At 32.0% G+C, this 142,401-nt stretch overlaps 15 protein-coding genes, 1 long non-coding RNA gene, 2 other non-coding genes and 1 pseudogene across 27 annotated transcripts in view; 15 read left to right on the top strand and 4 right to left on the bottom strand.

Annotated features, from left to right (window-relative positions):
- The first annotated feature begins 5,552 nt into the window (after window positions 1-5,552).
- LOC138339128 (uncharacterized) lies at window positions 5,553-6,911 on the top strand. The gene is made up of 2 exons (XR_011212173.1): window positions 5,553-5,787; window positions 6,411-6,911. It is a non-coding gene; the product is annotated as an uncharacterized lncRNA (long non-coding RNA).
- Window positions 6,912-11,884: 4,973 nt separating this feature from the next.
- LOC101268036 (protein DETOXIFICATION 18-like) lies at window positions 11,885-18,341 on the top strand (annotated as a pseudogene).
- Window positions 18,342-19,480: 1,139 nt separating this feature from the next.
- On the top strand, window positions 19,481-21,783 carry LOC101265775 (early nodulin-like protein 3). Its single transcript, XM_004248210.5, has 2 exons — window positions 19,481-20,193; window positions 20,669-21,783. The coding sequence occupies exons 1-2, from the start codon at window positions 20,028-20,030 to the stop codon at window positions 21,373-21,375; spliced, it is 873 nt and encodes a 290-aa protein (XP_004248258.2). The 5' UTR covers window positions 19,481-20,027; the 3' UTR covers window positions 21,376-21,783.
- A 6,660-nt stretch (window positions 21,784-28,443) lies between these two features.
- LOC101266074 (phenylalanine--tRNA ligase alpha subunit, cytoplasmic) lies at window positions 28,444-35,361 on the bottom strand. 3 transcript variants are annotated; one of them, XR_743401.4, is made up of 19 exons: window positions 35,194-35,361; window positions 34,976-35,098; window positions 34,750-34,842; window positions 33,615-33,671; window positions 33,392-33,447; window positions 33,206-33,298; window positions 32,356-32,446; window positions 32,190-32,227; window positions 32,008-32,046; window positions 31,296-31,372; window positions 31,141-31,225; window positions 30,965-31,061; window positions 30,780-30,876; window positions 29,847-29,918; window positions 29,595-29,661; window positions 29,395-29,520; window positions 28,997-29,051; window positions 28,796-28,918; window positions 28,444-28,655 (listed from the first exon to the last, which is right to left on the bottom strand). XR_743401.4 is itself a non-coding variant. In XM_004248211.5 (18 exons), the coding sequence occupies exons 1-18, from the start codon at window positions 35,359-35,361 to the stop codon at window positions 28,868-28,870; spliced, it is 1,485 nt and encodes a 494-aa protein (XP_004248259.1). In that variant the 3' UTR covers window positions 28,661-28,867. The 3 variants fall into 3 exon arrangements, 1 of the variants encoding a protein (XP_004248259.1); XR_743402.4 differs by having other exon boundaries at window positions 28,444-28,649; XM_004248211.5 differs by lacking the exon at window positions 28,444-28,655 and having other exon boundaries at window positions 28,661-28,918.
- Window positions 35,362-35,589: 228 nt separating this feature from the next.
- Window positions 35,590-40,549, top strand: LOC101266369 (probable bifunctional methylthioribulose-1-phosphate dehydratase/enolase-phosphatase E1 1). The gene is made up of 9 exons (XM_004248212.5): window positions 35,590-35,738; window positions 36,975-37,008; window positions 37,099-37,281; window positions 37,406-37,561; window positions 38,196-38,345; window positions 38,460-38,561; window positions 39,162-39,271; window positions 39,354-39,472; window positions 40,189-40,549. Exons 1-9 carry the CDS (start codon window positions 35,590-35,592, stop codon window positions 40,278-40,280), a joined length of 1,095 nt encoding a protein of 364 aa, XP_004248260.1. The 3' UTR covers window positions 40,281-40,549.
- A 645-nt stretch (window positions 40,550-41,194) lies between these two features.
- LOC101266675 (beta-glucuronosyltransferase GlcAT14A-like) lies at window positions 41,195-45,197 on the top strand. The gene is made up of 5 exons (XM_010328832.4): window positions 41,195-41,303; window positions 42,310-43,323; window positions 43,523-43,598; window positions 43,700-43,815; window positions 44,462-45,197. The coding sequence occupies exons 2-5, from the start codon at window positions 42,702-42,704 to the stop codon at window positions 44,953-44,955; spliced, it is 1,308 nt and encodes a 435-aa protein (XP_010327134.1). The 5' UTR covers window positions 41,195-41,303; window positions 42,310-42,701; the 3' UTR covers window positions 44,956-45,197.
- A 1,640-nt stretch (window positions 45,198-46,837) lies between these two features.
- On the top strand, window positions 46,838-49,573 carry LOC101266980 (uncharacterized). Its single transcript, XM_004248214.5, has 2 exons — window positions 46,838-47,201; window positions 48,090-49,573. The coding sequence occupies exon 2, from the start codon at window positions 48,480-48,482 to the stop codon at window positions 48,915-48,917; it is 438 nt and encodes a 145-aa protein (XP_004248262.1). The 5' UTR covers window positions 46,838-47,201; window positions 48,090-48,479; the 3' UTR covers window positions 48,918-49,573.
- On the top strand, window positions 48,903-49,007 carry LOC112939948 (U6 spliceosomal RNA). The gene has a single exon (XR_003244177.1). It is a non-coding gene; the product is annotated as a U6 spliceosomal RNA (small nuclear RNA).
- Window positions 49,110-49,214, top strand: LOC112939944 (U6 spliceosomal RNA). Its single transcript, XR_003244175.1, has one exon. It is a non-coding gene; the product is annotated as a U6 spliceosomal RNA (small nuclear RNA).
- A 3,640-nt stretch (window positions 49,574-53,213) lies between the features above and the next one.
- Window positions 53,214-68,167, top strand: LOC101267272 (cytochrome c oxidase copper chaperone 2-like). Of its 5 annotated transcripts, none has more exons than XM_010328834.4 (3): window positions 53,214-53,368; window positions 53,473-53,552; window positions 67,594-68,167. In XM_010328834.4, exon 3 carries the CDS (start codon window positions 67,660-67,662, stop codon window positions 67,897-67,899), a length of 240 nt encoding a protein of 79 aa, XP_010327136.1. In that variant the 5' UTR covers window positions 53,214-53,368; window positions 53,473-53,552; window positions 67,594-67,659; the 3' UTR covers window positions 67,900-68,167. The 5 variants fall into 5 exon arrangements, with proteins under 5 accessions (XP_010327136.1, XP_069146252.1, XP_004248264.1 ...); XM_019210814.3 differs by having other exon boundaries at window positions 53,234-53,367; window positions 53,471-53,552; window positions 67,648-68,167; XM_069290151.1 differs by lacking the exon at window positions 53,473-53,552 and having other exon boundaries at window positions 53,229-53,368.
- A 2,520-nt stretch (window positions 68,168-70,687) lies between these two features.
- LOC101267744 (probable ubiquitin-conjugating enzyme E2 26) lies at window positions 70,688-75,962 on the top strand. The gene is made up of 8 exons (XM_004248217.5): window positions 70,688-71,159; window positions 71,941-72,046; window positions 73,030-73,125; window positions 73,236-74,210; window positions 74,295-74,358; window positions 74,693-74,832; window positions 74,918-75,229; window positions 75,398-75,962. Exons 1-8 carry the CDS (start codon window positions 71,113-71,115, stop codon window positions 75,659-75,661), a joined length of 2,004 nt encoding a protein of 667 aa, XP_004248265.1. The 5' UTR covers window positions 70,688-71,112; the 3' UTR covers window positions 75,662-75,962.
- An 829-nt stretch (window positions 75,963-76,791) lies between these two features.
- Window positions 76,792-84,781, top strand: LOC101268034 (nucleotidyltransferase family protein). 2 transcript variants are annotated; one of them, XM_010328836.3, is made up of 14 exons: window positions 76,792-77,228; window positions 77,592-77,704; window positions 77,815-77,871; window positions 78,325-78,466; window positions 79,044-79,139; window positions 79,269-79,339; window positions 80,088-80,130; window positions 80,223-80,303; window positions 80,482-80,541; window positions 81,326-81,376; window positions 82,591-82,688; window positions 82,788-82,836; window positions 83,180-83,224; window positions 83,952-84,781. In XM_010328836.3, the coding sequence occupies exons 2-14, from the start codon at window positions 77,673-77,675 to the stop codon at window positions 84,390-84,392; spliced, it is 1,266 nt and encodes a 421-aa protein (XP_010327138.1). In that variant the 5' UTR covers window positions 76,792-77,228; window positions 77,592-77,672; the 3' UTR covers window positions 84,393-84,781. The 2 variants fall into 2 exon arrangements, with proteins under 2 accessions (XP_010327138.1, NP_001315985.1); NM_001329056.1 differs by lacking the exon at window positions 78,325-78,466 and having other exon boundaries at window positions 76,835-77,228; window positions 83,952-84,732.
- A 481-nt stretch (window positions 84,782-85,262) lies between these two features.
- On the top strand, window positions 85,263-89,596 carry LOC101268322 (3-deoxy-manno-octulosonate cytidylyltransferase, mitochondrial). The gene is made up of 8 exons (XM_004248219.5): window positions 85,263-85,658; window positions 87,546-87,591; window positions 87,754-87,840; window positions 87,937-88,061; window positions 88,200-88,339; window positions 88,427-88,478; window positions 88,574-88,684; window positions 89,200-89,596. Exons 1-8 carry the CDS (start codon window positions 85,422-85,424, stop codon window positions 89,290-89,292), a joined length of 891 nt encoding a protein of 296 aa, XP_004248267.1. The 5' UTR covers window positions 85,263-85,421; the 3' UTR covers window positions 89,293-89,596.
- Window positions 89,597-89,651: 55 nt separating this feature from the next.
- On the top strand, window positions 89,652-92,719 carry LOC101268617 (uncharacterized). Its single transcript, XM_004248220.5, has 2 exons — window positions 89,652-90,514; window positions 92,246-92,719. Exons 1-2 carry the CDS (start codon window positions 90,265-90,267, stop codon window positions 92,557-92,559), a joined length of 564 nt encoding a protein of 187 aa, XP_004248268.1. The 5' UTR covers window positions 89,652-90,264; the 3' UTR covers window positions 92,560-92,719.
- An 845-nt stretch (window positions 92,720-93,564) lies between these two features.
- On the top strand, window positions 93,565-96,699 carry LOC101243642 (E3 ubiquitin-protein ligase RMA3-like). Its single transcript, XM_019216079.3, has 2 exons — window positions 93,565-93,830; window positions 95,434-96,699. Exon 2 carries the CDS (start codon window positions 95,439-95,441, stop codon window positions 96,231-96,233), a length of 795 nt encoding a protein of 264 aa, XP_019071624.1. The 5' UTR covers window positions 93,565-93,830; window positions 95,434-95,438; the 3' UTR covers window positions 96,234-96,699.
- A 2,816-nt stretch (window positions 96,700-99,515) lies between these two features.
- Window positions 99,516-101,518, bottom strand: LOC101268324 (putative F-box/kelch-repeat protein At1g15680). Its single transcript, XM_010328838.4, has one exon. It carries the CDS (start codon window positions 101,019-101,021, stop codon window positions 99,684-99,686), a length of 1,338 nt encoding a protein of 445 aa, XP_010327140.1. The 5' UTR covers window positions 101,022-101,518; the 3' UTR covers window positions 99,516-99,683.
- Window positions 101,519-108,220: 6,702 nt separating this feature from the next.
- Window positions 108,221-120,108, top strand: LOC101244423 (plant intracellular Ras-group-related LRR protein 6). Of its 3 annotated transcripts, none has more exons than XM_004248224.2 (21): window positions 108,221-108,452; window positions 110,656-110,719; window positions 110,820-110,956; window positions 111,069-111,155; window positions 111,237-111,312; window positions 112,747-112,821; window positions 112,924-112,993; window positions 113,080-113,157; window positions 113,279-113,339; window positions 113,464-113,542; window positions 113,862-113,952; window positions 114,248-114,308; window positions 114,406-114,473; window positions 114,549-114,619; window positions 115,485-115,622; window positions 116,114-116,218; window positions 117,392-117,516; window positions 117,593-117,689; window positions 117,772-117,846; window positions 118,283-118,338; window positions 119,799-120,108. In XM_004248224.2, the coding sequence occupies exons 1-21, from the start codon at window positions 108,388-108,390 to the stop codon at window positions 119,872-119,874; spliced, it is 1,755 nt and encodes a 584-aa protein (XP_004248272.1). In that variant the 5' UTR covers window positions 108,221-108,387; the 3' UTR covers window positions 119,875-120,108. The 3 variants fall into 3 exon arrangements, with proteins under 3 accessions (XP_004248272.1, XP_069145802.1, XP_019071665.1); XM_069289701.1 differs by lacking the exon at window positions 119,799-120,108 and adding an exon at window positions 118,885-119,020 and having other exon boundaries at window positions 108,225-108,452; XM_019216120.3 differs by having other exon boundaries at window positions 108,230-108,452; window positions 114,576-114,619.
- Window positions 120,109-125,671: 5,563 nt separating this feature from the next.
- On the bottom strand, window positions 125,672-128,190 carry LOC101268619 (CBS domain-containing protein CBSX5). Its single transcript, XM_004248455.5, has 2 exons — window positions 127,759-128,190; window positions 125,672-126,757 (listed from the first exon to the last, which is right to left on the bottom strand). Exons 1-2 carry the CDS (start codon window positions 128,079-128,081, stop codon window positions 125,890-125,892), a joined length of 1,191 nt encoding a protein of 396 aa, XP_004248503.1. The 5' UTR covers window positions 128,082-128,190; the 3' UTR covers window positions 125,672-125,889.
- Window positions 128,191-140,782: 12,592 nt separating this feature from the next.
- POR (protochlorophyllide oxidoreductase) overlaps window positions 140,783-142,401 on the bottom strand; it is a 3,715-nt gene continuing 2,096 nt past the window's right edge. The window contains exons 4-5 of the mRNA NM_001317974.1: window positions 141,890-142,248; window positions 140,783-141,155 (exon numbers count right to left, since the gene is read on the bottom strand). Coding sequence (NP_001304903.1) covers window positions 141,000-141,155; window positions 141,890-142,248 — 515 coding nt within the window. The 3' untranslated portion in view covers window positions 140,783-140,999. The remainder of the gene's footprint in view (window positions 141,156-141,889; window positions 142,249-142,401) is intronic.

Here is a 142,401-nt window from a genome sequence, read left to right as displayed (position 1 = left end):
ATTCCTATTGTTAAGGTCTGTTGGAGGCATCGTTCAGTCGAGGAGGCTACCTGGGAGACTGAGCAGGAGATGCGAGAGCAGTTTCCCGGCTTGTTTGAGCCTTCAGGTACTTCTTGACCCTTACTTTCGCGGACGAAAGTTCTTTTTAGTAGTGGATATTATAATGACCCTTATTGTCATTTTAGTGTTTTATCTTCTGTACATTGTTTAGAGCGTTCCTATAGCGATTCCAAGTCATTTATGACTTGCTGGGACTGACAGATCGGTCACCTGGTCATTCATTTGGTTATTGTGTGAGTTTTAGTATTTTTGGAGCTTATGAACCTTGAATGATCATTTTCGATCAAAAGTTTAAGAAGATGACATCAGAATCTAATTCTGACGATTCCATCAGTTCCGGAAGGGTCATTTTAGTCTAGTAGCATTGTCGACATGACTCCTAAAGTTTTCAGTGTGAGTTGGTGGTATTAGGCGTTTTAACTTTAAGTTTAAAGGCTAAGTTTGACTTTAGTCAACATTCTGAGTAAACGCGCTCGGATGAGAATTCCGTCAGCGCGGTTAGCTCCGAAATGTCGAGTTTTGTCTAGTTTGACCCTTCTTTCGGGTTTTGAGGTTTTTGATATTTTTCCGAGCCCTTTTGTGGTTTTTGACTTAAAATGGCCATTGGAAGTGGGATCCACATTTTATCGAGATGACATCTGATGAAAATTTCGACTGCGCCTTTGAGCCCGAAATGTCGACTTTGGTAGGATAGCATATCTATTTTATTTTTATCAGGTTCCGAACGGATTTCGAGCACCCGTCGGAAACTTTAAAGAAAGTAGGCAAAGCTGAATCTGGTGCAGCCCCTTTAAAAACCCAACTTTCAGCTTTGTGTCTTACTTTGGAATCTTGATATCTTGAGCTATACAACTCCAAATTGGGCGATTCAAAAGGCTAAGTTGTGAGATTTTTCGAGGGCAACGCATTGGTGAGCTTGGAATCTGATTTGGGGACCCGATTTGAGGTAAATTTTGGATTTTAACTGCTGTCATAGCTCATTTTCGAGCACAAGTTTTGAGAAATTTTAGAAGGTGATTTCTTGGCCATTTTAGGTCCGAATCAAGTGATTCAAGAGCCTATATTGTGGGGTTTTTCGTGAGGATCATCGTGGTGTGGTTGGTTTTGGCGGTTGGAGCTTCATTTTTGGTAAAATCTTGTAAGTAGTTGTTGCCATAGTTGCTGATTTTTAGCTTAGAATTTGGGTTCTTTTGTTGCATATTCATGTTGGGACTGTTTTGAGTCCTGAATTGTGCTCCATTCTGGTATACAAGTTTCGAGAGTTATTTAGGACTTTCATTTGGGGTTAATTCGGGATTTCTCAACGCAGATCCCACTTTTTCCATTTTGACCGTGAATTGACCCGTCTCCATTTTTTGCGATTTTAGTGTTTAAATGACTGTAATAACTTTGTGACTCTATTTTTGATAGTGTATCAACGTTTTGAGGCCTTTTAGAAAGTAAAAGATCCGGGGAGTGAATTTTGGAGCGCGCGTGATCTGCGTTCAGGTAGGCTATGGTTTCTCTTCTTAGATTGAACTCGAACATGTGAATGCATGTTGATTAGTTGGGATTTGGGTTGGGTAGTTATTGGATCATGCATAGGTGTTAAAAATCATATTTTCGCCCTTTTTCTGAGAATTATCGGGTAACTGTGAGCATGTTTACTGTTATTAATTGACCTTCTTTGCTATATGAATTATTTCTATGTTTGAATACTGGTTGTCAGAAGTACGTTGGGCCTTAGTTTAGGTTTGACTAGGGTTTTCCTTAGAAATGTATGATTCAAAGTCGGTAGGACTTAGTTTAGCCCCGACGTCGCTCGGTCGGCTTAAATCCTTGTAGACTGATGTAGCAGACTTGAGTCTGATAGTTGGGTATTTAGAAAGACGATGAGCTTGCTCTAGCGATAGTTACTCTTATTTCTTCGATGTTACGGCTTCTTGAGTTACGTCAGTGACAATGATTTCCGCTCCGTGATTCAAAGTTGAGTTCGATTCAGCTTTAAGGACTTACATTGATTAGCTAAGTCTGGATGGTGTTCCACGGGTTTATATGATTATGGATAGATAAAGACTCTTTCAGCAGCTATATCGACATCTTTGTCGGGTATCCGGATTTAAGGTCCGGCCTCGAACATCCACATACTTATGTAGAGCATCCGGTTAGAGGTCCGGCCTCAAGTATGTAGAGCATCCGGTTAGAGGTCCGGCCTCAAGTATGTAGAGCATCCGGTTAGAGGTCCGGCCTCAGTTACTTATATTTTGCAATTGGCTACTTGTGTAATTCTGGTGAGCGTCCAGTTCAAGGCCCGACCTCCGTACCGTCAGATTTTACTTTTTGGTTCGGTGTTCTTTGGCCTCGAGTTTTATTCTCCTTAAGTTATAGTTATTTTGTGTACTCGTCGGGCTTATGAGGTCCGTTCGGGTTTTTATTTAAACTTGTGCACGAGTGTACCTTCTGGGCTTATGGTGGGTCCAGTTAGGTGTAGTTAGCTTATTTATATTAATTTAGTTAGATATTTATACACCCGTGTGCATTATTGTGTTATTTAGCCTTCTGTTCTTGACCTCTAGTTTTGTGATTCCGTCTTTTCATAGTGCTTTACTTTTCTAGTTCAGTCGGCCTATGATGCCTACTGGGTACCTGTTATTTGGTACTCATGCTACGCTCTGCATCTATTTTCGTGATGCAGGTCCGAGCACCGGTAGTCAGCGTTGATCGAGTTTGGAGAATTCCTGGTCTGGAGACAGGGGTGAGCACACAGCGTTTTGTACTATTTCAGTCTCCATCTGTTTATATAAAGACTTGTCTTTTACTTTTCGAGACAGTCTAGTTTCGGTGGTCCACTGTTGGGACTTGTACTCGTTTTGTTGGTAGCTCTGTATTAGTGACTTCCAGGTTCTGGGAGGGATCCTTTATTGTATTTATGTTTTGGTTTGCTTATGTTGTTATAGTAAATTTTCTTACTCTTGTTTAGTTTCTACCCTCACACCCAGTATGTGTGGTTCTGGGTTGTGGTTTGGCTTACCTATTGATAGGTTATAGTAGGTGCCTTCAAGGCTCGAGAAATTGAGTCGTGACACATAGGTTGGCATTAGTGGTGGACTTGAGACATTATGTGGGCAAGGATATGGAGCTAAAATGTACAAGATGTTGGGGATACATCTTCAAATATCATGCATCATATCATTCATATTTTCTACAATAATTGCTATTAGTTGGTGGTACTCTGATAAAATTCTCATTTTACTTCATCAAGATCCTTACATAGCAAAAGAAGCTTGTGTGTTCTTGAAATTCCTCATACCTGGATTATTTGCATATGGTTTCTTGCAAAACTTTTTAGTATTTCTTCAATCACAATCAATTGTCATGCCTCTTGTTGTGTGTTCAATTGCATCTTTAGTTTTACACATTGGTATTACCTATTCTCTTGTTTATTGGACAAGTCTTGGTTTTAAAGGAGCACCATTAGCAGCTTCGATTTCGATTTGGATTTCGTTCCTCATGTTAGTGGTATATGTTCTTTGTTCGAAGAAGAAGTTTAGTCAAATCTGGAGGGAAGGTCTCTCATTCGTGTCGTTTCATCATATCTTTACAAACTTGAAGTTGTCTTTGCCCTCTGCTGCCATGATATGGTAAGTTATCTCATAATTTAGTCAATAATACTAACCGCGCATGTGATATTATTTACGATCCAAATGTCCAATCTTGGTTTGTGGACCCAAGGAGAGTGATTGTTTACATGAGTTCCACATCGATTTTAGATTAGAAATTAGACTTTTTATATGATTTTAGACAATTTTGAGCTCATAATAGCTATATAACTTTAAAGTCGTTGATTTAGGTCCAAAATTTATTTCATTACATGACGAGTAAAACTCTATTATCAAAGTTACTTAATTGGTAAGTGGTCAACCCTTGAAGCTAGGGAAAAATGTGCAAGTACCCCCTCAATCTATGTCTGAAATTTCAGAGACACGCTTATACTATACTAAGGTCTTATTATCCCCCTAAACTTATTTTATAAGTAATTTTCTATTCCTTTTCGACCTACGTGACACTAACTTGAAAAAAAAAGTCAACCAACGTTGAGCCCACAAGATAGTGTCACGTAGACCGAAAAGGGGTAGAAAATTATTAAAAAATAAGTTCAGGGGGTAACAGGACCTTAGTATAGTATAAATGTGTCTCTAAAATTTCGGACATAGATTGAGGGGTACTTGTTATTGTATTTGAGTAGTGCTTCAGAGTATCTCATTTATATTGATAAGATTTTCCTTTTAACTAAAAGGCTTTGCTACAACATAAAATTGATTGACCTAAAAACTCAAATAAATAATACATTTATCAAAGAAACTGAATATTCTTTTTTTAAAAGAACCATCAAGAATATAAATTATTGCATACAGCTGTGCTCTCATAAAATTTAGCTTTAATTACCAAGAAAAAAAAAAGGGTGACATTAATTTTAGATATGTTTGCTTTCTATTTTTTTTTTTTTTTAGAAAAAAAAGGTTCGAATAACAGTAAAGTTATTTTTATCTAATTTATAGATAGAATTTGAGTTATGAAAATGATTATTAATATTGTATTAGAATAAATTCTTTATAATATACCCCTTAAAATTAAGTCATTCTCAAAGTTTTATATATACGTAAAATATTTTATACATCAAACTGTTATTTTTAAAAATAAAAAATTGTTCTAGCGGAGCAACAAAAAGATGACCAAGTACATGATACGGACATTAAAAAATTTGAATTTAGTTTGGTATTATAATTTTTTTAATTAAAAAATAGAAAGATATTGTTACTTTATTTGATTATCAACTCCTTAATCTTTATAAGATAATAAAACTAAATACTCTAAATTTTAATTTACTAAAAAAATATTATTTAAACTAACATTGTAGGACCAACTTCACGTGAATATCAAACTCATTGCATGAGAAGTCAGCCCTATCCACCTCTTCATATAGTTATTTCCCTACACAAATATTTTATTAGGTTCTACAAAAATCTTTGATATTTATATTTAAGTCTGATTAAATTTATATTAAAAAATTTTAATTGAAGGGTAAAGTATTTTTTAACAAAAATAATTTCATAACCAAAATCAAATTTAAGGTTTTTGATTAAAAATGAAAAAAGTATTGACTATTTATCTCAATCAGGGGTAGAGCCACGATAGCAATTCTAAGTTCAAAAAAAAAACCCTAAATAACTTAGTTAAAACTCTATATTTGTGTTTAAAAAATATATTTAATAAGTACATATATTCATTTTAAAATAAATAAATTATGAAATTCTAAATTCATAAACTAAAAATTTTGATTTCAAACTTCGATTACATAATTTTTTTTTTTGAACCTTCCCTATGTAACATTTAAAACAATTCTAAAGAATATTTTAATGACAAAACTAATCTAGCTAGGTACCAATAGGTTTAAAGACTTTGTGAATATTTTTTTTTGTATAAATATAACAACATAAAAACATTACAATATCATAACATTACAAGTTCCAAACTCTCTTCTTCATTTTTTTCTAACATGAATAATTTCTTGCATTCTCAGTATCTACATAAACATCAATCTATATTGAATCACAACAAAAAGAGGCTAACTCAAGAACAAGTCAAGAGGTTAGAAGCAAGTTTTGATTCAACCAAGAAACTTGAGCTTGACCAAAAGCTTCAACTTGCTAAAGAGTTGGGTGTTCATCCTAGACAAATTGCTATTTGGTAAGTAATTAATATATACTCATACTAGCTAATATAATTTTCAATAACTTGTTAAATGAGATTAGTGTAATTAATGTGGAGCTACTATATTAGATAGCGGTCCAGATGAATTCAGTAATTTTTTCTTAGATTTTGTATTTGTGTCAGGAGAACTTATTTTCAAACACAATAAATAAATGAAAACGAGCAATTTCAGAGCCAATAAACTTTAAATTTCAAACAACCTTCTCCCTCCTTGGCTCTGCGTTTGGAATAAGTATTTCTATTATTTAGTGACAGAAATTACCTTTCTCTATTAGCAATGAAATTAGAATTTTCATTAAATGAAGCCAAAATATAGAGAAGTACCAAACATATGAAAGAAACTTAAAGGAAAGAAGCTTAATTAGAGGTTCAACATAAAGTACATTTATCTATAATATAATAAAATAAAATAAAATAAACCTATATGTATACATAGAGTAATTTTTTGATAAAAATGTGTCAATTGACTTTCTAAACAAGGGTGGCTTAGGTGTGGCACTTGTACGATAGTTTCTATTTTTTGTATAGTGGTATAAGCATAGGTTCAATTATTTCTTTTTTTTTAAAATTTTTTTTTTATATAATTATATCTTCAACAGGTATCAGAATAGACGAGCTAGATGGAAGAACCAAAGCCTCGAGCTCGACTATACTACACTCCAACTCAAGCTAGACACTACATTAGCTGAGAAAAAGCAAATAGAAAAAGAAAATGAACGTCTAAAAATCGAGTTGAAGAAGGTTAATGAGATGTTAATTGCCATTAAACAAGCTAATATTCAAGATGAATTAGCACAAGGGATATTTCCTTGTTCTATTTCTAGTGGTAATTGTGAAGAAGGAGGGAGTTCAAGTTTTCAAGAAGATGTGAGTTGTTCATTTGTAAATAATAATAATAATAATAATAATAATAATTGTGAGTCTAATTTGGTACTTGATGAGCTTTATTCTTGTTTGATGGGTGGAGAAGAAGTGTCAAAATATAGTTTGAGTTGGCAAAATGGGAAAGATCTTTGGGTGTGTAAAAATTAATGTGTATATGATGTCTACATTAAACTGATAAATATAAGACGTATGTCATGTTTTGCTTTACACGTTTATTAATTGATAATGAATTATTGATGTATTCTTTTCTCTTTAATTTATAATCAAAATTAAATTGTTTGATATGATATAAAGTTTAAATGCATGTATTCCATATGTGTTATACTATTTTATTATAATAAAATAAGCTTTAGTTAATCGCAATGATTGATGTAAATTTTGTTACTAAAAGGATTTATTAGTATTTGATGTTTGTATAATAGAAAATGTATGCTTTTTATGGACATGACTTGTCACTTAATCATACTTACACCAAATAGTGATCAAATTGTTTGATTGTTCTTAGGATATTATTTTAGTTCGATTGAAATTCGTGTAATAGTTTTAAAAATATTTTTTACATCTTCAGAAAGATAGATTATTGTTATTGTACCTTTTATTGTAACACATCAATTATCAGATTTTCTTTCTCCTACTTAAACTAGAGGTTCATAAAGGTATGGTTCGATTAATTTTTGATATTTCTTTTGTTAAAATGTCATGTAATTAAAATCACAAATAGAAGTTAAATTCTATACAGTAAATACTTTCATAGGACTTTTTGACAAAATTCTCTAGACATTGTTACTGTTAAAATAAGTGAAAATCAAGAAAATATGAAAATTAGAAAGAATAGTGATGCATTATTCCACTATTTTATTGTAGTGTAACATAGAGTTTGAGAAAAAATAATAAGTCTAAATCACACAATTAAAAAGAGATTAATCAAGATATGATTAAAGAAATGTGTATGTTAGATTACGTATATAACAAGAGAACAACAAAATAATAATTATTCGTCTTTATCTAAATATCATTATGAAAGTTCACTAAGCTATTATAGTTTGTTTATACTAAGATAATCATAAATCATTCTTTGTTAGAGAAAAAGTCACGTTTGACCATGTGATACCATATTACAATTTTTAATCATGAGAAGGAATCAATTTGGACATGCAATTTCACGTTAATTTCATCTCGTGATTTCTTATTATGAGATTGTTGTGAACCAAGCTAGCTCTATAAGGGCCTATGAGTTAGAACTGAGAAATAAGTTTGGGCCGAGTAAAATATTGAAGTGTTTTATTCGAAATCCAGACCCAATTAACATTTGATTTAAACGCAGAATGAGTTGGAAGAAATGTTTGTCTTCTCCTCTTCTTCTAGAATCTAAGTCCTCGTCTCCATTCTTCTTCTATCTTTAATTACTCGTTATTTCAATATTTCCATTGTAATTTGATAGTTTGATTATTTAATTAGAATCTTAAGGTTGTAATCCTGTTCTAGTGCTCTTATTAATATAATGAGGATTTCAGTTTGTTACAGAGATGGAATACCATATTCTCCAAAAATCATGATATGAGAATTCCATATCATGATTTGAAATTTTTAAATACAAAAATTGACCCACAAGTTTATATTTTTTTAAAGCAACCCTACGTTTATATTTACTAATTATTTATTTCATATGTAAATTAAATTCATAATCACATTATTGCTTTTTAAATTTATTTTTCTCACTAACATTCAAATTTGATGAATATAAATGATAAAGTAGAAATTAATTTGGTGAATATAAATAAGAATGGAGGGAACAATACTTTTTTTGATTTTTTGTAATAAAAAAATCTCTTTCGGCTACATATGAAAATGTTTAAAGTAATTTAACATGAAAAAAGAAAAAATTTGGTGATGGATGTATGTTTGACACTCACTACTATTAATATATTTGATTTTTAGCACGAAATTAATGCAGCGGAAAATGTGTAACTGCACACAAGTGAAACAAGACACGAATCATTACGGTGTTGACATACTAGTGAAATTTTTTCATAGTTTGTGCGGTGTAACATAATTATTTGTGAGAATATCAAAAGAGTGATGGAATATTTATGGTCTATGAGTATGAAAATATAGTTGCGGATGATATGACCAACAAATGACTCAAAGAAGCAATGTTGGTTAAAGACTAGTACACTATTATTTATGTTCAAATTTTTTTATTGAATTAAAGTTTGGTCAATTAAAGTTAGATTAAACAATTACTTAAATAGAGATTAAATATCTTTTTAATAATTTTGAATGCGATTTTATAATTTTTTTCTATTTATTTGGAAAAATTAAATAAACAATTAGGACTATTTTAATAATCTTAAAACTTACGAGATTAATTCTTATGTTTTGAAAAATATAAAACACAAAAATTTCATATCTTATGCCTATATTTCATTTTATAATTTTATATTATAATATCATATCATAATTTTATATCGTATAGCCAAATGAACATCAAGAATGTGAGAGAGTTATTGGAAGAAAAAGAAAATAGATTTTTGTATGACATTTAAAAAGTTGAGTAACTTTTTGGTACTTCATCAAAATATTTTTCTTTGTTACGGTCTTTAAAGTTATTTATTTTAATTTCTTAGTTTTTATATATATTTTAAAATTATAAAAAAAATAAATAAAAGTATTCATTATAATTAAGAATTTGAAATATTTCAAAATATAACAAATTTATTGATTCTTAAAATCTTGTTGATGTTACAAAAAATGAGATAAAAAAAGTAATTTGTATTGTTTGAAAATGACATAAAAAGTATTATAAATTATTTTTAAGTTCTATAAGACAAAAAATAATATACATTATTTAAAAATTATATAAAAGTTGATATAAATCATAATAATTAACTACTTAAAATATTTAGAATACATATAACAAGTAGGATTGTTTCTTAAAATTTCATTAATGCCAAATAAATGGTATAGACAGAATAAAATAATTTTATTTAAAAAATACATAAGATGCACTGTAACTAACAATAACTAACAATTGAAAATATTTATATATCACATTAAAATTTAATGAATTCTCTAAATTACACTTCCTTCGTTCGGTATTGTTTGTCATAGTTTCTATTTTTAGAGTTAAACTATAAAAATTTTGATTAACATTTTAAAATGATTTTTTTCATCAAATTAATATGCAAAAAATTTGCAATTTATTGTACTTTTCATATAGTTTTAGAATATTTAATTTTTTTGCTTAAAATATCGAATTAATGTGATATAATTTAATTTTAAAAATTAGTCAAATTAATTTTTAAAAAACACAATATAACAAATAATATCGAAAGAAGGAAGTATATATATCATATAAATTAAAACAAATAAATAACACGAATCCGATATATATATCGAGTGAAGCGTTTACTTTTTTTGCCATAACAGTAATCTTTTTAGAAAATGATTGAGGTTGACGTGAAATGTGTGGAATATGATAAATTTACTACAGAAAATTTTGAAAATGACATCGAATTGATTATAATTTCAAAATATTATTACGTATCTTACCGTCTAAAAATTTATTATTATATATTGAGAAAAATAAATTTAAATATATATATTTTTTTGCTATCAAATACATATAAATAGAGAGAGGCAAGTGAGATAGGAGGAAGGTGAGCGAGTTTTGTTTGTATCTCAGATACATGCGAATCACATACATGTATATGAATGTATCTAATGTGGTTCACATGTATCTAGGACATTAGATACGTAGGAGATTGACGAGTGAAATGAGAGAGATGAGCGAGATTTGTTATGTATCTCAGATACATGCGTATCCATTTGGAGGTAACGCATCTAGAATAAATCACCTAATTAATTTTAACCCATATATTCTCATATACATTTTTCTGGATTTATCTGGAAACATCAAAATTTGATAAAATATGTAATATTATAAAATAGACTATATCTAAATAAGTAGCTTCTAATCTAGTGAGATTTATGTTAGTTTCCCTTCCAAATGAGTCTTCTTTGATGACATTTTATTATGTTTTATTGTAAAATATTTTCTATTAATATTTTCCATAAAATAAATTAGAGTTACTATTTTAGTTTTTGTGATTAATTTAAAATAAAAAGTGAAAATATTTTTTTTATATTTTTAGAATTCAAAAAAAGAAAAATAACTTCAAATGGAACTTTGAAAATTTATTTTACTTTTTAAAATTGACAATACGTTGAATTATATAATTAAAATTTTAATTACAAAATATTAAAATTAATTTTTATAAAATTAAAAATATCACGTAAATTAAAACGAAATAATGTTAGGTGGGAACTTATATACACATGGCTTTACACCTTTACCATTTTGAGCATTTATTTCCAACGAATTACTGCCACAACAAATTGGTTGGCTCTTATTCAGATAATAATAAAGGTAATAATAAAGTTTCCATTCTAACCAAACTCTATAAAAATTAGGCTAAATTTAATCGTGATCTTTCAAATTTATTGGTAAATTATATTTAAATAATTGATAATATGAGTTGTTTAAATTAAATACTCGAATATACTATAAAGTGTACTTTTACATGAATTTTCAAGTATCTAATTACCTATCAAATTAATAATATAAATATGTTATTTGAAATTACAACTTATTAAGAAGTGATTAATTTATTTATCTAATAGACCGTCGAGAATAAACGTAAAATTGAATTGTCTAATAAAAACACTTTATCATGTGTTCAGATATTCAATTAAAATATATCGTAGTTCGAATGTTATTACATGTTAAATTACACCAATTGTCTTACATTCTTTAAGGTCGTTTGATACGCATATTAAATTATAAACGTAAAATTGAAGTGTCTTATAGAAACACTTGTCATATGTTCAAATACTCAATTAAAATATGTCATAGTTCAAATGTCATTACAAGTTAAATTAGTACACCAATTATCTTATATTCTTTAGGGTCGTTTAATATGTAGATTAAATTATAAATGTAAAACTGAAGTATCTAATAGAAACAATGTTCAGATACTCAATTAAAGTATGTCATAGTTCAAATGTCATTACAAGTTAAATTAGTACACCAATTGTCTTATATTCTTAGGGTCGTTTGGTACGCACGCAGATTATATTATAGTCTAACGATTATAATTATGAAATATCTCATCGTGTACCAAACGAACCCCTTTTAATGCATATAAAGAGAGAAACTTTTGACATTAGTTAACTAAGAAACAAACAATTGAATAATACTTTCTCTAACATTTGTGTAGCTATGGATGATAACTCAATATCAAATAGTCTTAAAAGTCCCATGTTATTACCTCAAACATCATTAGACACAAACAAATGGTGGATTATTGTTATTAATAAGTTAATTGATGTTGAAGAAGCAAAGAATCAAATGTTGTTTTCTTTGCCAATGATTGTTGTTACAAGTTGTTTCTACTTCATTAATCTTGTGTCTGTCATGTTTGCTGGTCATCTTGGCAAATTTGAACTTGCTGCCTCAAATCTTGGTAATTCATGGGCTGAGGTTACTGGTCTCTCTTTGATGGTATGCATCTAATTCTTTCCCTCCTTATAAAAATCTAAAAAAATAATAATTTTTTTTTATATAGTTGCAATGTTTTTTTTTTTATAATTTGAAGTTGTGTTTGAATACGTATTTTATTTACAAGTTTTAAAAAGTAATGATCGAGGTGTGGTTGGTGGAGAAGGGGTTGGGGTGGGGGTGAGGGTGGGGATAATACAACTTCAATTCACCAAATCAAGTTTGTTTGTAGAAGATCTCATTTATCCTCGGTGAGAGACGGAACGATTTGACAAAAAAAGTGGGAATGAAGATGAGGTGTGTTGGAGACTAGAGGTGCGGAAAGCTAAGGAAACAAACAATGTGGAATGTCACCGCACAATTTGTTTTTCCTTCTTTCATAGTAGAAATCATTTTTCTTTTTTTAAAAAAAAAAATTCCTAGAAAAAAGTATTATATTAGAATCTTTTACCAACCAAACAATACACCCTAAATTTTCAAATTTTAATGGACAACAAATATTTGAAGATAAATTTCTAAATACGGCCAAATGATATATCACTAACCTCTCACCCCTCTAGTTTATCTCTTCAAAAAACATTACTTTAGATAGAAAAATTTGAATATATATAAAAAAAATAAAAGTAAAAGACTAGCATATAGTTGTGTGTATAATATTTTCTTTAATTTAACTATTATTTGTTACTTTGTGTATGTTGGTAACATAGGTTGGCATTAGTGGTGGACTTGAGACATTATGTGGGCAAGGATATGGAGCTAAAATGTACAAGATGTTGGGGATACATCTTCAAATATCATGCATCATATCATTCATATTTTCTACAATAATTGCTATTAGTTGGTGGTACTCTGATAAAATTCTCATTTTACTTCATCAAGATCCTTACATAGCAAAAGAAGCTTGTGTGTTCTTGAAATTCCTCATACCTGGATTATTTGCATATGGTTTCTTGCAAAACTTTTTAGTATTTCTTCAATCACAATCAATTGTCATGCCTCTTGTTGTGTGTTCAATTGCATCTTTAGTTTTACACATTGGTATTACCTATTCTCTTGTTAATTGGACAAGTCTTGGTTTTAAAGGAGCACCATTAGCTGCTTCGATTTCGATTTGGATTTCGTTCCTCATGTTAGTGGTATATGTTCTTTGTTCGAAGAAGAAGTTTAGTCAAATCTGGAGGGAAGGTCTCTCATTCGTGTCGTTTCATCATATCTTTACAAACTTGAAGTTGTCTTTGCCCTCTGCTGCCATGATATGGTAAGTTATCTCATAATTTAGTCAATAATACTAACCGCGCATGTGATATTATTTACGATCCAAATGTCCAATCTTGGTTTATGGACCCAAGGGGAGTGATTGTTTACATGAGTTTCACATTGATTTTTAGATTAGAAATTAGACTTTTTATATGATTTTAGATAATTTTGAGCTCATAATAGGTATATAACTTTAAAGTCGTTGATTTAGGTCCAAAATTTATTTCATTACATGACTAGTAAAACCCTATTATCTAAGTTACTTAATTGGTAAGTGGTCGACCCTGGAAGCTAGGGAAAATGTGCAAGTACCCTCTCATTCTATGCCCGAAATCTCAGAGACACACTTATACTATACTAAGGTCCTATTACCCCCCTAATCTTATTTTATAAGTAATTTTCTGTTCCTTTTCGGCCTACGTGGCACTAGCTTGAAAAAAAAATGTCAACCAGCGTTGAGCCCACGTAGTACCACATAGGCCGAAAGGGGGTAGAAAATTATTAATAAAATAACTTCAAGGGGCAATAGGACCTTAGTATAGTATAAATGTGTCTCTGGGATTTTTGACGTAGGTTAAGGGGATACTTGTGCATTATCCCTAAAATATAATGTACTTTATTATATTGGAAACGCTTCTAACACAACCCTTTTCCTTTATTATATTGGAAACGCTTCTAACACAATCATTTCCCTTTATTAGAGTTTGTGTATTGTAAGTGATCGAAATGTCTACTATCAAATTAGTTAACTATTTGATTTATTTATTTATTTAACCAAACGAACGAGATATGAATTATATATAATTTAGACAAATCTAGGGCTTGACTTGATCTTGTGTTCTTTTGATTTAATCACAATTGGATGTATACATGCAGTTTGGAATATTGGGATCATGAGTTTCTTGTGTTATCTGCTGGTTTGATGCCAAACTCACAAACAACTACTTCCCTAATTGCAATGAGGTAATAATTTTCTTGTAATTCTTTGAGAAGTATTTTATTTAAAAATTTGTTTCGAATTGATTTACTTAAGCCAAAGGTCTTCTGAAATCGCCTCTCTATTTTTACTAGATAAAAGATGGGGCAGATTTAGGGCTTGCAACAAAATATACTTATATACTTTTTTTCGTTCATTTTTATTTGTCATGTTGCGCTTTTCGAGAGTCAATTTGACTAATTTTAAAAGTTGAATTAAATTACATTAATTCGAAATTTTAAACAAAAAATTCAGATATTCAAAAACTGTGTGAAAAATATTACGAATTGCAATATTTTTGCATATCAATATGATAAAAAAATCATCTTAAAATGTTAGTCAAAGTTCTTAAAGTTTTCAAAAATAATTAAATTTGAAAACTTTCTGATAAATTTTTAACTCTTATATCACAAAATCAACCTCTAGTCTTACGTTCAATAGATTCAAAATCTTCATACATCAATAAGAAAATATAGAAAGGGTTCGAGTGAACCCTTTTTTAGACCTCACTTATAACATTATACGACATTTATTATTATTGTTGTTGTTGCTATACAAACTGCCTCATTTTAACCTTTTTACTCTTTTTTGTTTCAATTTATATGACACTTTTTATTTTTTGAGAGTCAAACAATTTAAGTTTGACTGACAATTTACGTATGGAATCTTCAAATTTTTTGAAATGTGATTTATATATTTATAAACTACCTAAAAAATATTATAAGTCACAATAATTGACAATTCAAAACATTTAAAAGATGTATGAAAAAATGACGATCAAAAGATAGACTTGTTTGAATCTTGAAATTCGAAAAGTGTCACATAAATTGAGACCGAGGAAGTAATAGAATCCAAAAGACATAATACATAAATATGCCCTTTAACGTGGCCTCAAATCACATATACACCCTCCAACTTTAAATTTGTACAACTAGACACTTAAACTTATACAAAGTTGAACATATAAACACACATATCCTATATGGCGTTATCCTACATGACATTTTAATTGTGTCCTACGTGTATTATGTCACGTAAGACTCATCTTTCTACTTGTTAAATGTTATATAATTTAAAATGTCTACATCCAAAGTTTGAGTATATATATATATAAAATAAGGTCAAGTTAAATGACACGTACTATTATTGCCAATCCAAAATTCTGACACTTACTTTTGGATTGTGACTTCTCAGTGTAAACACCGAAGCTGTTGCTTTCATGGTTTCTTATGGTCTGAGTGCAGCTGCTAGGTAATGTACAACATATAATTGTGATGTATAAGTTTCAATAATTTGGGGACAAGGCAAGAAAACACTTGTTTGGCAGATCTATTTTGACCTTTTCGGGTGCTCGAGCACCTATTAATCTTATATCAAACTAATTATATTTATATAGAAATTTGAAGTAATGGGGTAAAATTAAAGAGTGAGCACCTATGTATTAAGTAGTGAATTGATGCAGTGGTCATAATTGAGTAATGGCGGAGTCAGAATTTCGAGGGTTCAAAGTTTGTAGAAATAGTCGCACGAAATAGTTGAAGGGGGTTCGACATCTATTATATATACATAATATATTATTTTAACCATGTATAAATAATATAATTTTCCGTCGAAGAGGAATTGTAGCAAGGAGGCTCCGCCCCTGTAAGTGAGTGCTTTAAGATCACGTGCATACACGTGGTCTAGTATAGGCAGACACGCGTATAATATCTATCATGTGTATACACGTATTTATAGTAGACCAAAAAAAGATATATTTGTATAATCTTTTATTTTATTTGATTCTTTCATATTCAAATCGATCAAACCTCATTATTTTCTCAAGACTCAATTTCTTTTATAGATGATTAAAATTTTAACTTTATCACCTATAATATATACTTTATGATAGATAATCTTGATCTTTATTATTGTTGTTTTACAAATTCAAACTTATAATATGCTATGTATAATTATATTGTATATAATATATATGTGCAGCACTAGGGTGGCAAATGAGTTGGGAGGTGGAAATATTGACAAAGCTAAGCATGCTATGTTTGTTACTCTCAAGCTATGTGTTCTTCTTGCTCTTGTTGTTGATTTGGCTCTATTTTTTGGTCATAGTGCATGGGCTGGCCTCTTTAGTGATAGTACACAAATAATAAAAGAATTTGCCACCATGATGCCACTTCTCTTAATCTCATTTGTAGTGGATTTCTTTCAAAGGAATTTTATCAGGTCAGATTCTTAAATTTTCGTATTCAGTTAAAGAATTTGAACATGCATTTAAAACTTGATCTTAGCTATTAGCTAGCAAGTAATTACTTCAGTTTTGAGAGTGCACAGGCATCTGGGGTTTTAACCAAACTAAACCATTATATAAAGTCATTCACCAAAATAGTATGTTTTTCTAAAATTTTACAAAACTAGTATAAACGTATTCCACAGTAACGTTTTAGAATATATTTTATTTTTTAAAAGTTGATGGCGTCAGATTAATATATGTTACTCACAGTATCGTTTTACTCCTAAAACGTTACTGTGAATAACGTTTTAGGAGTAAAACGTTACTTATAGTAACGTATATCAACCTAATGTTGTTAGTTTTTAAAAAATTAAATATACCCTAAAACGTTACCGTGAAATACGTCTATACTAGTTTTGTAAAATTTTAGAAAAATGTATTACTTTGGTAAATTATCTTATATAATGGCTTAGTTTGGTTAAAAATTGGATACCTCATTGGTCTCAATGACTACTAATCACTCTAACTCGACCCTCTTATGTCTCGTGGACACCAAATACTTAAGTGACGCATAATTTTTGGAGGTGTCCAGATGAACATTATGTAAATTGGAGTGTTCAACTGACATAGTGAAAATAAGTTGAGATGTCTAGACGATGTGCATACTCAAAATTGGAGTATTACGTATCAGCTGAGATTAAATTGTTTATTTATGTATCTAAAAGAGAAAATGTAATTGAAATTGATTATAGGGGTGGCTAGGGGATGTGGATGGCAACATTTGGTTATGTTCATCAACTTGGCAACATTCTATTTTATTGGCATGCCAATATCTTGGCTCCTTGCTTTTAAGTTCAACCTACATGCTCAGGTAATTAATCCAAATGTGTTTTATTTTCGTCGAGAGATGAATTCGGAATTCTACTATTATTTTTTCAATTATATTTTCTTCTCCTCTATATACATTCATTTCTTTTTCATATCTCTAATGGTTTGACTATTTCATTTCAATTAACTTTACTCCGATTGAGTTGTTTTTGATATCACATCTTGAAAGTGAATACTGAGTGTTCAACTGAAACCATCAAATTTAAGACTTTGTTGGTTCTCTTCTCATATTGTATAATTTGTCTTCACAAACCCTATAGTGCTTTAATTTTTCGAATTTCAATATTCTCTAATATCAACTAATTAAGAATCGAGTCGTAGTTGATTGATCGATATATTATTATTGATATATATATAGAAAAATACTATATGATTGCAGGGCTTATGGATGGGCTCAATATGTGGGCTAGCCTGCCAAGCTTTGGGCTTATTGCTACTAACATTATTGACCAAATGGGAAAAATTGGAAGATTCAATAAAGAGCAATAGAGAAAATGAACTTTTAGCTTAAGCTTATTGGGCCACTAATGGGCTTATATTATGTGGCCCAATAAAACAATTGATAATGAAATAAATTTCGTATGCGGTTGAAAATTTTATAAATTGGTCATCACTCCATCCACTATAATTACCGCATTATAATTATGTTTTTTTTCTCTCATTGATACCATTATAAAGTAAGGGGAACGCGAAATCAATTTATCATAGTTCTTCTTGCTTCTTTTTTTTTTTCGTGATTTGCGATAATATCATCTACATCAGATATTTCTCTTGTAACGCTTTTCGTAAAGTTATTGAGCACATAATATTGAAGTTCAGTATTTTTGTCTGAACTTTAGTCGTGATTAAATGCAGACTTATGTGGCTGAATTCTAATCATTTTTAGGGGTGGGCATAAACATCGGAAAACCGAAACACCGAACCGAATCGAACCGAAATTTTTCAGAATTTTGGTTTCGATATTTCGGTTTTCGATTCGGTATTCGGTTTATATTTTTGTATATTTTAATATTTCGGTTTGATTTTTGGTACATATTATTTTGGTTTTCAGTATTTCGATTTAAACCGATCTTATACTATAATTTATATTATATTAATTAATAATTATTAATATTAAATAAATTTTTTTTAAAAGAAAGTAAGAAACTCTATGGTCCTATTCCTTTCTCTTTCATCTTTCTACTGATTTTCTATTCATTTTGTCCAAATGAAGGACATATCCATATACCTAACTTCATACACCGTATATGAGATTATTACTAAACTGATAGATGCGTAATAGAATGAGTATAGTTTAAATAGCAAGATCCAAATACAGTATCTCATAAAAATTTATCGATCATTCCTTTTTGGAGCTAGTTATTTATTTAGTATATGATAATTTTTTAATTTATGTTTAACCTTATGAACCTTTAGATAATAATCTAAAGATTCGAAAATTGGAAATTATACTTAAAAAACATTAATTAATAATCTAAAATATGCAATTTTTTGTAAATGCTTGAACAAATTGAAAGTGTAGACTAATATTTTGTTAATAAGATTGAAAAATATATGAAAAAAATATCCGAAGAACAAATTTGCCTAACTTTTTAAAAATAAAATAAATTTAATGATGGCCTAAAAAAGCAATACATTGCATTTAATTAATTAAATACACTAACCGTTACGTCCTAAACCTTTTTTCAACTACACTTTTGTCCTTTTTTTTCTCTCATTAAACACATTCTCCCAATTAATTTTTGTCACTAAACATTTTTTTTTCTTTTTTAAATTGTTGTCTCTTTAATTAATTAAATACACTTAACCGTTATGTCCTTAACTTTTCTCCACGTGTAAAATACTATATAATAATTCATTCACACTTTTGTCTACTACTTTTTTCTTTTTTTTAATAATTTTATTCATTGACGATTTTGATATCTGTATTGAAAGTAGATTAAATTTGAATTTGTTTATTGTACGATTAATTTTTCGGAACAACACACTCATGAGGATGTTTTCTCATTTCTGAATGCTTAAATACAAAAAATGAAGGAATCTAAATCATCACATGATAAACTCGATCTCTCTGATTAATCGAACGCATTTTTCTCACTTCTTTATTTGTTTTTTTCCATAAACACATTTTTTCTATAATTATTTCCCAACCCTCTTCAACCCCCCACCCCCCACCCCACCACCACAATCAAATTATAGATATATAACTCTATTTTCATTCTTAAACTTCAACATCAAACTATAAAACTTCCTCTTAATTTTCTCCATTTAATCATCTTTTTTTTTTTTTTGTATTCTTTCTTGAAGTTGCCTACTTTTCCTTTTTTTTTCTTCTTTTTTTCTATCATCACTCATTCTCCTCTTTTTGTATATTTACATAAATCTACTTATATCACCAAAAAAAAAAATTGTTATAATTATTCATGGCTTTGCATAAACATGTTATAGTGATTCTCTTGGCTTGTTTGATCAACTCTTGTTATGCTTATCAATTCTATGTTGGTGGTAGAGCTGGTTGGGTTCCTAATCCATCTGAAAATTACAATAATTGGGCTGAAAGAATGAGATTTCAAGTCAACGACACTCTCGGTAAGTATATTAAACTGTACGATCATCTCATCTTAAAAACATAATCATAGTCACCAATAAAAATATATATATATTCAATGAAAGTATCCATAAAAAAGTCAATGATACCACCAAAATGACTTTAGAGACGGTGTTCTCGTGGAAACGATTGTCAGAAATCTGTCTTTTTATTAAAAACTTGAGTTTTTTTAAAAAATATTTCAATTAAAAACAAGAAATTTTACTTATCATTGAAAATTTGAGATTTCTGATGTTATTTCAACGTAAATTTTTTCAAAAATTCAATTATTTATCTAATATTGATGTGATTGAGAGTACGTTAATCGAAAATCTATGAAATATAAATCTAATATCGATGTGATCAGAATAGGTTGATCGAAAATTTATGTATATCTAGTAGTGATTGTTATATTATACCTAACCTTATTTGTTTATTGATTGTGTTTTATGTGTTTTTTTTTGTGTGTGTGATTAGTGTTCAAGTACAAGAAGGGATCAAATTCAGTATTAGTGGTAAACAAGGATGATTATGACAAATGCAATACAAATAATCCAATTATGAAAATGGATGATGGAAATTCAATTTTCAAATTTGATCATTCTGGTCCATTTTTTTTTATTAGTGGAAATAAAAATGATTGTCAAAATGGATCACAAAAATTAATTACTGTTGTTTTAGCCATTAGACCTCCTCCTCCTTCAACTCCGGCGACTTCTCCGGCAACTTCCCCGTCGGTATCTCCCGCAACATCTCCGGTGAGTCAAACACCTACTTCATCACCCACAATTTCTCCGGCAACATCTCCGGCGACTTCTCCGGCAACATCACCATCAACTTCTCCGACAACATCACCATCAACATCTCCGGCGACGTCGCCGGCAACATCTCCGGCGACGTCGCCGGCAACATCTCCGGCGACTACTCCGGCGCCGGCGAGTATATCGCCATCGGGGGCGATAATTTCACCATCTCCATCGGGTAATTCATCGTCATCGTCTCCAAGTTCACCGAGCACACCAGGATCGCCGGTGGAATCACCGCCGGGAGGCAGCGGGAACAGTCCGCCGGCGGATATTCCGGCACCTACCGGCTCAAAGAACTCGGCAGTAAAAGCATATTCTACAACTTCAGCTGTTTTTGTGTCAATTTTATTTACTATAATATTTTTTATTTCTGTTTAGTGGAAAATAGATAAATTTATTAAAACATATAAAAATAAAAAAAAAGTTTGTTTTTTTATTTAAAAAAAAAAAGTCTTCGTACGTTGGATTACTGAGAGGTTTATTAGATAGAAAGGCAGTGTTTTATTATTTTATTTTTATTTTTATTTTTTGTTGTTTTTCATAATTATTATGGAATTAATTTCATGAGAGTATATAATAATAATAATAATAATAATAATAATAATAATAATAATAATAATAATCAAAGTTTGTTCTTGTTAAATAACTAATTAAATAGTTCGATGTGGGTGAATTTTTGTTCAGTTTGAATTGTTATGAAGTTTTGAACACATAAACATATTATAAAATTAATGTAGTTACAAGATATTTAACATTTGTATTTGAATCTTAATATAATAAATATGTGTGTTTATAATAAAAATTAAAATTGAAAAACATAATCAACAAGACTTATTCATCAAGTACCATACCTACCAAGAAGATAAGGATAACAACAGAGAAAAATGAACCAGTATCGCTTATACTATGATCGAAATTAAGGTTTTATTACTTCTTGAATTTTTTTTTTTATAATTTTATATACCTATTTTATGTATCACATTTCGTAACTCCACGCAATTGAGACGCGCGATAGATAATTAAATGTCATGTAAGTCAAAAAGATGTACAAAATTACAAAAAAAAAAAAAAATGGATCCAGGAGGTAATAGGACGTTAATTTAGTTAAGATGTGCATCTGAAATTTCGATTATAATCTAGAAATACTTATACATTTTCTCGATAGCTAATATAGTAAGCCTAAGAAAAGACCGAACAAACTAAGACATTTAAAATGACAAACAAATATGAAAAAAGTAATTAAATTTTAGTGAGTCTTTGGAAATTTATTATTTCCAATTATAAAAGTATAGCAATTTTATTAGCAATTAAATGGATTAATAAGTAAAACTATATTAATGGAAAGAACGTTTACTTTAGCTCATTGTGATTAATGCTTTGTTTAATTATTTAGAGCTTTGAATGTTTTAACGTAAACTTAAACAGCAATTAAACTATGTTTAATTGTAGTAATTTTGTTTGACTAGCCTTCCTAAATTTAATGTTAATTTATTGCTCACTTAAGTGCTGTTTAAAAAAATAATTTACAATCACTATTTTTTCATTAAGCAAGTTTCATGTGATACGATGAATCAAAAAATCATACATAAATTTTAAATTTAAATTTTATTTTGAAAAATCAACGGCTCTATCAACTAAACAAAGATGAATTTAGAATTTCTATAACATTTGTGCACCACTCAAAAAGGAGAAAAATGAAAATATAATTGATCTTATTCCTCTAGTTAAATAGTAACTAATTAAATATTCAATTAGTGCATCATTTAGTCTTTTTGTAACATGAATATCAACAGATAACATTAGATTAATTTTTAAAATATATACATAAAATATCTAATTTGATTAAAAAAATCGTAAATCCACTTGCAAACATGCATCATAAATTACCCAAAATCATTGTCATTATGCAAAATTTTAATAAGTTGTGCATAAGAAGAAATTGTGTGATAGTTTTAATTAGACATTTTCGATTCGAAATCTAAATTAACTAAAATATATTATCCCATTAATTATATACATTCGTCACAATAAGTGGGTAAAATTCTAGGCATTTTTTAGTTAAGATTAATGTGTATAATTAAAGTAGATGATCGATATATGATTAATTATCTACTTGCATAGAAGATAAATTAAAATGCATGCACTATTATTTTATGCTTAGTCATGCTTCATTATACACATCTAAACGCCAAAAAATAATATAATAAATAATATTTTGCTTACTCTAAAGTAATTTTCAGAAAATAAAAAATGTGCAAATTATTTAGAAAAATAAATAAATAAATCATTACCTACTTTTGTCATGGTGTATACACTATATATGTATATGTTGCCATATGGCAAGCACTTACTCACCAAATAGAATCCATTTTTCCTCACTCGATATTCGATTTATATTTTAAGATTTGATTAATTTAAATTTTTTGTATCATAAGAATAACTATTTTTTAACGAAGATGACTTCATTTGTAATATAAACATTTGCTTGAACTTTTAAGAGGAAAAATAAGAAAAATAAGGTAAAGGAGTCATGTTATCTCCTTTTTTTTTTCTACCAAGTGTTCGATATTTATTTTAAGGTTTGATTAATTAAAGTTTATAACGGTAAATTTTATTTTAGATATGAAACATTCTCTAACAAAGATAATTTCATTTCCAAGACCAAACACACAATTTTTTATATTACAAACGAAGGGATACTTATCATCTAAACCATAACTTTTCGTGTTACATTGTCATTAAAAAAATTTAAATCAGAACTATAAACGGTAGACTCGTAGTAATGTAGTGATATATTGTAACGACCTGTTTAGTCGTTTTGAGCAGCAGATTTTATTTCTGGAAAAACAGGCTGAGACAACGGAACCCACGACGGACCGTCGAGGGGTCTCGTTTCAAAACACTTAGAAATTCTAAAATTTGGGTACTGAAATCGACTCTCTGAACTTCGTGACGAAAGTGCAGGACGGACCGTCACAGGCGTGACGGACCGTCACAGACAGCAGGATGGACCGTCGCAGGCACGATGGCCCGTCACAGGCTGCGTAATTCCAGGCGAGGTCGGATTTCTTTACACGTTTTAAGGGACGTTTTGGACTATTCCTACTTTAAGTATAAAGTTAAAGGGTTAAGGTTAATAAGTCTAATTACTTGGGGGTTAAAAGAGGTAACCTTAAGTTAATTAGTGGGTTATTATTGCCATCTTTCATTCTTAATTATATACTAATTAGGGTGAAAGAAAGAGGGTTTGAATAAGAAAAAGAAAAAAGAACAGAAAGAGAGAGAAGGAGAATCGATAGAGAGAGACGAACGAAGAGGAAAAACACAAGGCTTAGGGAAATTCTTGCTTGATCACTAGTCTTCGGTGGAGGTAGGTTATGGTTTCTCTTACGATATTCGTAGTAAACTCTTAATAGCGAATGATATGTATTGATAATATTGTAAACCCTGTTATGTGCTTACTTGTATGCTTGCATGAATGTAATTATATAATTGTGATTATATAAGCACGATGAAGTTATTGAATCCCAAATCTTGAAAAACCCTAATCTCTTTGTTAATGATGAGGCCTTGGTATAAAAGAAGGCGTGATGAACTAAAATAATGAGATTGATGATGCCTTGGTGAGAAAGAAGGCTTGATAAATTGATAGAAGGAGATTAGGGGATCGGGTGCCACGTTCCGGTACCAGGATAGAATGAGGATCGGAGTGTCACGTTCCGACACCAGGATAGAATATGGATCGGGTGCCACATTCCGGTACCAGGATAGAATGAGGATCGGAGTGTCACGTTTCGACACCAGGATAGAATATGGATCGGGTTCCACGTTCCGGTACCAGGATAGAATGAGGATCGGAGTGTCACGTTCCGACACCAGGATAGTATATGGATCGGGTGCCACGTTTCGGTACCAGGATAGAATGAGGATCGGAGTGTCACGTTCCGACACCAGGATAGTATATTGAGGAGCGGAGTGTCACGTACTGACACGAGAGGAATAAAGATAATGAATCTTGAAAAATGTTAATATATTCAATCTAATGAACCTAATTCCCAAATGAGTATGATGAGGAGGCGTGAGTCCTCATTGATGAGCTTGGTGTTGTAACCAAGGGTTATGGTAATTGTAAATGCTGCATGCTAAGGATATTAGTTGATTTTATGATATTACTTGGTATATACTGTTTTCTATTTTGAGTTGGCCGATGATACCTACTCAGTACTTGTGTTTGTACTGACCCCCTACTTTTATGTTTTCTTCTTTGTTATTTGTGGAGTGCAGCAAACGTGCCATCGTCTTCAACTCAACCGCAACTCTAGCCAGTCTTTATTACTCCGGATTTCAGGGTGAGCTAAAGCTTCTAGCTTGGACTGGATCTTCTTCTTCATGTCTTGATGCCTTGAAGTTCCGGCATGGACTAGCTTTTACTTGTTTTAGCTTTTTAGAATACTCTTAGTTTAGTACTTTGATCATAGATGTTCTTGTGATGATGACTTCCAGATTTTGGGAAAATAATAGTTATTGAATTGGATTTTCATTAATGAGTTTAAGTCTTCCGCATTATATTGTGTTATTATATTGAAATGTTAAGGTTTAGATTGGTTGGTTCGCTCACATAGGAGGGTAAGTGTGGGTGCCAGTCGCGGCCCGATTTGGGTCGTGACATATATATTTCTTCTTTCTTAGCTACAAATTATATATTCAAGCCCTAAATATAAAATCATTTTTCATATCGATCGACTTTCTACACAAACCTAAATTTAATACATTATTAAATATCATATGTAAAATGATAAAGAATTTCCCAAACACAACGTTATTACTTAAGCTCTAGAACTGTTTACAAGACTTAAATTCAAAACTTTTAATTATTTACAATACTTAAAATACGATACTTATAATTAAGAATGATTGATTATTTTAATTTAAACAAATCATCTCCTAACCAATCACTTGAGCTCTAGAATTATCCATTCATTATTAGGTTATAGTTTTATGGAGATAAGAATAGAACATGTATCAATCAATAATTTGGACCCTTGCAATATTCAAATCAATATGAGTTGTGGTAATCGAAACTGTAACTTTAATTCTTAATCAAAGATTTTAAATTTAAATACGTAAGAATAGAAAGGAAGTTTATGTTAGAAACCCCAACTCAAAAATATGTCATATAATATTGCGCATTTTAAATTTAATCAGATCTTAATACAAATATCGTGTATAAAAAATAATAAAAATTTCTGAGAAGTTATTGTCCAATTGAAAACTGAAGGGCCACAAGTATGAACATCAAACACTTTTAACTTTTAAACGTGTACCTAACTTATTGATCATTCAACTTTAGTCAAATAATTTAAATCGTCACTAATAATTATAATAAATAGTATATTCGTTTTATTCTATCAGAATTTATTTCAGTTCCAACGCTTAATTAAAGATAATCTAAAATAGGAAAAAAAAATTCAAATCTCAAAATTATAACACAAGTTGCGTATTCAATTAAACAACAACAATAATTGAGGCCTAATTTGAAATATATCATTTTAATGGATTTTTAATTCTATTATGTAAGAATGTTAGTGGTTCAAAATTGTGGTTTTTAAATTAGGAAACTTACATAAATATATTATAATAAAAAAATATTTATTATTTATAGCAATAATATTTTTATTTCACTTGATCACTTTTAATTCATTTATAATATAAGTTTAATACATATTACAAAGAACAATTTATTATTCACATATAATACAAATTTTAATGATGAATAATACATTTATCACACATTTTAATACACTTATAATATAATGTGACAATTTTTTACCAAACAAACATGATATATATAATTCATATATATTGCATCCATAATTCACTTTTAATACATATTACAGATTTAACAAAGCATTGCTATAAATGATAATAAACAAAAAGTATCGCTAAAATCAATAATTGTTTTTTAAAATGTATTAATTTATGTAATTTTTCCTTTTTAAATATATGTATAACATTTTTAATTTATATTAACATATATCTACATACTTTTTAAGTTGAAAAATAATATTTTATATATATACAAGGCATGTTACATCACATTTATCACAAAAAAGTCCAATTGACACACGCCTTTAATATTATTCCTTTTTACGTAATATATACTTCATATTTAATGTGATATTATTTGACAAAATATAATAAAAAATAATTTTATATTTCGAATATCTTTTTTATATGTCTTCATCAATCCAACCCTGTCATGAGTGTCACATATAAAGTCGGCAATCAAAAAAAGTCCCTACTAGAAAAAGTCTTTGGCTCATTGTATCAATTGATCATTACTTAAAGATTTTATATATATATATATATATATATATATATATATATATATATATATATATATATATATATATATATATATATAATTAGTATAATTAAATAGCCTGGAACCCACAGATAGATAAAAGAAAAATAATTTTAAAAAAAAAAAAAAAAACGAAAATGTCTAATATATGCTAACAAAAAAATATTGTACATGTGAATTATTTGATTTTACGTACCTTAGTTGAATTTGCAACGTATTCCACTGGATATGCATTATCCTGGTTGTGTATTAATTAACTCATGTTTGTTTTTTTTCAGTTACAAAATACGAATATGAGCTATTTCGGATACTAAATGAAGAGGAAAAGAGTGAAATTAAGGCTTGAAATCTATGTGGAGGTGGGGTGTGTTTGACGTGCACATGTGAAGTTCATCTGACATTTTATCGCACACATGGATGCTTACGTTTGATCAAAAGGGCAAGTATTGTCTAATAGTTGATGGAAAGGATATTTTTTAAACGAAATATAGTTAAACTATTTCGAATAGTTTAAGAATAGTTTTGACTTTTTTTCTCTGGAGGTCTGGAGGTGAGGTCTGTTTGGCATGCATCCATGTAGCATTTAATGCACGCATAAATACTTTCGTAAACTAGAAGGATAGGTGTGATCCAATAGTTAGACGGAAAAGATAACTTTTAAGCTAAAATATATTCTAAAGGGTATATTTAAACTATTTCGAATAGTTAAACGATAGTTTTGACCCTTTCCCGTTCCTACAAATACAGAATCTACAAAAAAACTAGTGGGTTGTTCAGATCCATGAACCCCCACCTAGCTCCACCTCGTCCTTCTTGGCTAGAATGTTTAGGTCCGGTGCTCAGTCCTAAACTCCACCTATCAACCTATCCTTAGATAACCAAAAATAAGTATATTGAAGCTATTTCGAATAGTTAAACGGTAGTTTTTGACCCTTTCCCGTTCCAACAAATATAGGATCTACAAAAAAACTAGTGGGTTGTTCAGATCCATGAACAACCACCTAGCTCCACCTCGTCGTTCTTGGCTAGAAAGTTTGTTCAGGTCCGGTGCTCAGTCCTAAACTCCACCTATCAACCCATCCTTAGATAACCAAAAATAAGTATATTGAAGCTATTTCGAATAGTTAAACGGTAGTTTTTGACCCTTTCCCGTTTCAACAAATATAGGATCTACAAAAAAACTAGTGGGTTGTTCAGATCCATGAACCCCCACCTAGCTCCACCTCGTCGTTCTTGGCTAGAAAGTTTGTTCAGGTCCGGTGCTCAGTCCTAAACTCCACCTATCAACCTGTCCCTAGATAACCAAAAATAAGTATATTGAAGGGACTAAATCTAGTTATAACATCAAAAAACTTGAATAAATACAGCTCCCACCCAATCTGAGATTTAATCTTCAAAACTGTATCAACAAAATAATCTATGTAAAGAAATGACCTCAACTTGATTGAGCAGCAGAAAAATCTGATCTCAACCATAAACAATGTGACAGAGTATGATGCTGTATTACTAAAGTCCAAGCCGGCATATTGGATTTCTTTTGATGAGACCTAGATCCACCTGCGAAAACAAATAAGAAGAACGAGGTCAAACATTGATATCGTTGAGAAATTCTACCGCGGTACTTGCCAATAATACCTTGGGACCAAAAAGATCTCTGATGTTGTCAATTCCGTAGAGAATCATCGTTGGCCTGATGCACGAACACAAGCAAAATAAGCTTTCAACAAAACATGTGAACATAATGGAATGCTACTGAAAAAGCAAGCAAATGATCCAGGGTTCAAACCTTGAACATTTAATTATCCCTTGTTTGAACAAGATAGATGCTTCACAGATACAGTTTAAACTTAAGAAAATGATGCCCGCATGGGTGGCTTTACTATGGTTATCACTTCTCCTTAAAAGGTTTAATAACTAATAAGTTCAAATATACGAACAACTCCCAGTTATATCAATACCGCCCAGCAACATAGGTACAGGAAGTTAATTTTAATTTATAAATAAGAACATGTTGCTGCTAACAGATAGTATACCTCTCAAGGGAAAGGCCCCAGGCAATAACACGAACATCTTCTGGCAGACCCATAGGAAGAAGCATTTCAGGCCTAAACATACCAGAATTTCCAACTTCCACCCATTTCTTAAAGCCTTCATGGTAGCTGACAAACAAAAGCATATGAAATTATTACCGAGTTGAACAATTGTGCATTCACATCAAAGATACTACTAAAACCTGAAAATTTCCATGCTGGGCTCAGTATAAGGATTATAAGCAGGTTTGAACCGAAGCTTGGACATTCCTGTGATTAGAAAAAGAAAAGTAAACCACTAATTAGCCTTCTCAAATTTAAGAGCTCATGTGAATTGAGTTGGACGTGATATCAATGCAAGCTTCATCTTTTCTATGAAACCAAGACTTGAGCAGGCATTGATGTACTAAAAATAGAACATAAGAAAGAATACAAGCACAGTGTTAGTTGGTCACCTAGACGAGAAAAGAAGTCATGAAGAACACCAATCAGGTCACCAAGAGTAAGTCCACGATCACATATTAAACCTGGAATAAGAAACCATGACAAATATGTTCATGAAAATGTTAACAGGAGTAAAATGCAAATAAAGAATAAGATTTACTTACACTACTACCTAACACAGAGTTTAACACAAGTAGCTCTCACCTAAGAGCTATGAAACGAATACAATCTTTTGTCACATATTGGCGTTGTAATCACCTATAGTACAGAATAAATAGTATATAGAAGTCTCTTGAGTTAAAGGAAAGTTTGTAACATTTGGTTTACAGCATAAAACTCTGAATGCTAATTAAAGCTTCGTATAACTAACAGAACATTTGGTTTTCAGTATAGAACTAGTGGATAACTAATACAGTGAACTATACTTAGCTAACACCACTCATGTGAAAATTTATGCATAAAAAAAATGGAATAAGCATATCTAAAGACCCCTTAAAGTAGACAATCTCTACAAAACAATCCATGTAATTATTATTCACCATAGAACAATTCCTACATTATAATTCACATAACGATCCTTGTACAATTAGTTAGTGAACCAAACTGTAACCTAATTGTCATATGTCAAGAGGGGTATTGGCTCTTTGATAATGAGCTGTTATTGTAAGCAACAGAAATACTCTTCAGTGTTTCCTACTTTTCCGACCTAAACAGAAACCAAGCCAATGTTCATAAAGTATCTAAAGCACAGCTCATTATAATTCTACAATGAGGAATTCAACCAGCAGTTGGGACTTGGGACGATAAATCAGTTTTGCTGGCACTTCAAGGACCAATGTCTATCCGAGCTAAAGGTTTTGTACCATAGAAGAACAAGAGAAGAAAATAATATATTAAAGGAACAGGAAAACAAGAACACGAAATTAGTATAACTATATAGCAACCTTCTATCTGATGAAATTCAGCAAGATGTGTCCGATCAACTGCTTCATTTCTGAAAACACGATCAATAGAATAGTATTTCTTGGGGGCGAATGGCTTCTGCAATAATGTATAGCACAGGTCTAAAACGCAAGAAGTAAAATCAATATATGGAACTATGATTCTGGATATGGTGAGCCATTTAGACCTGAGCTAATGCATACAACATTCTTGACGATACAGCAGTAGTGTGTGTCCGCAAAAGATTCTTGTTCGCTTCCTCTCTTTTCCAATCATACCCATATCTAAGCAAGACGAACTGTTAAATACTGAGTATAGAAATGTCAAAGCCTTGACAAGTGTGAGTGACGTTGAATACCATACCCCCTAGATTGGTAACCACCAGATTCATGAATTTCTTTTACCCGCTCAACATAATCTTCTGGCAGCATCTTTGTAGAGGAAGGCACTATATTTCAAACAAATAATTCATTAGAAGAAACTCAGATGATGCAGATAAAATGTGAAGTCAAACAAACCTTTCAAAAAGAAAGTATCATGTGAATCACGGGCAGGGTGCTGTTGGGGCTGGAAAAGTGCATCGAAGTTCCAAAAACTGCAAATTATGACAAGCCACATTGACATATACTTCTTTGACAAGGATTAAAACAAATAGTAATCCAAACAATTTTTTCTAAGAGAACATGACAGCACAAATCACCACTAGCTATACCCCAGAGAAAACTCCTAAATGGATTACGTTGTGAAATTTATGGTTTGCCATCAGTTTGAGCTTGAAAGGTCATGAATATTGTATAGGTATATATTACCATCCATCTTCAATAAATTTGATTGTTTACCATCAGAAGCTCGTGAATGTTCGACATGAAAAAATAGTATTTAGTAAATTGGTTTACAGAAGAGGTACTGTGAAACTGTTATGTACTAAGAACTGGGAACTTTAGCAAGTAAAATGACAACAGGCAAAACATGTATCTCTAATGGAGGATAAAGTAGGATTTGATTCAAAATATTTACATATTAACCTCTTAACGAAGAACCATGCAAAGATAATGTCCTCTCCATCTATTCAGATAAAAAGTAAAAAGGCAAGGAGATGCGCCATTTTCCTAGTTCAGTTATTTCATATAGCCACACTACTTTTCAATTTTGGAAGATGTTCCATCAATATGGAGAGCTCACTTGTATTTATGACTGGGGAAAAGACTAACAAAATAAATAATAGCTTACCTGCTTTCGACATAATTATTTGTTGGCATCTCCTCAAACCTGCACAATTCAAATGAAAAATTGCACTTACAGTTCAATACAGAGAATTTCCAAATCCATAACTACATATATATATATATATATATAGACACATTCATCTACGCACATGCATTTATTCATGAGAAAAGGTCATTCAGTCATACCCCATATTAAGAAAAATCGTTTGTACCTGCCGCCTAACCTGAAACAAGATGGTAAGATTTAATCAACACGTGAGGGAAGGCAATTTGGCCTCAGTTAGCTAACAGAAAAAAAATCAATTTAAGGCCACAACAACAATCAATAATGAAAAAGGAAACCAAAACATGCCTTGAGCAATGGATGAAGATGGCCGCCTTCGACAGGCTGACCTTTAGCACTGAAGTTGTACTCTTTAAATTCCAATTCCTTCCAATCACCCCTTCAAAAGAACAAGCAACATATATTAATTAGAAAATAAACTAAATGCTTCGTCCATCATGGAATTAGTGGATTCCTACTAAGATTAATTATTCAAACATATGAATTTGTATGAAATAAATATTGAATACTCCGAAACCATCTGGGAAAACTGCATATTGCAACATCTCCCATTTACCCAGCCCATGAATTTTTTTATTTTTTAAACATAAAAATAGCAAGTGCTGACCACTTTCTGACTAGTAATTGAAAAATAGACAACATATGAAAACTGGTAGAAATGTGGAAGTAAAATATATTAAAAGCTAAAACACAAGAAACTCAAGCACATTGTCTTGGAGTTTGAAAATCTTACATGGGAAACTCCGGGACAGTAGACACTCCGAAGCATAAGTGCTAGGGTTCAAATCTGAAGAAAAAGCTAAAAAGGTACACTTTCCTGGAGATCCACACATAGGGACTTCTCAAACACCAAAACAATGTCAAACTCCATCAATTTTTGGTGTTTGATTAAGTTATAGAGCATTTACCAACTCTTCAATTTATAGTTCAAAACCGAGGACTGAATAATATGCTCAAACTGCCTTAGCAATTGATTCAAATTCCCTATTCAGGCATTATCCAAAAGCTGACTGTCACATTCCAAAATACTTTTTTTTCCCAGTAATTTAACCCGAGCTGTGCGCATAACTGAATGACTTAGCTATCTTTTTATGAGGAACTAACAGTTTTTTCTTTCCAAATGAGTCAAGAAAGTTACCTCTGTAAATTTTCCCGAGTGAGATCAGTGGCTGCTCTTTTCCTTTTTGGGGCATATTCGGGACCTTTTCTTACGGAATTTCCTTTCCAAACCCTAGAAAGATTTGAACACGTATTAGGATAATTGTAAGATTACATCTTGTAAACATCAAGTGCCGGAGAAAGGATACTAAGAATAGATAATTACTGCTGAATTATTAGTTTTCTTCGCTTTAGAGCATCAATATCCTCCTGATTGACAGCCTGCAAAGCATTGCTTTGTTTGCAGTCAAATTGATTAATATAATAGTTAACTAGCTACAGAACCATAACTAATTTCCTGTCTGGGAGGAGAGCTATTAGTAAGATGAAAGGTGAGCAAAAAGTGAAGGGTTGGAGAATAAGATAACCACAGGCTACAAACTATATACCTCGTCATTTTGTATCCGCAACAGCAAATTTTTAACTTTGTCATCAGCATGTTGGACCTACATGAAGTCAACAAATAGACTAAAAGGTAGCCCTGTAAAAAGTACTAAAATAAACACATGTTGATGTCACCTTCCCTTGCTGCCTCTACATTATGGTTCTCAGAGACCTCATTAAACATATATGGATAAGGATAGAGAATGGTAAAACAAAAGAAGGCCCTTTGCTATGAACTGAAGTAGATGGCAAACAATAAGCAGCAACAAAACATAGAAGAAGAAACAGAAAAATCCTGGAACAAGGGAAGTCAAGGGACAGTTACTGTTTAAAATCATGTTGAAAATAGGCTAGAAATGACATGTTATTATCGCTAAAGAACTGGTACTAAGCAAGTAACAAAGGCTTTTCCAGACCTTCATAGTCATCGCGAGGCATGAGGTGATTCCTGATTATTTGACTACCCTAGTCCCCCAAGCAAGAACCACCAGGGATCAAGGAATAGATAAACTGCTATTCGTCATTTAGGCAAGGCCAAATGATGAGACTAGTCCATTTATCTTGTCTCTTTCTCTAAAGAAACAGAACTTATAGCAGAAGGCTCACGAACAAGACCTTTCAGCGAAAAGGTCGCTTCTCATAGATTTCCACATATTTCGCTCTCAAAAGTATTGGAGACACTTGGGTCCTAATCTTCACGATGGTTGTATAGATATACTTTTGCACTTACAAGGCTCACGTAGAAGGGACAGGAAAGTCGATTGTGATAGTGTAAAAAACTTTAAGTGGAGTGAGGTTAACAAAATTAAAATTGCAAAGACAGGAAATACTACTACTGCCTATCAAAATGAATTATGTGGGACGAGATTGGTGATTGAGAGACAGAGATAAGCAACTCCAAATGAGAGACAATCATGCAACAAAGAAGCAAGCTTAACAAGGGAATAATCTTCTTTTTTTTGAAACTGAAAACAGGGAATAATCTTTTGGTACCGAAGATTATAAAATTTTGTTTTAGGCAAGGACTGGGAGAAGGTACAATTTTTCATCAATTAAGAAACTGTGATCGTAACAAAGAATGATAAATTAGACATACAGAGGAGTATGAGCAAAACTACCCTATGCAGCTGCATACTGTACCTTCTTTGAGACATGAGTCTTTGCCATCTCCACCCACTTGTTCTTTATAGCTTGCTGACAACCAATTTTATAAACTGCAGGATCCAATTTTTTCTGCATCCAGATAAACGATTATCCAAAAGAGAGCTCACAAATCTCTAATTTTGTATTGTTTGATGTAAAAGCAATCTAAAATAGCGCATGAAAAAGTAAGAAAAAAAAAACATAAAATCAAATACAGTGCAACCTGCAAATCTTCCCTCGCAATTCCCTCCGATGGTACTGCTGAGAAAAGCTGAAATTCTGGTGAACCTACAGCAGCATAAGTTTTCCCCTCTTCAGTAAGCACCCATCTCTCTCTCCTAATGTCCTGCACAATTCAAATCTTCTTAAATCATAATTAACTTCAATTCTCTAATCAAATTTGAACAGGACAGAACGAAAATGAACTAGGAAAAAAAGTACCTTAGCATCCACAAGTCGAAATCCATGGAGTCTGCGAATAACATTGACAATGTCGTCATGGCTAAAACCCAAATCCTGAGCAAAGTTAGCAGAATTTGAAATCTCATCGTTGTCTTTGAGATATGCCAATATGGCATCTTCCGCTTCATCTGCCATACTCATACTCATTTCTGTTAGGGTTTGTGTTAGGGAGACGGCGATTTTGCTTTACCTAACACCGAAGTTTTACGCTCCCTTCTGTAAACAATAAAACTGAACTCTCAGCAAATACTTACTGTTCCGTCACAATCCTTCTACGTATTTTATTTTTTATATTTATAAAATATTATATATTTGTTATAAACTAATTAATATATATATATATTTTTTTCTATCCAATTGAAGTAGAGAGAAGATATGGCTATAGCTTCAGCAGCACCATTATTGGCCATGAACGGAGCTCTGAAAATGGCGACAAATTCACAACAATACGTGGAAGGTACCATTAAAGTCCAGAATAACTCAATTCCTAAACCTGAACAACTTATCGTCATCTCCTCCTTCAGGTAGTAAGCATCCATTTAACGTATTTATTCAGAGACGGATTCAAAATTTAAGCTCTAGTGTTAGAACCAATTGTATGAAATTATCCTCATTTTTGTTAATTCCATCTCACCTGTGTGAGTTTAGAATATTTATCCCCAACTTTTAATTGCTACATAGGAAAAGAGAGTTTCAGCTGTGTTTTGATAAATTTTATACTCCCTTCGTTTCAAAGAAGATTTTTTAATTTTGCAGTTCTAAATTAAAGTTATGTCAAATGTACCATAATTTCGTTGGATATCTTAAACATGTCGCGTGTAATGTTAAAGTTAAAGTTTTGCCAAAAAAAAATAAGAGTCATTCTTTTTGAAACAGACTAAAAAGAAAATAGTGTCATTCTTTTTCAAAAGGAGAGAGTACTACATAACATAGCTAATGTAATCACTAATCCTCGAGTGGGGTATGATGAGGGTGGTGTGTAAGGAGTTTTGCTCCTATCTTTTTTGAAAGCTATACTACACAAACTCATTCTGTTGACATTTATGTTCTCTAACTTTGAGTGTTAACAAGTGGGCGTTTAAATTTGTATAAAGTTGAACAAGCAGATACATGAGTCCTACATGACATGATGTGCGTCTTGCGTAATACAAATCACTTCGAATGTATCTTACATGAATTGTTTGTTTAGTTTTATGCAAGTTTAAGTCTCTACTTGTGCATACCTAAAGTTGGAGGACGGTCAACTATATCTAAGTTAAATGACACATTTATGTATTATGCTTTTGATAAGTAGTTGATGATTGTTCATTCCTCTTATTTATCCTAATTTTGGTTGATTTTTACACAAACTTATGTTCTGCATCAAAAGTATTGTGTTCAGATCAACCCACAACTAAATAGCTGCATGTGCCCCTACTCTTAGAATGAGAGGTAGATCCTAAATTTAAATCGTCATGATTCTTGTTTGATTTATTGGATACGAAATATATCATCTGCATTTATTTAGCGAGGATTCGAACCATAGCTACTTGTTGTTAGCTAGTTCCGCCTGTGGTCGTAGCTCCTACCTCCCACCAGACTTTGAGCAACTTTGTCCACTAAGTGTCAAACTTCAAGGTTATCGAAAAATATCCCTAAAGTCGGATTAGTTTGGTTTGGTGAAAATAGGGACTAAGTTTACTATTTCCTATATTACACCTACTAAATCTTGAACTTTGCTCTTCTTTGAGTTCTGTGTGTATTTTGGGTTGTTTGATCAGGGGTGCAGAAGGAAAGGATGGTGGAAGAGAATATGTATGTGTTATCTGCGACATTGGCCACATCTTACCCGCATAAGCCTCCCAAGTATTCTGAATTTCTGATAGTGCTCCTCTGTTTTTAAAGGTACAATTGAATCATCGCTATCATAATGCCACAGTTAAACTTAATCAGTTCGGACTGGACTGGACAACAACAACTCATGGTCCTATTCATAACTGCAATGGTGCTTTAAGCAGCACTCGAAATGTCAAGATGTCTGCAAAAGCAGGTGCTCTTGCTTCAAATGGTGACATTGAGCCATTAAGGGTAAGCGTTTGAAAAGTTTGGACCATTCTCTAGTTTCTTGAAATTTATGATTTTGATTTAAGCTTCATACGCGTATAAGTAAGTGTCACGTGAAATGCATAGTGATTTTTGTAGTTTGGTGCAGCGCTGCATCGTTTTGGATATTGAAGGAACCACAACGCCCATATCATTTGTTACAGACGTTCTTTTTCCTTATGCTCGTGATAATGTGGGGAGGCATTTGGATGCAACATATGATTCTGCAGAAACTCAGGAGGATATTAAGCTACTAAGAGCCCAAGTAAGCTAACAGATTTCATGATAGGTTGATCTTGATTTGAGCTCGAGCTACTCTATAAATAAAATAAATGCTTGTTTTACACTCTCAACGCCACATGTTAGCCATTTTTCGATAATAATACCATGCTGAGTGTGCTTTGCTTTTCTGAATTCAGTTATACTAGAAAGAGAAAAGGGTATTTGTCAAGCCCATTTGGGTTGCTGACGCTTGGATAACAAGGGCATTGAGGAAGGAGTGGTGCTTCTGTCGATTACTTCAATACTTTCAAGATTAGGAATTCGGTTGTTTGGATCAAAGGCTAGCATTAGACTTAGGTTCAAGTTTTCCTCTTTCATGACAATACTCATAAAGAGTAAGATATGAAAACTAAAGCTGATTAAAATTAGAACCCCACTAAATATTTTACGAAGTAGAATACACCACTCAGCTGGAGTTCTAGATCTTTGTCTTTATACATTGTATCCATTATTATGTAAAAGTAGGTGCTTTCCCTTTTTCACTAAAACACGGTTCAACATGTGTCATAAGTAGAAACTGTCTAATATACATGTTGAACTTTAAAAAACGGTAATTCATAATTAGGTACTATGCTGTAAGGGCAACTGATTTTGCCCCCTTTACATTCTTCTTTCAGGTACAAGAAGACTTGGAAAATGGTGTTGCCGGTGCTGTGCCTATCCCCTCTAATGATGCTGGGAAGGAGAGGGTAATTGCGGCTTTGGTAACAAATGTGGAGGCTATGATTAAAGCTGACCGAAAAATTACTGCCTTAAAAGAGTTACAGGTGAGGAGATATGTGGTAAAATTATTTGTCCCTCCCGTCCAAATAGTTTATGGTTTCTCAGTTTCAACACATGTTCCTTACAATTTGTGCTTGTCTTCATATTCTGTTACTCAGGGGCATATATGGCAAACGGGGTTTAAAAATAACGAGTTAGAGGGAGTTGTATTTGATGATGTGCCCGAAGCTCTTGAGAGATGGGCTGCTTCAGGCATCAAGGTTCCCTCGGTTTCCCATCATTTCTGCACTTGTGCATTTCGCTTTTTCAATGAGCTCTAGTTTCATAAAGTTGTAGTTTCAAATGAAGACTTCATGTTGGATTATGTTCAAAGGAATTTCTTCTATTATTAATGGCTTCCACCTAAATCACGTGGAAGGAAGTTTTCTTGAAAGACCTACAAATTTTTGAAATCAATGCAGATTTAGCTAAAGATAAAGCACAATGGAAGAAGAAGATCCGTGTAGGTGATATCTACTAGTTGGGATAAGTTTTCGACTTGTTGGAGAACGTCTAATATTATCATTGGTATCATAATTTCTATATGTATGTATATAAATTTATTTATTACGTTTTTGGGTATGATGAAGATATTGGTTGAGTTTAAATGATGAAGTAGAGATTAATATACTAGCCTCAAAAAAGGAGTCGGGATTCATATAGCAGATCCAAAACTTGTTTGGACTGAGGCGTAGTAATGGTTAACGGCTTCAGCTTGCTGTATTGCTTGCATTTTTCTTCTTCAGTATCCTGACGGAAGGTGTGTTACAAAATCTATAACCTCTTATATCGAAAAACTGACTTGTTGTTTTGTCCTTAAGGTGTACATATACTCAAGTGGCAGCAGATTGGCACAAAGACTTTTGTTTGGCTACACAAACTATGGGGACCTGAGAAAATACCTCTGCGGATTCTTTGATACAACAGTAGGGTAAATTTCTACCTCTCATCAAGCCACGTCTCCAATCTCTCTCGTTATTTTAAGTAATTCGAATTGCTTCTACTTATTGTAGGAATAAGAAAGAAACAAAAAGTTACCATGAAATTACAGCATCCTTGGGGGTAGATCACCCATCCGAGATTTTGTTCGTGACTGATGTCTATCAAGAAGCTATAGCTGCAAAACTAGCAGGTAAAATTCTGGTTGTTTTATATGAGAAGTACTTCGTTTCTTAGTTTTGACCGCTTGCCCTTCTTACCATCATAACAAATAGTAGCAACAACTTTATTTTCTGTTATACAACACTAAATCAAAACATATTCTGATGATTAAACCTGTACTCACTGTCATATATTCTTTTGTTTCCTAGCCGGTGTCTAGTACCTCTTTTGGAGCCCGACTGATATGAATTCACCCCTAGAACTCAAACTTTGGGTGGTTAAACTTGACCAGGATTGAACCTAAGACCTCTTGTTAAAGATAAAAAGGGTATTTACCACCCCCCAGCACAATCTTTGGTGGTACATGCTGTCAAATATACTTAATGATTAAGACTCTTTTCTTAACATCTGAATGTATAAAACTTGTGTTTCTAGTATTAAGCAGTTAAACAATAATTGTTGATAGTCGTAGTTGGTGGTGACGGTTGACAATTGTGGTGAATGTTTTATAGCTAATGGTGGTGGTGAATAATGTTGACGATGATGAACGATATATAGTGGTGATTGTCAGCAGACACGGGTGGTTGTTATGGTAACGGTGTTGGTGGTGATAGATTGTAAATGGTGGTAATATATAGTGTTCTCTTGAGCCGCTTAAGTTGTTACATGAGTTGAGCGTACACTTCAATATATATATATATATATATATATGTCATTGAACTTTTTAACCCCCTTTTCTTCGTTCAGGTTTGGAAGTGATAATATCTGTCAGGCCAGGGAATGGACCTCTTCCAGATAATCATGGATTTAGGACGGTCAAGTCCTTTTCAGAAATCTAAAGATGGACTATCTTGCTCCCCTCCCCTCCCCTCCCCCCCAAAAAAAATAAAATAAACCCCTTTTGTATACCAACATATTCAGTGTAATTTCACAAATAGAATTTTTAGGGAAGGTGAGGTGTACAAAGACCTTCCCGCCACGTGCATAATCGTATATGTGGCTACTGTTATCTTATCGGTCTAGCCGCGTTCTAGAGGGATCATTGTTGATGTCAATAAACTTGGTTTGAAGAGGCTCAATATATGACGATGGATTCAATTAATCGAAATTCATTGTGGACTTTAAAAATAATGCATTTTTTAAGAATCTGACATAAAGTAGCAATTTAGTGCAATATGTCAGTTAATATAATAGCATTGGATTTTATTTATTTTTTTGACATTCATAGTGAGGTGGTATTGTAGAGAACATATAACATAAAATGAAATAAGTCAAATCGTTATAGTAAAATATTATTATTGAGAATGATTGTTATAAACAGGTATGTTTTTATCACATACAAAACAAATCTTTCTTATTATACAAAAAGGGGTGTGATACAGATGACATATTTATAAACAAATGTCAAAACATTAAAACTACACTAAATTAAAATGAATAACTTAAATGTTACTAGAAAAATCATCGAGTTTTCTAATATCCGAAAAAATAAATTTTATAAGTGACATTCGGTATACTCCCTACCTCATCGATCTTCACCCTCACTCCTGTAATCCCTACCACCCCATCGCCTCCCATAGTTTTTTCTCTAGATTATATATATTAATGTTTTGATGATAATATCGAAAATAAAAATAAAATAAGTAATAAATTCACTTATTTTCGTTTGCACAGACCACACGCTTAATTTACAAAATCAAATTAATTATGCATTAATTATATAAAATATACATAAATTGTTTAATATGTTTTCCTGGAAATCAGTTAACAGAAAATAGCTCAAAGAAAAACACCAAACTGAAGTGGGATCTTCTTCTCTTTCACATCAATTTTCATTCATCATTTTATTTTCCAATATAAAGGTATTTTTTTAAAAAAAATCATCTGTTAAATTTTATGTAAATTTGATTTTTTTTTCTCTATGTATTGTACATTTTACATGTTTTTTTTTAAATATCGATAGAGGCAGATCCGGTATATAAACAGTAATGGGAATAATTCGAAATCGAATTGCATGAAAATTATGTGTGTATATGATTTTATGTAATTAGTATATTTTTTTCTGGAATTATTATATTAGATTCTTTTTTTTTTCCTACCCCTTTTGGGGTTTTAGAAAAATTGCAAATCTGAATTTTTTTTAATTTATTATCTTAGGACAATAATATTGGCCTATGTTTTTGATTTGTTTGATAATGCAGTCCTTGATGTTTACATTTCTGGCCTTTTTCTGCTGAAAAGATTCATTTGGATGTTTACTTTTTTTTTTCTTTTTATATATAAATATAAAAATCAAAATTCATTTGGATATCCACCATTGTAATATAGTATAGTTGAATAGATTCTTGTTTTTCGTCTTTTTTTTTATAATCGTGGTGTCTGGAAAAGCTTGCAATCATGTCGACTAATTCAACACCCTATACCTCAGGGTATCTCCCATCAGCATAGATATCGAGTAATTCTGTAGCTTACGGTACTTAAATCATACTTCATTGATCACTAGTCACACCGTACCCTTGGGTGAGAGATCATCTTGCAATATAGTATAGTTACACTATTAGCCGAAGGGGAGTCTATTCACATATCTTCGTCGAAAAATTACACTGTGTATGTAGGTTAAATATGTTTATCTTTATAAATAATATGTTCTATTGAATCCCTTTGGCTTCTTTGTTTATATATTGAATTCCGTTAGTGAATATCCTGGCTCCGTCAATGTTTACAATTGCAAGAGTTTTGTTTTGTCTTTCTACCAACTTTTAGCTCATGGACAGTTTAAGGGTTTATTGAAGAAATTTTCTTTCACCATTTTAGTTTAAACTATTGTTGATGTTGACATTTGATTTTTGTTGCTTTTGATTTCAACAGAATATGCAGAGATGTATAAGATAAAGGGATCATCTTGAAGAAGGCAATTCGTTTGGTTTGAGTGGCTCGAGGGGCCTTTTAGTTCGCGATTGCCTAGTAAATGAGAGTTGAGTGGTAGTGAAGGAAGCTAGTAAGGCAGAGTGAACGAATCGTTGATAAACCGTTGGATTCCACTTCCTGTGTTGAGGTCACGGAGGCGGATCGTCCACCTATTGTCAATCGTTCCTTCAGGGATATACTGAAGGGGACGAGTGGTCAAAAGTAGCGGACTGTACATCTGTTGAAGCTTTTTTTAGGTATGTTCGGACCCTGCCTCTCTGGTTTTTGTTCGTTGTAGACTTGAGAGAAGAGAAAAGAGATTCATTTGTCAGCTTACATGATAAGGTCTAGCTATGAGGTCGTTGAACGCGGAGAAAAGATGGATGTTTCCTCTTATTATAAGCTCACTTGTGTTTATTTTCCTTCTTGTAACCTCCTTCGACTTAGGCCTCATTTCCTCGTTGCATTCGATCAATTCAGTCTTCTCGATTTTCCCATCTTGTGCTATGGAGAATCAAACTAGCCCGCATATTAATGAAGTAAAAGTTCAGCTAGCTCCAAGTCCACCTCCGCCTCCTTCACCTCCTCCACCTCCTCCGCCTCCTTCTCCTCCTCCTCCTCCTCCTCCTGCTCCGCGTTTTGCTTATTTGATATCCGGATCAAAAGGTGAACTGAATCAGCTTTGGAGAACGCTGAAATCGATATATCATCCGTGGAATTACTACATCGTTCATCTGGACTTAAAATCAGCAGCAGAGGAGAGACTAGAGCTTGCTTCAAGAATTGCAAATGAATCTGTTTTCGCCAAGATTGGAAACGTACACATGATTACGAAAGCAAACATGGTGACATACCGGGGTCCAACCATGGTCGCTAACACTCTACACGCCGCCTCTATTCTCTTGAAGAAGTATACAGACTGGGATTGGTTTATCAACCTGAGTGCTTCCGACTATCCCCTGCTAACTCAAGATGGTTAGTTTTCAACTCTCATACTAGATAATTATGTTGCTCGTACTCTTCAAAATCCTCCAAGAATGTACTACTTTTGGGGGATCCGACATACTCTTGTCAACATTTTTGTAGAATCCGAGCAACATAGCTAGAAATAGTATGTTCTGACCATTTATTCTTTACTTGAAGGTGAAATGTGATTTATTCTATTGATTTACAGATCTTCTCTACGTGTTTTCTCAAGTAAAACGCGACTTTAACTTTGTTGAGCACACCAGCCGGTTGAGATGGAAAGAGTATGTTCTCCTATAAGTTCACCGAGTTTCTTGACTTGTTCTTTGTCTGTATTTGTAGTTCATTCGTTAACTTTTATGTCACTCGATTTATCCTATTGCAGGTCGGAAAGGGCAATGCCGCTTATCATAGACCCCGGGCTGTATCAGAATACTAAGTCTGATATATTTTGGGTTGCACCAAGGAGAACTCTTCCCACAGCCTTTAAACTCTTTACTGGTAAGATTTTAACATGTAAATCTGAATACTTTTAGCCTTCTTGAACATGTTTGCTGATATTTACGCGTTACAAATGCAAGTAGAAAGTGCTACGTAACGTCAACATATATGTTTGATACCATAACCTTCTGAGCTGTTGTAGTAAAGAAACTAAACTATTGGTACCATGTTAAGACGCAGTTGGCACTCGTCTGCAATCTTTGGATGTGATCGATATGCATACTTAGTATCGTCGTTTGATGAATTGATGATAAATTTTGCATATATGCAACTCACGACTAAGCAAATATACCAATCAAATGTATACATGGAAATGACTTTGTTAGAATATGAACTATATGATATGATCGGAGACAGAGTTAGGATTTTGAGTTTATGGATTCTGGATTCTAAAATAGGCGGTTTACTAGCTCTGACACATATTAAGTAGATTTTCGTAAACACAAATACATGGTCTAGCCTAAGCTTATGTTGCTCCGACTCTCCAAAAATGTTTCCACACTCATGACAGATTCTCCAAAAGACGCACTACTTTTGGAGTATCCAGGCAACATAGGCCTGCAGCTCCACCCTAGATCTGCACCATTCTGCCTGGAGTCGTCGGCTATATGAATCCTCACTGATCACGTGACAAATTTTGTAACAGGCTCAGCTTGGACAGTGTTGTCACGCGCGTTTATAGAGTATTGCATATGGGGTTGGGATAATCTTCCAAGGACTCTACTTATGTACTACTCGAATTTCGTTTCCTCTCCAGAAGGCTATTTTCAGACAGTTATCTGCAATGCTCCTGAGTTTTCATCAACAGTTATTAACCATGACTTACACTATATATCTTGGGATGTTCCACCAAAACAACACCCACACATTCTGTCACTCAATGACATTGGAAAAATGATAGCAAGTGGCGCTGCATTTGCGCGAAAATTCAAGAGTGATGATCTAGTTATGGACAAGATTGATCAAGAGTTTCTACACAGGGTGAATGGTACCTTCACCCCGGGTGGTTGGTGCGCGGGGAATCCATTTTGTTCAAAAGTTGGGAACGCGAAAAAGCTAAGACCCGGGCCAGGGGCTCAGAGGCTAAGACGTCTCATCGATAGATTAGTTGATATAGCTAGTCAGAATCAATGTAAGTAGACCTTTTCTTCTTTCTTCTTTTACCTGTATCGTTCTAATTTTATCGGATGTTACATACTTTTCCTTTGATTTTATGATAAAAAAAGAGTATAAAGTTCATTCAGATCAATAAGTATTGCCCATTGTACTAAGTTTTGATTTTCGGAAAATGTTAGTTATATTACGTGTACTGTTAGTGTAAGTAACTTAAACCCGTTTTGATTCACAAATGTTATACTACGTACTCCCTCTTTTAGATGAAATGGCTATTCAGGTGCACAACGCGATTCGGATTTAGTCGGAACTCCAATGTGGACTCTGAACAGGGTATTCACACAAGAGCGATTGTTAACCAACAATTGCTAACATATATAATACATTTCATTAATTTATTCCCACGCAAGAAGCATTTCTAACTATTATTATTTTTTGTTTTTCACATCGATATTTAATATTTATATAAAAGTCTGATTATTTGAATTCACGTATTACAAGTTTTAATTTTGCAAATAGTACTCTTAACAATTTTTTTCATTCTTAGGCGCTTGAATCCAAGAGTTAACTTAGCCATTTAAAACAATTTTTAAAAGATATCTACAAATAATTGTATTTCATCACTTTAAAGAAAGTAAAATAATTGAAAATAATATAATCCAAAACCATGAATATTATAGTAGATCATAGATTGTTTTGCCTTTAACAGATTAATATATCTAATTTTTAATTAATTAAAATATGTGTGTTTAGTTATTTCATATTTAAAATATATTGTATTTAAACTATTTATAGAATTATATTATTATTTTTACATAACATAACGTATAATAATTAAATAATAAAAATAAATATATGAATATTTCACAAGGAAAGTGATAGAAAATTAACAATTCAATTATTTGAGGGGTATGTACTTAGTCAAATCTCACGAGAAATAAATTAAAATTTTATCAAGAATTAAGTGCAATTAATCCCTTTAATTACTACATCACATAATCACCACTAATTAACAACAAGAACCAAAAAAAAAAAAGGAAAAAGATAATACAAAAAAAGGACAAAATGAGAAAAATAGAAAAAACATTTAATTTACACCAAAGATTTTATCTTTATTTGTTTGACTATAAATAGAAAAAAAGATATTATAGCATTAGTAACCGTCCCTACACTCACACGTACCATTTCATAGTTTATTATATCATATTTATTATATTATATGATATTATTTTAATAAATATAATTTTTGAATAGACGGTAATTCACTAGAGAGATAAAGTACATAATAAAATTATAACAAACAAAGATAAGCAATAACATATCTAGTTAAATCTCATAAAGTGAATAACGAAGAGAGTAAAGCCTATGTAGTGCTTATCATTGTCTCTCCGAATCCGAGGTAAAAAAAATTTCATCGAAAGAACTTTAACTTTATTACAACGAAAAAATAGAAGAAATAATGTTATTATACCAGATCAGTTATTTTATAAAATTAGAATTTTACCATTATATAATAACAAATTTAATCATATAATACAACGGAAAATAATATTTTTTCTGTCCCAATATAAATAATAAATTTCATTTTTTTGAAAGTCAAACTGAGAGTTTACACATGAAATATTTAATTTTTTTAAAAATAAAATTTATATATTTGTAAATTACGTCAAAAGAAAAATTATAATACAATAGAAAATAATATTTCCTCTATCCCAATTTATATAACATATTTCATTTTTTTCAAGAGTCAAATTGAGAATTTACGCATGAAATATTCTTTATAAAAAATTGAATTTCTTTCATTGTATTTGTAAATTATGTAAAAGAAAATTTATAAATTACACTTATTGACAATCCAATATATTATAAAGATATATGAAAAAACTTACAATAAGAAATAGATCAATTTAAATTTTAAAATTTTAAATATGATATGAAAATCGAGACGTAAGAAGTAACAATCAAAACGGACATGGTATTTGTTTGTAATAAGATTTTATGTTCTTTTTTCTTTACACACTCTCTATAAAATATATGAAAAAGAAGAAAGAAGAAATATCTCTTCCATATTCCTTGCCTTCCATCACTTTCCAGCTGTTTGAGAATTTGGGTTTTTGGATCCAAACCCTTCTTTTATCTCTCTAAATCTTGAAGTCCATTTGTCTGTCTAATCTTTCATCCAGATCAGTCACAAATTCTTAAAAATTGACATTTGGAGAACTGTAAATGGACCAAAATCCTGTTGTTCATATACCAGAGTGATCTCTTTTCAGGTATATATGTTAATGATTTATCCTTTTTTGGACAATTTATTTTCTGGGTTTGTTGTGATTTGTGGAAAAGGTCTTTCTTTTGAACATTTGGTTAGTCTTTTTCACTGTTTTAGTTTATGTGGTTCTTGAGAATTTAGGAAAAAAATCTTTCTTTTGAACATTTGGTTAGTGTTTTTCACTGTTTTGGTTTATGGGGTTGTTGAAAATTGAGGAAAAACTCTTTCTTTTGAATATATGGTTTGTGTTTTTTACTATTTTTGTTTGATGGGGTTCTTGAGAATTGAGGAAAAACTCGTTCTTTTGAACATTTGGTTAGTCTTTTTTACTGTTCTTGTTTGATGGGGTTCTTGAGAATTGAGGAAAAACTCATTCTTTCAACATTTGGTTTAAAAAGTTTCACTGTTATGTTTTGTGTGTTCTTGTGAATAGGTGGCCAAATCTAAGTGATTCATTGTTTTGTACCTGAGTGAATCTTGAAGATGTTTTTGTGCCTAAAATGAATATTTAATTAGCTGAAAAAATGAGAATTTTGGGGTGTTTGAAATAATCAGAAGGGGTCATCTAGTTTTTGTTTTTCCTTCTTATGTATTATCCACTCATAAATGTTCAACCTTTGGTGAGCTTAAAGGAGGTAATTTTGTGTATTGATCTGTAGCTTGTCCTCTTAATGTATTCAAAAAATGAACCTTTAAAAAGCTAAAAAAAAGAGGTAACTTTTGGTATTGTTTGAAATAATCGATTGGGTCAATCTGGATTTTAACTCTTATATATGTATTATCCACTCATTAATCTTGAAGCTTTTGAGTTAAAACTAAAAAGGAGATAATTTTGGGTGTTTCAAGTGATCAAAAGTGTAACCTGTATGTTGCCCTCTTATGTATTCTCCAGGCATAGAAATTGAAGCTTTTGAGAGCTAAAAAAGGAGATAAATTTGGGTGTTTCAAGTGATGAAAGGAAGCCATCTGGATTTTTCCTATTAAAAGAAGAAGTGAGGATTCATTTAGCGACCTCAACTTGTTTGGGATTGAGTCATAGTTTTTGTTATAAAGATTGAAGCTTTGGTGAGCTAAAAGGAGGAGATAATTTTGGGTATTGGTTCAAATAATCAATAGGGTCATATAGTTTCTTCCTCTTATGTAGTATAATCAAGAAGTAGCATTCATATACCCGACCTCAACTTGTTCGTAACTGAGACGTAGTTGTTCTTGTTGTTGTACAAAGATTGAAGCTTTGGTGTGTTAAAAAAGGAGATAATTTTGGGTGTTTCAAAGAGATCAAATGGGGTCATCTGGTTTTTTCCTCTTGTGTATACTTCATTCTATGGTGGCCTTAACTTCTGGAGCTTTGATGATGTTTTATAGCAATGAGGTATTTATATTTAGCCATGGAAGAGAGCGCGCGAGTAAGCTTTTTGGATCGACACCCCATGACCAATTGATAATCCAAACATCAGATTCATTCTCTGGTCTGCTTTTATTTGCCATTGGTTTTTTCTTGTTCATGGTGGCATTTGTAAAAGACAGAGAGTTTCACAATTTCTTTGCTAAGGGATGTGTCCTCCTTCATATAGCTATGGCTGTTTGGAGAATTTACTTTGAGAGGAAGCTTGAGGAGGATCTCGGACACGATTGGCTAAGATTGGTTGTTGCTGACATTGCTTTAGGACTTTCTTGGGTTTTCTTTCTTGTGTATTCTTGGAGAGAGAAATATGATTAGTCCTCGTTCCTTCGAGGGACGATACAAAGAAGATTAGCATGATCCTTGTTCAAGGATGACACAAACAAATCAGAGAAAAGTGTGATTAGTCTATGTTGCCTTACTTCCTTTGTTTCATATATGGATCTTGTCATTGTCGCTGACATTGTTTTAGGACTTTCCTGGGTTTTCTTTCTTGTGCATTCTTGAAGAGAGAAGTATGATTAGTCGATGTTGAAATTTGAACGATACAGAGAAGATCAGCATGGTCATTGCTTGAGGATGACATGAACAAATCAAGAAACATATCATTAGTCTTTGTGTTGCAATTTTCCTGCCTTGAAGGGACACACATTTGAGTCCACTATCCATATTTAGATGTTTAGATAAAAAAAAAACTGTCTTTGTTCAAGTATCAATCAACTACATCGCAATTCCGAACTAGTTGGATTTGGCTAAAGAATCTGAAAGTTTGCAGACTGAAATCTGGTTGTTATTACTTGAGTTATGGGTAAAGCTACTTTGCAAGAAGTTTGGTTTTGAAACACAACCAGATTGTGCTTCTTTGCTTCTATCTTGGATAGTACTTTCTTCCTTTTCTTTTTTGTGGACAATTCTTGTAAAGTGCTTCATTTACTTATGTAAGTTTCTGTTGATAGAATGAGATGTGTTTGTGATCTCCTGATGTTGGCTTTTTGTTTGGACTTCTAACTTTCTATACTTCAAGACTTTGATTTGGTGCTCTGAAGCAACAATAAAGTTCTCTTCACATAACCTATAAATTATGTGTTCAAACTATAAAAGTAGTTACTGACAGTTTGTCTTTCTTAAGATGCGATTCTTTCATCAAATCTTGTTAATAGAGGATGTGTTCTTTCTTAAGATGCGATTCTTTCATCAAATCTTGTTAATAGAGGATGTGTTTTGTTTTCTTCGTGTAACCTATAAGTTATGTGTAATATCTACGTAATATTCTTTTTCGGGATGCGGTTCTTTCGAATGTTTTGTCCATCGAGTTAGCCTTTTCTTTTCTATAGAGTTGTATTTATTTCTGATTTGAATGTGTGATTGATCACTTTGTCTTATTATATGATACATAGTCAATAATATAAGGCTTAATTAACCTGCTTTATGAATATTCAATGCTAGTGGCTTTGATTAATAGAGACCCTATGACTCAATCCTTATGAATCTTTAGTTGGGTCCCTCTATTTTTAAATTTTTTAGGCCAACTTCCTAGATTAATTATAGCTTTTGAAACTCGAGAATAATTGGTTCGTTGTAATTATTTTTCTTGACTTAATACTAAGTTTTGATCGTATCGAGCATATTCAAATATGTGACCTGAATCACAAGTTTCTTAGCTTTTGCCCCTATAACGCAGCCCTAGGGCATCTTTAGAGTCTTTTTTTAATCAACAACGGTCTCGTCCTTCTATCTTTCTCTACTGAAATATCTTTGCATGGCAAAGGAAGTTATTACAGTCTTTTCAGTTAATAATTTTATTATATTTTTTAGTTCTCTAGTTAAATTGAGGAGCGCTAGAAAAATTGAATTGAGGATGCTTTGAAGATTACTTAATCAACTTATACAGGACATGAATGAATAATTTGTCATCGAGTTTAATTCACAAAACACAAGATGATCGATATTCCGAGTTAAAAGTCACTTTTCCATTTGAACTCAACATGGGGCATCTTTTGTTGGTCCCCTTTTTAGCTTAGTTTGGTTGATCCATTGGTCCACCTAACATCTGATAAGATTCTTGATTGAATATTAGCAAGTCTTTTTCACTATATATGACCTCATCCGTAAATTCATTGGTGAGTCGAATACTTTTTATTGAAAAAAATACTGTATATCTAAATTTTTTAACAAGTTTGTTTTAGAGATAAATATATTAAAATTTTAAATATCGTTAACAAAATTTTTAATTTCGTTATTAATGATTGTTCTTCTATTCTCTAGTATTATTTTCTATTAGATCTTAGAAGTATGTTATTTGCAAATAGTATAGTTACTGTTGGTATACTCAAATCTTTTTTGAAAAGAACAAATGAAGTGTGAGCCCTACTCCCCACCCCATAGGGGTGCGTCCGGATAGGTCCGAACGTTATTCGATGAAAAATGATATATTATAATATCTTGAATTTATTTTGATTATCAGACAATTGAAAAGAATGGCATGTAAGGCAGAGACATACTACGATATATTTATATAATAATGGTGTTTGAGTTAACGTACGTGCATTTTTACTAATTTACGAAATATTTAACTTTTAGTTTTCTATACACAAAAATTAGAAAATTTTATTTACTTAAAAGTTAGATACATGAAAAACTTTACTAAAAGTTAGATACATGAAAAAAACTTTATCTAACCATCTTTTTTTTTTATTGATATTCAATAAATTAAAAAGCATAAAATTTTAAACTTTTTTATACGTGTTGGTTGATGTTGAAATTTTTTGAAGTAATTTTATGTCGGCAGAATTAAATGAAAAGAAAAGTAATTTTATGATGTTTAAATTATAATTTTGACAAAAGTTTCCACAAGTAGGACATAATAAATTTGACCTACTATTCTATTTTATTTATTTTTATATTAGCTTTCGTTCGAATTGACATTTTATTATCTAATTGGGTTTTTGAATTATTTTGTGAAATAGATAAGATTATTTATATTTTATAATTTTTTTGTTTACATGTTACTTTGACCTTTTAGACCACAATGTGAATAATCATACTTTATTCGATGATGAGCGAAAAATTCTTGCACAGTCAAATCATAAATAGCGGGCAACTTTCACATATAGCAAATAAAAAATTTATATTTGTACGTTATAGCGAAGTTTACATAATTGCACTCCATAACAAATATAAAAACTGTATAATTCACTGTACATATACAATTGAAGCAAATTGTTTAAAATGGAGTGTATAAAACAAGAGAGAGAAAGACACTTAGGCAGAGAACTGTATAAAAACGAAGTGTATGAAACGAATTGTATTATTATAAGTGTATAGAACAATTATATACAATTTGAATTTGTATAGAATGAGAAAGAGAGAAAGACAAAAGAAACTTGACAAGGAATATACAATTGAATCGAATTGTATAAAACGAGAAAGAGAGAAAGGCAAAAGAAACTGGGCAGGGGAGTATTTTTATTATATAATAGAACGAAAATATATGTACTTGCATGTGTATTTACAATTTTCTCACGCTTTATACAAATAGAAACACAATTTATACATTTCGCTTCTGTTTGTATAAGTGAGAAAGGCGAGAGTGATGAGCGAGATTTGAGAGAGTGGCGAGCGAGATCTGGAAGGGGAATAAAAATATATGTATGTATACAGTTTTCTCTGTTTTATACAATTAGAAACAATTTTTATACACTTCTGTTTATATAAAAAGTAAGGAAGCGAGCGAGAGATTGGATGAGAGTGGCGAGCGATATATTTGGAAGAGAGACGCTTGACCATTTTTTGCAAACGTTTGCTATGAAGCGCAATTAAATCAAACTCTAGCTACTCCATTTATTTTAGATTATTAATTTGTTATTATGTATAATTTTCCCATAAATAAATATTTAAATGACTATAGTCTATGAACATTAATTAGTAATTTATTAAAAATAATAGACTATTACGTATTAAAATTTGCTTGAAGTATAATAAAAAATTACACTAGGATATAATAAGGTGAAATTGCAATCTTTTAGGATAATTTCAATCCACGTCATATTTAATTGCATGTTAATTTTGGATTGGAAGTTGAATTCTTTTTTGTAATATAAGTGATGACATGAACCAAAATAAAACTTCATTTTCTTCATCTAAAAGATTTCATTAAAATAGCAAAAAAAATATTATAGGTGGAGATAGTTATATATATATATATATATATATATATATATATATTTATTTATTTTTAATCGAAACTTTTGAGTTCTAAGTAATTGAAATAAATTCTTGCTTTTCGATTGTTGGGATGGTTGTTGTTTCAGTACGTTATTTTGTGTTATAAGTGAAATTACGTAATTACGAAAGAATTTTAAGTATTTTTTGAAAAATATTTACGCTTATTTTAATCGATCTCGAGACTAGACGAGTTGAGCTAGTTACTACAAGTTTGAATCTTCGAAATATAAAAAAAACCAACCTCAATAAGCTCGTATGTCGTGAGTCTTATCGCTTTTGCTGAATCATATCTTAGTTATTTTAAATCTCCACATGTCATTGCTCGTCACGTATAATAATGATCACGTCATTATTAAGTCATACAAAAATTCTAATTTATAGGATCTCAAAAAATTATCAAATATCGAATGAAAAAAATAAAAATAAAAACCTAGGAAAAGGGCACATTGGTAAACCAAAAATTAGTTTGAAAGGCATTTGTCAACAGATATACATCGCCGTCTGCAATCAACCGAACGCCGGCGAAGTACGACGGAGCAAAAAAGGTATGCCGCGTATCTTCATACTATTTCATTCGAATTTTTTTAGTGATTTTTAACTCCGATAACTCAATTAAACCCTTGAATTTGTGTTTTTGCCCAAATATTAGTTTGAAAGGCATTTGTCAACAGATATACATCGCCGTCTGCAATCAACCGAACGCCAGCGAAGAACGACGGAGCAAAAAAGGTATGCCGCATATCTTCATACTATTTCATTCGAAATTTTTTAGTGATTTTTAACTCCGATAACTCAATTAAACCCTTGAATTTGTGTTTTTGTGTGCTCCTTCACTTTGATTTTAGAACCCTAAGTGTTTTGATTACTGATTTTTTCCGATGAAACAAAGTATGCCTAGGAGCAGAGATGGAATTTGAAATAAATTGGTCGGTTGTGTAATACAAAAATAAACCTTGATGTGTCATCTATGGAGGCTAGACTGTACGCATACCTTAAATGACTGTGAAATTTTCCAGTACATTGAGCTAATCGTAACCATCGAAACTCAGAAGATGATAAGTTCGCCTCTCTTAGCATTCTCTATTTAAATTGTGGATTTAGTTCACTTGGTTGAGGGCTTGAACTTGTGACTTAAGACACAAGTCCATTAACCTTTGCTAATTGAGCTAACCACTAGTGGTGTTGGAGGTGATTTTTGTCTCTTGAACAACAACATACTACTCAGTGTTATCCCACAAGTGGGGTCCAGGAAGGGTAGTGTGTACGCTCACCTTACCCATACCTTGAGAAGGTAGAGAAGATGTTTTCGGTAGAACCTCAGCTCAAAACAAATGACATCAATAGCGACAAGTTAAATCAAAAACAAGAGAATACAGTTATAAGGAATCAACTGATAGAATTATAATCTAAGAGTACGAAAATACAAGACTAATACTAATACACTAGGAATAGTAAAACTAAACACTTAACTACCTACTAACATTAGATCCTTATTTTCGACCACCACACCCTCCTATCAATATTTGTGCTTTTGTGTGCTCCGTCACTTTGATTTTAGAACCCTAAGCGTTTTGATTACTTATTTTTTCTAATGAAACAAAGTCAGAAATAGATGCCAACGAGCAGAGATTGAATTTGAAATCAATTGGTCCATGTTGTAGTGCGATCTATGGAGTGTAGAGTGTACGCAGACCTTAATGACCTTGAAACTTGCCAATAACTAAGAAAAATGTGAACTTGTGGCCTAAAGACACAAGTCCATCAACCTTTGCTAATTAAGCTAGCCACTGGGTCGTTGGAGGTAATTTTCGTCTCTTGAACAACAACAACAAACCCTGTATAATCCCAAATGTGGGGTTCGAGAAGGGTAGTGTGTCGCAAATCTTGCCCATACCTTGAAAAGATAGAGAAGATGTTTTCGATTGAACCTCAGCCTAAAACAAATGATAAGACATCAATAGCAACAAGTTAGAACAAAAACAAAAGAATACAGTAATCGAGGCTAAGGAATAAACTGATAGAATTAGAAATCTAAGAATACGAAAATACAAGACTAATACTAATACATTGGAATAGGAAAACAGAACGCTTGACTACGTACTAACATTTAAGTTATAAAAAAAACATTTAAGTGAATATAGACCAAAAGCGTCTATAAAATGTATTAGGTAATTCCATACTAATATACTACATGTTTGTACCAAATAACACCAAACTCAACTAAATTTAGTTGCTCGATTTTCGAAGTTTAAAACAATATCTAACCATTGTGGTTTGACAAAAGTCATTCGAATAATTGACTATTCAATTGTCATCATAGCCCTCAAATTCAGGCTCTTCCCTTTTCGGAATGAAGCTACTCACAACCACCTGATAGTAAATTGAAACCGTTAGGAAGTATACAATATGCACTCAAATATAAGGATAAGTATATCCCTAGGCTTTAATCGAGTGATAAGAGAGCATGTGATGTGCAAGTTATGCACACAACAAGGTTCAAAGTTTGAATCTGATCACAAACAAAAGTCTTCTACTTAAGTGAACAATAGAGGGGTGGAACCTTGTTTTGTGCATAGCTTAAGTAGAAGACTTTTGTTTGTGCTAAGATTTAAATTTTGAACCTCTTCGTGTGCATAACTTGGACATCACATGCTTTCTTATCACTCGATTAAAGCTTAGGGATGTACTTATACTTATGTTTGAGTACATATTGTGTACTTCCTAACAATTTTCAATTTACTGTCATGTGTTTGTGAGTAGTTTCATTCTGAAAAGAGAAGAGCCTGAATTTGAGGGCTATGATGACAATTGGGTAGTCAATTATTCGAATGACTTTTTTTATACCACAATGGTTAGATAACTTCGAAAATCGAGCAAGTAAATTTAGTTGGGTTTGGTGTTATTAGGTACAGATATGTAATATATTAGTATAGAATTACCTGATACTTTATTGTCGCTTTTGGTCTGTGTTCACCTAATTTTTTTTTTATAACTAAACATTTAATTTTATCACTTTGATTCTAGAACCCTAAGTGTTTTAATTACATATTTTTTCTCATGAAACAAAGTCAGAAATACATGTCTAGGAGCAGAGGTGGAATTTGAAATCAATTGGTCCATTGTGTAATACAATATTAAACCTACAAGTGCAATCTATGAAGGTTGGAATGTACGTAGACCTTAATGATTGTGAAATGTGCCCGTACTTTGAGCTAATCGTAACCTTCGAAACTCAGAAGATGACAAGTTCGCCTCTCTTAGCATTCTCTATTTAAATTGTGGATTTAGTTCACTTGGTTGAGGACTTGAACTTACAAGTCCATCAATCTTTGCTAATTGAGCTAACCACTAGTGCTGTTGGAGGTAATTTTTGTCTCTTGAACAACAACATAATACTCAGTGTTATCCCACAAGTGGGGTCCAGGAAGGGTAGTGTGTACGCTCACCTTACCCATACCTTGAGAAGGTAGAGAAGATGTTTTCGGTAGAACCTCAGCTCAAAACAAATGACATCAATAGCAACAAGTTCAAACAAAAACAAGAGAATACAGTTAAAAGGAATTAGAATCAGAATCTAAGAATATGAAAATACAAGACTAATACTAATACACTAGGGATAGGAAAACAAAACACTTAACTACCTACTAACATTAGATCCTTATTTTCGACCACCACACCCTCCTATCAATATTTGTGCTTTTGTGTGCTCCGTCACTTTGATTTTAGAACCCTAAGCGTTTTGATTACTTATTTTTTCTAATGAAACAAAGTCAGAAATAGATGTCAACGAGCAGAAATTGAATTTGAAATCAATTGGTCCATGTTGTAGTGCGATCTATAGAGTGTAAAGTGTACGCAGACCTTAATGACCTTGAAACTTGCCAATAACTAAGACAAATGTGAACTTGTGGCCTAAAGACACAAGTCCATCAACCTTTGCTAATTGAGCTAGCCACTGGGTCGTTGGAGGTAATTTTCGTCTCTTGAGCAACAACAACAAACCATGTATAATCCCAAATGTGGGGTTCGAGAAGGGTAGTGTGTCGCAAACCTTACCTATACCTTGAAAAGATAGAGAAGATGTTTTCAATTGAACCTCAGCCTAAAACAAATGAAAAGACATCAATAGCAACAAGTTAGAACAAAAACAAAAGAATACAGTAATCGAGGCTAAGGAATAAACTGATAGAATTAGAAATCTAAGAATACGAAAATACAAGACTAATACTAATACATTGGAATAGGAAAACAGAACGCTTGACTACGTACTAACATTTAAGTTATAAAAAAAACATTTAAGTGAATAGACCAAAAGCGTCTATAAAATGTATTAGGTAATTCCATACTAATATACTACATGTTTGTACCAAATAACACCAAACTCAACTAAATGTAGTTGCTCGATTTTTGAAGTTTAAAACAATATCTAACCATTGTGGTTTAAAAAAAGTCATTCGAATAATTGACTACTCAATTGTCATCATAGCCCTCAAATTTAGGCTCTTCCTTTTTCGGAATGAAGCTACTCACAACCACCTGATAGTAAATTGAAAACCGTTAGGAAGTATACAATATGCACTCAAATATAAGGATAAGTATATGCCTAGGCTTTAATCGAGTGATAAGAGAGCATGTGATGTGCAAGTTATGCACACAACAAGGTTCAAAGTTTGAATCTGATCACAAACAAAAGTCTTCTACTTAAGTGAACAATAGAGGGGTGGGACCTTGTTTTGTGCATAGCTTAAGTAGAAGACTTTTGTTTGTGATAAGATTTAAACTTTGAACCTCGTTGTGTGCATAACTTGGACATCACATGCTCTCTTATCACTCGATTAAAGCTTAGGGATGTACTTATCCTTATGTTTGAGTGCATATTGTGTACTTCCTAACGATTTTCAATTTAATGTCATGTGTTTGTGAGTAGTTTCATTCTGAAAAGAGAAGAGCCTGAATTTGAGGGCTATGATGACAATTGGGTAGTCAATTATTCGAACGACTTTTTTAAACCACAATGGTTAGATAACTTCGAAAATCAAGCAAGTAAATTTAGTTGGGTTTGGTGTTATTAGGTACAGATATGTGATATATTAGTATGGAATTACCTGATGCTTTATTGTCGCTTTTGGTCTGTGTTCACTTAAATTTTTTTTTATAACTTAAACATTTAATTTTATCACTTTGATTCTAGAACCCTAAGTGTTTTGATTACATATTTTTTCTCATGAAACAGAGTCAGAAATACATGTCTAGGAGCAGAGGTGGAATTTGAAATCAATTGGTCCATTGTGTGATACAATATTAAACCTACAAGTGCAATCTATGAAGGCTAGAGTGTACGTAGACCTTAATGATTGTGAAATGTGCCCGTACTTTGAGCTAATCGTAACTTTCGAAACTCATAAGATGACAAGTTCGCCTCTCTTAGCGTTCTCTATTTAAATTGTGGATTTAGTACACTTGGTTGAGGACTTGAACTTACAAGTCCATCAATCTTTGCTAATTGAGCTAACCACTAGTGCTGTTGGAGGTAACTTTTGTCTCTTGAACAACAAGTTAATACTCAGTGTTATCCCACAAGTGGGGTCCAGGAAGGGTAGTGTGTACGCTCACCTTACCCATACCTTGAGAAGGTAGAGAAGATGTTTTCGATAGAACCTCAGCTCAAAACAAATGACATCAATAGCAACAAGTTAAAACAAAAACAAGAGAATACAGTTAAAAGGAATTAGAATCAGAATCTAAGAATATGAAAATACAAGACTAATACTAATACACTAGGGATAGGAAAACAAAACACTTAACTACCTACTAACATTAGATCCTTATTTTCGACCACCACACCCTCCTATCAATATTTGTGCTGTTGTGTGCTCCGTCACTTTGATTTTAGAACCCTAAGCGTTTTGATTACTTATTTTTTCTAATGAAACAAAGTCAGAAATAGATGTCAACGAGCAGAAATTGAATTTGAAATCAATTGGTCCATGTTGTAGTGCGATCTATAGAGTGTAAAGTGTACGCAGACCTTAATGACCTTGAAACTTGCCAATAACTAAGACAAATGTGAACTTGTGGCCTAAAGACACAAGTCCATCAACCTTTGCTAATTGAGCTAGCCACTGGGTCGTTGGAGGTAATTTTCGTCTCTTGAGCAACAACAACAAACCATGTATAATCCCAAATGTGGGGTTCGAGAAGGGTAGTGTGTCGCAAACCTTACCTATACCTTGAAAAGATAGAGAAGATGTTTTCAATTGAACCTCAGCCTAAAACAAATGAAAAGACATCAATAGCAACAAGTTAGAACAAAAACAAAAGAATACAGTAATCGAGGCTAAGGAATAAACTGATAGAATTAGAAATCTAAGAATACGAAAATACAAGACTAATACTAATACATTGGAATAGGAAAACAGAACGCTTGACTACGTACTAACATTTAAGTTATAAAAAAAACATTTAAGTGAATAGACCAAAAGCGTCTATAAAATGTATTAGGTAATTCCATACTAATATACTACATGTTTGTACCAAATAACACCAAACTCAACTAAATGTAGTTGCTCGATTTTTGAAGTTTAAAACAATATCTAACCATTGTGGTTTAAAAAAAGTCATTCGAATAATTGACTACTCAATTGTCATCATAGCCCTCAAATTTAGGCTCTTCCTTTTTCGGAATGAAGCTACTCACAACCACCTGATAGTAAATTGAAAACCGTTAGGAAGTATACAATATGCACTCAAATATAAGGATAAGTATATGCCTAGGCTTTAATCGAGTGATAAGAGAGCATGTGATGTGCAAGTTATGCACACAACAAGGTTCAAAGTTTGAATCTGATCACAAACAAAAGTCTTCTACTTAAGTGAACAATAGAGGGGTGGGACCTTGTTTTGTGCATAGCTTAAGTAGAAGACTTTTGTTTGTGATAAGATTTAAACTTTGAACCTCGTTGTGTGCATAACTTGGACATCACATGCTCTCTTATCACTCGATTAAAGCTTAGGGATGTACTTATCCTTATGTTTGAGTGCATATTGTGTACTTCCTAACGATTTTCAATTTAATGTCATGTGTTTGTGAGTAGTTTCATTCTGAAAAGAGAAGAGCCTGAATTTGAGGGCTATGATGACAATTGGGTAGTCAATTATTCGAACGACTTTTTTAAACCACAATGGTTAGATAACTTCGAAAATCAAGCAAGTAAATTTAGTTGGGTTTGGTGTTATTAGGTACAGATATGTGATATATTAGTATGGAATTACCTGATGCTTTATTGTCGCTTTTGGTCTGTGTTCACTTAAATTTTTTTTTATAACTTAAACATTTAATTTTATCACTTTGATTCTAGAACCCTAAGTGTTTTGATTACATATTTTTTCTCATGAAACAGAGTCAGAAATACATGTCTAGGAGCAGAGGTGGAATTTGAAATCAATTGGTCCATTGTGTGATACAATATTAAACCTACAAGTGCAATCTATGAAGGCTAGAGTGTACGTAGACCTTAATGATTGTGAAATGTGCCCGTACTTTGAGCTAATCGTAACTTTCGAAACTCATAAGATGACAAGTTCGCCTCTCTTAGCGTTCTCTATTTAAATTGTGGATTTAGTACACTTGGTTGAGGACTTGAACTTACAAGTCCATCAATCTTTGCTAATTGAGCTAACCACTAGTGCTGTTGGAGGTAACTTTTGTCTCTTGAACAACAAGTTAATACTCAGTGTTATCCCACAAGTGGGGTCCAGGAAGGGTAGTGTGTACGCTCACCTTACCCATACCTTGAGAAGGTAGAGAAGATGTTTTCGATAGAACCTCAGCTCAAAACAAATGACATCAATAGCAACAAGTTAAAACAAAAACAAGAGAATACAGTTAAAAGGAATTAGAATCAGAATCTAAGAATATGAAAATACAAGACTAATACTAATACACTAGGGATAGGAAAACAAAACACTTAACTACCTACTAACATTAGATCCTTATTTTCGACCACCACACCCTCCTATCAATATTTGTGCTGTTGTGTGCTCCGTCACTTTGATTTTAGAACCCTAAGCGTTTTGATTACTTATTTTTTCTAATGAAACAAAGTCAGAAATAGATGTCAACGAGCAGAAATTGAATTTGAAATCAATTGGTCCATGTTGTAGTGCGATCTATAGAGTGTAAAGTGTACGCAGACCTTAATGACCTTGAAACTTGCCAATAACTAAGACAAATGTGAACTTGTGGCCTAAAGACACAAGTCCATCAACCTTTGCTAATTGAGCTAGCCACTGGGTCGTTGGAGGTAATTTTCGTCTCTTGAGCAACAACAACAAACCATGTATAATCCCAAATGTGGGGTTCGAGAAGGGTAGTGTGTCGCAAACCTTACCTATACCTTGAAAAGATAGAGAAGATGTTTTCAATTGAACCTCAGCCTAAAACAAATGAAAAGACATCAATAGCAACAAGTTAGAACAAAAACAAAAGAATACAGTAATCGAGGCTAAGGAATAAACTGATAGAATTAGAAATCTAAGAATACGAAAATACAAGACTAATACTAATACATTGGAATAGGAAAACAGAACGCTTGACTACGTACTAACATTTAAGTTATAAAAAAAACATTTAAGTGAATAGACCAAAAGCGTCTATAAAATGTATTAGGTAATTCCATACTAATATACTACATGTTTGTACCAAATAACACCAAACTCAACTAAATGTAGTTGCTCGATTTTTGAAGTTTAAAACAATATCTAACCATTGTGGTTTAAAAAAAGTCATTCGAATAATTGACTACTCAATTGTCATCATAGCCCTCAAATTTAGGCTCTTCCTTTTTCGGAATGAAGCTACTCACAACCACCTGATAGTAAATTGAAAACCGTTAGGAAGTATACAATATGCACTCAAATATAAGGATAAGTATATGCCTAGGCTTTAATCGAGTGATAAGAGAGCATGTGATGTGCAAGTTATGCACACAACAAGGTTCAAAGTTTGAATCTGATCACAAACAAAAGTCTTCTACTTAAGTGAACAATAGAGGGGTGGGACCTTGTTTTGTGCATAGCTTAAGTAGAAGACTTTTGTTTGTGATAAGATTTAAACTTTGAACCTCGTTGTGTGCATAACTTGGACATCACATGCTCTCTTATCACTCGATTAAAGCTTAGGGATGTACTTATCCTTATGTTTGAGTGCATATTGTGTACTTCCTAACGATTTTCAATTTAATGTCATGTGTTTGTGAGTAGTTTCATTCTGAAAAGAGAAGAGCCTGAATTTGAGGGCTATGATGACAATTGGGTAGTCAATTATTCGAACGACTTTTTTAAACCACAATGGTTAGATAACTTCGAAAATCAAGCAAGTAAATTTAGTTGGGTTTGGTGTTATTAGGTACAGATATGTGATATATTAGTATGGAATTACCTGATGCTTTATTGTCGCTTTTGGTCTGTGTTCACTTAAATTTTTTTTTATAACTTAAACATTTAATTTTATCACTTTGATTCTAGAACCCTAAGTGTTTTGATTACATATTTTTTCTCATGAAACAGAGTCAGAAATACATGTCTAGGAGCAGAGGTGGAATTTGAAATCAATTGGTCCATTGTGTGATACAATATTAAACCTACAAGTGCAATCTATGAAGGCTAGAGTGTACGTAGACCTTAATGATTGTGAAATGTGCCCGTACTTTGAGCTAATCGTAACTTTCGAAACTCATAAGATGACAAGTTCGCCTCTCTTAGCGTTCTCTATTTAAATTGTGGATTTAGTACACTTGGTTGAGGACTTGAACTTACAAGTCCATCAATCTTTGCTAATTGAGCTAACCACTAGTGCTGTTGGAGGTAACTTTTGTCTCTTGAACAACAAGTTAATACTCAGTGTTATCCCACAAGTGGGGTCCAGGAAGGGTAGTGTGTACGCTCACCTTACCCATACCTTGAGAAGGTAGAGAAGATGTTTTCGATAGAACCTCAGCTCAAAACAAATGACATCAATAGCAACAAGTTAAAACAAAAACAAGAGAATACAGTTAAAAGGAATTAGAATCAGAATCTAAGAATATGAAAATACAAGACTAATACTAATACACTAGGGATAGGAAAACAAAACACTTAACTACCTACTAACATTAGATCCTTATTTTCGACCACCACACCCTCCTATCAATATTTGTGCTGTTGTGTGCTCCGTCACTTTGATTTTAGAACCCTAAGCGTTTTGATTACTTATTTTTTCTAATGAAACAAAGTCAGAAATAGATGCCAACGAGCAGAAATTGAATTTGAAATCAATTGGTCCATGTTGTAGTGCGATCTATAGAGTGTAAAGTGTACGCAGACCTTAATGACCTTGAAACTTGCCAATAACTAAGAAAAATGTGAACTTGTGGCCTAAAGACACAAGTCCATCAACCTTTGCTAATTGAGCTAGCCACTGGGTCGTTGGAGGTAATTTTCGTCTCTTAAGCAACAACAACAAACCTTGTATAATCCCAAATGTGGGGTTCGAGAAGGGTAGTGTGTCGCAAACCTTGCCTATACCTTGAAAAGATAGAGAAGATGTTTTTGATTGAACCTCAGCCTAAAATAAATGAAAAGACATCAATAGCAACAAGTTAGAACAAAAACAAAAGAATACAGTAATCGAGGCTAAGGAATAAACTGATAGAATTAGAAATCTAGGAATACGAAAATACAAGACTAATACTAATACATTGGAATAGGAAAACAGAACGCTTGACTACGTACTAACATTTAAGTTTTTTTTAAAAAACATTTAAGTGAATATAGACCAAAAGCGTCTATAAAATGTATTAGGTAATTCCATACTAATATACTACATGTTTGTACCAAATAACACCAAACTCAACTAAATTTAGTTGCTCGATTTTTGAAGTTCAAAACAATATCTACCCATTGGGTTTAAAAAAAGTCATTCGAATAATTGACTACTCAATTGTCATCATAACCCTCAAATTTAGGCTCTTCCCTTTTCGGAATGAAGCTACTCACAACCACCTGATAGTAAATTGAAAACCGTTAGGAAGTATACAATATGCACTCAAATATAAGGATAAGTATATCCCTAGGCTTTAATCGAGTGATAAGAGAGCATGTGATGTGCAAGTTATGCACACAACAAGGTTCAAAGTTTGAATCTGATCACAAACAAAAGTCTTCTACTTAAGTGAACAATAGAGGGGTGGGACCTTGTTTTGTGCATAGCTTAAGTAGAAGACTTTTGTTTGTGATAAGATTTAAACTTTGAACCTCGTTGTGTGCATAACTTGGACATCACATGCTCTCTTATCACTCGATTAAAGCTTAGGGATGTACTTATTCTTATGTTTGAGTGCATATTGTGTACTTCCTAACGATTTTCAATTTAATGTCATGTGTTTGTGAGTAGTTTCATTCTGAAAAGAGAAGAGCCTGAATTTGAGGGCTATGATGACAATTGGGTAGTCAATTATTCGAATGACTTTTTTAAACCACGATGGTTAGATAACTTCGAAAATCAAGCAAGTAAATTTAGTTGGGTTTGGTGTTATTAGGTACAGATATGTGATATATTAGTATGGAATTACCTGATACATTTTATTATCGCTTTTGGTCGATGATCACTTAAATGTTTTTTAAAAAACTTCAACATTTAATTTTATCACTTTGATTCTAGAACCCTAAGCGTTTTGATTACATATTTTTCCTCATGAAACAAAGTCAGAAATACATGTCTAGGAGCAGAGGTGGAATTTGAAATCAATTGGTCATTGTGTAATACAATATTAAAATTACAAGTGCAGTCTATGGAGGCTAGAGTGTACGCAGACCTTAATGATTGTGAAACTTGTCAGTACTTTGAGCTAATCTTAACCATCGAAACTCAGAAGATTATGAGTTTGCCCCTCTTAGCATTCTCTATTTAAATAGTGGGTTTAGTTCACTTGGTCGAGGGCTTGAACTTGTGGCTTAAGACACAAGTCCATCAACCTCTTCTAATTGAGCTAACCACTAGTGCTGTTGGAGGTAATTTTTGTCTCTTGAGCAACAAGAACAAATTCAGTGTAATCCCACAAGTGAGGTGTAAGAAGGGTAGTGTGTACTATGACCTTACCCCTAACTTGAAAAATTACCTTGAGAAGGTAGGGAAGATTTTTCCGGTATAAGAGAAAATAGTAATCGAGGCTAAGGAATCAACAGATAGAAATAGAAATCTAAGAATACAAAAATTAAGACTAATACTAATACGTTGGAGAATTGGAAAGCAGAACACTCGTCAACCTACTAACATTTATCCTTATCCTTGATCTCCACACCCTCTTATGTTGAAGTTGCGTCATGTCTTACCTGATTACCCATTTCAGTACTTCTTAGGCCTAATTCTACCCCTCCTCAAGCCTTCAATCAGCCAACCTCTCGTGTTTTCTTACCGGCACATCCACTCTTCTCTTTTGTCACAAGCGTGACCCAAATATCTTCATTCTTAATTTTATCTCTCCTTGTATGCTCACACATCCACATCAACATCCTACATCAATTCTACTCTCATCTTCTAGACATGAGAATTTTTGACTGGCCAACACTCTTTCCCACATAACATAGTCAGTCTAACCACCCTTTTAAAACTTAATCTTTAAATATATGACACAGAACACCAGCTCAGTAGAATCTTTTTTTGCTCTTAATTTTGTAGAAACATATTATCTTTCTGCACCCAAGGATGCCTAATAGTTAAGGAAGTGGATTGAAAATCATGAGGTCTCAGGTTTAAACCCCACTAGAGGCAATAAACATTAGGTGATTTCATTCTATTTTGTTCAGCCCTTGGTGGATGAAGTTGCTCGATACCTTTGCTAGTGGGAGTTAGCAGGTACCTCGTGGAATTAGTTGAGATGCACGGAAGCTAGACCAGATAACACTATCATTAAAAAAACAAAGAAGTGTATTCTCTTTTGTTTCTTCCAAATGTTTTTTTTTTCTTTTTCCATCATGTTCTGAATTTTGATCCATGTTTTGTGTTAAGGAAATTAGACAGCAGCACTATTTGCTGAAATATGGACAATGAACACCTGCTGTTCATCATTTTAAGCATTTTTAAATTCAAATTATTCTCCCAAGTGAAGATGTTTTTTATCCTTTTTAATTGCAGTATAGAAATGTCTGTGTGAATAATTTGTTATCCAAACAATTATGACTTCTCCATATGTTTTTTCCCCCACAATTGTGATTGATTGAGCGGCACTCTAATTTTAAGGAGCATCTAGTTTCAGAGTACGTAAAATTTGTTTTAGGAGACCATAATGGAAGAGCGGAAGTGATATAGAAGATTCATATAGCTGACGCTACCCATTTGGATTTTAGAAGTAGTTGATTGATTGATTGAAGTCACCTGATCAGGAAATTTGCATTGTAAAGCGGCATTTTTCATAAAGCTAGAAAATCTCACAAATTCTCACTGAATACACACTTCTTTTGTTGAATAATTTTCACTTCACCTTTTCTATTTCATTATGTATAGTGTCTGACACGTCATGTGGAATGATTAGTAATTTAGTTGACACTTGGCATACTATTGCTTAATTGTTGAAAGTCCTAATAGACAACGCTCTTTGAGCTAGAATGTAGCACGACACTGTAATGTCATCAACGACTTCATTTGTGCATCTTGTGAATGTGTTTGAGATTACATCTTTGTTGGAGAAATATGTTAGTATGAAAGAACTTATGTAGTGGGAAGATTAGTTATCATTTGGCTAGATAGAAGATGAAATAAAAGGTGAATGGAAAAGCTCTTTTTGATAGTTGGTGTGCAGTTAGAGTTAATCTTTACTCTGATAGTTCTCAGACATTTTTTCCCCCCAGGAAAAAGCTTGGCTCTCTTATCTTTTAGCCTTCGCATGAGAAAACTCTTTTTTCTAGGATAATATAATTATCATTTAGGTAAACCGATGAACTCATATATAAAAGGTTCCAAAAAACTTATGCACACTTAGATGTGAGTCTTTTTGTAGTGATATGAATTATGAGCTGGAAAAGGGTACCAAAAGAGCGCGGGGAGGGGGGTGGGGGTGATAGAAAAAGAGATTCTGTTTCTGGAAGCTCTATATGTTTTGAAATTGTTTTACTAGTGTAGAACCCACCAGAATCTTTTTAATGATTATTGAGGATTTCTTTTAATAACAAGTGCATGTTGTTCGACATGTAAGTGATGTGGAAAAAAAGGGAATCCTAATACTTGTAATATCTTTCTCCACTTATATTCTTAAGAATTGTGGTTAAGCATCTAAAAAAGGACTCCTTCAGCACTAGCTGTGCTTGATTGCTCATGTTTAATCAGCTCTTGATTACTTCATGTGAAGGTAAGTGCAGTAACACTATTTTGTGGACTCCATAATAGATTATTAGATTGATGAAATTGGTTAAATTTGACGTTCTATCAGTGTTATCGGTAGTCACCCTTTTGGGTTTCTTCTCCTCCTCTGGAAGTTTTGATGAGTTGAATTTGAAAATGCATTTCTTATACATTTATTTTGGTCCTTTCTAGTTTGTTTGGTCATGTTTTTAGGAAGCTAAAAGTTCTTATTGGCAAAAATGTTTGTAAAATTGACTATTCAAACACAACCCTACTACTCTCCAGGAATACTTTCTCGAAAAACACTGACAAAAAACTCTTTTCAAAATAAGCAGACTTTAGAAGTTTGGCCAAACAGACTATCTGTTGGTTTACTTATATTAGTGTGTATTTCAGTTCTCAAGTGTCCTTCAGATAGCCGTTGTTGATCGTTATTCCTTACTCCTCCAGTAATCTTTGACGATGGGTGGACTTCCGATAGAGAATACATCCACAACCATATCCTTGTCGAAACTTCCAAAAGATCAGAAGTCAGCCGCATCTACAATGCCCGATTCAAAGCCAAAGAAGAAGATTTGCTGCGCTTGCCCTGAAACTAAGAAGCTGAGGGATGAATGCATTGTGGAGCACGGTGAATCCGCGTGTGAGAAATGGATTGAAGCTCATCGTAAATGTCTTCGAGCTGAAGGCTTCAAGGTTTGATATTTAGTGATAGAAGCAGATTTCTAACTAAAAAAGACAAACGAAGATACAATTTTTTTGTATAATGCCCAGTTTGTTTTTGAGACCATACAAGCTCTCAATTGCCTAATGTTTACAGATAATTTATACAGAGGAATTTTGTTCATCCAAAGTTCAGGAATAAAGCTAGGAAATTGAATAATTGATTTGTTTAGGCTGGAAATGTAAGATATATTGTGAATTACATTTCTTTAATGTAGACCGATCAATCCCGCCTTGTTCTAGTGAATGCCCCTAGCCAAGCGATATTGGAGGTTGTGTTATTTATTTTTCGTAATGGGCCTATGTTTAACTCGTGTATCGTAGTTTTGGTTTTTGTGAATTACATTTCTTGGTCTTGTTATTGTTTTTGTGAATTACATCTTGATGTAGATCGATCAATCCCGCCATATCCAAATGTTTTTTCCTAGCCAAGCGAGATTGGAGGTTGTGTTAATGATTTGTTATTGTTTTTGTAAATTACATATCTTGATGTTAGACCGATCAATCCCATCATATCAAAGTGATTGCTCCTAGCCAAGCGAGGCTGAAGGTTGTGTTAATGATTTGTTTATAATGGGTCTATATTTAACTCAATATGTCACATCGTTTTTGTTTTTGTACGTTTGTCGTCCCTCAAACCCCTCTCCCACCTTTTCTATCTATCGTTAGAAGTAAAATGGTGACATTCCTCATTGAGCGTTGCACTCATCCGTCCTAGCACCTTTGCCACCAATTTGACAACTTACTGTAAATCAGGGTTAAACTCGATCTTCGTTCTAGAGTTCTTATGAAGATTCTGGTGGTGCATATGTATGATTGAGCTCCCGTACATGTCAAATATCAATATGTTGTTATAATAAGTGTGAGAAGTTGATAGTATACATCGACTGAGTATTAAAAGTAGTATTTGTGAATCAAGTAGTAACAAATGCCTATTAGGAAAATAATGTTAGTGTTTTCTTGTGTGTGTGTGTGTGTGTATATATATATATATATATATATATATATTGAAAATAGAAATTTTCAGCACCTTATTAGCCTACTTATTTCACATTCTTTGGTTTAATTTTGTATAATAATGTATAAATATTTTAATATAAGGTAAATTGAAATATAAAGTAATAGTATGTTATATCTACTTAAATTGTAATATCAATATAAAGTTTCCTTTAATGGAATGTATTCATAAGAATATTTGGTATTAATATCTAATTCAATTAGTTTAACTTCAAAATAGAGTTTATTAATTACATCAATTACTTGAAGAGAGTTAATATGTTTATTAACACATTATGAAATACTATATTTTATTTATTTGTTTATTCTTAAGTGATTAAAAGTCTCAAAAGAGATGAATTAATGATTTGATTATTGAAATTATCAACCTTAATTTATGAGATATTATTAATAGGTGTATTTAATATACTGAAAGCCATTTTAAGAAAAAAATTATATATAGTCAAAATAAAAGTTACATAATTCATATAAAGAGTGTGAAAATGCTTTTTTGGAGATTTTTATTAAATATTTATTAAATGTAATCTGATTAAGATATTATCACATTGAAAGAGTATTTTAATATGACAAATCCATTTTTTTAAAAATGATATTAAAAAAAAATAGAAAGACCTTTTTTTCAACTTCTCATTGATTAGTTAGAAAATACTTTTCTGAGATTTGAAAAAAATTATAATAATTAATCTGAATTCTGACTGAGATAATATTAAAAGTGTATTGTTTAATATGTCGATAGCTTTAATTTTATTTTTTAAAAAAAAATATCTTGCAAAAAAAGGAAAAAAGGAAAAAGAAAGAAGTAGCAAAATATGTATTCAATGTTTGGTCAATGAGTCAGAAAATAGTTGGCAGAATTTCTTTATTTAATATTTAAAATTGATAAAAATATTATTTAACTATTAGTTAAAATATTAAGAGTTGAAATAATTTTTAGAAAACAACTTTCACCCCAAAATAAAGTTTTAAGTACATATTTATCAACAACCAAATAAAGTATGTATTTGATATATAAAAAAACATTGATTTAAATAAATTTCGCCATACAAATAAATTTATTTGATATTTATTACTGACGTGAAAAAGTAGATATCATTCTGAATTAGTTGAAGTACATAAAAACTTAGTTCAAAGAACAATATACAAAAAGCACACATCAAAACTAATATACAAATACAATTCGAAAAAAAAAGAAAAGAAATTACACTAACCTTATTCCTACGTTATAATATAACAAAAAAAGGACAAATACACTCCCGAACTATCATAATATGCAGATATCCTCTGTCATACTTTTTGGGACATTAGTATCCTGGTATCCAAAGATTAGATCATATATGCCCTTCAATTTAAACGAAGACTGAACATGGACACGTGTCACAATCTTATTCGACGAAAAAATGTCAGATCGATGAATAAGATTATGACACGTATATGCCCCTCGTTAGTATAAAAGATATATATATATATATATATATATATATATATATATATATATATATATATATATATATATATGCTTTTGTTTTTGGACGACAGGGACAATAATGTCCCAACAGTAAGGAGGAGCATACCATTTACGATAGTTCGGATATATATTTGTCCTTTTTCCCATTAAAAGAAATTGTTTTGATTAAAATACTTGACTCAAAATCCTATTTTAGAGTTTTAAAAAATGAAAAATATAGGCAATTCTTTCTATTTTTGCTGGACAGAACTACCTGATATCTATTGCTAATCATAAAAATTAATCAAAGTGGACGAAAACTTAATCCAACACTACGATAATAAAAAATAAAACACAATAACAATATAATCCTACAAATAAAAACTTTTAAAAAAAATGACCCATACCCTAACCTTATTCATACTTTATAAAATCAAAAAATTATTTCAAATAAATCCTCGACTCAAAATTTCGTCCTATCAACTTGACCAGGCGGGAAGAATGAGTCATAAAGCTTAAGTCTTTAACTTATTGGAACCAAAAAGTTTCATAATATATTTTCTCTGTGAGAGCAATTTTTTTTTAAATATAGAATCCACTGAAGAGACGGAACATAGCAATAAATTTTTCTATATATGTGTGGAAGGTTTTTCAATTTCATCGAGGAAAATCTTTGGAATTTAACAAGCTTGACCTAAATCGCCTCTTTCAATTCTCTGGAAAATCGATCCATGGAGACTCATAAACAAGTAGCAGCATACGTTTCTGAGAATTCCAAGTAAATAGCACAAACCCAGTTGATCATTTTCTTTTCTTGTTTTTATTTGTTCACAGAGTTTTTTTTTTTTTTGGGGATTGTATTGATTTTCAAATGGAAGTGTGAAAAAGATTGCTTTTTTGATGATGGGGTGTGTTGGGTGTTCGTAGAATTAGTTGAGTTGATAGTGGAAGTATCTTTTTTTTGATTTTTGATTGTATTGATTTTCAGATGGAAGTGTGAAAAAGATTACTTTTTTGATGATGGGGTGTGTTGGATTGTGAAAAAAGAGAAAAAAAGAGATGACCCAGTTGATGATTTTCTCTGTTTTTAGGGGAAAAAAAAGAGAATTATAACGAGAGTGTGTGGGTTTATGCACTTTTGATATGTCATTATGGTGTTCCTAAGGTTGATGATTGTATTGTTTTATTGTGAAAAGGAAAAAGAACTCTTTTAAGTATAATTGGGGTAGTGTTTGTTGATATGATGGTGTTGGAAAAGAATGTCCAAGTATTTGGGGAAGCTGAGGGTTGTTTCTATACCTCCACGAGGTAGAAGTAAGGTTTGTGTATATCGATATAAACTGGGTATGTTGTTGTTGTACATGTTTTGGGGGTCTATGATTTTGATGTGATTGAATTCAAAGTACATAATTGATGATCTTTTTGGTATCTATTAAGTGTTTATGTGTGTGTGATATTGATGGTATATTGTTACAAGTTAAAAACAGACTCAGTTGATCATTTCTTGTTTTTTTTCTATTATTTAAGCATTGATTTGTGATGGTACTATTGATTCACAGGAAAAGAGTGTTTCCAGGTGGAAGTGCAATTGATGTTGAGGTAGTGGAAATTTCGCGACCTACCAATTGGAGTTCGAAATCAAAAACTCCTAAGCAGCATAAGAAGGTATAAAATTATGTACTGTGTACCAGGATTCAGTCTTTTTGCATTTTCTTTTGTTTCTGAATTGATTGATTACCTTTAGCTTGCGCACTTTCAGCTATAATATATGTTAATGACCTCTTTGAATCATCTTGCTGATACACATTTTACCCCCAATGTACAGTTTACTATTTTTTCTTGGCTTATTTGGTTTGAATTTGCATTTTCAGAACTTTTGGCTTTGCATAGAGTTTATGTTTCTTTTTTATTAGGAATAGTCAAATGAAGTGTGTTAAGCTTCATGTCATTTTATCTCCCACTGTCCCTCCGAAGAAATCAAAGATTTTCTGGAAGAAACTCTATGCCAGTCCAACTTCTGTATGACCCTCTTGATGTTTAATTTTTTCACTTATTTTCATCAATGTTCAAGACTCTAGTTTGCGCCAGTGAACATGTTTGAGTATGTAGTACTATCCATTGTGTATAAAGCGGGTTGAGAATCATGAGGTCTGCATTTACTTACCCTGTCCTCAACATGCCCTTGTACTATTTTTCAAATATTTTCTTTGTAAAAGTTAATATGAACTTGTCTACAAATCAGTTGGTGTTGACATAATCCTCTTAACACATATGCAACATATTACATTCAGCTGGATTTCGCTCTCCTTTATGTGAGCAAAAGGTAGATATATCTGGATATATTTTCTTCCTTTCAACTGAATAGACGTTTATTTTTCCTACGGTAGAAATCTTTCGCCATGTATGAGAGTGCCTCTTCAGGAAAATAGAAAATTGAGGAAGGACTAGAGTCCTTCAGATTAGCTAACCTCTTTTGACATCTTTCTGTTTTTTGATTGTGTGTATGTATGCCTTTTAGTCCAAATTTGCAGGAGATTCTGTTGGAAGCTTGGTTTTATTGACAAGACAAGCATTGTTGTTTTGACTTGATTCTCATTCCTTGTGACATTATTGTTGGCCCTGATACTATGCTGATGTATTCTTTGTAGGTTAGTTTCCATGAAATAATAGATGTTGACGTGGAAGAAAATTTAAGTGATGTTAAGCGCTCTTCTGGAAATGTAAAATTTAGTGGCAAGGGGAAGGTAATCAGAGATTGCCAATGCGCTCTTGTCAAAATTCTGGTTCTTTTCTTGTCAGTCTTCTATGCTGTCCTTTTTTGGAGGTCTAATTTTGTCAATCCCATCTGTTGCAGGATATTTTGGTTGGTAATGGTAGCTCGGGTAATAGTGGACCAGTAGATGCGGTTCAGTCTTCAAAGAAGAACTGCTTTTCGTCATCAATAAAAAAGAAGAATTGTCTTTCAGCATCTAATAGTCCAATTATTATAGATGAGTTTGGTTCTGATGTACTTTTCGGAGCTGATGAGCACATGGACATGTATTATGATGATTTAGTGTATTCCGACTATGCTGTTTTACAAGCACATTTTGATAACATGGACATTCCCCCTGGAGTTGAGGCTCCAATCCCATGGATGCCTGGTCCCATGGAAGAACAAATGGTGTCAACCACTACAAGTACTTCAGGAAGAGATGTCCCTGGGGCAGTAAGGAATCAATCCGCTTCATTTAGCAGCTCTACTCTCGTTGGTCAGCCTACGCAGTTTGGGTCGTCTTGGTCATCCCCAGGACCTGCTTTAGGCAAGGAGGGACAATTAGTCATTGGAAATTCAAATGAGAAGAGTTCTAAGGGAGTAAGTAATTCAAAGAAAATCCATTCATCCGGTGGTACAGCCTCTTTTGATTGGAATAACCCATATAACATGTATGAAGGGTCATCATCTCATTATGGAAAGAAATTACGTTCATCCGGTGCTACAACCTCTTATGGTTCGGGCAACCAAACTACTCCTATTGGGCCTTATTTCCCAAATTCCGTGGGAGGTCCAGTGTCTGATATGAAGAATTTATTTCTTAATCCAACCACTCCAATTGCAGCAGGAATTACTCATGCATCACCTGCTATGATGAATTATTTCCCTCTGAGTTTGCATAAAGGGGCAACAACTGCAGGATGTCCTTCAATTCCTTCAGGACCGGCTTGTAATGGAGAGCAACATAGAAATGTAGATGAAATTCTGAAGAATTTCCAAGCTTTCAAAAAATTTGATACTGTTGAGGATCATTCGGACCATTTCTATTCTCGACAGGCTTCTTCAGGGAACCTGGTTAGTTTATCCCAATTAAAATATTTCACATAACTTAACTAGTTTTGGCTTCATTATCTTATGATATATCTAATTCTATTGCAGCCTTCTAAGAACTGGGCCAAGAAAATACAGGAGGAATGGAAGATACTGGAGAACGATCTGCCTGGTATACAAGCAAAGTTTCACATGATGTGTTGTGATTTTCTTTTTTTGCATTGAGCCCTTGAAATTTAATATACAAAAGCCTAGAAATTCTGTTTAGTCAGGGAATTCTGAATATCTCAGCCTTTCATTTCTATCTACCAAGGCTAGGATAGATGGGAAGAAATCACCTAGTGTTTATTTGTATCCGTGGGGATTTGATCCTGAGACCTCATGGCTGTCATCCCACTTCATTGACCACTTGGCTACACCCTTGGGTGCAGCCTTGCATTAGTTATAACACGTGTTTTTTGCAATTTGTTAATCATGCACTCATCTTGTCGTCTTTTATTGAGCAGATACGATATTTGTCAGGGTGTACGAATCAAGAATGGATCTGTTAAGAGCAGTTATCATGGGTGCTGATGGAACTCCATATCATGATGGCCTTTACTTCTTTGATGTTTTCTTTCCAAGCAACTATCCCAATGTTCCCCCGGTATGTGTCTCGCTTTGTCTCTGAGGACTGTACTGCTTTATACTTTCGAACTTTAGCCTAACACCTCCATACCTATCGTTTCCAGCTTGTGCACTACCATTCCTTTGGCCTTCGGATCAATCCTAATTTGTATAACTGTGGAAAAGTCTGCCTGAGTCTACTTAACACTTGGACTGGCCAAGGGAAGGAGAAATGGATCCCTCGTGCATCTACTATGTTACAAGTCTTGGTGTCCATACAGGGGCTAATTTTAAATGCAAAACCCTATTTTAATGAGCCTGGTTATGCAAACACAGGCGGGACAGCCAGAGGGGATCAAAGCTCACTGCAGTACAATGAGAACACTTACATTTTAAATCTGAAAACAATGGTCTTCTCCATGAGACGTCCACCAAAGGTATCCATATTTTCTTTTATTCTCTGCCTGCTGTGATCGTTGTCAATGGTTCTTAGCCATTTATTACCAAAATAGGTTCTATTGTTATGCTTCATGACTATTTCTTGACTTCATTCACACCTGTGGTTCTAAATCAACTACTAATACCAAATGCGGTTCTTGCTGCAGTATTTTGAAGATTTTGTATTAGGGCATTTCTTTCGAAGTGCACAAGATATTCTTGTTGCATGTAAAGCATACACAGATGGTGCTCAAGTAGGTAGCCTTGTCCGGGGTGGTGTTCAGGATGTCGATGAGGGCGATAAAAGCTGCTCACCAACTTTCAAGGCTTCTTTGGCCGGATTCATCAAGACAGTTATAGATACATTTAAGGAGATTGGCGTAAAGGATTGCGACAAATTTCTTCACTTGACACAGAATGGGACTGAGTAGCACCAGTTGTTCCTGCAAACGCCGCGAATTATTTCTTCAGTTGAGACCATGCTGACATTGGATTTGAACAATAGGTGAATTGAGACTAATGTTGCCCAAATAGTTCAACTTTTAATTGGGTAAAATATACTAGTACATTATTAGCTTCATATTAGTGCTTTTAATAGCATTTGTTCAGTTTCCTTAACTGTTTTTATGAGTTCATAAACAGCAAAAGTAGAGCTCATAGATTTTGATGAATGACTTGTTTATCATCTGTATAGATACATCTACTACAATTTATATAGGCTTTATTATACTTCCTCTCTCTTTCTCTTTGCATAATGATCATTAACTGACTCGATTAATTCAGGTTTGCATTAAGTCAGGTCTATTTAAGGCGGAAAACTCTTTTTATACAAATAGGGACCGCTTCCGCTCATTGCTAGAGGTGTCTAACTCATAAACGAGTTAAAGTAAACCGAGTTATTAATCAAGGTCGAGTGTTTTAAGATGAACTAAATTGGACAAATTATATTTTTATAAGTTAATTTTATGGAAAAATTACACGGTTGAGCAAACTTATACTAATTACTCATCGTAGCTATAGTTTGCTATAATTACCACTCACGACTAACATTATACATTAATTATGTGGGTTGATTTCGAGTTTGTATAATAAGTCACATTTGTATATGTATACTTCGCCAGAATATTCAATTATTTAATCAATGTACATATATAATTCATCTCTCTCGCTTGCCTCTCTCCTCCCTCTCTCAATCTCGCTCGCCTCTCTCCTTTCTCTCCCAATCTCGCTTGTTTTTATACAAAGGCATATGTATAATATACAATTATCTAACCAATATACCTATACTATTCACCTCTCTCCCACTCTTTGCCTCTCTCCTTTCTCTCTCAATCTCGCTCGTCTTTCTCCTCTCTCTCCCAATCTCGCTTGCCATATATACAAATACACATATATAATATACAATTATCTAATCAGTATACGTGAAAGTTCTCCGAATTTTATCACGAAGCAATTCAATTTAATTCCCAACTTGCCCAAATTTGTTTTGATAATATTTTTATTATCCTTTATCCAATGTGAATTAGAATTAATAAAAGGAAAAAAATAATAAAAAAATAGTAAAGCCCTAAACTAGTCCAAGTTAATTCCACGACCGTACTGTTGTGAGGAGACACATTGTGCGGATTTCAGTATCAATGGAAGTTGAGGGCATTTTGTACGAAACTCTCCGTCCACTCTCCGCCGCCGGCACCACCACAACCGCCACCGACGACATACCTCCGTCGTTGTCGTCCTCCGATGAGCATGAACCCTACGTCGTATTCCGGAACCAGATTTCACTATCCAATCTCCAGTGTCCCTCACCGGAAACTGCCGCGCCTGATTACTTTTCACTCGACCTCGATGGAGACGCTTCCGACTTGAATAACGGTTCCGTATCGACGCCGGTACCAGCTGCCACTCCTTTGCGGGATAAAGAAGTAGAGAGAGGACTTGAAGGCAATTGGTTTCGCGCTAATTGTCGGTTTAAGAGTCCCATGCTTCAGCTTCACCAAGGTAAAGCTATGTCGTTTTGGTTTTCATTGTTCTTCATGATGATTTATGATATTCTTCTTGTTAGAAGCAGCGCAACTAAATTTGCTCTGAACTTGCTCAGGCGGATCCGTTGCTCAATTTTTTAATATAATTATTAAATTATTCTGTGATAGTGATTTAGTGAACATAGTTATTATTGTATATGAACTTGAGATCCTTGTAGGAACTCACAAACTTTAAATTTTGAATCAGCTTCTGGATTATGTATATATGCTTTACAATATAAACACACACATATGCATGTGGTTGTGTGTGCGCATATTTAAATTTACTTACAGCTTTGCAGCTGAATTTGCTTTAACTTGCTGTGTGTGATATTTGCAGAGATAATAGATTTTTGTGAGTTTTTATCACCTACACTGGAGGAGCAAGCATCTCGTAATGAAGCAGTAGAATGTGTTTTTAATGTTATTAAATATATCTGGCCCAACTGCAAGGTCTTTGCTCACTTGCCATTCCCATTCCACCCTTGTATAGCACATTATGTTTGTGATGTACAAAGCTAATTGCTTCACTGTGTTAAAGTTCCTTTTATTTCTTTTTCCAGCCAGAGGTCTTTGGATCATTCAAGACAGGGCTTTATCTTCCCACTAGTGATGTTGATGTAAGCTTACTCTTTTTTTTTTCTAGTAAATTTTGGATTTTCTTTCTCAGTTACAAGATATTTTCCTTTTAGTTACTCATTAATGTGCTGCAACTTCTGCTCAAAAGTTGAGCTAAATTGAAATCCTTGCTTGAATAATTATAATAACAACTGTCATTCAATATCGTATTTATCAACAAACAAGTACAACTAGCCTTCCAAACACTGAATGTAGCAGTGTTTGGGAAGTGAGAAGCGGATAAAAGCGACGAGGGCTCGCTTCACAGAAGCGAAAGTGAAGCGCGCTTTTTTTTAAGCAAAGTGATATTTAATTTAAAAATATAAAAATATTAAATAACTGAATAGAGGTAATATATTATTAGATTAAAAGTAAATAGATAGTCAATAATCCTCATAAGTCATAACATATAAAGCAAATACATAATTAAATCACTAAAGAATCAGTCGCAGCAGCCTCGCAGAGAAGAAGAGAACCTACCTGGCAACAACCAAAAATAGAAAAAAAACTCGCAGAGCAGTCGCTAAGAAGAAGAGAACTTACAGCAGCCGTCACAGCCTCGCAGCAGTCCAACAAATAATTGAAGTCGCGAAAGAGGTACGTGAAGTCGCGTAAGGATTTCAAAAATTAAAAAACAATTACAATTTTTTTAAAAAGAACCCTAATAGCGCTTTTTAAAATTAAGCGCGCTTTTTCACACTTTCGCTTTTTTTTGCGCTTCTCGCTTCTACGGTAAAAGCGAGCGCTTTTTCAATGTCGCGTCGCTTCAGGAAATAAAAGCGCAGGGCTGTTCTTCGCGCTTGAAGAGCGCTTTTCCTCGCTTTTTATAACACTGGAATGTAGTTTGGTACTTAGGTTTACAGATCCTCCGTAACATGCTATAAAAAGCATCATGCTAACCTGGACATCCTGTACATGATCACTTATTCTATGATGTTGGACCTATAAATGTTGTCATACCCAACAAAAGAGCATATGTTTTTTTTAAAAAGAAAAAAACAATTTTTTATTGACAAAATACTTCTGGACAAAACAATTTTTTAAGATGTAGACTTTCTTTGTCTGCAATGCTAGATCTTTTCATAGACATACATTATTTGTTGGTTGATTGTGGTGTAGAAGCAAAAATGATTCAAGTTATAATAGAAGTAATTAGCTACTCTTTGAAATGCAGCTGGTGATTTTAGGGTCAGAAATTAGAAGTCCTCAAATTGGGTTGCAAGCTCTTTCCAGAGCTCTCTCACAGAAAGGAGTTGCGAAGAAGATACAGGTGCATCACGTGGCCCTGTGATCTCTCTATGAGGAACATTTTCTTTTGTTTTCTCCCCCCAATCTCTGTGATAGATTTCTGCAAAGAGAACTTTATAATCTGGAATTTTCATGTACTTCCCTGAATCAGGTGATTTCAAAGGCTCGTGTGCCAATAATAAAATTTGTGGAGAAGAAAAGTGGCATTTCATTTGACATAAGGTTCGATTCTTCTTAACGGCCAATATAAGGTTTTATTATGCACTAGTTTTACGGGATTCTGGCAATATTATGATTTTGTAGAAGATAGTTCCATATTACTGATGTCTATATTTGCCTAGTCTCTATCCCGTAATCATAGCTAAAAAGGCTATGTGTTGCATTTGCTAGAACTCATTCCATTTTGTCTCTTGCTGTGAATTGTCTTGCCCCTACTTGTTGATCAGTGGATAGTGTGCATAAGGGGAGTTGATGTTTTGCTTTCAGCTTCTCCATACTTGGTTTCTGGTTTTATTACATTATCCAATTTAAATATTCCACTGATTTTATGATGTACTTCATTTTTTGTGTTTTGGCCTAATCCTTTTCTTGTGTTCCCTTTTTTCCTGTTTGAGTTTCTCACCTGGTCCATTTCATTTTTAATTGTCCATATTAGTTTAGACTTTAGTCCTTATATTAACAAGCCAACAAATTTAAATGGGGGAATTGACCAATTTCTCTCCTTCTGCACTTCTTAGAAGTTAGAGAAAAAACCTATGACGACTCATTCCTCACCCTTGGTAACTTGAATCGTTTTGATATACCTCATTGTTTTATATCAGCTTCCTCTGAAGTTCAGCCAAGTACTTACTATGCAAACAAGACTGCCATCCCTCTGAACTGAATGACTAAGTCTGATATTGACTGAAGAGCAATTGTGTTCTGTATCTTGTTAACTTTATGCTTCTAATTTTCTGTTCTGTGGCCACAGCTTTGATGTGGAAAATGGACCCAAAGCTGCTGATTTTATTAAGGTTTGTGCCGACATATCCACTCGCTGAACAGTGAAAATCCAGTGATGTAGAAATTAACTGTCTGATGTTATTGTTTATGCGAACTTCTATAGGATGCTATGTCTAGCTGGCCCCCTCTGCGACCATTATGCTTGATTTTGAAAGTGTTCTTGCAACAGAGAGAGCTAAATGAGGTAAATCATTCCTAATGTCTTCTAATATCTCCAAGTTGCTGTCTGCAGACTTGTGTAGAAAACAGAATAATCCTAGTTGCTAAGTCTCAGCAAAGACATGCGTCTAAACATGTTTAGGTTGCTTGCTGATAAGGTTTCAATCTTTTCTGCTTTGACTTATCGTCTTCTTATATTGCAGGTTTATACTGGTGGGATTGGATCCTATGCTCTGCTTGTAATGCTCATAGCAATGTTGCAGGTGAGTTAACTCAATCATATGTTCTAATAGTGTGAATGGTAAATTATAACTGGTCATGTATTTGTGTGAATAATAAGACTTAATGCCTCACAATTAGTTAGTCGAGTGAAATAATGGTGTAAGTTGTAACTAAGTGAAATATTAGTTTCGTGACAGAACTAATTATTCTCACTTAGAAAGGATCCTCTTGTTTCTGTTATGCTTTATGTTTCACTGGTGTTGGCCTTGCACTTGCCAAATACACATGGCAGGATATTACTGCTGCTCTTTTTTCACATAAAAGAAAGGTGGAAGTTCTCTCTGGGATTGAAGGAGTATGGAGTAAAACAAGTTTTTGAGATGAGACAACTCAATCATGTTATCTTTAATTTGATCAAATAGCATTGGCCTCTTGTTGATCAAGGTTTGAAAAACTTAAGTATATCTAATAGAGAACATAAGCTGAGATGGGGAATGAATGGAGATTTGAGGTACTATGGATGTCTGTTCTAATTGCTATTTCCTTTGTCTTTGATACTTCATCCATCTGGAAAAGATTGTCTGGGCTTCTGTTATTGGTTTGACCAAATTTCTACTGTTCATCTCTTTTGTATTAAGTACTATAAAAAGGAGGGAAGGTCGAGTCTGTTGAGCAACACTCTTTGATACTTCAAAATCAACTTAACCCCTGTGGTGTTATTGTTATGATGTGCTAATTGTCATGTAAACTAGTTGCTACCAATGCACCTTTTGTGTTTTACCTTGTTTTGATTATTTGGTCTATGCTATGTCATTTGTTTTGCAGAACCATCGAAATGGCCAAGCTTCTGTGGAGGAGAATCTGGGAATTCTTTTGGTATGTCTCTTTCCAACTTGTATCTCTTGAAAGTTTTCAAAGAAATCAATGCTCTACCTAAAATGACCGAACAATGTTCTTGCTTTGAAGAGAATGGTCAAGCTGCCGGTGGGTGAACGGGGTAAAAGAATCAAACCTTAGTTTCTTAGAGGGGCAAAAGAGAAAAATCCTTATAGGTCTTTCTTAGAGAAGATGAAAGTCTGAGGCAAAGTTTTCTAGTGACTAATTTAATAGAAAGCCATAGCACCTGTATGAGAAGTACACTTATTCTGAACTTCCAAACCATGTTGAAATATGTTAGCTTTATATGTTCCTTGCTGATACATAAACCTCCTCTTTCAAAGTTCCAGTGTGATAATTCACGACTGTCGCGTTTGAAAACTACTGCCATATTGACCATGCTTCTCTCTCTCTCACTCACGCACAAGAAAAAAACCTTATTCTGTTTTTATGCTTTATTAGAAGTGTTTCTAAAAAAAATTAATCTGTTTATGCTATATTAGAAGTGTCTTTTTGCTTGCTATTAATTTCTTTTGATCTCTTCCAATTGTTGCTTCAATTATTGCCGTTGGGGAGAAGATTATTTTGACCCTACTACCAAGTACCAAATAATTCAGGCAAGTGCAAGGGACAAAATTTTTACTTTGACTCATCTTTAATTCTTAATTTTTCTGGGAGAACAAAGAAATAAGTTCTTAAGAGGTTGTTCAAGCAGATTCCTTGAGGCCTTCGAGAAAAGATCAAAGACAAAAAATGCAGAAGTTCGGAAACTATAAGTCATCGATCAAACCAAAGCCATAACACTTATATTTATAGGAGAAAGACTGTACAGCTCTAATTGTCACCAGTCTATGATATTCAGTTCTTGCACTTAAAAGGTTTCTAAAGGAAGTTTCCTCCTTTTAGAAGCAATCAAGAGAAAGGGGAAGTTGTAGCTTTTGCGGAGTGCACAGCAGGTTGTGCATTTCGTTTTGCCTGTGGCCTGTGCTCACTTATCCCCCTTTTTTGTCTTCGATTTAAGATATCACTCAAAAGCTTAGTTGACTACCTTTTTCTGTTCCTCCTGGCCTGCTATCTCTTTTTGCTTTCATTCCTTCTTCTTTCCCTTCTTTTATGTAATTTCATCTCATTGGGACTTTCTGTGGCAAAATTATCCTACAGGTTTATATTATTCAGGGCAAGTTACTCATATTTCCTCATATGTTGTGATATAGGTTAATTTCTTTGATATTTATGGACGCAAACTAAATACATCAGATGTTGGTGTATCTTGTAATGGAGAAGCTACCTTCTTCCTGAAGAGTTGCAAAGGGTATGCAATTTCAATATATTTGAAGTTATACAAGTGTTTTACTTTTAGAAGTTTATATCTGTTAGGTAATCTAGTTTGTTTCCTTCTTTTTGTTTTCAGGTTCTCAATTAAAGGAAAGCAATCTCTCATCTCCATTGAGGATCCACAGGTTACCCCTCTTATATCTTTGCTGTTCACATTTCCCTGGGGTCTTTTTAAATATCACAGTGAACGTGTTCGTCCATTCTATCTTTTCCTATTTATATTTGTATTAGTTATATATATTCCATTTGGTTTTATGCTTTTTAAGCTTGACTATGTTGTCATTTATTTTGGTTGGTTTTATTTTCTAGTGGACCAATGAATAGAAGGATTATGTCCCTTACTTTTTGTGTAGTTATTTGTTGTGTTAACCTTGTATTTGGAATTTAGTAATCGAGTACCTTGTTCTTTTGAAGGTTGTTAACATTATTAACAAATTACTAAACTAGGTTCCTTTCTTGTGATTGCAGACACCAGAAAATGACATAGGCAAGAGCTCCTTCAATTATTTTCAGGTGAATTCTACATGATTTCAGATACTGCTCATCCTTCTATGAAAATCTTACTAGAGTCATTTCACCACATCAATAAGATTTGATTCTTTTTTTGGCGATATAAGAAGCTCGTTCTCTAGCAATATTTATGAGTTTCAATGATTGTGAATTTTGCATGTTTCCCTTGTCATGCACATTCGGTATTTAAGAGGCAGCATGTGTTATCATGTAAGTTTGCTGTATGTGCCTGTATCCCCTTGGGCTTTGATCTAGTTGTAGGAGCAGCTCGTGATGTGTGGGTTAGATGCATGTCACAGGTTCGAAGTTTGAATGTTGCTGCTGACAAAAGCCTGATATTTAACTAGTTTCTAACTGTGCACAACATGTCCCCTGGGGATTTCTCAACATGAAGATACCCAGTGAAATCCCATAGTGGAGTCTGGGGAGGGTGGTGTATACACAGCCTTACCCCTACCTTATGAGGGTAGAGAGTTGGTTTCAATGGACCCTCGGCTCAAGTAAAGGATAACAAAACAAGTAGGAAAAGAGAGTGATCCTTTCTGATATTTGCTCAGCTCTTGTTCATGAAAATTGGAGATCATAGAGTAGTTTTATTACCTACTCGCCCTAATCAGAAATACTATAGCTCTCCATTATTTTGGTTGTAACTTGTGTACATGCAATTGGTCCTTTTGCTTCTTGCTCCCTCCGGAACTACATTCTGAGATTCTTGTTTGTGTCGGTGCAGGTCAGATCTGCTTTTTCAATGGCTTTCACGACATTGACAAATGCAAAAGCCATATTTGCCCTTGGTCCCAACAGGAGTATACTTGGCACAATAATTAGACCCGATGAAGTACTAGTGGAAAGGAAAGGAGGATCTAATGGGGAAGTGACTTTTACTAACTTGCTCCCAGGCGCTGGGGAGGGACTGCAACAGTATGGTGACCAGCAAGAGATCTACTGTAACTGGCAATTAAATGATAACGAAGAAGCACTCCCCCGAGGAAATGGTATTGCAGAGAATGGTGGTGCTGAATCCTCAGGAAAGAAGAGGAAATCTTCCAAGGATAAACAGCCTGCTAAGAAGGTGAAGGAAAACGGGCATAGCAGTCATATCAGAGATGAAGAGAATTCCTCGAGGAAAGAGAAGAGTTCGAAAAAGCATTGGAAACATAATAGATGGTGATAAAGAACAACATCAATACATATAGTGGTAAGCATTCACCCTACTTGGATGCCTCTACCTGATATTTAACCTATTATACCGACTTATCTATACACTGCAACTCCATTGAGTTTCCGAGATACCTGTTTCTCTAGTGGACTGAATTGACAGTATTTATATGGTGTAGTTCTTTAGCTAGTGGTAGCTACAATATCGACGTGTGAGCTTCCGTATCAAGGTGAAATTGTATTTCACCTTCAGTGTTGTAAAATGCCAATTTTAACAAGAGTGCAACTGCTGCTGTAATTCGAAAAGGGAAAAACTGTTGTAAGACTATTCTTTTAAAAAATACCATTTGATCCTTCTGCTTGGCCAGTCAATGCCTATTTTGGAGGCACAATTTGACGAAATGCAGATGCTTTTAGGCTTTTTGTTGTTCTTTTTGTTAGTTTCCGCTCGATGTTTAGTATTCACAGTGGGTTCTAAATCCAGATTTGCCTCGAAAAATTTCACATCGGGATGAATTGTGTTTCTTAACAAAGGCGTTTTGTAGTCTGGGTGAATTTGAGATCTCTTACTAAAGATAAATTAGTACTTATTGCTTTATCACATCTACAAAGTTATAAATCATGAACACTTAACTATGTATTCGCTTGAATTATGATGATTACAAATATATTATTTCATATGTTTCAAATTTAGATGATATTATTCGAATAATATAATAAATCTTAGGAAAAAATGCTTTTATTCTTAAATTTTGCGATTTAAAATATGCTATAACATTTGAGCAAAGATAAAATTTTTGAAAATTGTTGCTTCAAATCGGAGGAGAGATCATTCGCTATTTTCAAATATGTAGATTCTAATTTTAAAAATCGAAGATTTCATATGAAACACGTAAATTAAATATTTTATAATTAAAAATACATTATTATTTTTTTAAAAGTATGCGACATGAACAATCTGTGTAAGCACACAAGGAACAAATTTGTAAAATTGTAGTAGTATAAATAGAAGACGCATGTTAACACCGACAAAACAACAGAAATGCCGATCTGTAGCTCTTCTTCATCATCTTCTTCCTCTAGCTCCGCAAAATCATGGATCCTTCACGGCTTAGCCGTCGGAGCAGCAGCAGCAGCCGTAGCTCTCGGCGCTCACGCTTACCTTAGCCGATCCGGCAAGTTTCGGAGCCGGGTCATAGGTATCATACCCGCTCGTTTTGCTTCTACTCGGTTTCAAGGGAAACCGCTCGTTCAGATTCTCGGCAAGCCTATGATCCAGGTATGAATTATATACAGTTGAGAAGAATTTTGAAATGTTTACATCGCTGAATAATCTAAGCTCTTCGCACTCCACTTACGGGATTTTAATATGTTGTTGCTGTTGTTGAGTGTGAAATGTAGTTGTAGTATTTTTTTCATTCAGGGAGTGTTGAATTTAGTGATTCTTAAAATTCTAGATAATTAGTTCCACCTTGGGTAGAAGCAGAGTGTTTATAGGTTCTGAAATTGTGTTTTACTTTACATACTTGAGTTTCGATATGCTTTAATTGAGTGGAGAGTCTATCATATAGTCTTTCTGCTGTATACTCACCACCCTCCCCAAATCCACCTCACTTTGTGGGATTCTACCGACGGGGTATGTTGTTGTTGCTATTGGGTTATGAAATTGTCTCTTTAATTCTACAGCTACACGACCTTCATTTCGAATGAACTATAGTTGAGAAGAAGTTTGAAATGTTTATATGTGTATTCTCTCTCTTGATGAGTGGAAGTAGAAGTATGTTGAACTTAGTGACTCGAAACTCTAGATGATTAGATCCATCTTTGGGTCAAGGCGGAGTTGGGATTTGAACTTTATGGTTTCTGAACTTGCAACTGAACTCATAACTTGTTTGCTATTGGGTTCGTAATGAATATTTATACATTTTTAGTAGATTTCCTTATATAAATACTGTGTCTAGGCAAAAGCAGGTTCCTCCAAACATATGTTTTAATACTCTACTTATGCCCCTAACTTTGGGTAACCTGTCGTTTTCCCAACGGATTCATGTCGGGCATCATAACCTCTTTGACAGCGTAAATATAATGGTAAATAAAATGCGTCTTCCTTTTTTTTTCTTTTCTGTAATTGTATGGTGTATGGTAGTTTCCATTTGACTGACTGGAAGTCTAAATGCAAGCTCAGCAAGCAGAATTGTTCAAAAAAGGTGATTATAGTCTTTGGTTTGGTTGCTGATAGAGCAATGCATAGTCCTAGTTCGTGGACTTCAATAGAGTGGTGGAATGAATAGTAAATTGAGGCTTGTAAAAACAATGTGAACTTGTTCCATTAAGACTGAGTTTTGAACTGTGCTCAAGTGAGTCTCAACTGACCATTGAGGATTTCTGGGTTATGAAACGAAAAGGAACATTGACAAATTTGTTATGATTTTATGGTTTTAGCTCCAATAGTGGTCAAGTTGACAAATCGTTTCATAAGAGGTTCTAATAATATTAGTTCTCATACATGCCCTGGTCTTTTGTAGAGATCCAAGAATCTTAGTAGTTTTCGTGAATATTAACGATCTACGGTGGTATAGCTCTAGAAATGGGCTTTTCCCTTCATTATATGGGGAGCGGGATGTTCAGTCATAGTCAACAGGGTACCATTACTTAAGTATCGCGGCACTGGCCTAATATAAGTTTGCCACGTAATCCACTATCAATGTACCAAAGGATAGAATTAATCAGTAATTTCTCAAGTAACAAAAGAATAATGAGCAAACTAATAATGCCAAATGAAGTTTCAGTTACAAAGTCAATGTTACAACAGAGACATCTCTTTTCACTTGAATACCCAGGAATGATGTTGGTCCTGAGTGGTAATATTTTTGCTTTGAAAACATAATATAAGGGATCTATTATCGCCAGATATAAAATTTATAGATCCATTTATTTCTCATGTGTGGTGCTTTCCCTTCTGGCAATATCAGGATTCCAAAAATTCCGGACCAACTTCAAATTGTTCTGAGGGTTCTAACGTTTGGAAATTTGTATGCCATATTCCTGCTTTTTGTCTCTTTCACCATTTACCACTGGTGAAGCTTTGATCAAGAAACAGTGCAATGTCATAATTTTATTTGCTAAAAGAATCTGACGCCCTCACCATATTCAATCTTAATGGCAGAGAACATGGGAAAGGGCAAAGCTTGCTGAGACATTGGATCAAGTTGGTATGTATCTATTTGACTTGGCTCAACCTTCTCTATAGGCGTACATTATGCTCCCACGTCGACTATCCCCCCCCCCCCCCAAAAAAAATGAAGATATATATATATATATATATATAAGGAAAAAAGGCGTGGCTGGTGCTTATTTGGTTGCCTTTTTGACAGTTGTGGCAACAGATGATGAAAAGATAGCTGAGTGCTGTCGTGGTTTTGGCGCTGAAGTGATAATGACTTCTGAATCATGTAGAAACGGTAAACAAAGTGCCTTTTATTTTCTCAATCCATTTTTTTTACAACTTCTGGAAATTTGAGTTTGTGAATAGCTGATGCTTAGCTGTTAATTTGTAGGAACCGAGCGTTGTAATGAAGCTCTTCAAAAGCTTGATAAGAAGTATGACATTGTTGTTAATATACAAGGAGATGAACCTCTTATTGAACCTGAAATAATAGATGGCATCGTCAAAGCCCTACAGGTAGCTTTCCTTTCTGTCTTTTTCTTAAATGTAAAAAGAATTGTTGTTATACGTTGGAGTTAGTTTCATTGGAGATTGCATGTAGTCACTTGTTGATTGAGCTTTAAATGACTAATAACATACTTATGATTCTTGCAGTCTGCACCAGATGCGGTCTTTAGCACTGCTGTGACATCTTTGAAACCTGAGGATGCATTTGATCCAAATCGTGTTAAATGTGTGGTAGACAATCGTGGTTATGCAATATATTTTTCACGAGGGCTCATCCCTTATAACAAGTTGGTCCATTTTCTCTTAAATAGCCTATTGCAGTAGCTGCTTATATCCTCCATTATAGAAACTGATCAACTTTTGCAAACATTCAGGTTAGGCAAGGTTAATCCTCAGTTTCCTTACTTGCTGCACCTCGGGATCCAGGTATCAACTAGTACAATTTTGGTGCAACTATCAACTAGTTTTTCTCAATAACTTTATATGGCTGAATGATACGGTGTCTTCTTATTTCATTCTAGAGTTATGATACGAAGTTCCTGAAAATATATCCAGAGCTGACACCAACACCGTTGCAACTAGAAGAAGATCTTGAGCAGCTAAAAGTCCTTGAAAATGGATACAAAATGAAGGTAACATACCCTCAATTTGTAGATTTCTATGCTGAATATCGGTGTTTTAATGACTAGATTAAGAACCGTATGGTCTGGGTTCAAATTTCAACGGGGGTCAGGCAAAAACATTAGGTGATTTCTTTCCATCTATCCAAGCTTTGGTGAATGGAATTTCCTGCTACCTGTGTTGGTGGGAGGTAGGAGGTACACCTGGATATAGTTTAGGTGCGCAAGCTGTGGCCCAGGCACCATGATTATTTGAAAAATGACTGGGGAAATATATTCCTAGATGAACTATAGTTAACCAAACGGAAAAGAAGAAGAAATATTGTTGGATGATTGACAAGAATTTCAAAGATGGTGCAAACATTACATCCTTATCAGTTGATTCGTTCTATTTGAGCTAGTTGGTTTGCTTTCCCCTCTCGTGATTGTTCTTTGGCCCGAACAACACGGTTGTAAAAGAAATTTATTGAGGGAATATATTTCTTGTGATTGTTATATAACTGCACGTATCTCTTTTCTTTCTACAGGTGATAAAAGTTGACCACGAAGCTCACGGTGTTGACATCCCGGAAGATGTCGAGAAGATAGAGCAGTTCATGCGTGAGAGGAACATGGCTTAGAGCAAAGTGAGTTATTTTGATGATTCACATATAACTCCTACAGCTATAAAGGTGGTGTTCTTTGGTTTCAATTTGCGCTTTGGTTAGCACGTCAATTATCACTGAGAGTTAACTTTTGTGAAGAAAAAGAAAATTGGAACTGAACTCGCCGTGTAAATCCTGCAAATAGTTCATAATATAGAGTTGTTTGAAGTGTGTGTTTCACTTACGTATTCATTTGTTGTAGGAAGGTTGTGTATCACATTTTCTTTCATATTTTACGATTAATTGATTTGTATTTATTAAAACTATGATTTAGTGATAACCATATCTGCGTAGACACGTGGCATATATTTATTGAGTTCGGTATAAATAGTTAGTGTGGGCAAGTATTTAGAGGTTTTTTTGGTAGCTGTTTAGAGTCAGTCACACACTTCTTTCAAAAAGGGTGAATTATCTCCCACCACTATTAATGCCTGTTTTTTCGATGTGAATAAAAAACATGTTTTACGTGCATGCTAGTTATATAATATTATGAATCTCGTTGATATTTGAATCGTTAAGACTACATGTAGTTCAAGATACATGATGATTGATGAGTCAGTATTATTTATGTGAATGTAATATGATGAATCATATTAAATTTTGATGTACCTAAATTACGTAGGCATTTTATCTTGATCACGTATGTATATATCTCGCTCATCTTTGTTTATCTCAAATATGTTTCTATAATAATATTTGCGTAATTAGATAGTTCCGTGAGGAAATATTGTGCCCACGAAAATATAATTTTGTTGGGAGGATATAATAAGTGACGTGGGAAACACGTGATAGCATGAGCCTCATCCATTTCATCTAAAACGAACGCATATTCGCATGACGAAATCTCACAGAATACTTGAGCCACAGACCTCCTCACTCTCTCTTCCCATTTCTCTGTAAAAAAAAAAAAACTAAAAAATCATTTTTCTTTCTCTCTCTACTGTTTCAATGGCCGGTATGTTAGAAACCATTGCAATTCCACGCGCCTCCGTTTTCTCCTCGTCGTCGGCGCGTTCGGTTCCTATTGCCGATTTGTCGGTCTCCGGTGGCCGTCGATCCTCGGCAGTTAATTTTTCTCAGTTCAGTGGTCTAAAGGTGCAGCTGAATCGGTCGCCGGTTTCTCTCAGCTCACGATCGGAATCCGTTCGCCGCGGTGGACGAATCGTCTGTGAAGCTCAGGAAAGTACTACCGTTACAGGTATGTTTTCTCTTTTCCTTTCCTTCATATTCTTCACTATTCTCTCCCATTTTGTTTTGTTTCGTAACGTAATTTGAAGATTTTTTAAATTTACTGTTTAAAATAAATTATGAAGGTTTGTTTATGAGTTATAGCAAGTAATAAATTCAGGAGACTTTTCAATTTTACGATATTAAATAGTACTCCTTAATTTAATTTATGTTACACTATTAGTCTATTAATAGTTATTTTCAGATACGGTTATTAGTTAACTTATCTTCTAAATTTGTCGATTTGACAAGTAAATTATTACGTAAATAAATCAATATCTATACCTAAGTCAATTTCACACAATTTTTAAGTAAGAAACCAATACTCTTATAATTTGTGGTTTCAGATTCTCCTTAATTATTTCATTAAAAATAAAAATTAAATTATTTTATTTATAAAAAAAAACAAACATTTTTTTGTGGAACAACTAAAAGAGAAGGGTGCTTGGGACAAAGGGATTATTTCATAATATTGAGTGGGTATAATATATTAGATATTTGGAGTCTTAACGTTTGTATGGTTATAAAGCTATTCATAGAGAAGATATTAAAATGTGTTTTTTTTAAAAAAGTGAATATTCGACAAAGTGGAAAGAATATATTCCTTTTTGTTTTCATTTACGTATTTTAATTAGTTAAAAAAGAACAATATTTTTTTATATTTTTAGTATTTTGTGTTTTAATTCACGTGACATATTTTTTTTAACTATTCCTAAAAAGAATGTTGCATTTCTATAATTGAAAAAGTAATTTAACTTTAACAAAATCTCCTTTTTTACTCAATGAAATAATTTATAATTACACAAATGGTCAAGAACTTTTTTAAACGACAAATTTCAAATCTCTCTTTCTTTTTCAACTTTGTGTCAAATGGAAACTCATAAATTGAAATGAAGAGAGTATTGCCATGTGCGTGTGGAATAATCCTCCAAAAATAGTACATTTGTGATTCGATACAAGTGCGACAATATTTTTGATGAGTCTGAGCAATATAGATGTAAGTTGTGCCTTCTCTTTGACCTTGTGTTACTACTTCAGATATCGGGAATGAGAACTTTTTAGGCTTCATTCTTCGGTGAATTGGGAAGCATTATTTTGTGATCTTATGATAGTATAGAGATGCACTAGAAGGGGAGGAGCAACAATAAAGTTGTCTTTGCCATGATTTATAAAATCTATAGGTCATGAGTCTGAGTCATGAATTATTCAGCCATTGGCTCTTTTGTCAGGGTAGGCTGCTTACATTACTCCCTTCTTAGGGTGTGATCCTTCCCTAGACCCTACGTGAATGTAGGATGCTCTATGCACCATGCCGACTTTTATAAGGATTTCACTAGCATCTAAAGTTAATAATTAATTGGAAAAATGAGATTAGATGTTGTAAAATTTGTTCCTTTGGCTTCTGACTAACTAACAACTAACAACATACCCAATGTAATCTCATAAGTGGCGTCTGGTGAGAGTGGGGTGTACGCAAACCTTACCCCTACCTTTGGCTTTTGACTGAAGAGGATATTAAGATATTTGATGCATCATCTATCTCGGGTAGTAAAAATTTCGTATTGTTTATCATTTTTAAGTTGCTTTGATGTTAGCGTGAATTGGAGCATGATTTGCTCCTAAAGGCATTGCTTCTGCAGAAACTTGCCCCAGTTATCAGCTTCTTTCTTTGTGTAATTGACATGATTTATGGAAAATGCAGCTGCTGCTGTTACTGATAAAACATGGAAGTCACTTGTAATCGAGTCTAAGTTACCCGTCCTGGTTGAATTTTGGGCTCCGTGGTGTGGTCCGTGCAAAATGATCCATCCCATCATTAACGAACTAGCACAGGAATACGCTGGCAAGTTCAGTTTCTTCCAGCTGAATACAGATGAAAGCCCCTCCATTGCAAGTGAATATGGTATCCGAAGTATCCCAACTGTCATGATTTTCAAGAATGGAGAGAAGAAAGACGCGGTGATTGGTGCAGTTCCAAAAACAACACTAGCCACGAGCATCGATAAGTTCTTGTAGTACAATGGTGCGCGCATATAGATACGTTTCGTAAGAACTTTTTGCTGTTTTTCTTTTCCTTTATGTATATTCTATATTTGCCTTCAAAAGCACAGCTAGAATACTAGTAAATAAACCTGAAAATGTTCCTGTATAGATTATGGAGCTATGTTTCCTCTTACTTCAGAATTCTTCACTGGTAATTTTTGCTTTACAAATTTCAGTCATTATAACTGAAGTAATATTCTACTATGTTGCTCGGACTCTTTAAAATATTACATGCGCATGTCGAATCCTTTTAAAAATTGTGTAATTTTTGAGGATTCAACATGGACTACACAAATAGCCAAGAGTTATTGCTATGAAGCGAACTCTACATTGTCATTGTATAAGATAGTATTTTCATGTTAACAACATACTACGTGTAATTCCACAAAATAGGATATGAAAGAGATTACAGTGTATATTGATCTTATCAATACCTTAGGTCTGAGTTAAGGCATCCAAGAGAAGACAAATATAGCGTTAAGGAGATAACAGTTCGGACAAGGGCTAAGAGATAATTCCACAAAATAGGATATGAAAGAGATTAGAGTGTATAATGATCTTATCAATACCTTAGAAGCAGAGGCTAGAATAGGATATGAGGAGGTTAGAGTGCAGACTGATCTTATCACTATCTTAAAAGCAGAGGCGAAGTAAGGATTGTTTTGGACCGCATTGCAGGTTGATTCTTAGGTGACGCTTCCAACAAGATTTTCTTCGTATCCACGATGTAATTTCTAATGTGCAAGACATGAGTTTAGAAAAATTTTGCCTTGTTTTTCATAAATTATGTAGTATCTAATTTCAAGTCATAAATAAAGATCAGCTTAGAGAATTTTTACTAAGTTCACGGGATCCAACTACGGGGATGAAATAAATAACTCTTAAATGTCCATCAAATTAGAATTAGGAACAAAATTAAAGATCGTCATTTTTTTAAAAAAAATCGAATTTTGATAGAAATATCTTAAATATATAAAAAAAAATAGATATAAGTGCGCCTCCTCCTTTCCCTCCTTATTTGCGGTTGAGAAAACATTTTACTGTTTATAAGTACACAATTCCCGAAAAAAATTCACGCCCAATTCATTGCTTCTCCATTTTTCTCCCTTCAATTTCTCCTCCGATCACTTCTAACGACGCCGTTTATCTTCGAGACTCGCCGTCGATCATCTTCTCCGGTTATGCTCTTCCGTTCTCCGACGCGCCGGTACAATCTCCGGCTCTTTCATTCTTATTCGCAAAATGTATTATGTTAATTTATTCTGTTTGTTTTAAATTTTTATTTTTCTATGATTTTTTGCTTCGTAATTAAGAACATAGTGTAATGTAAATGAAGTTTTTCACATCGGCGATTTTCGTTAGTTTAGAAATCTGTAATTAGTGCGTAGGATAAATATGGAAATTAGATCCCAGCAGAGATAGAAAACACGTTTTTTTTCCATATGTATAATCCTTGGCCGGCGAGTTACCTGGTGCTTGTGTTGACGGGAGGTAGCAGGTAGTCGGTGGAATAGCTGAGGTGCGAGGTGTCTTGGACACCACAATTGTATTTTAAAATGTGGAAAAGTAGAGAACATATGATTTGGCTTAGAAGCTAAAAATAATAATAATTGGAAAGAAATGGATCCGAATAATTTTTATTAGTCCAACCTAAGTAATTTGAGATTGAGATGTCCGTGATTGATTGAAATGTTTTGGTTCATGATTCGTGTGGTGATTTATCTCGTTAGATGGGTATTTTTCATGTTTGAGATTGTTGAGGTGCGAGAGAGCTGGCTTAAACACCAAAGTTATATTTAAAAATGTGGGAAGAAATGGATCTGAGTATTTTTTGTTAGTCAAACCTTAGTAATTTGGGATCGAGATGTGCTTGATTGATTGATATCTTATGGTTCATGATTCGTGGGATGGTTGATTTCGTTGATGGGTATTTTTCATGCTTGAGATCGTTTATAGGCATTTATTTCAATGACGAAAGATTTTTGTATTGCCAATTGTTTAAAGTATTGTGAAAGATGTTAATGCAAATTATTTAGAATTTTTGTTTTGAGAATTGAGAAAGGTGAATGATTTGGAATTGGAATGAAATGGATTTGAATAGAGCTAAATGGATACAGAGGATTGTTTAGACAACCTTAACTAGCTTGAGATTGAACTATAGGTGATTGATTGAATTTTTTTTTTTGCTTTGTGATTGAAAGTTGTTTTCATGAGCCGAAGGTCTATCAGAAACAGCCCTTTAGGGGTGTGCGGTCTGTGTACACTCCCCCCACCAAAATACCCACCCTCCAATGAATGATACAATGAGTTCAAATTAAACATGTGACAATAATTTGCAGAATTCTGAAACTTTGAAGTTTGGTTCTAGATATCCATTTTAAACAAAACAACACAAATGTGGTTTTCGACCACGTCTTTCCCATAATGATCAAGGTTTTGCTTGAGTTTGAAATTAGGGGCAAGAAGCAACTGGGGAGGGTAAGATGTATGCGTACCTTACCTCTACCTTTATAGGGTAGAGAGGTTGTTTCCGATAAACTCAATAGAAATGTAATTGCTGCTGGATAGATATCCCTTTTCTAATGGAAAAATGATTGGTACATTTATCCAGATGTTATTATACCCATTTTGTACATATTGCATAGCTATGCTGGTAAAGACATATTATTCCTGTATACAATGCATTTCCTAGGGATAGATACATAGCCTATGTTTAAGACCATAACCATAGCTCCTGTTGTCATTTATTCTCAAAGTTCAGATGTGTGAAAATCTGCTCTTTACTTTGATGCGGGTTTCTTAGATAAGAACTAAGTCAGGTGATGATTCTTTTTGTCTTTTTAATAGATTCCATGGCTCTAGAACAGTCTTTTGGTGAACCTATTATCGGTTTTGGATCTGATGAAGACATTTCCCTAAAGAAAAGGAACTCAGTTCCAGTTCCAATGGCAAACGCTGGAAATCTGATGGAATGTTTTGATTGCAACATTTGTCTTGATTCTGCACATGATCCTGTTGTCACTCTCTGCGGTCACTTATACTGCTGGCCTTGCATTTACAAGTGGATTCAAGTGGAGAACTCTGCCCCAGGATCAGAAGAGACACCTACATGTCCGGTCTGCAAATCTCACATCTCAAACTCCTCATTGGTACCTCTCTATGGCCGCGGTACATCATCAGAAGAATGCAGATCCAATGAGGCTCAAGTTGATGTGGTCGTACCTCACAGGCCTCAAGCCATTTGGACAACAGCCACTCAAGTTAACACATCATCACCTCCGTCTTCTCATGTTCATCAACAACTTAGTCACACTTCTTTGTATTATCCACCATCCTCAATTCATCACCAACAATTCTTCCCCCACGCTTTTGGTGGCTATGCAGCTATAGCTCCATCAACCTTCAGAGGCTCTGGAATGACTCGGTTATTCAGCCCAATGGTCGTGATGTTTAGTGAAATGTTTCTCGCAAGGATGTTGGGGGGCTCGGATGCAAGCTCATTCTCCTATCCTTATCTTAGCCCTCACCCCATTCCGGGAGTCGGTAGCTCTAGAATGAGAAGGCAAGAAATGCAAATGGACAAATCTCTCAACAGATTATCCATCTTTCTCTTCTGCGCCTTCATCTTGTGCCTTCTCCTATTCTGATCACTATTATTACTATATGCTTCCTCGTCATTAAACAGATGTAAAAAGCTATCTGACTGTGCCCGATACCTATGGACGATCTATTGAAACGCCTAGGTGGCATCAGCAGTCGGGCGTTAACAACAACAACATATCCAGTATAATTTCACGAATGGAATCTGGGAAAGTTTAAGTGGACGTAGACCTTACCTGTACCTCGTGAAGACTGGACATGTAGTCGATAGTCAAAGAAAAGAATAACATGACTTGTAGTGATTTAAGCATAAAAGGCTCTATTTCTTGCAAAGGTTGCTTTAATCTTCCCTTTGTGTGAAGTGCTCCTCTTCTTCTTTTTTTTCTTTTTTTTTTTGGTTTTTCACTTGATGTCTGGTATTTTTTTATTTTTTTTTCACTCGATGTCTGATATCTGTATTGACATTCTCATGAATTAATTAGCTAATATATATCTGAGATCTAGCTTGAGCAATATCAGTCAATAAAATATTAATAGGGAAAAGGGTCTGATATATCCCTCAATTTTGTCATTTAGAGCTGATATACCCCTTGTTATGAAAGTGACTTATATATACCCCTACTTGTAAACAAATGGCTCACATATACCCTTTTCCTCTAACGGAAATGAAAAAAAAATATTTTAATCTAAATTTTTATTACTTTTTTCTAAAAATATAATCTCATATGAGTAAATTTAATCCTCGTCAAACATATTTTGTTGACTTTTTTTTGTTTCAATGACTAATTTATAATTATTATTTTGATAATCAAATTTATTTATGTTTCACTAATATTCTTGTAAAATTTATTGTAGATGACCAAATTTTTTCTTCGAATACGGAATTAAATTACAATAAACACAAAAAAATAGTTAAATTTTTTTCTTTAAACTAAGGAATGAAAGAAAAAAATAAAATAAGAATAAGAAACTCAAATAATTATGATAAAAGAAGTCAAAAAATAATTTATGTATGAAAAAAATTAAAATATACCTTGAACTTTATAAAAGAATCATATATACCACTAAATAATATTATTATTTTAAAAAATATTTCCTAAATCCGGTGTCTACACAATTTTTTATATTAATATATTACCATAACATATTAGTTGACTTAGTAAAACATTGGTATAAATAAGTATTTTTTTTCGATATCCATTATGTAACGTTAACTTAGAAAAACAACAAACACGAGGAAGAATAATGTGAGACTTTGAAGTTGTCCACCTGAGTGGCTGAATGACATATTTTCTTCTTTTTTTTTTCAATTTTTTCGACATCAAGAATATTGACGCACCATGAAAACGACTCTAATTCAATAAAATTACATAATACTCACCAAAAATCTTCCACACCTAATGTGAAATATTCATTATCACTTAATTGATGCTCTACTTGGGAGTTGTTCCATCACACTTTGGACATCGCCATCAAAGAATATTGATGCGCCATGAAAACGACTCTATTTCAATAAAATTACAAAGTACTCACTAGAGAACTTTTACACGTAATGTAAAAATATGTTATATAATTAGAAAATTTTAATATTTATCACTTTATTGATGCACTGTTTGAAACAACTTGACTCGATCCATCACACTTTGGATATCCCATAATGATGATTCTACTTCAATTAAATTAAATGGTACTTATTAGAGAATGTTCACACTGACTCCTAAGTATTTGTTATAGAAATATTCAAGATTTCTTCATTTAAATTTAAAATGATAACCTATAAGGAATGGTTTTACTCGGTTCATCATGTTGTTGACATCGTCATTTAGAATATTGATACCCCATGAAAACGACTTTACTTCAATAAAAATACATGGTACTCATTAGAGACGGTTCACACACTTCAAGGTATTTGTTAGAGAAACATTTAGAATTTCTCCATTTACCATTTAATTGATGCCCTAGTTGGAACGATTACACACGGTTCATCCTGTTGTGGACATCGTTATGAAAAATATTGATGTTCCATGAAAACGACTCTACTTCGATAAAAATATAAGGTACTCGTTAGAGAGCGTTTACAACACTCCAAGACTAATGTATGTGTTACATAAATGTTTGGGAATAAATTCTGCCACGTATCACTTAACTAATGCCCTATTTGGATCGATTTGACTAGGTCCATTACACTTTGGACATGGCGATCAAGACTATTTATGTCCTATGAATACGACTCTTCTTCAATAAAAATGCATGGTACTCATTAGAGAGCGTTCAAAGCACTCCAAAGTAATTGTATTAGAAATATTTAAAAATAAATTCTTTCATTTATCGCGTAATTAATGCCTTATTATCTGAAACAATTTGATTCGATCCATCACGCTTTGGTAATCCTGATAATTTGAATGTATTTGCAATAGATTTGATTTTACTTAAGATGATGAGACTCTTAACTCAACCATTTATGCATTGAACAAGATCATTTCTCATTTTGTATTGAAACAATGTATAAAAGCATATCGGGTTGAGCTCATCGCACCAGACTTGCCTAGTGCGGTTTACCTCTCTCGTGTGATATGCGAATTATTACATAGGAGCGGGGGTTTACCCTGTACGCACCCAAGAATAGCGACTATTGGTTTCCCTTGTCATTAAATTTTTTTTTGTATGATTCCCACAAGTGGGGTTTTGGAGGATAAGATGTACGCAACCTTACTCCTACATTTATGGGGGTAGAGAGGTGGTTTTTTGATTGACCCTCGACAACCCTCCTCCTTTATCTAGACTTGAGACCAGCAATGTAAACGAGCTCAGCTCACATGTATATTGATTATATTCCTCAAAATTTTCTTTAGGTGATGTTAGTATAACCTTCCATCACCAAAAATGAAGAAATTTCAAAGTAGAATCAACTTACTTTGTATGGCTCTTCTCATACAAGATATGTAATTTTTATTAACTTTCAAGAATTCAAATCCATTTCAACTACTCGAGTTAGAAACTCCGAACATCACATCGAAATTTCAACCACTCCTACAAGGATGTATGTCTGCAATCTTCAACTAGTTTCGACTATAAGTAGTTAACGGAACTTAATAGAACAGAGAGTATCACAGGTGATTTACGCAGTTCTTAGACTGAACGCGTGCCAACAAAAGAAAAAACAGATGTATTTCGAAGATTAAACTGAAACACACTTCACAGAAACAGTTTTGCAGCATCGAAAAGCCATGGACTATGAAAGAAAAACGAAACCAAAGTTCTATCGCTCTTTCACTTGGTGCATTGTCAATATGATAAATAAGAACAAGCAAAGAAATCAAGAATGCATATAGCATACCAAGCAAAAACAAATCTATTCAGAAGCACGTTAAGGCACGAGGAATCGTGTGTCATTAGGCCACTACAGAAGTGATCGGTAAAAGAAAATGTTTCTAAACTAAACGACTAGAACAAGCAGTTCTTTATTAGTTCTCGATGCACAAGAAACAAATCACCATTTACTTACTGTTTCTTTTCTTATTAGGAAGAGATATTGGCCATGGAGGAAGCGTAAACAAGAATGCTGATGACCAACAAGGCGTTTTTCTAAGGCTACCCCGTCCATTTCTTTGAAGTGTACCTCGAATGTCAACTGGATCATCAAGGGCATCCAATTTTAATGTTTTCATGTTGTATGAGGCAATGGTATCACCGAAACCAAGGTAAAAGATGTTGGAATCAAGCGGATGGAAGGCAATCGGAGTAGGAATTGTCCCATTTAACGCTCTGCTAATTAAAATGTCATCGAACGAGATGTCTTTGATCTTTACCTTGTGCTGCAAAGTCCAACTTGAAGAGTCATACTCATCAAGAACCCAAACAGAAATGCCTGAAAATCCAAAGGGATACACGGACACCACAGACGCCTCCATATACCTCAACCGACCCTGATGAACATCAAGCAAAACAGATCTTCCGTTATTCCTGGCATCAATGCATTGCTCATCAATATCACCAGGGAGACCAATTACGCAACATTGATTGATGTCATCAAAAGGATTAAACACTAAAATCCCATGTCGACGATCAATCCAATGTAACTTCCCATTCAAAGCAACAGGCCTCCTGAGCCACACAACTTCAATTGCTACATCCATATACACAACAACTCTCCTCCAACGTCCAGTCTCAGACGAGAACACCTCAAACTTAAGCACATACGACTCACCAAACTGACAATCCAATCTCACTACTTTATAACTCGTCAGAGACCCCCCTTCAGATTTCGTTACAAAACCAGTACTAACATCACCAAAACGTGTACAAGTTCGAGGAATAGCAACACACCACCCCATCATAGCATTGTAAACATGATAATCAATCACTTCCTCACTCATACCACAATCATACAAAACTAGCCCATCACTAACTCCAACAACATTACACCCCTCACCAACTTCACTACTACCTACCATATTAGGGAAATGAACTATACTAAACCTTGAATGTAACCAATTATCAGAGAACAAATCAGGTAAACAGGACTGAGCTAAAAAGCTACCAATCTTCATATTCACACAGAGAGTGTTAGCAAGAATAGTCCAAGGTGTTAACAAAGAAGCATGAGATATATACAGGGAAGCAAAAGAAGTTGCAGAAATCAAGAAACGCCATCGTTTTGACACAGATTTGTACCTAAAAACACATTTTACAGGCAATCTTGATAAAACTTCAATCAAGAACCAATCTGGAAGATACCCATTACTGAAAAACATCTCTGATTTGGTTTTTACAAGTTCCACAGAAATGGGGTTCTCAAAAGATTCTACCTTTTTGCTATTAACACAAAGTTCCATCTTTCTTTAGCTTAAATTTGGAGAAAAAACAACAAAAAAGACAACTTTTTTAGCAAATCTTTTGGTGGGTGTTGCTAGAAAACAGTGAAGAAATTGAGTAAGTGCTTTTACCTTTATATAAATTTGAGATTTGAAGGCAAAAATGGCTTTATTAGAGTCAAGCAGACAATTGAAGACTTGAAGATTTTAACAAAATCAAGAATCCCCAATTTCGTCTCCTCGTGGGTTTGCTTTTGAACCTATTTGAGGGTTAAGACTGACTCAAGTTTCTTGGGTTAGTGTGGATTTTTTTAACGGAGAACGGTTAAAAACGCATCTAAAGTATCATGTGTCTGAATTACGATATGTATAATCAATTATATATGAAAATACGATTCGAGTTAACTGTCATATGAAATTTTACGGGAATATTAAGTTATCGTATATGTAATCTAAAGTATCATCTATTTGAATTATGATGTGTATAATCCAATTATATATGAAATCGTGACTCGAGTTAACTGTCATACGAAATTTTATGAAAATATTAAGTTATCGTGTGTGCCATCTAAAATATCATCTGTCTGAATTATGATGTGTATAACTAATCATATATAAAAACACGGTTTGAGTTGATTGTCATAAGAAATTTTACGGGAAAATTAAGTTATCATATGTGTTTTGCAGTTTTATTTATTGTATTCAAACACTTGATCTAATCAATCTCGAATTACTTTTTTGTGAGTTTCTTATGTGAATTATTAGGTAGATGGAATCTAGTTGATAATTGATGGAATCTCAAAAAGCATCTCGAAATTGATGAGTCAAATGTCATCTAGATGGAATCTATAAGTATATTAATTAAATTGTTACGTGTTTTTCAGTGATCCGGATATTTGATCTAATCAATTTTTAAATGTATTTTTAAAAATAATTTATTACAAATTAAATAAAAAATGTAACATTTAATCAATTTTAATATAAAACTCGTAAAAAGCACTTGATATAATCAATCTCGAATTACTTTTTTACGAGTTTCTTACGTGAATTATTAGGTAGATGGAATCTAGTTAATAATTGATGGAATCTCAAAAAGCATCTCGAAATTTACGAGTCAAATGTCATCTAGATGGAATCTTTGAGTATATTAATTAAGTTGTTATGTGTTTTTCAGTGATTCAGATACTTGATCTAATCAATTTTAAATACATTTTAAAAAATAATTTATTACAATTTAAATAGAAAATATAAAATTTAATCAATTTTAATACAAAACTCGAAAAAATGTGATATTTCTATTTTGTTTTAGACTATTATCTTATGAAACAAAGACTACTTTAAAATGTTAAACACGTGTAGGATAATGTACTCTTCTTTTTCTTTTTCTTTTTATTATAATGGAGAAATCTAGTGGCATAAAACAAATATTTGGACCTAATTTAATTTTAATTTATTATTTAACATCACATTAGAAAATTCAATTAGTCATTATCCAACATATAGGCACTCAACATTTGCAAAATTAGAAGCTTCATATAACAAAATATTCTTAATATTTGATATGCATACGTCATATAATTTTCTTAATATAAAATATAATTTTTCAATAAAAAATATTTGACTGGGCAACTATTATTTCATGTAGCTACGCCATTGATGGTGCTTCCAAAGTTGGCCATTTAGAGTTAGAGGTGGAATTAGAATCATAAAAAAATTATTTGATGATATTTAAAACTTCTAATTCAAATTTTATATTTCGAATTGAGATTATAGATAATTATAAGCAATATTTTAATTCAACTTAAATTTGTTGACAACTTCTAAATATGTGCTCTAAATTTAATGGTTAATTTGTATTAGAAATTAAAAACAAAAAATAGGTAATTACTTTTTATTGTCTAATTCAAACAAGAATTATAGTTGATAGTTAACAATCTATTATTTGTTTGATTTTAGAAGTCTTTTATGAGTAGAAAAGACTTTTCTTTTCTTTTTTTTTTCTCAAGAATGAATACCAAGTAAACAAAACTTTTGTTGACTAATTATAAAACTATTAACATAATTAGAAAAGAAAATGTTAATTTAATCAACTTACTCTAGAATAACATAAACATAATTTATTTAATACGCAAGTCACATATTTTCTTAATTAGTCTTTGGTTAATATTTAGTAATCTCGATTCAAGTAGCATATAAAGTAGTCAAATGGATTTTAATTTAGCACATTTAAATAAAAAGAAAATATAACATTATATAAATTGAAATTAAAAAAAATATTGTATTTTATATTGGGAAACTTTCACATATTCATACTTATATGTTATAACAAAATTTGCATAATTGCGCTCCATAGCAAACATATAACTATATAATTTGCTATACATATATAACTGTATAATTCGCTGGTCTCGCTATACGTATACAAATGTATAATTCGTTGGCCTATTCGACTGCAATATGTGTATAAAATTTGTTTTGCATACAATTGAATCAAAGTAAAATATTTGTATATTGTATAATTATAACTGTATAGGAAGAAGATATATGTTTTTCTCTCACTTTATACTAAAACAGAAACACAATTTATACACTTCTGTTGTATAAAGCGAGAGAAAATTGTATTTCACTAAAATTGTATAATTCGCTGGCCTTTTACGCTGCAATATTTGTATAAAATTTGCATTTGTATACAATTTAATTGAAGTAAAATGTTTGTAAATTGTATAATTAAGTGTATAGCACGAAGATATATGTTTTTGTATGTGTATATACAATTTTCTCTCGCTTTATACAACACAAAAACACAATTTATACACTTCTATTGTATAAAACGAGAGAGGCGAGCTGAGGGAGAGTGGCGAGCGCGAATGGGAGAGTGGCGAGCGCGAATGGGAGAGTGGCGAGCGAGAGTTTTGGAGAGAACTGACAAACTTTGGCAAATGTTTGCTATGGGGCACAATTAAATCAAACAGTAGCTACTCCATTTATTTTAGGTTATTAGTTTACTATTATATACGATTATAAATAAAATTCTACAAAAAGATGGAGATAAAGTTGCACATTTTATGATTAATACACGTGAGTTAATTACATCACTACAACAAATAGAAAAAATTGCAACGGTAATATAATTGTTGTTATATCTGATTTAACGGTAATAAAAAATATGAATATTTATAATTAATACTCTATATAAATATTATTTGTGACTATATCAATTTTAAATGTGATTACATAAACTCAATTGTTGCTAGATAATTTTATAGTAATAAATATTGTCATTAAATGTCTCAGTTTTCATGTGAAATATTTAAGATTATAAGATTAAAAGATATTTTAATACATTTCATGTAATTTTAATCTAAGATCTTAGATTTAAAAATTTTTATTTCCAATTTTTTTTTTGAATTCAAATTAAATAAACTAAATTAATTAAAATGGGGGAAATAATTGTTTCTTTGTTCTTGATAAGAAACTAGAGTTGGACAATTGGGCAATTGCCATCGCATTTATGGGTGCCTTTTATTTTAATTTTTTTAAAAAAAAGTCCCTTTAAATAAAATTAATTGAAGTTGTCCCATTAAATATTTTAAGAAATAAAGTCCTTTTCATATGAAGTTGAATTTTAGTTTACATAAAAAATAATTAATATAATAATACATATTTATATATAAAAAAAAAACTTTTTCAAGTAAACTTTTTTTTTGTTTCTATAAATTTACGGTATTTATTTTGTACCTCAAGCAATCAAGTTTCAAAGCAATCAAGCTCAAAAAGCATTAATAAGCAAAAACTTAATAATAATAAATAATTGGAACTAGATTTTATATTTCATTTTCTTATTTTGATGGTCGTAATGTTTGAGCCAGTTTTTGCGTATTTTGATTAATTTTATGAAAAACTTGTTATCTCCCATCAACAACAGATATTAAAATATTGAACTTTTATAATTTGGTTCGGGATGATAAGTAAAATTCTGACAATATAATTTTGTTATCAAGTGATTGAAGGAATTTTCTTTTGACAAGATATGTTCAGAATTTACATAACGTTTGACATGTTATATTTTTTAAAAATGATATACCGAGGTTAGATCTTCATTCTCAAGTTCCAACACTAATATTGTAAATTTTGTGTTACAAGTCAATCAAGTCGTTCGGTTACTCATTTATGCTACACATACATATAGCAAGTAATTCATTAAAATGGCCATTTGATATTCGATGTAGTATTTCAAAAGTTCGATCTCAATAATCAATAGATTAAAATACTAAACTTTTAAACTTTATCTAAAATGGTGTAAATTTTGATATGACAGATTTTAGTTCAATTCCGTAATTTAATTTTGATAACCCATCCCAAATTAGTTTGTGTTACAAGTCAATCAAGTCATTCGATCACTCATTTATGCTACACATACATATAGTAAATAATTCATTAAATGGCCATTTTGATATTCGATTTAGTATTTCAAAAGCTCGATCTCAATAATCAATAGATTAAAACAAATACCAAATATTAAACTTTTAAACTTTAGTCTAAAACGATATAAACTTTGATATGATAGATTTTAGTTCATTTCCGTAGTTTAATTTTGGTAATCCATCCCAAATTAGTTTTTCTTTTATAAAAGATAATTAAATTTTTAATATTCTAACAAGAGATATTTAATTAAAAATAAAAAATAGTTACTTATTTAAATTCTTACATGTTGGTATTACTCAAACAGCCGCCACAAAAGTTAAAAGCGTTACATATTAATGTATTTAAATTTATGAAAATTGTAAAAAAATAGTTTTAAAAAATAATAATAAAAAATAGTGTTCACACATGTAAAAATAATTTAGAATAAAAAATTGACAACATAAATTATAAGTCACTTACGTAATCCATTACGTGTCCGATAAATAATAATTAAGTCACTAATTAACAGTTAAACACTAAAGTTGCTTTCACAAATTATAAATTACGCCATGGACAATCTTTATTTTATAGTTTAATTTTATTTCAAACTTTATAGTAACTAATAGACATGTCCGTATGAGTAAATATGGTGATTAATTCGATATTTTCAATTTTCGAATTTTATTGTCAGTTAATTTGTGCATTTATATGCCGTTTTCGATTGAATCGATGCATATAATATGTATATATGTTAGATTTTGTGCATTTTACATGTGATTTTAGTTGAGTATGTATATATATATATTATATGTTAGTTTATGCATTTATTAAAATAAATATAATAATAACACTAAAGTTGCATGCAACAGCCAATACCATATAAAAATTATTTTAATTTTTTTCGACGTGCCACTAGTCATATTTTTATTTTTTTTTACTTATTTTGTTATAATAAGTGATTTTATTAAAAAACCATGTTTAAATTATTTAAAATGTTTATATAAATGTATATAAGTAACTTTATACTACATATTATTTTGGCATGATGCATATATTTATTTTCCCAATAAAATTCACGTGGTTTAATTTATCTTATTTAATGTTTCCAAAAGCAAAGAAAAAGGACCTAGATCAAGTTTTTAAAATAATATACACTATATTTAGTGTTGACAATTTTTAAAAATTAGATTATTTTCACCTATTATAATAGGTAACACATCGTATTTTTAAAGTCTCAAATCTTATCTTTTAAAAAAATTATTTATAATACCACTTGAATGACAATGATAGTGTTAAAAATACTTAGACAATTATATTATTTTAACGGTAACCATATTACGTAATTATTTATCGATAATATATATTGATAGGAGATTTTAGTTACTTTGCAAAATAGGCGAGGTCCACTCAAAGAGAAAGTTTTTGTTGAATTCGTTATTTACAATATGGTTCAGTCTTTTGAATTCTTGCATGCTTTTAAAAAATAATTATTTTTATACGTTTTTAAATTTATCTGATTTCCTTTTGAACATTCGATAATATTATTCAACTTTAATTTAGATGTTCATATGATAAAATATGTTCAAATCATTTCAAACAATAATTTTTTAATTACTTTTATCTTTTGTATACGTGTAATTGAAATATAAATATCTAAAATATGCAAATTTTAATATAAAAATCTATTGACTTTGTATCAATGCAAGATTGATGATACCTAAATACTAGACTAAAATAATGCCCAATGCATATGGTGCTTAATTCCATAGATTAATTCTATTTTTGTTGAAGCTATAAATACAAGATTAAAACACTTAATTATAATCAAGTCATTAGTAACTAGTTCATTAATTACAAGCAAATATCATAATATATAATGATTTCTCAAAATATTTTCCTCTTATGCTCATTGCTTTTGTTGCTACTTTTAAACTTGGGCTATGCTAATAACGGGCCGATCCCGGGCTCTACGAAAGCCCAAAAACAAGAAAATATGAGCTCACACGCTATTGTTCCGGGCTTTTCGGTATGGAATCAGTCCAAACTCATCATTTTCAAGAAACCATTAATAATATATCGTTGTTTCTATGGATGTCTACCACCACCAAAAAAACATCATCATCATCATCGTCATCATCGTTCTCCTCCTCCTCCTTCTCCTTCTCCGTCTCCGTCACCTTTTCCTTTTCCTCCTCCGTTTAATCAGCATCATCATCATCGTCCTCCTCATCCTCGTCATCGTCATCATCAGCCCAAGCCCAATACCATAATGGATCAACCCAAGCCCATGCAAAAGGGAAAACAAGATGGTCACTAGTGTATGAAGTATAATTAAAGTGCCTTTAAGAATATGAGTAATATATATGATAAAATAAAAGAGAAAAATGTGTATCTAGGCCTTTCACTAACATTATGTGTAATCTTATTGGACTTTAATTTGGTAGTACTATTAAGTTACAAGAGAATGTATGTTACTTTTATCTGTCTCAAACTTATGTGATACAGATAATATTAAAAGAGTTAATTAAATATTTACGATTTTGAAGTATTTTAAATTGTTAATAATTATAATTTATATTATCTTTTTTATGTAATTTTCAAATAGTACTATGTTCGTCCACTATTAATTGTCACACTTTCCATTTTCAGAATCAAAATTTTAAAAATCTTAACTAACATTATAGAATATAATGCAAAAAATTGTAATTTATAGTATTTTTTATATAGTTTTTAAATATCTATAATTTAGTTTAACTTTAAAAATTAATAAAATTAATTTTTCATAAATATATTATGATAATTGAGATATAAAACTCGAAAAAAATAATATGAAACATCCATGTAAACTTATTGATAAATAATGTGATGCCATTTTAAGTTTTCGAGTACCAAAAAATTGTAAAACTTCACCAATCGATCGAAAGAGAAAGAGATCTTGTAAGATTTAGAGTTCGGATTCATGGAAAATTGAGAACTAATCGCCATGGATCGAGTTATCAAAGCTGCGAGAACTTCCGGTTCTCTCAATCTATCGAATCGTTCTCTCAGGCAAGTACCTAATTATCCTGTTTTTCTCGCATTTTGTTTTTTTGAATTTTTTATTGAGTTGATCTGTTCATTTTGTTCTTCGTAACTGGAGATTCAATTTGATGTTAGCATTGTGCGTGAATTGGTGAATTTTTAGAACATTTTGAAGTTGTGAATCGTTTTTATTTTGTCATCGAAACTTAAGAAATCGGAGTATCGTTGATGATTCTGTAGTTAGTTGTACTTTGATTGAGCAATTTTTTTGCAGAATTAATGAAAAAAAATAGTCACAAATTCGATATAGATTATTAGATTTAGAATTTACACTCTGTTCTTGTGAAAATTCTGTTAGTTTTGTGCATAAAACAGTGGAATTAGAACATTTTAAAGCTGCAAAATCTGTTTTCTTTTTCTTGTTTTTATAATGTTAGGTGAGAACTGAGGATGGATGTGTAATTGGATAGTAGTAACTTGGATATGAAGATCCTTAGCAATTCTAGACTTAGTTATACTCTGAAGAACAAGTTTATCACAGCTTTGAATTTTTTTTATAAATTCAATATAGATGGAGTTTCACATGAATTGATATTGGACTCTGGTTCTCATTGAAATAACTGCTGTAAGGAAATGAAGGAACTAGGTGTATATTGTGGTAGCTGGAAATTATCTATCTGTTGGTACTTTGATTTTGAAGAGAATGTGAGGTTAGCTCGAAGAAAATAAAGATAGCGGCTTGATTTCAACAAATTCTCAATCATGAATGATAACGAACAACTGATGATAACTCTTTGGATTCAAAGTGTATTTATTTTTTCTTTATATGCCATTGTACCAAATCAGATTTTTGTCTAATGGCTCTAATCCTACTGTTCCTCTGCACTATTAATAAAAAAAGCGGTAGCTGTGCGAGATTTAGTTGAAGGACGTCACTTTTATTCTGTAAGCACATTATTACTTGTAGTTAGATCATTAAGGGTGGAGGGGATTGCATATTTTGGTGGACAATGAGATGGATCATCCCCCTTTTTGGATAAAGGGATGGCTTGAATCGTCTTACAATTATGCATTCTATTCTGATGAATTGTCATAAGGATTACTGATCTCTTTGATTTTCTCAAGTCAATGTAGTTTGTTCAAGTTCCGTCGTGAGGTTTCCTTGATTTGTAGGCATAAGCTAGTGATTAACGTTAAATCATCTGTTTGGTAAAAAATCAGAAATACTGGCTTTCTGTAGTTTCAAATTTTGATCACTTTTAATTAAATATAAAGCTAAAATACAACTCCGCCTGGATCCAGATACCACTGTTTGTCTTAAATTTTAAAAGGCTAGCTCTTATCAGCTTACCATATGGTCAGTAAAATGACTACAGATATTAGTATATGCTCATACAACATTCTGAAAGTTCCATTCTATTGATTCCTAAGTCAGTTCGATAGGGGAATCAAACATTTACCGATTACAATGTCTTCTGCGGGGGAAGAAACATAAATCGGGAAGGATTTACTTAATCAAAGACAGTTCAATTCAATCTTAGCCGATCTAAGCTTTACAGTCTATCCGCCCGATTCTGTTGGACTATTAGAGAGCCCAACATGTTCTCTTTGGGAAAAAAGCAATGAAGTTGGATATGGGATTATAAATTCTATGTTCTCCATACCATTTCTTTTTCATCTTTGAAAGTCAAGAAAAGGGAACACAATTTCCAAAGCGGAATAATTTAACCCCTGTTTAGTTGTTTCTTGTTACTTCTCAAAGAGTAAGTAGTTTACACTCCCTTCAGTGAAAACAATATAAACATAGTGACTGTAACAATATATGATGCAGAATAAGAGAATCTCAAAACACTGGTGCGATGAAATTTTATGTTTAAGGTAACAATGGAAAGTCAGGTTATAATATATTCATTATTGGAATTGACAATGTTTCGGAATGTCTAATAAGTTTAATGTCTTAAAATAAATAATGGAACAAAGGGAGCAGTATCTTATACATATGACAGGTTAAGTGTTGGTATTTGCTGCTTACATTATGCCAGCACATTTCATGTTTCTTTTCTCCGTTTATATATGTGTCAGCAAGGTGATTGAATGACTTGTACACCTGACTTTAAGATAATAAATTCAAGATGTAATATCTTAACACTTGTTAGTAACAGAAATAGTAAATGGTTGATTTGGATCTATAAGAGAAAGTAGGAAAAATGATTTGCTTTTTCATGTACAGTGAGGTGCCCATTGACATATACAAAAGTTTGGATGCAGCCAGTGAGGATGAGAAGTGGTGGGAGGTATATGAGTTTCTCGTTAGTACTACTTTTTAGTTCACAAGCACCTGGTTTATTTCCTTGAGGATTGCTAATGCAAATTTATGCCTTTAACTGTGTTTAGGCCGTGGAGCTGCAGAAGCTGATTCTGGCTCATAATGACATAGAAACATTGCAGGAAGACATTCGAAATTTACCTCTACTGTCAGTGCTAAATGTTAGTCACAACAAGCTAACCCATCTTCCATCTGCTATTGGAGAGTATGTCCTTTTTTTACCTCTTCAATCTTGAAATACTTTATTCTGGTTCTTTTTTAGCATCTTACATGAAAGCTGATCCAGAGATTTAATGACTTCTCTTTTATTCTGCTAGGCTTCATATGCTGAAGTCGTTAGATGTATCATTTAACTTGATAGTGAATATTCCAGAAGAGATCGGAACAGCAGCTTCTCTAGTCAAGTAGGTTTGATCATTTCACCACTGTATTAAATAACATTTGACCCACTACCAGCTTATTAAATATCTGTGTACTGACTCCAGGCTTGATTGTTCAAACAACCAACTAAATGATCTCCCTAACTCCCTTGGAAGATGTGTGGAGTTATCAGACCTCAAGGTAGCACCTCATCTTTCTGATGATATGTTACTACATTAAGAAAAGATGGTTCTGATTAAATTGCTGAACTGTTTATCTTGATATTTAGACGCTAAACAACAGTTATCTGGCATATCTTAGTAAATTATTCGCCACCTTAAATTTTGAATGTCTACTTTTAGAATGGCATCTGTAAAAATGTCTATCTGATGTCCTACTTACGAGTAGATACTTTTCTAATATTCACATGATTAGCATGAGAATTGCTACAGGAAAAAGTAACATTTTGACCTTTTAACCCCATAAGCGAATATTGATCTTAGAATTTCAAAAACATTTAATCAATGTGGTATGCATCTTACTATAAGCGTAATTTGGTAATAACTAATAAGGTTAAATGGTAAATAATTTTATTAATGTTGAGGAAATCCCCATATACAAGTAATATACGAAAAGTAGAGACATTAAGACCAACCATATATACAAACGATAACCTCTTGGAAAGACTTGGTATTTCATAAATACCTAGTCATTCTAAGATAAATGATTTTAAGTTAACTTTTGAAATTATAATTGGGCTTTTGACATGATATGGAAAGCTATGAAACAATTTTGAAGGCACTTCTTTTTCTTCCTTGCAAAGGAGGATGCATTTTATTGCGATCACAAGAGATCATCACATTCCACATTTATAATCCAGACCTCTTCTTCATTTAATAGCCAAATTTTTGAGTATTTTTTGGGATGATATTCAATAAAGAGTACGATAAATTGAAGATTAACTTCATGACAGAATGTCACATGCACAGTAAGCTCAAATGCTTTTCAAAAAACCCTTGTTAAGAATCTTTGAGCTTGTTTCTAGTTGTGCTGCACCTGGTCGTCCAAAATGACCTATAAGTTAAATAACATTTTTCCCAGTATAAATCAATCAACTAAGTCTAGTCTGAAATTAGTTGGGGTCAGCCAGACGAATCCTCTATATCCATTTTGTTCTTTTTTGACAAAGTTAAATTTTTTGTGTATTAATAAAAAAAGAACAGAATGGATATAGAGGATTCGTCTGGCTGACCCCAACTAATATCAGTTCCATTTCAGTTAAATTGAACTTAAATATCCATTTTGTTCTATTCAAGTTCAATTTAGAGGAATACTAGTATCTAGACTAATTTTGCACTAGCTGTTATCCTAGCCATATTCCTTTTTCTGGACTTTGACTGGCTATGCTTTATGAAGCTCACTAAGGTGGACTCCTAAAAAATACTAATTATTCTCATTATTGAGGAGGATTCATCGAGGGAGTTTAGTACATTTAAAAGTTTTATTAGCATGAAGAGTTGTTGAGACTCAAAGGAGCAACATGTTTATCAAAATATCAACTATCAAACATTCTGCAATTCTCTCTTGCATTTGTTCATACCAGTTTGTTTTTCTTCTGACTGTTCCTTCAATCAGGCATCAAACAATAGCATTTCCAGTTTGTCAGCAGATCTAGCGAAGTGTTCAAAATTAACAAAGTTGGATGTCGAGGTACTAACACCTGATTGTCTTACTACTGCATGATGATTTCTTTATAGTTTTGCACTCAGAAAGTCATGCTTGACAATTCACATTTTGTTATATTCATGCCAGGGAAACAAGTTAACTACCCTACCAGAGAGTTTGGTTGCATCTTGCAGAATGCTTACTGAACTCAATGCATGTAAAAACTCTGAATATTCTATTTTCTCTGTACTGTCAATTGACTCTTACTATGGAACTGCATTTACCTCACATTAATTTCTACAGCAAAAAACTTGCTCAATAGCATTCCAGAAAATATTGGAAGTCTTTCACGCTTAATTCGCCTCGACCTGCATCAGAACAGTGAGTACATCAAGCTTCTTTCGTGGTTGTGGTAACACTTGAAATAATGCTAAAATTTGCAATGTGTATCTTTTATTAGTTAACATGACCTGGTTTCCTCGCTGTATTTAAATTTTGCTAGGAATTTCATTGATCCCATCCTCAATAAAGGATTGCTCATCTCTTTTGGAGTTCTATATCGGGTATATCTGGAATTGGTGCTTGTCTTTCCTTTGGTTTTGAGAGGCATAAAATTATTCTATTTCGTTACATTCACATTTTCCCTCTCCACCGCGGCCCCATTCTTTTCTTTATCCACTTTGACAGGAATAATGCACTTACTTCATTACCTGTGGAGATAGGCACTCTTAATAGGTTGGGGATATTTGATCTCCACTCAAACCAGGTGATTACTTATTCGTCATCTTCAATTCATTAGGAGATTCTCTTAGTATATAAATGGAGAGGGTTGCATGGATGGGTCCCTTATCCGCTGAGTTCCAAGCTGTGTGCCATTGACCTTGAAGGTTTCTGGTTATCAAAAGAAAATCACTAGGAGATTCTCATAATTATGCCACAATGTTTCATTGAATTGTTTTTTTGGAAGGCATAACAGTGCCCTGAAAATCAGATGTTGTAACTTGATCTATCGTGTTAACCAGTTTCCTCTTGGTGAAATCATTTTGTCAATTGAGTTGAAATAAGTTGTTTATTCTCGTCTGCAGTTGAAGGAGTACCCTGCGGAGGCATGTAAATTGCAACTTTCAATGCTGGACTTATCGAACAATTCATTGTCTGGATTGCCTCCAGATATTGGTAGGCTGAGGCTCACTTCCTATGTTTTATTAAGTTCATTAATAATAGTGTATTTGGTTTAGCTATGTTGTTTGACTTTGTGTCATTTATTCTGGTTCTCACAGTCATTTTTGCTGTCCTTTTTTTGATAGGCAAGTGTGACTTTTGTTATAGTACCAGCATAAATGATTTTTTTTGCTTTGTCCTTTTATTTCTTGGTGCATTTTCTTAGGAGTGCAAGAGAATATAATATTATGTTATTATTATACGTATTATTTCTGTATGAGCTAATCTTGGTTACAACTTCATAACTTAGGCTTAATGACAACTTTGCGGAAGCTTTTGCTCGCTGGCAACCCAATTAGGACACTTCGGAGGTTGAAACTAGATCTTTGCACATTAATTGTACTTCTATTTTTCTTCTCGGTACTTGAATTTATATAAAATTCCTTTTAACTTGAAAAATTTCTCCAGTTCTTTGGTAAACGGACCTACACCTGCTCTATTAAGATTTCTTCGAAGTAGACTTCCAACTGACGAAGGTATGATGGTGTTATTGTTCAATAATGGTGTTCTTTCTATTTTTTATTTTCTTGATGCAACTACTCTAAATGTAGAGTCTGCAACTTCTACACCCGGAAAAGATGATGTTGTTGCCAAGGCAGCTAGGTTGTCCCTATCTTCAAAGGTTATTCACTAACTTTATAGTTGTAAAATCCCCAGTCCTCATGCCAGTAAAATAATATATTTATTCTGCTGGATGTTAGACCACCAATGGAGATGAATAAAGTTAAATCTTACTATAAAATTTGCTTCCAAAATGTCGTCAATTGGGGATTTTTGTAGTCTACAGATCCAAGTTGACGTGTCTGGAAATACAGGTCTGGGTAAATTCCAGTCTATTCGTTTCTAATACTTTTAATGGACCAGCGGCAGCGGAAGTGCGAGATAGGCAATAACTCTGAGATTAATAACAGTTTAGTCAGGAAAAAACTTACCCGCACCGGGTGTTTACACCAAGTTAATGTAATCTCCATTATTATGTGATTTAATGGAGTAAAATGAACAATATATTTAAAAACACATGGCATGCATGTATTGGCTTGGTGTGAACACCCGTTGCGGGTAAGTTTTACCCGTTTAGTAACTATTACAAACTTCTTTTCATTTAAAGCCAAAATATTTGTGCAGTGGGGCAATTCAAATTATAGAGCTTACGTTTTTGTTATATTTCATATTATGACCTCTACTGTCTAGCTTTTCAATATAATTTCTATTAGAATCCTCTGTTAGTTCAAGGGACAACTGACGAGAAGTTTGTTTTCAGAGGCCTGCTAGAAACAAAAGTGTGCAAAAAGCTCGTGTTGTACCCTGAAGCCAGAACTTGATAGTCGAAGATGTTTAGTATTTCTCTATAGTCTAAAAATAATTTAATTTGGTAACTGCAATGAATGCTATGTGCCTTTTCATGTAATGTTACATACTATAGGAACGTCCATTTGTTTCTTCTCCCTGTCTGGTGACCGTATCATCAGGAATAGTTGTATTTGCAGGAGCTTTCTTTAGGAGGACTTGGTTTGACTGCTGTCCCTTCAGATGTCTGGAAATCGAATGACATCTCAAAATGTGATCTTTCAGGGAATTCAATCGAAGAACTTCCTCTTGAACTTTCCTCTTGTATTTCCTTAGAGGTAAAACAATTTATTTTCCTCTTCCCTTGTGTTTGCATTGAAAAGGCGATCAAGCTTGATTGACGAAGGAAAAAGAAAAAAATGAAGGTCAATCATTATTGTTATAGAAGATATCACTGAAAGCAGGATTTTTTCATATATTTTTTATTTTATTTGTAGAGTTTTAGTTGTTATTATGCAGTAGTTGAATTGTAACTCAACTGCCTTTGCGTGTCGTCAACTTGCATTTGTTAGGTATCTGATTCTTTTCATCCTTCTTTAACCCACATATCTTCTGGATTTCTACATGATTTATTCTTGTTTTATGGCAGGTTATAGTCCTTTGCTCCATGAAAAGATAAAAAGAGTGAATTTAACTTTTGGGAGTTTCCACTTGCTAGGACATGCTTATTTAGTTTGCCATAATATCATTAAAAAATAAAATATTTAGGTGGGTTGGTTGGATAGATTGACTTCTCTGTTGCTAATCACTTATCTGTTTATATGTGCAGGCTCTTATTTTATCCAAAAACAAGATAAAAGATTGGCCTGGTTCTGTCTTAACTTCTCTTCCTGCACTTACATGTTTGAAGCTAGACAATAATTCCCTCCGACAGGTAAATGACATTGGGTCGGTCTATGCTATTAACAGAAGATTTGTTGATGTTCTTAGTTAGATAAGCCTTATAGAGGAAGACTAATAAATTAGTCACAAACGATATGGAGTGAAAAAGGATGATGAGATAATGGTGATAAGCTGGCTACTCTTTAATACAGCTTTCCGTCGTTTTGTCTTATGAAGTTCTTCAATGCATTTATGGGGGAATTCAACCTTGTAAATATTATTGAAATAGAAAAAGAAAAAGTTGGCTTGAAATTAGATTTTGTACGTTAGAAAGAGCAGTTCCGAGAAAATGTGCTCGAGTATTATGGCCTTCCCAGAAGGGCAGCTCTATGAGAAAGGGATTACGAACTTCTACCTACTTGTAGGACTACACAGGTTATGTTGTTGTGGGGTGGTGGGGGAATAAGTTGTCTTGTCTTTTTCTTACTTGCATTAGTTGTTGCTGCTTTAGAGAATGAATCATTATAACATGGAAACTTTATGGTTAATACCATGACTAACAGCCTAGTCTATAATATGTTATCCCTGTGCTATGGTGGTTAACATTATAAGAAAAGCAAGAAACAACTTATCAGGTGGAAAGTAGAGGAGTAGTTCAGGACATCATGAATGTTTAAATTTACTATTTGCTCAAAGCATAATGATCTCACACATTCTATTTGTGGAAAATAGGCTGGTAAGATGACTTCTAACAACCTATTTATGGGAAAGAATTTGTGAACTTGCATATGGGATTAAGAAGTTTGTTTGATTATTCCTGGTAGAGAAAAGCATTGAATGGGTGAAATTTGGTTTCTATACAATTTGTTAGTGATGAATTTGGTCCTTGTTTAATTTATAAGCATCTCATAGTGGGAAGTGTCTCGTTAAATAGGGGAAGAAGTATTCTGTTGATTGGGGTGTAGAACTCTCTAGACTAAATATGACTGTCATATGTTAAGGGCCAAATTACTAAATTCATAGATGCCCAGTGGAGAAAACACCATTAAGTTTGTCACCACCTGAAAATATGGAAAGGGGTAAGTAGAGAAAACTATCATGAATTTTGTCAGCAAACAAGTACATGGAGGAAGTTCTAATCTTTTTCATTTTTTCCTTTTTATTATTCTTTCATCATATTTTGTATGTCAGATTGTTGTAATTCTTCTTTTTCCCATGATTATAGATACCATCCTCCGCCTTTCAAGCTGTATCCAAGCTTCAGGTTCTGGATCTGAGTGGCAATATTGGTTCTTTACCAGAGCATCCTGTGTTTTCTTGCCTAGCAGAGTTGCAGGAGCTTTATCTGAGGTCTGTTAACAATACTCATAATGATGGTACGTCTTAAATTTTAGACTTGACATATGTTTGCTACTTGGTTGAACAGAAGGATGCGAGTATCTGTTTTCCCAAGTGATATAATCAACTTAAAGCAGTTACGAATTCTTGATTTGAGCCAAAATTCCCTTCAATCAATTCCACAGGTAAATTTGTATTTTTATTAGCAAACAGAGTTATGTATCCTACTGAAACCTTGGTTTAATATATGGTATCATTTGTCTATAGGGTATCGAAAACTTGACATCTCTCGCTGAACTCGACTTATCAGACAATAACATTTCTTCACTTCCACCAGAATTGGTAAGTCTAAGATCTGCAACTGAAGAAGTTATAATTTGAGCCAATAGACAACTTGTAAGCCTTTTGAAGTATCTTGCTATATGCATACTGAGATGAAGATTTAGCACAATATCCATTTTGTGTAAGCCTTATTTCTTTCTAATCAAGGTTTTATCTGAATCTACGTTACGAACTTCCTGATTTGCAAGTATATTATCAATCAAATTCGTGAAGTTATAGTACATTTAGCACCAAAGGTGTGGCCTTACGGTCTGAATACTAGTATTTTTCGCATGGCCAGAATGCCACTATTGTAGGTAAGTAGTGAAGAAATCAATGGTGCTGTTATTTCTGGTCTGTAATTGCATGTCCCAATTCTAACAGATCTTATCTGCATGTTTTTAAATTTGATGGTGTTATATATACTAAACTTTTTTTTAAAAAAATGGTTTTGTAGGGTTTGCTTGAACCTAGTCTGCAGGTGCTAAAACTGGAGGGTAACCCACTCAGAAGGTGAATCTAATTCCTTTTAGTTTTTCTTTTGGTTATTCTGTCTTCTATTTGAATTAAAGCTCTTCTTTTTTTGCTTCAATTTGCATTTTTAATGAAAATTTATGGATCAAACTATTCTTAATTATGACCTAATTTCAGAAATCATAATTTAGAGTACTCTTGTCCGACATAAATTGTGTAATATCTAATTCACAAAGACATAAATTGTGAAATAAGTGAGTTCTGAAATTGAACTTATGCCTTTATTGAGCATAAGTTTGTAGGAATTAAATTATGTCTTGTTAGGCATAACTTATAGGTTATGAACTTCTAAAGACTTTGACATTTTGAAACTGAACTTATGCCTCTATCGACATAAATTTTATAGAAATTCGTTAATGAATTGAACTAATGCCCCTAATAATACAAGTTCTATAGAAATTAAACCATATAACTAACTTATAATCATATTGTGATATGAGGAATATAAGCTTTTATCCCTTTTTATTACTTCATGAAGAACAAAAATTAAAAACTATCAACAATTAAATGCTTACTTCAAAATAGGTACATTCTCAAGTGACTAGTTTGAACACGTAAACTGAGTCGGTCTAGTATGACAACAAGTAGTACAGAAATAAGAAAGCAAGCAGACAAAAATACTGTCTCCTGCATATTCCCCATCAACCGCTTCAGTGGAATCTGAGTGTCAGTATCTATTGAACTTTGCTGCTCATGTTTAACTTTGTTGTATGTTTTCTTCCTCTGTGCTTTTTCATGTTTATCCTCATTTTATTCGAGGAGAAGACTTGAATATATCATTTAATTTTGACAACCAAAAAAAGGCTCTATCTGTGTCATTCGTTAAAAAATTGATATATCTATGTCATTTTCCTTTTGAGAAAAGGTTCATCCATGTCATTATATATTAACTAAACATAGTTTTGTTTTGTAAATTCTTTTTTTACACGTGGTCAATTATGATTCGGCCACGTTATTAGTTAAATCATTTTTAAAAGGGAAAAGGTTCAGATATGCCATCGAATTTTGAGAAAAAAGTCATCCGTTAAAAAGTTTGGCTCATTCATGTTACTCCAGTAGCGGCTGCGGGTTTTCCTTTGTCATAAAAATAAAATAAAATGACATAGATAAACAAAACTTTTAACGGATGGCGTAGATGAACTTTTGTCAAAGTTTGATGGCATATTTAAGCTTTTTCCCTTTATTCAAGTATGAACTCATTGATTTCTTAAAAATAAATGTGGTATTCGAGTCTCCGACAACTACAGATATCAAATAATTTTGTTACAAAAAGAAATCATCTAGCATTTTAGACTTGTTGTGAATTAAATCGAAGACCTCATTATTCTCAACTTACTTGTTTTAACTACTTGGGTAGTGCAATTAGTCCAATATTAACATCAAATTAAGAAAATTTATTCTTCAAGTATTGATCATTTTTTCCCTTTTAAACTTCATAGCATTCGAAGGGCTATTTTGGATCGAGGAACAAAAGGCGTTTTGAAGTACCTCAAGGAGAGAATTGTAGAGCATTAGCCTCTTTGAACTTCGATTTATAAATGAGACCTATGGGTGTGTGAGTGTTTATTTGAAATTTGTACTTTTACCACTTTTTTGGTACAAATCATCCCTTGTGTTGAGGTGTACTTTGAATGTAAAATTGTTGTTGTGTGTCCCATATTTTATTGTTGTAATTTGTGAATGACCAAATATACAAACTGAACAAGTAACCATATTGGTTTGTGTGAATGCCAAATTATACTCACGTCATCTCTGTTGTTTCATGTAGTAAAGCCCTTTACTGGTTAATGAAGTGAGGGTAAACTTTTGAATCGAAATTTATATTAGGAGGTAATGGGGTTAATTTGAACCTTCCACTTCAATTGTGGATGACGAGAAGTTTACCGAGTGAGCTAGCTTTTTAACTTCGAAAAGTAAAGTTCAAAACAAAAAACACTAGCTGATTTTTTTTCCCTATATACCCAAGTCTTGCTGGATAAGTTAAATAGCAAGTACCTATTTGTATCAAATAATTACATATTATCTCATACATTAATAATTTCATATTAGATTTTAAATCAAATACTGTTAGATATATGTATTTTCTCACTAATTATACAGAAATAGGGAGTGAGGTGAGTGAGAAAGAAGAGGGTCAAGCAATAAAGTTAATATATTATAGATATGTGTGGGGGGGGGGGGGGGGGGAGAGTTATCTAATATCTTTCGCACCGAATATATGGTTTCTCTCATGGCACTTTCTCGCTCGTGGTGTATTTAACATTCAAAAAACGGCCAAATAAAACGCGTCCCATGCCGAAATATCACAAGTACCACCTCGTCCTGGGCCATCGCACGGAAAACTATAATCGAAATCCTTTTTATTCTTGGATTGGACGAATTATCCGAAGAGGATCATTTACTCGTAGCAAGAGCGCGAAAAATTGAGTGTTTCTTATCACAATCCTTTTTCGTAGCAGAAGTATTTACCGGTTCTCCAGGGAAATATGTTGGTCTATAGAAATATCTCCACACGTGTTTAAGCCATACAAACCTTCTTTTCTTATCCACTTCACAATCATATTCTACTCAAAAATCCGTAAACAAAATATCTTTCTTCTCTACGAATCATTTTTTGAACAATGAAATCCATAACTTCTACATATGCAATCGTCTAAAACAACAATTTTTATCAGTTGATACTAAATACATATATTTGGGACATATGATACATTCTGAAATACAAATATATAAGTATAGAGGTGAGCGGAAAAGTTTGTACATATGAATTTACTTGATACAATGTATTTAATATACATGTACCATATACATGTATTTGAAAGTTAAAATTATGATAAGATTCATAATATCGAAAACGCTAGCGAAAGAAAAATAATGTAAACAAAATTTAAATCCAAAAGTTAATTCAGAATCACAATCATATCACAAATGATCTGCTGGTACCAATAACTCAGTGCTTACTCATATGCACAGATCCCAAGATAAATGTATCCTCATTGGAGGACTGCTAAAATGTAAATTAATAGATAGCCAAATCTTAAATAATCTCTTAAAACACATCTTGTTTTGTTTTTCCTTATTTTTCTAGATTTATTTTACAGTTTTGACTAATTTTTAATTTATATTTGAAAATTTTATTTTGGAGGATAAGATATATTTTTACATCATATTCAGAGTGGAAGAGCATTGATGTGAATTGTCAAGTGATTGATATTCGTTATTTATAGACATTATCTTTTTTAAATTTTAAGATCATGAAATAAAATTCAGGATTATCTCAATTTTTCGTATGTATAATGACCACAATTCAAGATATTCATTATCTCTACATGATCAACATCTCTCTTTTTTTTCAAGTGTTTAGGGCCAAGAAACATAACTTTTAGTGGTATCCTTAAATATGAGTTCGGAGCTTAAAGAGTATAAAATATTAATAAAATTTTTAAAATGGTATATAAAAATTTTATATTAATCAAAACGGTAAAATTGCTGGAACGACAGCGATTTTCTTCACCAGAAAAAGCAAAACCGTTGCTACTGCAGCGATTTTGCATAATGTGATTTTTAAAAAAAAAAATCGCTGCCTTTTTCTGGTGAAGGAAATCGCTGTCGTTCCAGCGATTTTGCCGTTTTCGTTAATATAAAATTTTATATACCGTTTTGAAATTTTTATTAATATTTTATACCTTTTAGGCTCCGGACTCCCTCAAATATTTTTGTAGTTATTTCTAATTTGATATTTATTTTAAAATCAAATTACTAAAAATCTTATTTTGTAATGTAAAATATATTTTATTAAAGAGGATTTTATATTTCAAACTTAAATTTCGTCATTTAAATAAAGTAGTTATTATTACACCACATCTTTTTTTTAATCTCTTAAAACACCTATCAGAGTCAAAATATTACCTACCACTAGTCTTATACAGATAAACATAGGGAAAATATATTATTTTTTTTCAAAAAGCATGGCAAATGTTTGGATATGTAATTTGAAATCATAATTTGGAATTTCAACTTTTTCAAAAAAAAAAGAAATTTAAGATTTTAAATCATGATGTTAACTTTTTACAAGTATAAAATTTAAAAAGATTCATTACTTTTAAATTTTGTCAAAAAAAAAAATAAAGCATCATCAATGTAAAGTTATATGTATCATGTGAAAAGATTACAATAAAAAATTATCACGATTAGTATTGAATTATGTATATTCAGAAGATTGTAATCGTAAACACTTATTTATGAAATAAACACAATTATATGATATTTATCTAACTATGATTTGGTTATTTGATAAAATTTCATAAGAAATTCAATTTTTTCTTTTAAATTATAGTTTTTCACATATGGAATTTTCCTGTTCGTGAGAAAATTAACTTAAATTATTCTAATTATTTGTCTAAATAAAATTTTAACTTTAAAATATATAATTTCATATTATAATTTTTTATTACATTTTCAAAGGAAGCCAATTTTATTGGAAGTTAGATTTATTAATTATTCATCTTTATGTGGATCTCTCTGAAAAGTTTCAGTAAGACAGAATGTCAAATCTTGCTTTAATTAAACCATATTATTGATTTGCTTCTTATTATTATAATATATAATTGTACTAATTAATTAATTATCCAAGTTTCAGTAACAGCCACTAATAATTAAATTTATGAATTCTGAAATGAATGAGTAGTATATATTTGACTAAAGCTACTTACTTTTATCAAACCCCTAAAGAGAATTACTATATTATTACCCCTTATTATAAGTTAGAAACAAATTTAAAAATTAATCTTTAATTATAAAGTTTGTATTATTAATTTATAAAGTTTCACTACTTTGGAGAAAAGTATAAATATAGTTTAAGGTTGAGCTAATCATATGCCTTTACTAAAAGCAAATACATAATTACTTATTGCTTTAAGGAATGTAAGGCGTGAGGATGAACTGAGAAAAAGTGTAACATATTAAATATTATAAAAGTATTAATTTAAAATATCATTTATTTATTTTTAAACAAGCAAAAAAATCTAATTCAAATTTAACTTTATTATGAGTTTATTTTGTAAGAATTTTAATATTGAACCTGTTATATTTTCAGAATTATATAATCTTTTTTTAGAAGAGAAACACTTCAAGATTAATTAAAATAAAAATAATTACATTTTTATTCTTAATTAAACACTTCTTTGATCTAGCTAATTATGATTTTGATTTGATGTTAGTTTTTTTTTTTTGGTAACATTGTGTGTGATTCTACTTTATATTTAACAGTATACTTGTACTTTTTTTCTTCTAAAAGATAAAATATTTTGTGATAAATTATTTTTAAATAAAAGGACTAATATATTTAAAATAGAAAGAAAAGTATACTCCTAATAAATTACAAACAATGATGTGTTGGGTCTGTGGGTCCATATAAAGATACTATCAAAAAAGGGGAAAAAATGTAAATATCTCGAATCTTTAGTTTTAAATCACCTAAAATATTTCATCTCATTTAATTAAACGTGTTTATTTAAATATTTTTTATTTAAGATTAATACGTATAATTACAGGAGAAGACATGTTTTATAAAATTAACTTAATTATATGATAAATGAATGAAACTATGAGTATAGATTATCTCTATATTAGGAATTACCATATTCAATTAAAACATAACTTAATTCGAATATTTTAACAAAATATTTAAATAAATTTAAAAGACTGACTATGTATTAACCCTGACTTAAATATTATGCAACATTGGAACATAAATAATTAAATAGATACAAATTTATTACCCAATAATTGTCTATAGAATTGGAAGTCCATATAATTTTTGAAGAGACAATCTCAAGATTAATTAAATAAAGTTGTTTTCTTTCTTAATGTAAACCAATTAAGTGAAAATGATGTTTAATGACATTGAAAGATAACAAAATATTGATGCACTTTTCACTTTTTACATCACTTTTCAAGAATTGAATAAATTAAATATTTCCCTATCAATGTAGAAAAAAAATTCAATAAAAAAATTCCAACTTGTTCTTAATAATTAATTAGCATCCTAGATGTGTTTAACTTATTATTTAATAATTCTCACTTGGAATCACTTCACCCTTAATTAAAATTTTAATTAAAAAATTTAAATTCGAGATTTGATGATAAAAAAAGGATCTTATATATAACTAGTTAGTCGAATTCTTTCTAATTTAATATATGTAAATTACACACATATATTAATACATAAGATTATTCAAGTTAATTCTTTGATAAGAAGTTTCAATTGAGGATCATTTCCTCTAATGCTCATAATTAATGGAACCACTAAATTATGTTGGATAAATAAAATCACTTTTCCATTTGTCAAATATCTTATAAGTCGAACAAAAGTTTCAGATTCGAATTATAAAATAAGAGGTTTCTCGCAAAAATATTTCGTCTGAAATAAAGTCTAGACGATGTAACTATTGAATTTGAAATATCATATGATTATGGAAAATACTTTATTTTAATTTGTTTGTTTTACCCCTTTTTTTTTAATTCATTAAGAAATCGTCTTTTTTTTTTCTTTTTGTGACAACTATTTAATTTCAACATCCACTTGATATATTTCAAATTTTATAAAAAAAATTAAAATATTTTAATATATTTCATATATCTTAAATTTAAAATTATAAGATCCATTTTTTAAAAATCATTTTAGATTCCATGTAAAATCATAATCGAAAAAAATAAAATACATTTTAAAACATTTTACATATTTTTTGTTTAAGATTATAAGATTTTATTTTTTCAAATTCCTTGTGTAATCAAAATCAAATAAAGTACTTCTTCTGTCCCAATTTATAACACCTTTTATATTGTGAGAGTCATACACTTTAAGTTTACCCGAAAATTTATGCATATTTTAAAATGAAATTTATATATTTATAAATTATGTAAAAAATAGTATGAGTACAATAGTTGATAATTCAAAATATCTATAAGATCTATGAAAAATTTAAGATAAAAATAAACTTATTTGACTCTTAAAATTCAAAATGTAATATATAAAATGAGACGAAAGTAGTAATTATTTGTCATAATATCATATAAAGAGACACATTAAGATGATGACCCACCCCCACCCCCACCCACCCCACCCCTAAAGATATGCTGATGTAGGGTCCCTTTATTCATTGCTACATGTCTACATTTCTTGCTCTTTATACACCTAACTAATACATAGTACAAAAAAGCAATATTTTATATTCCCAAAAGAAAAAAATGACTCATACTAAAATAGGGAAATCAAACAAAAAAGTACCAAAAGTAACAATGAACACAAAACTCAAAAAACAATACTTTCATATTCCTAAAACAAAATATTGATACAAAAAATAAAGAAATCAAACAAAAAAGTAGCAAAATTTTACAAAGTTACAATTAACACACAGTTTTAACTTTTAAATAAAAAACAAGTGGCCCAAAAAAAAGAAAAAGAGAAGTACATTCTCATATTCACAAGATCATACTTGCCTCTTATCATAAAAGATTTATGAAGAACTATTAGTCAAAATGTCCCAACATCATTGACTCCAATTGATCTCTAAAAACTTGTAACATGTTAGCAAATGTCACAATCCCCACAACACTACAATCCTCTTCAATCACCCACACATAGTTTACGCGATGCGCGATCGCTTGAACCATCACGGCCACGAGAGAGCTACCCGGATAGCACACGATCGCCTCTGCCCTCCTAACCATCCTCGCGGAATAGCTACTAGACTTATTGTACCTTACCCCCGATGATCTCGAGGAGGTAGGGGAAGGGAACTCCTCATCGGATAACGATGAGTTGGAGGAGATATCCGAGGGATCAATCTCGAATTCCTCCAACATTCCTTCAAGGTTCCTTTCCTTCAATCTCTCCTTTACGACCCTCACAATATCCTCCGGTGGCCCTCCACAATCAATGTAGGCCAGGAGTTCACCGGCTGTGAGGGTCGTGATGGCTGCAGCCACAGTCTCACCACAACAAGCGAGTGTGAAAGGAGAAATCTCTCCTATCAAGACACCATCCTCATCTACAATCGCCACGGATGTCTGATCCACGAGGGATCGAGAAATGGCCTCAGTAGCCAATGATGCACTCGAGTGATACCCGATGGATAAAAACTCCGTGCTAACGATGCCAAGGGCGTCGATTGAAGCTGTTGGAAGGGGTGAAAACAAACCAATTGAGCTCATAAAGTATCTAATAATATCATCTTGAGTTAGCCAACAGAATTCGCGGCCATCGTGGAGCGTACAACCCCTTGTTGATGAAGATTTCTGCAGCAATTTCCTTCTTGAGCTACCACTAAATCTAGTCTCTATAGGAACCACAAGGTTTTGAGCTCCTTGTAGGATGAGATCAATAGCTTCTAGTAAGCTACAAAAGGAGAAAAAAGAAATACATAATTAGGATACTACAAAACCAAATTAAGAAATGTGGTATTTATCAATTTTGAAAGCAAATCTCCCTATAATCAACAATCTATCAAGAATTTTACAAATGTGAGACATACATAAGAAATTAAAATACAAATTCTTCTAGAAATCAAGAGTATAAATGAAGGTTATATATAGTGAAACAAGAACAATAAAAAGAACCCCACATAAATGAAGAATTTGACACAATGAGAGACACTTCTATTACTTACAAATTCTTGAATCTTTGATTCCTCAACACTCAGACTCAACATAAGGAAATTCAAGAATTGACACTTCCATTTAACAAACATTGCACTAATCTCCAAAAGATTTAACCTTTATGAAGATAACAACACAAAGATCTCCAAAGTTTAGATCTTTGAATCCTCTACATCCCTAATTTTCAAGAATTGAAAGAACCCCACATAAGAAAAATAAGCAAAATTCAAGATTTTGATATAATGGAAAAACCCCACATAAACCATTAACAAACATTGCACAAAAATGTAAAAAGACTCAATTTTTTATCTTGTATAGGGAGAAACTCTAGAGAACAAATGAAGCTAAAATCCAAACAAGATCAATTGAAAGAACCCCACTTGAGAAAACTAAGCAAAATTCAAGAATTTGACACAATGAAAGAACCCCATTACACAACAACACAAAAAGATTCAATCTTTATACATTGTAGATGGAGAAACTCAACACCAAAAACAAAGCTAAACAAGATCAATTGAAAGATTCCCACATAAGAAAACTCAAGAATTTGACACAATGAAAGAACCCCATTACACAAGAACACAAAAAGACTCAATCTTTTTACCTTGTAGATGGAGAAACACAACAAAAAAATGAAGCTAAGAGCTAAACAAGATCAATTGAAAGAACCCCACATAAGCAAAACTCATTTATTTGACAGAATGAAACAAAAACACAAAAAAAGACTCAAATCTTTTTTACCTTGTAGATGGTTGAACATGCCTAACAAGAACAGAATCTTTAGGTAACAAAGCAGTGACAGGTGTTTTGAGAGCCAAAGATGGAGAATTCACATTCTCTTTTCTACAAAGAAAACATATTATATCAACCATACAAATTTTCCCAACACAGATACAATCAACATTCTTGAAATGGTCACAATCCCAAACACTTATACAATTTTCTTCACAAGATTTCAGAGAAATTAAAGCTTCACCAATTGTTGCAGAAACACAAAGAGATCTAAGAGGTGGCTTCCCAAGGCATAGGTCAGCTACCTCATGAGCTAAAAGATGAGCTGCCATGCAAGAAACACACACAAAATTTTCTTGAAAAAAAATGAATCAAAAATGCTAAAAAGGGGATATAAAAAATTAGAGGAATTTTTGAGGAGTTGGAAGTGTCATTGTGAGAGTGCAAGTGTGCTCATTTATAAAAGCAGGGGATGACACGTTTAGGTACTGTTGGGGTGGTGTATCGATGGAATCAGAATTTTTAATAAGAAGATTTAAAATCTAAAAAAATAAAACATGAAATAATTGAATTGAATTTGATATTTAATATATATATATATATATAAAGAAATATTTCAATCATCTATAAATATTATAATTTTTTCTCGAAGAAAATTCAAATAAATCCTTGAAAATAAGATGTCTCCGCTATTGAGTGTAATGTAGAAAAAAAGTGTAATCAACTTAAAATTTAAAGACTTTGAATACATCAAAAATAAAATAAAATAATAATGCTCTAACTAGATTTGAGCCTCATTCTCATGGATAATTTTCCAATAGCTTATACTAATATCATAATGATATTTTTATGCTTTTATTAATTATATCTTAATTTTTAAAAAAATATTAATGAGTACATATATAATCTGATCTAGAGAAGGGGTACACCTATATATATACTTATAGCTATTAATATGGGCTATGCCTGTTGTGCCGATCTGGCCTAATCTGAAATTTAATAGGGTTAGGTTGCGATTTTTAGAGCCCATTTGAGAAAAAGGGCTTTATAGTCCGGCCTGAATAAGACTGCTGATTTGTGAGGCTTGAGAAATATAGGTAGGGTAGGTCCGTGGGCCAATAAAAATTAATTAAAAATATAATATAATATTAAAATTTAAAATAAAAAGAGAGTCCAAACTCAAAATAATTAGATTAATATTTCTATTTAGATATTTATATTTTTACTTGAAAGAAAAATTAATAAGTATTATAAAAATAAATTTAATTGTGAATTTGATTAAAAAGTAGTAACATTAATACCATCTAATATTATTTTATCGATATTTATGATAATATTTTAAAACTATAATTTATAATTTAATTTAATAATTCTAAAAATCATATCATTTTTAAAAAAAATGGTTGGCCCGGCAAGCCTGTAGTCCACGTATTTATGGATTGGATCGACCATTTTCTGATCCACACAAAAAATGGACTAGCCCGACCTGACCCGTATAATATCGAAACCTGTATGAATTAGCCCGGATGGGATGAGCTTACCCATATTAACAACTCTATATACACACATATATATCTTTTTCGAAATTAACGGATGATATATTGTTGGTGGGTCCGCCTATGAGCACATGGGTGGTTTGGGTGTGTGCGTGTTGAGAAGTAACTAGTAAGAAGGACAATTGCGTTGTTTTGTGTATCGATCTTATTTTCGTTTAATTTTTCGTCTAGTTTTAATTTTAATATAAAAAATTTTAAAATGAAAATATATAATATATATCAAAATATCTTTTTTTAAAAACTATGTAACTGAAATAGAGAATTTCTTATTTTTAATAATGATTTGGTATTTTAAATTTAAAACTATATAAAATAGATAAACTTGTTTTGTGTTTAATTGAATCAAATATATTGTGTGTGTGTTAGGGTAAGTAGCTAGGTTTCTTGTTATCGTTTGTTTTAGGGAATTAAATTACAAAATTTTAATTTTGTATTAGAAAATAACAATTGTAATAAAGTTCCTTTATAGAATGTTAAACCTTATAATAAAGTTATCTTATGAAAACAAGATTGAAAAAATGTCATATCTTTAAATTATTAATTTCATGGGGTAGCTCACGACTTTAATATTAATAATAAAAAAAAGGTTAAAATTATTTTAACTATATAGATAGTGAAAAAAAAAAAACGTTTGTTGAAAGTCTTATCTAATAATACTCAATTAATGTAAAGAAATAGTAGGGGCTAATTTTTTCTAGTTTTATGAATCTTACAACTTTGTTTTAATCAATTCTTATTATTTACATTATTTAATTAATTCAATTATTTTTCAAAATATCTCATATAAAAGGTGGAGGCGTGAGGCGAGGCGTTATATACAATGCGGGGCGAGGCATAAGCCTTGAGACACGGGGCGTAGTCTCATGTATATTCAGATTTATAGTTTTATTACTAATCAAATGAGCACAAGTAAATCTTTCAATGATTTATGCTTTTTATTTGAGATAGATATTAATAGTCAATAATGAAAAAAAAAGTATTATAATTTTTTTTTAGAAATATCATTAAATCAATAATAAGAAATATGATTTAAAGCAAAAGAAAAATTTTTAAAAAATAAAATGCCCGAGCTTACGTTCTTACGCCCAGAACTTACATTTTTATGTTATGCCTCAAATTTTAGAACTTACGCCTTATGAATCTATGTTTTTAATTTACACCCTAGAGCGTTTTTGGTACGCTCCACCCCAAACCTCAGAGAACATTTTTTAAAACACTTATCATCTCATATCTTATTTAGTATATACTATGAAACTTTGAAATATCATAGGTTATATATCAATCTTTTTTTTAAAAAAAAAAGAATGAGGCATATATTAACATGATTTTGCCTCATAAAATATACTCATATAACTAATCTTGGAAGGTTCATATGTTGCACTTTTTTAAAAAAATTAAAAAAAATTAAGAGAGTAGGTGAATGATTAGTCAGCAAACAAGTGTATACTTGTGAATATTATTTTGTCTGTACTTTATGGATTCAAGATTTAGTCCACGTCAATCACATGATATCATCATAATTTATTGAGAATATAATTTTAGATAAAAAAATATTGAAATTAAGAATTATTATTAAAGCCAATTAATTGAAAATTGAACATCATCTAATCTTTTAATATTATTTGTGTTATTAATACTCTTATGCTATCTTATTTCTCTAACTTTATTTTTAAAAATAAAGATTAGCAGAAAAAGATATAATTTGTTGTTTCATTTACTTCGATTATCATATTATAATTATTTGAATTGGTATTGTCTTTTCTTTTCTATCCATTATTTACATAATAACTTTTTTTTTATTGTTGTATTTTTTTTGTATCTACTTTTGGTATGTGTTACTTATACTTAGGATATGCAGAAAATAAATTTATATTTATATATTATTTCTTTGGATTTCAGATATGTAATTGCACTCAGTATGTTGTTATTATTATTATTATTTTGATTTATTTTTCAAGTAATTAATTAGTTTCACTAATTATAGACGATTTACCTATAGTTATTTTTGAGGTGACAAAATTACATGTCTTTAATGTTATTTTGTATGTTTTTTTTTGGTTCATCACGACCTAAGCATAATATTCTAAAAATTGCAAGTTGTGTTGTATACATTAGACAAATAACCTTGATGTAAAGTCTAACCTTAATAGCATAGCAATTATATTTTGAAAAAAATTAAATACGGTTAAAACGTGCTATCATCTTATCTAAATATTCATAAAACTATTAGAAGGATATATCATATTTTTGTTATTACTTATGTGTTAAATATGTACGCACCTTGCATTATATTTATATATATTTTTTCTTTTTTACGAGCAAAAGCACATAATCTCTTATAATAATAGTGGTTTGTGAGACTCGAACACAATGATTTGCCTACTACGTTAAATTATATGATTTGTCACATCAAATATTTTAAATTTCTCACATCAAAAATTTTCAATAGGCTATTAAATAAATCACACTTTTTTTTTATTTAATCGTGTGATCAGCTAATAAAAAGGACAAGAAAAGAAGCTGTAACAATAATTATCAATGTAGCCTCAAAAGTGAAATCTGATAAGTATATTATGTAATTCATTTTGATTTTAATTATTTTATAAAGTTATTTAATCTATTTTCGATAAAATCCACTAAAATAAAAAATAGCTAAAGCTTATGAATTCTAATTTTCCTTTCAATTTGAAGGGAGGGCCTTCAGATTCTTCTTTATTAGTAAGTCAAAAAAATAATTATAAGTAAATTAGAAATTGTCTATCGCTTATCAATTTTATATTATTTATATTACATAAAAGAGAACCAAAAACCATATAAGTTAAATTAATTTTAATATTCAATCAAAAGAAGAAGATCCCATTTGTTAATTAATTAAGCAGATTTGTAATGACAGCTTGTGGTGAAGGTATTATATATTCTTAACAACTAATTAATAACTTATTTTAAAAAGTTAAACAGAAATTAGCGGTTCTTAATCTTGCCTCATTTCCTTAATTTGTCTTTAAATTGTGTCAAGTGGTCTACGTAATGCATGACGTACATCATTTCATATTACTATTATTACTAAGATGGAAATTCACATGGTCTTTGTCCTTTATAACGATTCTCGATCAGACGTATCGGATTTGAGTTATAAAATTGAGGTTAATTTAAAAACGAGTCTTTTTTTTTTATAAAGAAGGTAACACTAGTTCTCTCTTTAATCTTCTCCATTTAATAGTTTTTGCACGTCGAAATTCAAATGGGAATTTAGGAAATCAAATATAAGAGACTCGAAATTAAAAAAAAAAAAATCCTACCAAATTACCTTTTAAATTTAATTTATATATGTTCACACTTTAATGTAAAGAGCAATTTGTGACTTTCTAATCGAGTGACAATCAAATGGAGCGTGAATACGAGATATAAATGAAATGATCAACCAAATATATCATGCGTTGTCAACTTATGTCTTGGTTTAACGCATACTCACAAGCTAGTTCAAAAAAATTATATAATTCTCTAAAGCTACTTGTCCACAGATCTCACCCCTTATCGATGTGGGATTTTTGATTCATCATCACCCTCCACGTTCCCGAATACGTGCATTCTACTATTCGGGGTTATGTCGTCAGTTCGATATATGTATATTCATGGATCGGGAGTATTATCACTCCGTCCACCGGTCCACGACCCCTCTGAGTTCGTCCTTGATCGGGAGTATTTCCAACCCCTTCAATCAGATAAACCTCATGATTCTGATATCATATTAAATAGTGCTCAAATTAGATCTGAATCCTAATTCGAGCTCCAAAAATTATTCCAAAAGGACAAGAATTCCTTACCTACGTCATGTATGAATGAAAAAAGGGAAAAGGGTCTGATATACCCCTCAACTTTGTCATTTGGAGCTGATATACCCCTCGTTATAAAAGTGGCTCATATATGCCCTTACCGTTATACAAACGGCTCACTTATACCCCTGCTGTTACAAAATGACTCACATATACCCTTCATTTAACGGAAGTTAAAAAATTAGTTTTAAATTTATATTTATTACTTCTAATTTTTTTAAAAAGAATTATTTAGGGGTATATATGATTCTTCTATCAAAGTTCAAGGTATATTTTAATTTTTTTCATACATAAATTATTTTTTGACTTCTTTTATTATAATTATTTGAATTTCTTATTCTTATTTTGTTTTTTTTCTTTCATTCCTTAGTTTAAAGAATAAAAGATTAAACTATTTTTTTGTGTGTATTGTTGTAATTTAATTTCGTATTCGAAGAAAAAATTTGGTCATCTACAATAAGTTTTACAAGAATATTAGTAAAACATAAATAAATTTGATTATCAAAATAATAATTATAAATTAGTCATTGAAACAAAAAAAAAGTCAAAAAAAATATGTTTGACGAGGATTAAATTTACTCATATGAGATTATATTTTTTTAGAAAAAATAATAAAAAATTTAGATTAAAATTATTATTTTTTTCATTTCTGTTAGAGAGAAAGGGTATATGTGAGCCATTTGTTTACAAGTAGGGGTATATATGAGCCACTTTCATAACAAGGGGTATATCAGCTCTAAGTGACAAAGTTTAGGGGTATATCAGATCCTTTTCCCATGAAAAAATAATACATATTTTTATTATAAACATCGAACACGAATAAATCTATCGATAATTAATAACACATATGAAAGAAAAATGATAAAAAGGGTACCTCTGCACAAAGACAGTGTCTCTGTGTGTGTCTTAAGAGCTATAAGCCGTACTTCTCATACATGTGATATAAGATAAGCAAGCCAGAGTTTCACAGAGTATGGGATCCATCCTGGGCGGTGGATAGGATCATGTGATTTACGAACCGTTCGAGGGCGTGGTCCAGTGATCATAAATATAGCATAATTTAAAAATTACGATGTTAAACGTCTAAATAATTATAACAAAAGTAATAATATTTGGTGATTATCTCAGGAATGAAAGATAACATATCCCGAACATCTGACTTGAGAACGTAATAAAGTTGGTAAAAATCGGTTGAACTCTGTTACGAGTATATCATATACTCATTCTGTTTCAAGTTATGTTACGTAGTTTAAAGGATTATCGAGCCCCGCTATTATTCGCTACATTTAAATGGGTCTGAGGTTGAATCATTTTTTTAATCCGTTTTTTGAATGCAAAGGGCGAAGAAAAAAAAAGAAATATTTTTGTCAAAAAAAAAAAAGAAACATGCGGTTTTCTTTCATATCTAAGAGCCCTTTCTACATTTTTTTCTATTACATTACGAAATAATGAATTGAGTTTGTATAGGCATTTCGGATGCTGCTAGTGAAATAGCCCTTGTGGCTATATTTTCTGTTACTCCACCCATTTCATAAAGTATTCGCCCCGGTGTAACAATAGCTATCCAATATTCAGGGGATCCTTTTCCTGAACCCATACGTGTTTCTGGGGGTCTTAATGTAACTGGTTTGTCTGGAAATATACGTACCCATATTTTTCCACCACGATGTGTATTTCGTGTCATTGCCCGTCAGCCTGCTTCTATTTGTCAAGATGTAATCCAAGCAGGTTCAAGTACCTGAAGAGCATATTTACCGAAAGAAATACGATTACGTATGAAATTATATAATTATTTTTGAAACTTATAATATTAAATACACGCATTATATAAATTTATATTTTGTATTATATATTTTTAATTTTCAACGTGAAATTTATCTAAAATATTATGTAGCAATCATCAAAAGCATAACACTAAGGATATTAATGGCATCTTCTATATTCTTAGTGTGCTTTACATATTTTATTTATATTTAGACAATTTGGGACCTAAAAAGTTTTCTATATTAATCATTATATAAATTTAGCTGTTAGATCTGCTTATAATATATTAGGAGAACTACTTATTAATAGTACTTATAATTATTTCAATTACTTATTTAATTAATTGAATAGTAGCTCAATCATTCACAATTAATGACTAATTAATGTTTTATAAATCATTTTTGTCATTGCATGGAAGTTGGAACATCTCATTTTAAAATTGAAAAAAACTGCATGAAGCATTCTTTGTAAATATAAAGTAGATTATATTCCTGGCTAATACAAACGAAAATCAATAAAATTATTGTAATTTTTAAAAGTTGATTGGTAAGTAAGAAAAAAGGCCTTAAAAATGGTGAAATTATACGTAATATTTTTTCAATTTTCTACGAAGATTCTTATAAAAAAAAATTCAAAAAATATTTTTGGGTGCTCCAAGGCGCCAGATCCATGGATTAATACACATGAAAATTTGGAAAGTCACATAATTTCTAAAAGTTAGCTGGTAAATACAGAAATGAACCTTAAAAATGAAAGGACTATACGTAATGTTTCCCCAACTCATTACAGAGGTCCTCGTAAAGTTTTTTCACAAAAGAAAAAAATTTGAGTATTCCACGGCACCAAACTTATGGGCTAGTACACAAGAAAGATTGAAAAAGTCGCATAATTTCTAAAACTTGGCTGGTAATGTGAAATAGGCCTTAAAAAATGGTGGGACTATACGTAATGCTTCCGCAACTCATTACAGAGGTCCTCATAAAGTTTTTCTAGAAATCTTTTTTTAGGTGCTTCAGGACATTTGATTGATGGGTTGATATGCACGAAAAACAAGGACAATTATGTAATTCCTAAAAGTTAGCTGATAAATGCAAAAAAAATGCCCTAAAAATGGTGGAACTATACGTAATACTTCACCAACTTATTATCGAGGTCCTCATTAAGTTTTTTTCAGAAAAAAAAATCGGATGCTTTAAGGCACCAGATCTATGGGCTAATACACATGAAAAATCAGAAAAAATCGTATAATTCCGAAAAATTGACTGGTAAATGCGAAAATAGGCATTAAAAGAATGTTGAGACTATATGTAATGCTTCCCCTTTATTGATGTCCGTATAAGAATTTTTTAGGGAAAAAAATTGGGTGCTCAAAGGCGCCAGTTCCATAGGCTAATTTATACCCAGGAAAAACTAGAAAAATCACATAATTCCTAAAAGTTGGCTAGTAAATTGGAAAATAAGTCATAAAAATGGTGGGACTATACGTAAAAATTTTCAAACTCACTACGAAAGTTTTCATAAATTTTTTTTTTAAGTGCTCCAAGGCTCCAGAATCATGGGCTAATACACACGAAAAAAATAAAAAAATTGCATAATTCCTAAAGGTTGGCTAGTAAATGTGTAAATATGTCTTAAAATGGTTAGACTATATGTAACGCTTCCCCAACTCATTACAGAGGTTCTCATAAAGTTTTTCAGAGAAAAAATTTGGGCGTTTCAAGGCGTCAGATCCGTACACACAAAAAATCAGAAAAGACACGTATTTCTTAAAAGTTGGCTAGTAATGCAAAAATAGATCTCAAAAATATGATAGAACTATGCATAATGTTCTCTAACTCATTACAGAGATTCCCATAAAATTTTCTTATAAAATTTTTTAGGTGCTCCAAGACGCTAGATCAAGGACTAATGCACACGAAAATCGTTAAAAAAAGAATCAAGAATGTATGGTCAAATCACAAAAAAAAGAACTAGAGGCCAAATATTGTAGAGAAATATATATATATATATATATAAAGGACTTTTTTGAATTTTAATTTACCTTTAACATAAGGGATCATTTGTTATTTTCTCTCAAGTTAAACCATCATTATCAAACTTGTTAGGCTTAATTTTTTCCAATATTTCATACAACTAAGCAACTTGTAATTTTTGTAAAAAGGTTCAACTTAATTTTGCTACAATATTTTTCAAATAATTAAACTTTTTCCAATTTTTAAAGAAAATTTGGATTTTCCCATATATAATTCTTTGTTATTCATGTTTTTCATTTTATATTTATCCCCATAAATAGGAGAGACTACAAGTAGCAAAGTCCTTTGCACTAAAAAAAATTTAATATGAAATAAAAACAAGACATATTTAATTTGAATATCATATATTAAGTCAAAAAATATATTAGTTGTTGATAGCTTATCAATATTATACTCCATAAAAGAGAAACAAAAATACTATAAAAATTACATTTTTAATATTATTATTAAATAAAGAAAATATACCATCTCTAATTTATAAGAAAAAGATTTCGAAGACGTAAGGATAGTAGAATTAATGCAACAAGTGACCTGCATGTCAATGCCTTTCAGTCGAGCTCGTTTAATTGAGTTTATATAGTACGTTTTACGTGATTTATAAATTATTGCACAGTAAATTTATCTAATATGCATACGAAGAATAAAAACTCTGAATTTTCTTTATATTTTAAAAAAAAATGGACATTTGTGATGACAGCTCATAATTAATTCTAAAATTAGATAGCTGTTAATCTAAATCGTCCCATTTTCATAATTTGTCTTTTGGAACCACCAAAGGATGTATATGGTTGTGACCAATGAAATTTTGTTAAATTTGTAATTAATTTTTTTTTTTGGGTTTGTGTGAAAAAAAAAATAAAGATAATAATATTTTTGATTCCTATGTTAATTAAACAAATTGTGATTTCGATTTTGTGATATATATATAATTTTTGATCTTTTTAACTAATAAAAATGTGAGATTTTGATCTTTTTACGTAGGAAATATATCATGTTGTTTTTATAAAGCATTTTACTCTCAAATATGCGTTAACAATGTAAGCTTAGCTTAACATAAAACCTGCATAATTAAATAATAAAATGGTTAATACTTGTGAAATCATTGTGAGTATATATTCACGATTATAAAAGAAATTTGAATTTAATAATTAAAAGTTAAATATAAGTAAGAAGATATCACGAGGATATATATTTTTATCAAATAGTCAATATTGAGATATTAATTGATTTTATTTTAAAAAATTGATTAAGCAAATTAAAAAACAATTGAGGCTTGTTACTCTCTAATATACGTTAATTATGAAATTTTTTGAATATATATTCATTAGAATAAAAAAATCAAAATTGAACATTTCAATTATGTAAAAGTTAAATGTACGTAATCAGATTTCACAAAATTCAAATTAATCAGATAGTTCATATCGAGATATTGATTGGTTTATCAAAAAAAAATTATTAATTATGCAAAACAACGATTGCAGAAAGGTTTATCAGATTTAATTTTTTTAATTAGTCAACACTAAGCCATTAATTGACTAATAATCCATGTTACTCGTGTTGTCGATAAAGTAATATTAATAGTTAAATTAAAGAGTTTTTGTTAGTTATATTTAAATATTAAAAATTATTTATATGACAAGTTGTTTATAAGATAATTACAAATACTCCCTCCGTTCAGAAATGTTTGTAATGATGCGCTTATCGAAAGAAAATTTGACTAAGGTAAATTATATCACATTAATTCGATATTTTAAAAAAAAAAAATTAGATATTCTAAAACTATATGAAAAGTACAATAAAATACAAAATTTTCATATTAATATGATGAAAAAATGCATCTCAAAATATTAGTAAAAGTTTTTATAATTTGACTCTAAAAATAAACCACGTCAAACAATATCAAATGGAAGGAGTACATTTTAAATATTTAAGTTACATTAATCGACGATGTAAAAATATTTATTTAATTAATCATTTATAAACTAATAATTAGATGCAAACTTTCATAACAAACGTTGACTGATAACGTGATAAAATTAGTACTCTAATATATATATATATATATATATATATATATATATATTTTATCATAGGTTAAACTTCATTGATAATACAATATCTTTATAATATTAATATTTGTTACTCTAAATCCATTTAAACTAAAACTTATAATATACAAAAATTAAATTTTTTAAATATTTATCATAAATAATAAAAATTAATTCGTATTTATTTATATTGTGATATTTAAACGAAGAAAATTCAGATAAACTCTCTTGCACTCATATGTGATGACATAATTCAAGATTGCTTGACAAATAATTATTAATTAATTAAGATTACGGCTAATCCTCTAGTTAATTAAATTTTATAATAATTTGGTGAATATGGGTAAGCTGTCATTTGTCAGTCTTGTGTCCAAGAAAATGCCGTAAGTTTCACATGTGTGAGAGATAAGTAGAACAATGTTTCAGACATTACGTGTCTGATACGCGAGATAAAATGAGATATTTTATAATATATTACATTTAATTAACGGTATAAAGTTGATCTTAAAATTAACTTATACAGTTAAATTTATATTGTCAATTAAAAACAATATAAATTTTATGATCACATCTTATTCTATCGAATTAGAGATTATTTTATTTCATTTCATATATAGAATAAATTAGTTCGGGGTTATAATTGTAGCATAATTCAGTTTGTGTATCAAACGACTACTAAGTAATTAATTTTCGACTAATATGAATTATGATGAAAAATTGAGATTTCTTCGTTAATAATTAAAGGTCTCGAGTTTGAATTTCTAAAAAATAAAAACGAAACATTGGATCGAAGCGCCTCTCTAAGAAAATACATCTTGTAATGTGTGAATTTGATTTTTTCAGTATTTTGTGAGTAATAATCCACGAATATCTATTTTTGAGATAGTATGAAGCTCTTACTGATAATGTGGAGCCAATAGCACATAGAGATGTGCACCAACTTATCTACTCGATCTCCGGGTCATATTCGATATCTATTTTGAGACCTTAATTAATTTTGATGTAAGTCTAAGTTAGATGATTATTAAAGAAAAAATATTTTTGAACTGAAATATCTAATTAAAAATGCAAGAGCATATGTAGATTATTAGTTCATCCGAATTCAATAGGTTTGACTCATATCCATATCTATGTCGATGCCCTATAAGGGGTGAAATCGAATTAAATGCATACATATAATAGATCTTGAACTCAATAAACAAAAGGCTATAATAGAAAAGTACTAAGTATTTGTGTATTGCTCCCTCTACTCCCTATAAGGGGTTTCATAAAGTTTTCGCAAAAAAATCGTCTAGAAGTCATATTACTAAAATATTTATGAGCTAACAGACACGAAAAACTAAAAAAATCGCCTAATTCTTATAAATTGGCCTCTAAATGCCAAAAATCACTCTAAAATTGGTGAGACTGTACATATTGCTCCTTCCAAACTCCCTACGGATGGTTCCATTAAATTTTTGATTGTGAGTCTACTTATTATTGACTAATAACTTGACATTGCTTTAGAAAATCATAAACCTTAAATTCTGAATCCGTCTCTGCAACTCAAGTAGACACAAGAGTTCCCTTGGACCACGGTGAACCGTCCGAGTCTAGTTCGAGTTGATTATTGTGACAACGCGTATAACACATCCATTTTGGGACCCGAATAGTTTTGATTAACAATTGAATAGGACCAGAGCTACAACGACAAAGGGTGATCAGTTAAACACCCTTCGTCTGAAAAACTTTATCGCGTATATAAGGTCAAATTTTTTTTGTTTAGTATAAGTGAGAAAAAGTTCAGAAGAGAAGTTTAATTGAACAATGCTCATGAACCATCACTTCATTTAACTTCAAAGGCAAATTAGTGACATTTTCCAAACACAAAACAAAACAAGTTGAGTGATCTTTATTTTCAATCCTAACTACAATGACACTTCTCTTTACAACATCCTAGAAATTTCGGTTACAAATTCTCACTCGCGAAGTCATTTTTCCTGTTTTCATCGACGATGACTAAGGTTAGTTCAAAATTTAAGCCAAACCAACGAGTTTCTCACTGACTTCCCACACTTTACGCGCTTTCTCTGCATCACTTGCTTCTTCGGACAACTGGTTTTCGAAAGAAGCTGAGTCTTTGTTCCAGCTCCAGTAGACACCTGATTTTGTCAAGCTTGGATCACTCACAACCTGCGATAAGACAGATATACATCGATCAAATATGTTTCATTCCCAAAGTAGTCCGCTTTTAGCTATAATGCCAGCCAGAAACTTCGTTAAGAGTGTTCAAGATTGATTATATATGCACAAAAAGTGATATGTCACTTGTATACACAGTATAATTTTCCGTTGAAGACTATAGCTCCAGCCTTATTTAGCTATATGAATCATGTATATGCATTATAATCTACTATTCAGGCCCAAAAATAAGAGTTAAAGATGGTGTCGGATCCTCCAAAAATGAACTACTTTTGGAGGATCTAACACACATGAAGAAAACATTTTTTGAAGAGTCCGAGCAACATAGTTACCAAAACGAAGAGTTGTATAAATGCATCTTTTGAGTTGACAGAGTAATTTGCTGTTAGTACTAGTACTTGTTTCTTTATCAATTCTATTTAGGCCCTCAGACCTATATTGCTCTGACTTTCCCAAATATGTTGCCGCACCCGTATCAGATCCTCCAAAAGGATCCAACACGCACCCCAAAAACATTTTTGAAAAGTCCGAGCAACATAGCCCAAAACTAAACAACAACATACCCGGTGAAATCCCACAAATGGGATCTCGGGAGGGTGAAGTGTACGCATATCTAACTCCTACCTTGGGAGATAAAGAGGTTGTTTCTGATAGAATCTCAGCAAAGCCCAAATCTACGAGTTAGATAAATGCATTTTTTGTTCAGTACTAGTACTTGTTATTACCTGAGCAAGTCTCTTTCCAGATTCAGTCTCAGAGACATATCCCTTCGTAATATACTTTTGAAATGGTGGGAAAAGAAGCCTAAACAAGGGGATGTGTTCTCTGAATAGCCCTGTTGTTGCAATGCAGCCAGGGTAAAGAGAGGCAAATGTGATACCAGTTTCCTCGTGGTATCGACGATGGAATTCCTGCATCGTAAGCATGTTGCACACCTTGCTGTCTTTGTATGCTTTTGCACCGTCAAATTCACCTCCATCGATCATCGCTGAGCTGTTAATTCCATTTAAACCTCCCGCCATACCCCTCAAGTCGCCGAGATTGGCCTTTGGAGGTACATTTCCAGCCAGAGTATTCGTGTTCCCTGACATGTCAAGAAAAGTTTAGTCTCCCACTAAAAAGAAGTCTGTGTGAAAGAAAGATCCGTAAATATCCATTCGAGACAATAGATGAAAAGGTAAAGCGAAGCCAGCTAAATGAAGGTCGTTCTAGTCCGTGGTGGAACTAGGATTTTCAC

The sequence above is a fragment of the Solanum lycopersicum genome, chromosome 10 (assembly GCF_036512215.1).
Source record: "Solanum lycopersicum chromosome 10, SLM_r2.1".
Taxonomy (NCBI): domain Eukaryota; kingdom Viridiplantae; phylum Streptophyta; class Magnoliopsida; order Solanales; family Solanaceae; genus Solanum; species Solanum lycopersicum.
The sequence above is the reverse complement of the archived record's forward strand: the minus strand, read 5'-3'. Positions and strand labels throughout refer to the sequence as shown.

What these genes read in the sequence shown, in the direction of transcription:
- LOC101265775 (XM_004248210.5), top strand. Translation starts at nt 20,028, where the DNA reads ATGGCTTTGCATAAACATGTTATAGTGATTCTCTTGGCTTGTTTGATC. An exon ending in TCAAGTCAACGACACTCTCG is followed by an intron (nt 20,194 to 20,668) that starts GTAAGTATATTA and finishes GTGTGTGATTAG; the next exon opens with TGTTCAAGTACAAGAAGGGA.
- LOC101266074 (XM_004248211.5), bottom strand. Translation starts at nt 35,361, where the DNA reads ATGAGTATGAGTATGGCAGATGAAGCGGAAGATGCCATATTGGCATAT. An exon ending in ATCTTCATCCATTGCTCAAG is followed by an intron (nt 32,228 to 32,355) that starts GCATGTTTTGGT and finishes ATCTTGTTTCAG; the next exon opens with GTTAGGCGGCAGGTACAAAC. An exon ending in TGGGGCCTTTCCCTTGAGAG is followed by an intron (nt 29,052 to 29,394) that starts GTATACTATCTG and finishes TTCGTGCATCAG; the next exon opens with GCCAACGATGATTCTCTACG.
- LOC101266369 (XM_004248212.5), top strand. Translation starts at nt 35,590, where the DNA reads ATGGCTATAGCTTCAGCAGCACCATTATTGGCCATGAACGGAGCTCTG. An exon ending in AGGATGGTGGAAGAGAATAT is followed by an intron (nt 37,009 to 37,098) that starts GTATGTGTTATC and finishes CTGTTTTTAAAG; the next exon opens with GTACAATTGAATCATCGCTA. An exon ending in TTAAGCTACTAAGAGCCCAA is followed by an intron (nt 37,562 to 38,195) that starts GTAAGCTAACAG and finishes TTCTTCTTTCAG; the next exon opens with GTACAAGAAGACTTGGAAAA.
- LOC101266675 (XM_010328832.4), top strand. Translation starts at nt 42,702, where the DNA reads ATGAGGTCGTTGAACGCGGAGAAAAGATGGATGTTTCCTCTTATTATA. An exon ending in AGCCGGTTGAGATGGAAAGA is followed by an intron (nt 43,599 to 43,699) that starts GTATGTTCTCCT and finishes ATCCTATTGCAG; the next exon opens with GTCGGAAAGGGCAATGCCGC. An exon ending in AGCCTTTAAACTCTTTACTG is followed by an intron (nt 43,816 to 44,461) that starts GTAAGATTTTAA and finishes ATTTTGTAACAG; the next exon opens with GCTCAGCTTGGACAGTGTTG.
- LOC101266980 (XM_004248214.5), top strand. Translation starts at nt 48,480, where the DNA reads ATGGGGTCATCTGGTTTTTTCCTCTTGTGTATACTTCATTCTATGGTG.
- LOC101267272 (XM_010328834.4), top strand. Translation starts at nt 67,660, where the DNA reads ATGGGTGGACTTCCGATAGAGAATACATCCACAACCATATCCTTGTCG.
- LOC101267744 (XM_004248217.5), top strand. Translation starts at nt 71,113, where the DNA reads ATGGAGACTCATAAACAAGTAGCAGCATACGTTTCTGAGAATTCCAA. An exon ending in CTCCTAAGCAGCATAAGAAG is followed by an intron (nt 72,047 to 73,029) that starts GTATAAAATTAT and finishes TATTCTTTGTAG; the next exon opens with GTTAGTTTCCATGAAATAAT. An exon ending in ACTATCCCAATGTTCCCCCG is followed by an intron (nt 74,833 to 74,917) that starts GTATGTGTCTCG and finishes TATCGTTTCCAG; the next exon opens with CTTGTGCACTACCATTCCTT.
- LOC101268034 (NM_001329056.1), top strand. Translation starts at nt 76,868, where the DNA reads ATGGAAGTTGAGGGCATTTTGTACGAAACTCTCCGTCCACTCTCCGCC. An exon ending in AAGCTGCTGATTTTATTAAG is followed by an intron (nt 80,131 to 80,222) that starts GTTTGTGCCGAC and finishes GAACTTCTATAG; the next exon opens with GATGCTATGTCTAGCTGGCC. An exon ending in AGAATCTGGGAATTCTTTTG is followed by an intron (nt 81,377 to 82,590) that starts GTATGTCTCTTT and finishes GTTGTGATATAG; the next exon opens with GTTAATTTCTTTGATATTTA.
- LOC101268322 (XM_004248219.5), top strand. Translation starts at nt 85,422, where the DNA reads ATGCCGATCTGTAGCTCTTCTTCATCATCTTCTTCCTCTAGCTCCGCA. An exon ending in TGAGACATTGGATCAAGTTG is followed by an intron (nt 87,592 to 87,753) that starts GTATGTATCTAT and finishes CCTTTTTGACAG; the next exon opens with TTGTGGCAACAGATGATGAA. An exon ending in GCATCGTCAAAGCCCTACAG is followed by an intron (nt 88,062 to 88,199) that starts GTAGCTTTCCTT and finishes TGATTCTTGCAG; the next exon opens with TCTGCACCAGATGCGGTCTT.
- LOC101268617 (XM_004248220.5), top strand. Translation starts at nt 90,265, where the DNA reads ATGGCCGGTATGTTAGAAACCATTGCAATTCCACGCGCCTCCGTTTTC. An exon ending in GGAAAGTACTACCGTTACAG is followed by an intron (nt 90,515 to 92,245) that starts GTATGTTTTCTC and finishes TGGAAAATGCAG; the next exon opens with CTGCTGCTGTTACTGATAAA.
- LOC101243642 (XM_019216079.3), top strand. Translation starts at nt 95,439, where the DNA reads ATGGCTCTAGAACAGTCTTTTGGTGAACCTATTATCGGTTTTGGATCT.
- LOC101268324 (XM_010328838.4), bottom strand. Translation starts at nt 101,021, where the DNA reads ATGGAACTTTGTGTTAATAGCAAAAAGGTAGAATCTTTTGAGAACCCC.
- LOC101244423 (XM_004248224.2), top strand. Translation starts at nt 108,388, where the DNA reads ATGGATCGAGTTATCAAAGCTGCGAGAACTTCCGGTTCTCTCAATCTA. An exon ending in CCTCTTGTATTTCCTTAGAG is followed by an intron (nt 115,623 to 116,113) that starts GTAAAACAATTT and finishes TTATATGTGCAG; the next exon opens with GCTCTTATTTTATCCAAAAA. An exon ending in TTGCAGGAGCTTTATCTGAG is followed by an intron (nt 117,517 to 117,592) that starts GTCTGTTAACAA and finishes TTGGTTGAACAG; the next exon opens with AAGGATGCGAGTATCTGTTT.
- LOC101268619 (XM_004248455.5), bottom strand. Translation starts at nt 128,081, where the DNA reads ATGGCAGCTCATCTTTTAGCTCATGAGGTAGCTGACCTATGCCTTGGG. An exon ending in CATGTTCAACCATCTACAAG is followed by an intron (nt 126,758 to 127,758) that starts GTAAAAAAGATT and finishes CTCCTTTTGTAG; the next exon opens with CTTACTAGAAGCTATTGATC.